This window comes from Mytilus galloprovincialis, chromosome 3 (assembly GCF_965363235.1).
Source record: "Mytilus galloprovincialis chromosome 3, xbMytGall1.hap1.1, whole genome shotgun sequence".
In the NCBI taxonomy this organism is placed as follows: Eukaryota; Metazoa; Mollusca; class Bivalvia; order Mytilida; family Mytilidae; genus Mytilus; species Mytilus galloprovincialis.
This window is the reverse complement of record NC_134840.1, coordinates 42,672,370-42,786,687: the sequence shown is the minus strand read 5'-3', so window position 1 is coordinate 42,786,687 and position 114,318 is coordinate 42,672,370. Positions and strand designations below refer to the sequence as shown.

At 32.1% G+C, this 114,318-nt stretch overlaps 5 protein-coding genes across 6 annotated transcripts; 2 read left to right on the top strand and 3 right to left on the bottom strand.

Moving 5' to 3' along the window:
- Positions 1–10,092: 10,092 nt before the first annotated feature.
- Positions 10,093–13,586, bottom strand: LOC143067994 (disintegrin and metalloproteinase domain-containing protein 10-like). The gene has a single exon (XM_076241711.1). It carries the CDS (start codon positions 13,469–13,471, stop codon positions 11,012–11,014), a length of 2,460 nt encoding a protein of 819 aa, XP_076097826.1. The 5' UTR covers positions 13,472–13,586; the 3' UTR covers positions 10,093–11,011.
- Positions 13,587–13,789: 203 nt separating this feature from the next.
- On the top strand, positions 13,790–26,971 carry LOC143067993 (splicing regulator SDE2-like). Its single transcript, XM_076241710.1, has 7 exons — positions 13,790–13,929; positions 16,790–16,907; positions 18,059–18,170; positions 21,009–21,178; positions 23,501–23,633; positions 24,912–25,278; positions 26,617–26,971. Exons 1-7 carry the CDS (start codon positions 13,864–13,866, stop codon positions 26,833–26,835), a joined length of 1,185 nt encoding a protein of 394 aa, XP_076097825.1. The 5' UTR covers positions 13,790–13,863; the 3' UTR covers positions 26,836–26,971.
- An 8,617-nt stretch (positions 26,972–35,588) lies between these two features.
- LOC143066427 (uncharacterized) lies at positions 35,589–37,732 on the bottom strand. The gene has a single exon (XM_076239358.1). The coding sequence runs from the start codon at positions 37,579–37,581 to the stop codon at positions 36,082–36,084; it is 1,500 nt and encodes a 499-aa protein (XP_076095473.1). The 5' UTR covers positions 37,582–37,732; the 3' UTR covers positions 35,589–36,081.
- A 7,704-nt stretch (positions 37,733–45,436) lies between these two features.
- Positions 45,437–70,676, bottom strand: LOC143067992 (G protein-coupled receptor 137Ba-like). Of its 2 annotated transcripts, none has more exons than XM_076241708.1 (7): positions 70,135–70,676; positions 58,863–58,906; positions 58,221–58,455; positions 57,443–57,592; positions 54,393–54,524; positions 49,499–49,614; positions 45,437–48,869 (listed from the first exon to the last, which is right to left on the bottom strand). In XM_076241708.1, the coding sequence occupies exons 1-7, from the start codon at positions 70,585–70,587 to the stop codon at positions 48,692–48,694; spliced, it is 1,308 nt and encodes a 435-aa protein (XP_076097823.1). In that variant the 5' UTR covers positions 70,588–70,676; the 3' UTR covers positions 45,437–48,691. The 2 variants fall into 2 exon arrangements, with proteins under 2 accessions (XP_076097823.1, XP_076097824.1); XM_076241709.1 differs by lacking the exon at positions 70,135–70,676 and adding an exon at positions 68,421–68,480.
- Positions 70,677–70,876: 200 nt separating this feature from the next.
- Positions 70,877–104,883, top strand: LOC143067991 (isoleucine--tRNA ligase, mitochondrial-like). The gene is made up of 23 exons (XM_076241707.1): positions 70,877–71,153; positions 74,576–74,698; positions 75,508–75,655; positions 76,080–76,231; positions 76,933–76,982; positions 77,516–77,628; positions 78,028–78,118; positions 82,822–82,937; positions 83,520–83,686; positions 84,642–84,732; positions 85,308–85,453; positions 87,218–87,378; positions 88,316–88,418; positions 89,046–89,139; positions 89,411–89,516; positions 89,812–89,914; positions 90,475–90,600; positions 91,132–91,257; positions 92,768–92,874; positions 93,502–93,656; positions 100,387–100,571; positions 102,327–102,471; positions 103,735–104,883. Exons 1-23 carry the CDS (start codon positions 70,971–70,973, stop codon positions 103,878–103,880), a joined length of 2,937 nt encoding a protein of 978 aa, XP_076097822.1. The 5' UTR covers positions 70,877–70,970; the 3' UTR covers positions 103,881–104,883.
- The last annotated feature ends 9,435 nt before the right edge of the window (positions 104,884–114,318 follow it).

Genomic DNA, 114,318 nt, shown 5'->3' with positions numbered 1-114,318 from the left:
CATTTTTGGTCCTGTTTTCAAATTGGTCTACACTAAAGTCCAAAGGGTCCAAAATTAAACTTAGTCTGATTTTAACAAAAATTGAAATCTTGAAGTTCTTTGATATGCTGAATCCAAAAATGTACTTAGATTTTTTATTATGGGCCCAGTTTTCAAGTTGGTCCAAATCAGGATCTGAAATTATTATATTAAGTATTGTGCAATAGCAAGTCTTTTCAATTGCACAGTATTGCGCAATGGCAAGAAATATCTAATTGCACAATATTGTGAAATATCAAATTTTTTTTTAATTAGAGTTATCTTTCTTTGTCCAGAATAGTAAGCAAGAAATATCTAATTGCAAAATATTGTGCAATAGCAAGATTTTTTTTTAATTGGAGTTATCTTTCTTTGTCCAGAATCAACTTAAATCTTTGTTATATACAATATACAATGTATATTCACTTTTTACTACCAACTGATAAATTAAAATAATCTTTACCATTCAGTGATAACAAGCAGTTTTTTTACATCTTAATATTTTATGATGTATTTAAATGAGTAGTTATTGTTGCAAACTCCATTAGAAATTTTAATTGAGATTAGTTTTGGAATAAGGGAAAGGGGGATGTGATTAAAAAAATTGGGTTCAATTTTTCTCATTTGAAATTTCATAAATAAAAAAGAAAATTTCTTCAAACATTTTTTTGAGAGGATTAATATTCAACAGCATAGTGAATTGCTCTAAGAGAAACAAAAATTTTAAGTTCATTAGAACACATTCATTCTGTGTCAGAAACCTATGCTGTGTCAACTATTTAATCACAATCCAAATTTAGAGCTGAATCCAGCTTGAATGTTGTGTCCATACTTGCCCTAACCGTTCAGGGTTCAACCTCTGCGGTCGTATAAAGCTACGCCCTGCGGAGCATCTGGTTAGATAATGTATGTTGGAAATTTGCCAGACATGACTATGATGTCATTTTCTATTTTTATTTGCCAATAACTATATGTAAATAACTTCATTGGAAATTTGCCAATATAAAATGTTGCTGATGAAGTTTTTTTTATTGTTTTATACAATAAACAATGTATATTCACTTTTACTACCAACCAATCTTTACCATTCAGTGATAACAAGCACTTTATTTTACATTTTAATATTTTATGATGCTGTGTCAACTATTTAATTTTAGATTTAAATAAGTTTGAAGAAGAAATCTTTAATTGATTTGTAAAATCTTGACATTTGTTTTGTGTAAAAAAACCCATGTAATGTCAAAAATTTGATCACAATCCAAATTCAGAGCTGTATCACGCTTGAATGTTTTGTCCATACTTGCCCCAACTGTTCAGGGTTCGACCTCTGCGGTCGTATAAAGCTGCGCCCTGCGGAGCACCTGGTTTGCTATTATCTTAGATATTATTATAGTATCTAATGATATCTTATACTATAAATTATGATTTTAACCTTATTTTACATGATTTCCAAAGCATCAGTAAATACAGGTGAGCGACACAGGCTCTTTAGAGCCTCTAGTTGTTGATTGCCCTTCATAGTCCTAGATATAGGAAGATATGTGGTAGGTGTACATTCAGATTTCCCTTTTACATATTTCTGGAAATGTCTTATCTTGACCTGATCAGAAGTCCATGTAGGCATGCAGATGGTATTCCTGCACAATGCTGCAAATGGTCTGCATTCATTGATTCACATGGCATTAGAACTGTTTCTCACATATTTCTATTGGTCTAAATCTTCCAGGCCATATATCTCTCATATCAAACATGTGATACCAGTATGCTACCCACTTTAGGCTTTCCAATGCAGACCTCTAGGTCTAGATACCATAGACACAATGTTATTCATATGCAGGGTATCCACCTAAATAAAGCCACAGATTTCCGGTTTTCTTGCCTTGGAACATTCTCAACTTTTTATGTTGTTTTGAAAAAGCACCAACCACAATTTCTACTATAACTTCTGTTTCTGTACATCCCTATAGTAGATCCAACTGCCCCAGTTGTAACATGATGTGCAATTTTATTCATCTTGATAGTATAGTTTAATTTTGTATACTAGTACTGCTCAAAGCAAAAAGGACCAGATACGAATTAAACATACTAGTAATGTTCTTATGAAGTTTTCTCCACAATACAATAAACATAACAATTCAGATTGAATGTGAACATGCATAATGTAATATAAACAACATAAATAATTAGTTATAAGGTCCATCTTAGTCTGGATGATTTAAGGAGCGAGGAATCTAATTTAGAGATATGAGAATGAAATTTCTGTATCTCCATGGATTGCTCCTGATAAATGAGAAGAAATAACCCCTTTTCCCCTCCCAAGAATCGAGGAATGTGACAGAGGCTTCTCAGGCTCCACTATCTGCTGTGAATGGATTACAGAGAGATCTTAAACTAAAGAGGGTCCCTTGCAACAGAGATGTAGCCAATATTTCATTTTCTTGGCCTTAGAAGTTATTATCTACTCTTATTCTAGAAGGTTCAACCAACTCGTGTTGGCATCCGCAAAATATACGCAGGGATGATTTTATCTTCAGCACATGGAACTTTTGGTTCAATCGCTTCTTTGTGAGCAGCAACCCTGTATCAACAAAGTCTTGATAGGAAATAAAAGCCCTGGAATATCGTATCAACTTTGAGATATATACTCCGTATGCAGGCGCTGCTGGAATGCTGCTACATAGAAATGGAAAGTTCACAATTTGGAATTGAACTTATCTCTTTTGCTGTAAAGTGTTGTTTCAACCGATCCTCATTGTCAATTTCTTGATGTGTGTTAGGCAAGATATGAGACAAACTTAACTGTATCTCTTGTATCCTTTATCTCAAGTTCAATGGGATAGATACGTTCAACATAGTCACCATTTTTATTTTTAATTGTTAAGTGAGAGAACATGAGTATAGTAAAATGATACTGTAATCTTCTTTTCCTCCTTTTTAAGAGGTTTCTGTATGAAGTCAACTTTATATGAATAAAAGAAACAAGTCATCCAGAAGAGGAGCACAGTTAGTACCCATTGGATACTGGTCGTTGGTTGAAAAACTCGTCCTCCAAACGCTACCATTATGTTGTCAATTAAGACATCAAGCATCTTGATTAATTCGGTTTCAGAGAAGTATGATGTATCCCTCCCTAAGACTTGTATTGACTTCGGCTATTTTTATTTATTAAAAGAAATCAGAACCAACTCTTTTAATTCATCTTTTAGTTTGGATGTGGTAATACTTGTATAACGTGTAGATACGTCAATTATTTTAATACTATTTCAAGAATAAGAGTCTTAGGTTGTTTGTAGTCTGAAAGATCTTCGAAATTTTTTTATGAATTTTCGAAATACTATGGATTTTATTTCCTATCCCAGGCTTAGATTACCGTAGCCGTATTGGCGAAACTTAATTTTAGGAATTTTGGATCTTTAATGCTATTCAATTTATTCTTGTTTGGATGTCTTACTTTTTTTTTTATCTAAGCGTCACTGATGAGTCTTATGTAGACGAAACGTGCGTATAGCGTATCAAATTATAAACCTGCATATGGTACCTTTGATAAATATTAGTATCTGATTCATGACACCCCCAGATAGGAAGTTTCACAAAGGCGCGTAGCTACGTTTACGTGAAACGCCCGGGCGTTCACTTAAATTTAGGTAAAAAAATATTTTATTTGAGATAAACTAAAAAGAATTGGTAAAAATCACAAGCAGTCTTTCCCCAAAGGCTTGTAATTGCGAATAAAAGTGAAGAAATTTACTTTTCAATCAAATAGTATCGTATTATATATCTGTTTATTTACTCATAATTTACTGTCAAAGTCTGAATCTACTGTGAATTCTACTCACTTTCCTTTTGTTTAAAGCAATTATCTGCTGAAATTTGAAATGTGGTTTGCATGTGTTTCGCCCCTTCGACATTTATGTCGCAAAAGCGAGACATAGCGATCTTAGATTTCGTTGGCGGCATCAACATTTAGGTTCAGTATTTGGTTAAAGTTTTTAAAAAATCTAAAGAAATTGTTTGATTTTTTTTTTAAATCATGTAATGGACTAAAAAATGAATTCACTTTTGCCGGAAGAAATCCCAAGCGAGAACCAGGGTTTCACGGAACCCTTTACGAATTCATATTACACCTGAACATCTATGACAATTATTTACTTGATGTCCATTAACGAAATTTGCACATAAAAGGGGTTTAAGTGGAGTAATTGCTTTACGCCACGGATTCTTTTAAAATTATTTTAAAGTGACTGGTATGGACATTTCTCTCTAAAACTTAATGACCATTAGATTCCAAATAAACACAATGAATAAATTAAACAGAAAAGATAAACAAATTAGACTCTAAAGAATATTGATATTAATGAATTTTAATGACATAAAAATGGTATCTCGTTCTCGATAACTCTTCAGCTTCTGGGGGCTTTGACCACATCGAACACATTACCAGCAGGTGCTATGACCTGGACCCGCTGGGGCCCTCAGAACTGTCACCGAGTTTTGGGCGTACACTTTAAAATGGCCTAGCTATGCCACTGATTTATCTCTTTGTTCCCATCCGACCCGCATTGTCTACTTCACGATCAAAGTAAAGATATGATGCAGTTGTACTCGTTTCCTCTGGTGTATCAATTAGGGAGCTACCATTTGATTTTTATGGGGGGGGGGGCTAGGATGAAATTTGAAAAAAATAGGCAGGACAGGAGTTTTGAGTAAAAAAAAAAAGGCAGGATGAGACAATTGCCAAAAAAAAAGTCAGGACGACAATTTAGGTAAAAAAAAGTCAGGACCAAACAGAGTGAAAAATAAAAAGGCAGGACAGAGATTACAGCTAAAAAAAAAAATGCAGGACAAAATTTTTCATCCTAGCCCCCCCCCCCCCCCCCTTCCCCATAAAAATCAAATGGTAGCTGCCTTACTTCAGGTTCAAAAGGAAAGACGAAATCAACATAAGGACCAATTGAAACTTTAAGTTACTCAGTGTGGGAAAATTATCTTTGAAGTGTTATTTGAAGTTCAAAGATAATGCAAGTTTCTTTTTCGTTGTTTTTTTTTGTGTAGAGCTCAATTTGTATATGATTTGTCTCATAAGAAAAAAAAATGCAGTTTGATCCCATATAAATGGTTATCGAAATAATTCAAGAACTGTGCGAGGGATCATATTTAAAAAGACTTTTTGTCGAAGCCAAGTTGTGTTCTATTATGGCAGCGTTGGTTAAATTGAAATATAACGAATTGCCGTGTATGTCTTAGAGCCTTCTGCTATGTTTTCAGGAGACCACTGTGTTGGTCCTGTTAAAAAAAAAAACGATCTAGATATCCCCTGTTGAGACAACATGTCCCGATCAGGGATCATATTGAAACTTTGATGCAACACAGGATTTTTTCTATATAAATACAAAATTTTGATAAACGCAAAAAAAAACATATACAATTAACGTTTTAAAACAAATCACATACAACTAAAAGACGTATCTCCCAAAAATTGAGCATTGATACTCACTACTGTTGTAGATAAATGGTGTCCTTAATTAAAGAAAAGGGTAAACCCCTTTGACATGTTGTATCGACACTGGTCTTTGTTTAAAGACAGTATCTCTATAATATTTACTTCTGAAGCTCAAAATATCTTTTGGTAATTTGGGTTGCTGGTTAACGCCTGATTGGGATTACCAACATCTTCTTTTCATGTATAAAAAGAGCATGCTGTATGGTGCTTATATAAAGCTCCGTTCCATTATTTTGATCGTTTTAAAATACATGTGTCACAGACTCACAGATTGCCAAGGAATGCCCTGCGTGTCTTGTAGTTACAATGTCGTCCACTTTCAACGATTATCGCAGAATATTCACTTACCATAAGCCAATAACTAGTGATTTCGAAAATAGTGAAATGAATTACCTTTGGAGTGTCAAGAACTCGTTGGAAGTACTTGATAAATTGCATGCTTATATTGGTGATTTTGAATCTGTTCAAAGTTTTGATTTTTCTACCCTGTATACCACATTGCCTCACATTCTCATTAAGAAAAAAATCACACACCTAATTAAATGGGCATTTAAAAAGTCAGAATGTGAATATATATGTTCATAAAATTGAGAATGGAAATGGGGAATGTGCCAAAGAGACAACAACCCGACCATAGAAAAAAACAACAGCAGAAGGTCACCAACAGGTCTTCAATGTAGCGAGAAATTCCCGCACCCGGAGGCGTCCTTCAGCTGGCCCCTAAACAAATATATACTAGTTCAGTGATAATGAACGCCATACTAATTTCCAAATTGTACACAAGAAACTAAAATTAAAATAATACAAGACTAACAAAGGCCAGAGGCTCCTGACTTGGGACAGGCGCAAAAATGCGGCGGGGTTAAACATGTTTGTGAGATCTCAACCCTCCCCCTATACCTCTAGCCAATGTAGAAAAGTAAACGCATAACAATACGCACATTAAAATTCAGTCCAAGAGAAGTCCGAGTCTGATGTCAGAAGATGTAACCAAAGAAAATAAACAAAATGACAATAATACATAAATAACAACAGACTACTAGCAAACTCTTTTAGGTCATTTTTAGTAGCAATAAATAAAAGAACTTTCAATTGGACATGCTTTGATACTATATATGCCCTTGAATTTTTACTAGATAACATTTTTGTTTGCTTTGGAGATTCCGTATATCGTCAGATTATCGGAATTCCAATGGGGACTAACTGTGCACCACTTATTGCGGACCTGTTTTTGTATTGCTATGAGTTACAATTTATGACAAAAATCAGCAAATACTTATCGAAACAACATCTGATAAACAAATTTAATAATACTTTTAGATATGTGGATGATATTTTGGCTCTCAATAATGACAACTTCAGTAAGTATACTAAAGAAATTATCCTGTTGAACTTACTTTAAATAAATCTAATACTAACAATGACCACTGCACTTTCCTCGATCTTGATATCTATATCACTAAAGGAAAGCTTAATACTAAAATTTATGATAAAAGAGATGATTTTTCATTTGTTACCGTTACTTATCCATTTTTAGATGGTGACGTTCCCTTGTCACCATCACCCTTACGGTGTTTATATATCTCAACTTGTACGATTCGCTCGTGTATGTAATAGTTATCAAAGGTACCAGGATTATAATTAAGTGCGCCAGACGCGCGTTTCGTCTACATAAGACTCATCAGTGACGCTCATATCAAAATATTTATAAAGCCAAACAAGTACAAAGTTGAAGAGCATTGAGAATCCAAAATTCCAAAAAGTTGTGCCAAATACGGCTAAGGTAATCTATGCCTGGGATAAGAAAATCCTTAGTTTTCGAAAATTCAAAGTTTTGTAAACAGGAAATTTATAAAAATGACCACATTATTGATATTCATGTCAACACCGAAGTGTTGACTACTGGGCTGGTGATACCCTCGGGGACAAAACGTCCACCAGCAGTGGCATCGACCTAGTGGTTTAAATAGTTATCAAAGGTACCAGGATTATAATTTATTACGCCAGACGCGCGTTTCGTCTACATAAGACTCATCAGTGACGCTCATATCAAAATATTTATAAAGCCAAACAAGTACAAAGTTAAAGAGCATTGAGGATCCAAAATTCCAAAAAGTTGTGCCAAATACAGCTAAGGTAATCTATGCCTGGGATAAAAAAATCCTTAGTTTTCGAAAATTCAAAGTTTTGTAAACAGGAAATTTATAAAAATGACCACATTATTGATATTAATGTCAACGCCGAAGTGTTGACTACTGGGCTGGTGATACCCTCGGGGCCGAAAGTCCACCAGCAGTGGCATCGACCAATGTTTTAGATTTAAACGAGAGAAATTTATGTATTACTAAAAAAATACTACACCAAGGTTTTCGATATCACAAACTAGTCAAAACATTTACTAAATTTTATCATGGGTATAATGACATCATTCGTAAATATAGCTCAACATGCAGACTTCTTATACGTTCAGGTATTTCACATCCATTTTTTTATGGAAATATTCTTTATAAAGCACAAAAATGTCAGTATTCACCTCAGAAACTAACACAACCTTTAAATAGACTTATTAAGAAGGGATATAGTTACGATACTGTTGTCAGGTCATTAAAAGTTGCATATTTTGGCGTTAATATTGATTCACTTATAGGGTCTTTGCATCGGAACTAAACACATTTATTAAAAAACCAGTTGTTGGCATGACACGGGTTATGTTCTTCTCATATATGTTATGATGGTATGATACTAAACCCCTAACGGGAAGGATTGTGTCTGATATTCATATGATGAAATCATAATCTTTCGATCAGTTTAATTGAAGTCTGGAGCTGGCATGTCAGTTAACTGCTAGTAGTCTGTTGTTATTTATGTATTACTGTCAGTTTGTTTATTTTCTTTGGTTACATCTTCTGACATCAGACTCGGACTTCTCTTGAACTGAATTTTAAATGTACGTATTGTTATGCGTTTACTTTTCTACATTGGTTAGAGGTATAAGGGGAGGGTTGAGATCTCATAAACATGTTTAACCCCGCCGCATTCAGGAGCCTCTGACCTTTGTTAGTTTTGTATTATTTTAATTTAGTTTCTTGTGTACAATTTGGAAATTAGTATGGTGTTCATTATCACTGAACTAGTAAATATTTGTTTAGGGGCCAGCTGAAGGACGCCTCCGGATGCGGGAATTTCTCGTTACATTGAAAACCTGTTGGTGACCTTCTGCTGTTGTTTTTTCTATGGTCGGATTGTTGTCTCTTTGACACATTCCCCATTTCCATTCTCAATTTTATTTAAGAATTAAATGCTTCTTTTTGTAACTTCATTGGGATGTAAAAGCGTTGACCGAAGTACATTTTGTATGACTGAGCGCTTACTAAAAATGTGCGGCACGGTCAACGCTTTTACAACCCTATGAAGTTTCAAAAAGAAGCATTCAATACTTATAATTACATTTTTTAGCAATGATCATGAAAACACGAATTTTATTATTGTTTTATTTAATTCACATGTGCACTTTATTGTGGGACCAAGTGTTATCATGAATGAAAAGTTTTCAATGATTGAGCAATGCAATTGCTTACGGAATAACACATAATGTGCAGTTAGCCAATCAGAATAAAGTCTCATAATGAAACATACATCTAATGTAATTATTACTCTCTCGAACAGATTTTCCCGCTCAATCTTTAGTTGTAAAGTGCTTTATACTGCAACTAGTTGTGTTTATTTCCTAAAATGTCAATTTCATCATGGAACACTTTCTCCACAATCAGGGGTCTATTAAGGGATGAAAATATAAGTTTTTTGTACTCGGCGCAAAACAAGGGAAGAGCTCAGTAGAACCTTGCCCTTCCGAAGGCCCAGTTTCTCAGCCTCGTACAAAAAAGTTTACATTTTCCTGACATTGACCTAATATTGTATAATTATTATTTATAATCTTAACATCGTTTTCATTCAATCATGGTTTAGTCTGTTTCTCTACGACTTTTGGTTTTTGATTGTCCTCTTGGTATGTTCATTTGTACGATGAATTATTGTTTTGAAAAAGTGACTTTTTTTTTTAAATTGGCCGAGCTCGCTTTCGGATACTGCGGCACGGAATTACTAGTACTGTTTTTGTCATTTTTGTTCTTGTTCAAACGATTGTATTCAGTAAGTACACATGTACATATGAGTAATTATGTTCATTTCCGATTTTAGTAGATGTTACATTTGTTGTGTACTTGCATGTAATTTATTACCACATTGGTAACTTTCCAGGTTATTTTCCAGAGCTTAAAATTATCCTGCTGCATTCTTATGAAGAGGTAAAATGTAGAGTTGTTTTGGTTTTTTTTTTTTTTTTTTTTTTTGCATTTTGGATGACTAAAAACAATCTATATAGCGTTATATGTTTATGTTCAGTTTAATGATATATTAGATCAAACCCCTTTCACGGTAGTAAAAAAATATTTGTAAAACCAGGATCAATTTTAAAAACTTAATGTAAGATTTGGAAATCCTTAAAATAATGGACTAACATACAAGTCAATAAAAAAGTACAAATACTTATACTATCCTTCGATGTACATGTCGCTCTCGGCATTCACATCATAACCCTATAAAACTCTGATGGAAAAGGTTGCCCTATATTGACTTTCGGGTTTCTTGTAGTCTATGTCCAGCCCTTATGTTACTGTTTAATTTTTATTTTTGTTAATGATTAAATGTTTCGATATACATATTTAGTGATTTATAAATTGTTGGTGCCATGATATCTTGTAGCGGTAGAAGATACATGATGCTGAAAAGGATAAGAAAACGTAAGAACAGACAAAGTGATTAACAATCTTTCAAAATGGAGCTAGCTACGTGACTTTTGGAAATGTTTGTACCCTGTTTAATGACCTATAGATATAGCTGTTAATGTCTGTGTCATTTGGTCTCTTGTGGAGAGTTGTCTCAACGGCAATCGTACCACATTTTCTTATTTTTATATCTGCTAAAAAAAATTATTTTCAAAAACGAATGTCTTTTTTATATGTAAAGCAACTATTAATTTCAAAAGTTCTGGGATGATATTAGAATATCTATTTTAATATGCATGATGCTTTGTTTATGTATACGTTTTTTAAACAAGACATATCTTTCAGAGAATTCTTATAGTAACATGTTAGAGTGTTGTCTCTACATTTATTTCTTAGCCCACTATCAGATCTGAATTAAGACCGGCAAAATAGCAAAATCTTATATGAATTTCGAATATGCCGGAGCCGGTAATATAAAACAGTAAGGGTGCTATTATGCCGGAACCGGTAAAATAGCACTTTAGAGGATGATTTACCGGAGCCGGCAAATAGTCACTGCATGCTTATTTATTATCGTGATAAAACTATTTTAGTTTCTGTTTTCATATAACTTCAGTTCAGTGCTGTCACAAAAATGAATTTAAAGTTTTTGACTGATACATTTTATATAAATACATTTTGCATTCAATTCCTTAATTCAATGATTTTATTAGGCAGTTATAGTTGTTGACAATTCATTTACGACTACTTTTCGCACAGGGTATCCTTTCAGTATAAGAAAGCGAACAGCAACGCTCTCACTTGTTGATTTTCTTGCTATTTCTGTCACAATGTGAACAGGAGCTGTAGGGAAAAAAGTTGTTAGTCTACCAATTGCTCTCACATAATCTATAGATTCGTCGCCTCGCTGAATTGATTCGATCATTTTTTCAAAATTGTCTTCCTTCTCCTTTAAATTGTCTACCTGTTGACTTATTTCTACCTCGGCAGAATCAACAAAATTTTCTAATCTACCTAACCTAAAAGCTTCCAGTTGAACGTTTTCTGTTTTCTTTTTAGTTGCCACAAAAACAAGAGCAAGAAAAGCTAATAAGGTAATTCCAGTTAAAACATAATACCAGTATTTGCCAAACCATTTTTTAATTTCATCACCTGTTTCTTCACTAAATATTCGTTCCATTGCACTCGTATCACTTTTAGACACACACTTGCCATTATTATCACAGTACCCGACCACACTATTACATCTCTCTCCAGGTTTAATTTGTAAAATGTTCATGTTTTCGTCATATATTGCAAAGTTTGATGCGGGAAAGCATTGTGATGAATTTGAATGTCTGCAACAAATTAGGCATTCATTTTCTGTTATTTCTACACATTCACATTGTTCTAAATCATACTTGTTGCATATACTTTTAAAACAAACACCAGATTGACACAGTCTACGACCACTATCACATAATGTATCATCAACTTTATTTTCATTCTTTGGACAATTGGCAGCAGTTCCATTACAAATAGCATCTATTGTGCACTCTGAACTTGTACTACAAACATGTAGAAGCGTGCTTGGAATAAACTTGCACTCATCGGTACAACATGGAGAATTCTTAGATGAACATTCATATCCTAGTGCTCGTCGCAGTGTGCATGGCGGATCAGATCCAGATACGCTACCCTGCGGAGAGCAACAAGGGTCAATGAATGCACAAGTATCTGTGTCTCCACAATCGCATTCCTCTCCATCCTCAACGACAAAATTTCCGCAATGGGGACCATTATATGATGAAAAGCACCAACCTTTATTTATGATCACTGGATGCATCGAATTAATGCTACATGTTGAAAATTTATTATGATTAGGCTTCGAGCCTTCACTCGCATATGCGTACATAAGATAGTTCCCGTCTTCATCATCAGGTGAGCAGATGGGATGCCCAATAGGGTCGTGTGAACTTCCAAAATTATGTCCCAATTCATGAGTTAGTACAAGCGAACATTCATAACCTAAAATTCGCTCACCATAATTAATCGTAGTTACTAATGCCGTGTTAAGACTATAAAGTTTGTTATCCTCAGAATACCTTATTCGTTTTTGACATATACCACCCGCTGCACCATAAAAACTTGAACTAGCAACCCATGCGAGGCCAAGAATGCCACGTTCGAAATCTCTATGAGTAAAGGCCACTGCCAAACAAAAGTCGTCAAAATTATACTGCGAAAATGTATCAAGATAGTCGTAAACGTCAAGTGATTCATCACCAAGTTTATAATCTGTAGAATATTTGCTCGTAAAAATGGTTATCTGTGAAATCAGAAAACCTATATTGTCACCATATCCATCGCCGTTGAAGTCAGTTCCTCTAAAGGTCACGTCTGCATCACCTAAACGATATACAAGTTCAGATACTGTTGCCCCTACAGATTGTTTCCCAACATGTTCATAAAAGGTGTGATCCGCCACCAAATGAACAGTACAAGATTTTGCGCTAACTGAGCGTTTTGATCTCTTTTTAGTTTTAAATTTGTTGTTATCAAGACGAATAGGTGTAGAGAATTTTAAATTCGACTTTCTGTTATGCATTTTCCAGTTTGAATATTTTTTCTTTGAGGTCAAATTCTCATCACTTGTGTCAAAATGAAGAACACTTGGTCGCTCATTTATCAAGTAAACTATACACAGTTCAGACAGATCTGTCGTGTTGTAATTGCTAAATGGCTCTATAAAATAATATGTCTTATTAAGAATAAAATACCCATCAAACTTATTGTTATCGTCTATTTTTCCATATACAAACGATTCTTTATCATTGTTAACAATTCCTTTATAAATCTGCTTTCGATTTTGAAATTTCAATCGTTCTTTGTGTTCCGAAATTTCATCCTTAATACTGATAATAACGTCTTCTGCAAAAACAGTTGGGTCGTGTCTGAGGCAAAATACAAAGTTGATCCGAATAAATGAAAATATCAAAGTTTTTTCACATGATTCGTTTTGACTTTTGTTTGTTATTCTTACAAACTCATAAACTTTAAAATTTCGATCAGTAATGAATTTTTCAAACGTACCACTTTTGAATTTTTCTTGTACAGCAACACCTTGTGCTAAGGATGATAAAATTATTGCAGCAACTGCACACATTACACTAGTTCTCATCAAGCCCATCTTTGTATTTTATGTCTTGTGTCTTATTTGTTTGTTTTTTGTATTTCCCTCCAATTAAACTTCCGATTATTATAACAGTCAGATCCGTCATCGAACAATCATGATTTCCGTGAAATAAAATTTAAAGCATTTCTCTCAGAAAAAGTCAACAAAAAACATTTTAAACATTCACGGAACAATTCATTTTCCTAATGATATGCACTAAGAACGTTGATTATTTTCTGTACTCAAAATGTTACTGGAAACATTCTTGAAATGCAGTTTTCCGGATTTTTTTCATCATACCGACGTGTTGTCTATTTTTACAAATTTATACGTACTTCCGTTCAAAACAAACGTCGAGTTTTCGCCAAGCCGATTTAGTGTTGTGTTCACTTTGTCAGATATCATACATGATGAGTAGTATAGTAGTGTGTCATGTAACAAGAAAAACGTTTTTTACAGACATCAATCATTTGGTAAGTTATACAGGCTAAAATTGTCAATTAGATTTTTAAAATCTTAAATCAGTAGCCTCACCTAGTCCGAGATTACTCTGACGTCCAACGACTGTTTTGCCCGGCCCCAGCTTGTCTGGCAAAACAGCCGTTGGACGTCAGAGTAATCTCGGACTAAGCCTCACCGAACAATTTTTGAAATGGGATTAATATCTTATTTATGTAGACAATTGACTTTTCTTGAATTGTTTATACCATAGAATTTAATATGAAGGCTTTCAATTTTGCATCATATCCCACATAATTTTCAATTCACGTTAGGATACTTTAATATTAGGCAGGCATTACCTGTGAATAGATATGGCACAAAATGTGCACCTGAATTAAGGTATCTTGTTTTGTTACCCCCATTGAAGCAATGGTTACGTTGGTTACACACATGGACTTTAAGTAAATGATGTGCAAATGCCGCTTTATCTGTTGCAAACTGTACATGTATGGCTGTGCATGGGGAATCCAGTAAAAAATGGTAACTAGCCTGGGAAAGTCGGGTTACAATGGTTACATGCATGGGAAATCAGGTTACAATGGTTACATGCATAGAGAAATAGGTTACAATGGTTACATGGATGGAGAAATAGGTTACAATGGTTACATACATGGAGAAATAGGTTACAATGGTTACATACATGGGAAATCAGGTTACAATGATTACATATATGGAGAATTGGGTTACAATGGTTACATACATGGGGAATCAGGTTACAATGGTTACATGCATGGAGAATCAGGTTACAATGGTTACATACATGGGGAATCAGGTTACAATGGTTACATACATGGAGAATCAGGTTACAATGGTTACATGAATGGGGAAGTTGGGTTACAATGGTTACATGCATGGGAAAGTCAGGTTACAATGGTTACATATGTGGGGACGTTGGGTTACAATGGTTACATGCATGGGAAATTAAGTTACAATGGATACATACATTTGTACATGGAAAAATCAGGTTACAATGGTTACATGTATGGGAATGTCAGGTTACAATGGTTACATGCATGGGGATGTTGGGTTACAATGGTTACATGCATGGGAAATTAAGTTACAACGGTTACATACATGAAAAAATCAGGTTACAATGATTGCATACAAGGGGAATCAGGTTACAATAGTTAAATGCATGGGGAACTTGGGTTACAATGGTTACATGCATGGGAAAGTCAGGTTACAATTTTGTTACATACATTGTACATGGGGAATCAGGTTACAATGGTCACATACATGGAGAAATAGGTTATCATTATGTCAATGGGGTTACAAAACAAGGTAACTGAATTATGGTGCACATTTTGTGCCTTACATGTATATGCCTGTGAATGGGGACGAAGTCTGTAATTTGTAAGGGGCAATTTGCACATGTAAATTCTACTGGAAGGAGGATTACTTATTAGAAAAAAATGATTGATGTATTATTGATAAATGACAACAGCAGATGCATATCAACCCCAGGAATAATATGAAACATTTTTATAATTCAACTAGACAACAGTTTAAGGTTCATCATAACAAATTGACAAATATGGCCGTATTTTCACCTCAAAAACTGCTCTATGTACAGACTTACCTGTGCTGTTTGGAAAGTTTTAAGGCCTAGCATCCACTAGATATATAAAAGATAAATGCATTTTGTGTTTAAGAAAGATAAAATCGTTCTTGGTTTTTGATGGGCATTTTTTTTTCCATTTCTGCAGAAGGTGTAAAAATAAACCAACACCTGAATTACTTTGATACTGTCCACTCACTGACTCAGATAAACTCTTTAACTCACCTGTATTTGTGAAGATACTCTTGTCCTTGTCAATTAAGGACAATCAAAACAATACAAACAGGTTTTTTACCTGAGGGAGCATCTCAAAGTTGTACCACAACTTACAAATGTAGTTAATTTTCACACCTTAAGCATGAAGGAAAAAAATGCCCATCAAAATCCAAAAGAGATTTTAACTTTCTGAATCACAAAATGCATTTAAATTTAATATATCTAGTGGATGCCAGGCAACATTTCCAACTTCGCAGGTAAGTCTGTACTTGGAGTAGTTTTTGGCTTGTAAATACAGCCATATTTGTTCGTTTGTTATGATGAACCTTAAGATCTATGCATTAGCTCCGAGATCCACATACATGTATGTGTATTAACCAAATGTTATTACAGCAGTTGACAAGATTAAAATCAAATAAAATTCATATGAAAAATTACTGATCATTTGCTGATTATGGATACTTCTACACTTACCTGCAATAACATTTGTAATGCATTTTTTTTTATAACTACAAATGTATATAAAAAAGAAGATGTGGTATGATTCAATAATGATTGCCAATGAAACAACACTCCACAAGAGACCAAACGATTCAGAAATTAACAGCTACATGTATAGGTCAAAATGTCATATTTTGTTATCCTCACTCTGTGATAAAGAGAAGTTAATATAAACATAATACCTGTAAAAAGTAATATTATATATGTTGTGATATTACAAACAATATTAAAATCCTATCAAGAAAATTATATTTTGATTATGCATCAGGCTCAGCAGCATTTTTTTTATGGTCCACAACTCCACTGCACCTTTGCCATTGTTTTTTTAAATTCATAAGTATCATGTCATATAAATGAAATGTTTATCTCTTATAAATTTTTTTTTAATTGTGGCTTGATTGACCTTAAACAATGTTAAATTTGGACTGAATCGACTTGGACCAAATGGACATGAATACTTTTTATAAGACTTCAAAATTTTTCATAAAAGCAACAATATAAAAGTTATCTAGGGTACTATTCATGTCTCATAATAATGTTTGATTATTTTTTTTTAGGTTTTACCAGCTACAGATTGTTATCTTACTTGCAATGGACACATTATAACAGAAAAAGCTGAACTTGAAAATGGACAAGTTTACCATGTTGTTCCAAGACTTGTTGGGGGCAAGGGAGGTAATGTATTTAATTATCTGGTCTGACTATAAATTAACAACAACAAAACAGATATAACAGCAACAAAAAAACTTAATGAAGGTTACCTGAATAAAATTTGGCAAAGACCTTTCTTGGCTTCTTTGTCAATGTAAAAAAAAATCCATGAACGTTACCCTTCAATATTATACATGTAGTTAAATGAAATGAGTTTAATGTACTGAAATTATAATGTTATCTACATAATTGAAAAAAAAGGCATGTACTAAACTAAGTCCTTTTATATTACTAATCTATATTGTACTTAATTATCGACAAATTATATTTCGTTTAATGATTGTTGATTGCAAGCTTATTAATTTTTTTGTTTGCCCAAGTTTACACAAATTTACTTGATTGCAGCATGATAAAAAATCAACATAGAGCATGTAGAACATGTGAAAAATAAGTAAATGAGCCATAATAATTTGTATGCCCCTGCTGTGGCTTTGGGGGCATTAAGTTTTACCCTTGTCTGTCTGTACGTAGATCTGTCTGGTTTCAGTTCTCTAACTTAAGTTTTGCTTAACCAAATGATATGAAACATATACACAATGCTTATTACCACAAAACACAGATCATGTTTGAATTTGGTGGCTTCTCTTTTACCATTATAGAGTTATGCCCCTTTACAAATGAAAAAATTGTTGAATTTTTCGTTTCCATTCTCCAACTTTAGTTTGCCTCAACCAAATTAAATATACTATATATTTTCTTTCATGCATTCCCATTTGTTAATTTAACTTTTTCTTAACAATTATTTATTGAGTCGGTGCATTAAATTTGTTTTTTAAGAATCAGTTATTGCTATTAACCTTCCAGAGCACATTTGTGTACTTTCTTTTGTCCCAGTTTTCCCATACACAAGTGATGTGTTGTGGAGTAGATTCTAACATACTGCATACTGGAATTCATTTGCAAATAAGTGTACAGAAAGACAATCTGTAAATAGCAGTACATTTATGAAAATTTTGATAGTCCAAGGATTTTCTTTTACAAGAAAGTTCACATATACTTGTTTTATAGTTAAACTTAGCCATTCAAGTTTATAAAACATATTCAACAAATTAATATGTTTGAATTCTTATATTTCATTATATATGTTATTATACACATTTCATACAATCATTCAGGATTTGGTTCTATGTTGCGTGCTATTGGAGCACAGATTGAGAAAACAACAAACCATGAAGCTTGCAGAGATATTAGTGGTAGACGTATGAGAGATGTTAACAATGAGAAAAAGTAAGATATCATCATTCGTCATATTGGAAAGTAAAAAAAAAATAAATATTTCACTCATTAACTTATTTGAGTGCAGTTTCAGAAGCTGAAGGGAAGTTAATACAGCCCGTAACAGAGAAGTGATCGAATTGATGTTTCTTTACTGTCAAAATTAGCTACGTTATCCACAAACTTAATTGAGTAGTGACCGAACTATTAGTACTTTAACGTTAAAAAGATTGAAAATGCTGACAAACTTTCATGTGTCGATAATCAAGTTTAATACCGATAATATTGAAAATAATTCTAATAATATGAAACAAAATATGTCCATGCACCATTTCGATTGGGCGAAAAGTAGTCATTTCTTCAAAAAGATTTATGGAAGGACGTCTTGATAGTATTATTTCCTTTACAATTTTACCCAAAATTAAAAGAAATATACTGGTAAACAATTAAAAAGGTGTTTGATAGGAATGAAGTCCTTTATTTTTTCGGACTACAATGTGTACCGTATGTGTGATGGATTTGAATTCAATCAATAACTTTGAAATGTTTTCTCATATGTATACACAAAAGGGAGGACTGGTATTTCTACTTCTGTTAGAATATGTCTTCGTCCGTTTCACATGCCAAACTTTAGTACAGTTTAAACGGGAAAACTTTGTTGAGAATTTTTTTTAATACGCGTAGTTGGGTACAAGTGTCCTCGTAGTGAACGCACCCGACTACTTGTGCTGTAAAAAGTGTACTCTTACGTCGGATACCGGGCAGTTTCTTTGTTATATCTGTACTTTATCAAATACATGTACATGTTAAATTTCTTGAGCCTGTTTTGTACATTTAGTTTAACAGATATGATCCATTGGAAATTTTCACATGGAACCTTCAGTCAATAGGAGAATGAAAAGATATGGGGTAATTTACAGAGAGACCACACTCCATCCATGAGAAAAACAGAGGGAATTTAAAAATCTAGAGGTCTCCACAAGGCTTTCAACAAGGGTGGAATCTCACTCCTTCTGAAAAGCTCTAAATCGCCCCAACGTGTATATACGTTTGTTCATCAAGATATTCTGGTTTCTCTTTTTGTGTGTCATAAACATTCAATTCGGATTTGAATTTAATTTACCGAACCATTTCCGTACATTAAATCTTAGGACGGTCAGAACATTTTAAGGACGCAACAGATCGAAGTACAATTTTAAGTAGTACATAGATGTGCAATAATTCAGCTTCCTGTACATGTTCATGAAGTTCTAAATTTTGAATGTTGATTTCTTTAAAAAACACCATTTTTTTACAATAAAAAATCTCAAAATGTCCGTTAACAATGAAAAAAGTTGGACCATGAAAAATCACATATCTAAGAAAAGCAGTCGTTTAATTGATTATAAGAAAATTTCAGTATATCATGTCAAATTATTTAATTTGAGAGTTTTTCTTTAGTTACAAATGTAGCTCCATGTCTGATGGTGAAATAAAAATGAATGTCTCAGAAAGTGGTGAATTAGTTTCCATAAATGACAGATGAACCGGGCCAAGCTTAGAAACTTACAGTAAACAGACTACTGTAACATTGTCATTGACGCACTCGTCGAACTGTTTAAAAGATTTGTGTTTATGACCAAAAATTTATATACAACTTCATTTATAAATTAATCTGAATTTCATAGCGCGTTGTCACAATAATGAAAGTTATAAAAAAAATCTATAACCAGCAGATCTATACTTCTATAAAGAAACTATTCTTGTACAAAAGGGTATTTATTATAAAATGGTCCTAACTATAGAATAGATAGTTTACCACAGAAATCTTAAACGGAAGTTTCAACAATTTTAAACAGAAGAGATTTGAAAATAAATTTAACTTTAAATAAACACTGAAATAATTTTAATACCTCAAAGGTGTAGAGGAATAAACCAACAATCTTAATCTATAAAAGTGTCTACATTGCACTAACCGACGAGTTCATGTTTACAGTAGAAACAGTGGATGTGACTCCAATAAATTCATTATCATTGTAGTCAGGAATATTTATCGCTTATATTAAATTGATAAAGATTTTATCGAGGTCGCACCAACTGTTTCTACAGCTAAAATCAGTTACATGTAACATGATCTCGTAGATTCGCACGACGAAGCCATTGTTTATGACAGAACACACATTCTAGATTATGTAGTTTTTTTTCCGTCAGTTCGAAAGTATTTGATCATTTCAACTCCTTTGTATTTCATAATATGTGTCATGAACAAAGACATATGTTCGATTTAATAATAATTTCCTCGTAACAAATGATAGAAATTTCGGAGATCCCGTATTTGATCCTTTACCGTTAAAATGAAAATGCCAATGACAGAGGTTGATTATAAAATATGTTTTACTGTGTTAAAAAAAAATTTGACTAAAACAATGAAAACTTACATGTTGGACATGAAATATTTTGTCGATGAAGAAAATTAAATTATGCCATATCTGAAATAAGTTTGTCGATAACGTAACTTATTCTGACGGTAAAGAAACACGAATTCGATCACTACCCAGTTACGGGCTGTATATTAATTAATATATTGTCAATACACATGTGAGTCATTAATTACTATCCTGATATCAAATACAAAGAAATAGAAGGTTCTGATAGTTATGAGAATTTCCAGAATTGAAACATTTTATCAACACTGGGGTCAGCAAAAAAAATAGAATGATGCTTGGGTAATTGGAAAGACATTGATTTAGTCTTTTGAAATAAGATAACCTGTACATAAAAACAAATATTTATTAGAGCTTTGTTTAAAAAATAAAGTGTGATCATTTTCCATAGTTCATGAAATGAACACATTTTAAAATTTTTGCACAGATTAAAAGAATGGATTGGGCAAAAGGCTGAAAAGGACAAACAACGTGAGATAGAAAAACAAGAAAGAAGAGAGAGAAGAAGGGCAATGCCAAATCACAAATTTGAAGATGAAACTTATCATGAACAGAGGAAAAAAGTAGCAGAAAATCAAGAAGATGCAATTTTGCAAGGTAAATTAATACATGTATATATACAATATCAGATTATTTTTTACCTTGATTAAATATGTTACCTTGATATGTCACATCTCCTTTTTAGCTCACCTGTGAGCTTGTCTCATCACTTGGCGTCTGTTGTCATCGTCCGGCGTCATCTGTTAATTTTTACAAAAATCTTCTCCTCTGAAACTACTGGGCCAAATTGAACAAAACTTGGCCATAATCATCATTAGGGTATCTAGTTCAAAAAATATACGATGACCCTGGCCAGCCAACCAAGATGGCCACCATGGCTAAAAATAGAACATAGGGGTAAAATGTAGATTTTGGCTTATAACTCTGAAACCAAAGCATTTAGAGCAAATCTGGCATGAGGCAATATTGTTTATCAAGTCAAAATCTATCTGCCCTGAAATTTTTAGATGAATCTGACAACTGGTTGATGGGTTGCTGCCCCTGAATTGGTAATTTTAAGGAAATTTTGCCGTTTTTGGTTATTATCTTGAATATTATTACAAAAAGAGATAAACTCAAAACAGCAATAATGTTCAGCAAAGTAAGATCTACAAATAAGTCACTATAACCGTAGAATATATATTGTTTTTTATATTAACAAATTTGTATGTAAAATTATGAACATTACCACATTCATATTAAAAGGTCCGCATCTATGTCATGTGTTTTCACACGCTTTTTGACATTGTCAGAGGTTGGCAAGTATGGTTGCCGCCCTTGAATTGGTAATTTTAAGTTAATTTTGCGGTATTTGGTTATTATCTTGAATATTATTACAGATAGAGATTAACTCAAAACAGCAATAATGTTCAGCAAAGTAAGATCTACAAATAAGTCAACATGAGCAAAATGGTCAACTAACCTCTTAAGGAGTTATTGCCCTTTATAGTCAATTTTTTAAATTTTGTAAACTACTGGGCAAAGTGCATTATAGATAGATATATTGTTAACAACAAGAGTGTTCAGTAAAGTAATATCTACAAACACATCACCATCACCAAAACACAATTTTGTCATGAATCCCTTGTGTCCTTTGTTTAATATGCACATAAACCAAGGTGAGCGACACAGACTCTTTAGAGCCTCTAGTTATCATATATAAAAATATACACATTTGAATATGATCAATATGTAATTTTTGAACTGAAAATTTATCTGACAATATAATTCAAATTTACAATAAAAAATTAAAGATAAATTTTCATGTTGCTGTCTGTCAAACAACGTCTGTTATAAGAGTCTTCATTACATCTTATTTCATAAATTCAAAGAGACAAATGTTTTGATTTTCTGATTTTTAGTAAAACCAAAAAAGTCAGGTTGTATGAAAGAGTTTAAAATTAAGGTATCAGCTTTTTGTTCATCCCATCCCTTGAACTAGTCAAATAGCTAGAATTTAAAAGCAGATGGGCAGTTTAAAATGTAGGGTTCGTGTCTGAACATGGATAACTTGATGATAAAAATATTACATAATTGAATAAAAATATATGTTGTTTTTGTTTAAAGTATTTTTGGGTTGTAAAGCTTTTTCTAGTAGTTAAATGGAATATATACAAAATATTAAATTGCCTTCAGAAAACAAAAATGTAAAGTTCACCCTAGGGTTGTATACTATTTTATGACAGCAGTAGACAGAGGTGTAGTGAAAGGCCAGAGGGTAGCTGCACATCTATTTTTGATGAGGTAGGGGGACATTTATAACCCTTGTTAATCTTTAACTCTGTCATTAATATTAGAACAATATATATATATTACATGTATATACATACGAGTCTAAAACGAAAACTACGTTCAAACCTATGATTGCGTTGGATAAAAACCGCAATTTTTATATGTGTGCATGTAAAACAAATTGCATTGTAGAAGGGTCTAAAAACAGCACAAACAACATTTTCCAAAAGACCAAAAAAGTGAAAAAGTATATTTAAACAAAACGCATTTGACTAACAGGTCGAACAACTGATGTTCTTTAACCCTGCTGACTGCCATGGGCGATTGCCAAATAAAATTGATCACAAGATGTAACAAAATGGATCTTAATATAAATTTAATACTAAACAGTAAAAATTAACTTGTGGTCACGATTTTATGCCACAAACATACGGTGTCATTATTTTTTTAATACACCAGATCCGAATTTGGACAATAAATGTCTCTTCAGTGATGTTAGGGATCGAAACGGTATTTGGAAGGCCATATAAAAAGTACCCTCATTTTTAGATAGACTCTTGAATTTTAAGAGTCAATGTAGGATAAACGGATATATATTATATACATATATATTCTTAATGGAACTTATCTTAATTCATTCTTATTCAGGTCTTCAAAAAGTTAGCAAGACAATACCATCTTGTACAGTAACTTCAGAAACAGCTACAACTAGTGGTGTTAAGAGAAAAACAACAGGAACTGATTCACAACCTACTGTAAAATCAGCAAAGAAAACAGAATGGTAGTACTTACTTATGTTATATAACAGATACTGTAATAATCTACTAAAGAATACTTTCTAACATGTTTAATCCTGCTGTATTTTTGCTCCGGTCAAAAGTCAGGAGCCTCTGGCTCTTGTTTATAGTTATACTTTTTTTTTATCTTAGTTTATTTATATGTTTTGTAGTAATGTATGATGTCCATTTTCCATGAACTAGTACATATTTGTGTTAAGGGGCCAGATGAAGCCTGTCTCCTGATGCGTTATTTTCTTGCTGTGTTGAAGACTTATTGGGGAACTTCAGCTGAACACTGTTCTTTGTTTTGGTTGTTGTCAATTTGACACATTCCCCATTTCAATTCTCAATTTTATTTCTAAAACACTTATAGGTGCACTTCTTGGTCAGAACGTAAATAGACTATTTGGTCCAACAATTTGATTTTTGTGTGGCCTTGGACGAAAGTCATAAAATGCAAGACAGGGTTTTCAATTCAGAGGTGACAGCGTAATCTTTTTGTACAAAGCTTTTGCTTTATAGTCAGGTTTAAGGTTCATCATACATGTAACAAATTCATAAATATGGAAATTTATTTTGCATATCAGAAAGATAAATCATTTTTGAATTTTTTATTGGCATTTTTTTTCCTTCGTGCAGAAGGTGTAAAAATAAACAAACACCTGAATTGCATTTGATACTGTCCACTCAGTTACCTTTAACTCACCTATAGACGTGTAGATATCTATTGTCCATGCCAATCAAGGACAATCAATACAATAAAAACCATTTGTTACCTGAGAGGGAGTTTTTCAAAGTTGTATCCCAAGTTAGTGATTTTAACACCTTCTGTGTTATGTGTAGGTGTCTGTCTACCAATGGTGACTTGGCCTTGACCTCTTTTTCATAGATCGTTGTTTAGTTTGCTTGACATATGTTATAAGAATTTCAACATATTTACTTCTAATTAATGAAGTAGACAAGACATTGCACAATTCAATATGATGTGGTTAACACATGACAAACTTTACTTAGTTGCAAAGAATAATTAATCTATCAAAGGTTTTCAAGACCAAAGAAATCATAAAATAAGATTTATTAGCTAATTATGAATGTTCATAGTTTCTAAGAATTCATTTTGTAGTGGAACATCATAATAATCTATGATCACAAATCATCTTTTTCATCTGATTTGTCATCAAACCATAATGTAAATGAACAGTGTCAGCTTATCAGAAAATAGTATGTGAAATGTGATTTATTTCATCAAGTGATTATAGTACAAATATTTTTTTCTACAGGTTAGGAATTGACATTGATAACCTCAGTGACCTTGACTCAGATGAGGATTCAGAAACTTCTTTACCAGGACAGGAAGATAGTTCTCCAATACCCAGTAATGAAGATAGTTGTGATCCCTACCCACAAAATGATGACATTAGTAAACAACAGGATACACAAGACAATTTAAACACCAGTGAACACAAAAACATGTGCGATGGAGATAGTAAAGATATGCAAAAAACTGAAATAAACAAAAAACAAGAACAGGATGATGTTAGAAAGGATTCCATTACACAAAGTGAAACATCTATAGGTTTACTCGACTCCCTGAAGAAGGTACCACCTCAGATTAATACAGAAGAGGTTAAAGAAACATGTACAAAGGTAGGTAAAGATTTTGTAACTAATTTTGAGAAATAGATTGATTTAATCTAGATATAAACATGACAAAAATAAAAATCCTAAAAAAATGGTAAAGAATGCCATCCAAGTAAATGTTATAAAAAACATATACATGTACATTTGTATGTTGCACAGGGAGTTGATATGTTGGTATTCGACTCATAATTGTGGTTTATAAATCAAAAGCTTACATTTAACCTAACAGCAAACTTGTGCAACCTCTAGCACCAGATTGAGAGTATATTTTGCTCTATGTGGATTGCCTTACATCTGTTGACCTTGAAGTTTTGTTGTTTATCCATGATGATATAAACATCATAAAGTCCAGACTTTTTTTTATTTTTACTTCATTTTTGTCGAGCCTTCGACTTTAGTCGAAAAAGCAAGACTAAGCGATCTGACATGCTGTCGGCGGCTGCGGTGTCCACAAATATTCACTCTGTGGTTAAAGTTTTTGAAATTTTAATAACTTTCTTAAACTATACTGGATTTCTACCAAACTTGGACAGAAGCTTGTTTATGATCATAAGATAGAATCCAGAAATAAATTTTGTGAAAAATAAATCCATTTTTTCCGTATTTTACTTTTAAATGGACTTAGATTTTCTGCCAGGAAACAACACATTCACTCTGTAATTTAATAACTTTCTTATACTATTTTAAATCTGTACCAAATTTGGACAGAAGCTTGTTTATGATCAATAGCTAGTATCTAGAAGGAAATTTTGTTAATATTTTGTACCTGTGTATCTGTATTTTACTTATGAATGGACTTAGTTTTTCTTCCAGTTAACATTTCATACAGTCTGTAGTTAAAAAAATTTTAAAACATTTATTAGATTCATAAACTATCCTTGATTTTTACCAAACTTGGACAGAAGCTTCTAATAATCAAAAGATAGCATCAAGAGGAATATTTTTATTGATTTTTTCCTCATTTTTGTTGAGCTTGCTATTTACAGCAAAAGTAGGCGAGACACTGGGTTCCGTGGAACCCTTACGATTTTTTAAAAAAATTAATTCTTTGTAGGCAACTTAAACCTATCTTGACCCGACTGATATAGTTATCTTATTATAGAAGCCACTTTTATTATTTGTGCTGGTATGGTACTAGGATACTTTCAGTGTTTTCATTAATTAGTCTGTATTTTGAATTTATTAGCTCCCTTTAATATATAGGTCATACCTTTGCAAAGGAGACATATCATTTTACATATTGAAAGAAGAGTTTAAAAAAATCTGATGAAGGTTGTCAGAGACTTACAATAAAATGATAATAACTTATAATTCTTAAATATGTTGATCTTTTTTTTTTTGCAGGATGAACAGGTACAGGGGCCAGTTAATCTTGACGATTTCAATTCAATAGAAGATCTTCAAGCTCTTGGTTTAGATCGTCTTAAGCTTGCTTTGATTGACAGAAAAATGAAATGTGGTGGGAATCTGGAGCAAAGAGCTGAAAGACTTTTTTCTGTAAAAAGCCTTACAGAGGATCAAATTCCACCATCTCTCCTGTCAAAACCAAGTAAAAAGAAATGAAAATTGACAAAATTTTCAGTTGAAGGACACTTTTTATATACAATATGTAAAAATATTTTAATTGAACTAATTTTTTCTATACTGAATTAGCTACTGTACTTTTCATATGGGATTTTAAAATTAAAGATTATCAATTTTCTGTGTTCATATACTAAACTAATAAATTTGTTTTTTCATTGTCCACCTTAGATAAAAACCTACTTCATCTGCTTAGATCTATGCATACACTTCCATTGAGGAAGCTGGGGTGTCTAATTGTTTGAAAATAGATTTTTTTTAAACTTTTGTTTAAGACTTCTGGGTCAATGAAATTTAAAATTTCAGTATTTAAAAACTGACCTTTTAATGTCCCTGCGGTAGTGAAGGGATTGTCCGTATGTACGTACCTACATATGTCTGTACATCCCAAAGTTGATTTTCATTCTGTAACTTTAGTTTGCCTCAACCAAATGTTATGACACTTATTAACAAAGCTTATTATCCCAAAACACAGACCAACTTTGAACTTTGGTGGTGTTACTTTAACCGTTTTAGAGTTATGTTCCTTTACAAATGGAAAAATTGCTGATTTTTTTGTTTCGTTTCTGTTCTGTTACTTTAGTTTGCATAAACCAAATGATATGAAACTTAAACACAATGCTCATTACCACACAATACAGATCAAGTTTGAAATTGGGTGGAGTCACTTTTACAGTTCTTGAGTTATCCCCCTTTATAAACATAAAAATTGCTCAATATATTGTTTGCATTCTCTAACTTCAGTTTACCTCAACCAAATGTTATGAAACTTAAACAAAATAGCTTATACCACAAAATACAGATCAAGTTTGAATTTTGATGGTGTCACTTTAACGATTCTAGAGTTATGCCTGTTTATGGACACATTTTTTGGTTAAACTTCATGAACAAATTCAATATAATTATCTGCCCTTGATTTTAAAAGAATATTTACTGAAAATTTAAAATACACTTAACGACACTTATTAGGGCACCGCCAAAGGCGGGTCGCCCTATAGTGATCAGTCTGTCCGTCCGTCCGTAACACTTTGTGTCCGCTCCATATCTAGAGAACCATTATGATTTAATACTTTATACTTTTACATGTTTATTAACCACCACCAGAGGGCGTGTCATGATGTATGTACAACTTCCTAGGTCAAAGGTCAAGGTCAAAAAACTTTGGTTTCAGTTGACAACCCTGTGTCCTGTGGTGAAGATCGTGTCCGCTCTATATCTTGAGAACCGTTATGATTTCAAAGTTTATACTTGACATGTATATGAACCAACACCAGAGGGTGTGTCATAATTTATGAACGACTGCTTAGGGCAAAGTTCAAGGTCAAAAACTTTGGTTTCAGTTGACAACCCCATGTCCTATGGTAAAGATTGTGTCCGCTCTATATCTTGAGAACCGTTATCATTTCAAAGTTTATACTTGACATGTATATAAACCAACACCAAAGGGTGTGTCATAATTTATGTGCAACTTCCTAGGTCAAAGGTCAATGTCAAAAACTTTGGTTTCAGTTGACAACCCAATGTCCTATGGTAAAGATCGTGTCCGCTCTATATCTTGAGAACCGTTATCATTTCAAAGTTTATACTTGACATGTATATAAACCAACACCAAAGGGTGTGTCATAATTTATGTGCAACTTCCTAGGTCAAAGGTCAAGGTCAAAAACTTTGGTTTCAGTTGACAACCCCATGTCCTATGGTAAAGATCGTGTCCGCTCTATATCTTGAGAACGGTTATCATTTCAAAGTTTATACTTGACATGTTTATAAACCAACACCAAAGGGTGTGTCATAATTTATTTACAACTTCCTAGGTCAAAGGTCAAGGTCAAAAACTTTGATTTCAGTTGACAAACCTATGTCCTATGGTAAAGATATTTTAATGCACATTATTCACAGCGGGGCCCACAGAGATGGCTCCCATCTCAATGATATCTAGTTTTTTTTCTATAATTAAGGTAGATGGGGTGTCTAAATTATAATCCATAGAATCTTTAAATAATTTGCCAAAATGTAGTTCATATCCTGCTTGTTTAAAAACAGTAATAAAAAGAATGGGTCACCAGACTTATTTTCACACTACAGGTTGTGCAAAATTGTCAAGATTTTGTATAGATTATGCATGGAAAACCCAATTTTCCGCCATAAAACGCAACCCACACCATAGAATTTTGAGATAAAATATGACAAGATAGCCCCAATATTATGCTTTCAGATAAGAAAAAGAAAAAATGGGGTCACCGGACTCGTTTTCTTGCTACATGTAAAAATGGGTAAATTCCTAACACATTCTATAGAAAAAGTAACACTATCTGAATTATCTGCCCTTGCATTTGAGTTGCCTCCCCTTATTTGACAAAGTTGGAAAAAAATGAATAAAACAAAACAATTCTTTTTTTTGTAAAATACAATCATAAATATGATCAAACATGGCATTTTCTATATTTTGATGACAATTCTTACACATGAATTACCTACTACTATAAAAATTTGCACATTTTATCAAAGATCTAGACCTTGTTTTCTAGTATTTCAAAATCCAAGATGGAGGAAGACACCCTATCTACCTTAAATGATAGAATTTCAAGTTTTGAATGTTTCTGTTGAATATTGTATGAAGTATTTTGCAACATGACCAAAAGGGATGCTGAGAAATGGACACTCAATCTAACTTAACTAGCTTGTGTGAAAAAAAAATATTAAAATCACAAAAATACTGAACTCAGAGGAAAATTCAAAACTGAAAGTCCTTAATCAAATGGCAAAATTAAGAGATAATACAAATCAAATTAATGGATAACAACTGTCATATTCCTGACTTGGTACAGGCATTTTCTTATGTAGAAAATGATTTACATTTGAATTTTCCTTTTGGTTGAAATATTAACCACACATCATTTAAACAAATATCAGTTTTTCTGACCACTGGAAGAATTAATAAAAACCAAGATGTTGGCAAGCTGTTTCCAGCAGCATCAGTGGCAGTATGAACAGTGTATAAGTTTGATTAGGTCAGTCTAAGGGGTCAGCTGCGTCAACAATGTATTAGTTTGTGATTAGGTATAGTTTATGGTGAACCACTAGTGGTAGGTTAAAGATATTTGGTATGCAGTTGTATTAGTATTGGCACATCTCATTATCATGGATATGATTTTGACCCGCCCCTCAGTTTTGCTCTATTTACTTTAAAATTTTAGCTTAGTTTTCATGTATAAGTTTGTGATTAGGTCGGTTTATGGGGAACAACAAGTGGTAGGTCAATGATAATTGGTATGCAGTTGTATTAGTATTGGCATATCTCATTTCCATGGAGATTGTTTAGTAAAACTTAAATGTTAAAGTGTTGGTATTTTAATTTCAACATTTGCATTATGGAAATTACAAAAAAGCGAGACATATCTCTGTGATAACAGTTTATTTGACTTTCCTCTTGGTTGGAATATTAACCACAAATCGTTTAAACTTTTCCCCATTCCAAACTTAAAGACAAATTGAAAGAGTTGGTGTTGCTTCATTTCAAGAGAAGAGAATGGCCAACATAGATACAAGTATCTTGTCTAAGGGAGGGATAAATCAGACTTTGTAAAAAATCATCTGAATCTGATTCAAACCAAAAAGTCTCTGAAACCGATATTATCAAGATGCTTGATTTCTTGATTAACATTATATATTGTTATGTTTGGAGGACATAATTTCAACAAACTATCGGCATTCCATTAGGAACTACTTCTGATCACTTCTATTCTTGCCAACTTGCTCTTTTGTTCTTATGAGGCTGACTTCAAACAGGAATTTCGAAGGAAGAGAGAGTATCTTTTAACTTTCTTTTCGCTATATAGATGGTGTTTTCTCACTGAAAATTTTAAAAACTTGGTGACTGATGAATGCATCTATTGCAACGAACTTACATGAAGGATAATACTGATACAGTTATGTCTGCATTATATCTTGACTAACATCTACAAATTGACAATGATGGTTGGTTGAAAACAACACTTTACGACGAAAAAGATGAGTTCAGCTTCCCAGTTGTTAACTTTCCATTTCATGTACCAACAATCAAACAGCGCATGCATACAAGGTTTACATCTCAAAATTGATACAATATTCCCTAGCTTGTATTTCCTGTCATGATTTCCTTGAAAGAGGGTTGCTGCTCCTGAGAATGCTATTAAATCAAAAGTTCTAAATGGTGAAGTTGAAATCATCCCTTCGTGTATTTTACGGACGCTATAACGAGTAAGTTGACATTTAAGGAATATCCGTTTTACAGATGATTGCGGATATAGATATAAGAAGATGTGGTATGAGACCTATCTCTCCATCCAAGCCACAATTTATAAAAGTAAACAATTCTACTGAAGTAGGGCAAAGTATGGTCTTCAACACAGAGCATTGGCTCACACCGAACAGCTAGCTATAAAGGGTCCTAGCATGACTAATGTAAAACCATTCAAACGGGAAAACAATGGTTTAATCTATATAAAAAACGAGAAAGGAAAACCCAATGAACCACATCAACAAACGACAACCACTGAGCATCAGGTTCTTGACTAAAGACAGATACAATGGTCCTAATGTCGTAACTACAATTCCATTAGACTTGTTTCCAGGTTTGAACTAACATGAGCAATAAGACGGGTGCAACATGTGGATCGCGATATTCTTACCCCTCCGGTGCACATGAGATCACCCCAGTTTTTGATCGGGTTCGGGTTGCTTTGCCTTAAATTTTCTATGTTGTGTTTTGTGTACTATTTGTCTATTTCTTTTTTAGTCATGACGTATTCAGTTTATTTTCGATCTATGAATTTGAATGACCCTCTTGTACTTATCGCCCCACTTTTATAACCATTTGGTCGATGTCTTTGCTGGTGGACATTTAATCCCTGAGGACATCAATTACCAAGTAGCAATATTGTATGAATTTGCAAAGATCATGCAGAAGACTCGCTCGGACATCACCCAGTTTTAAAAAAAAGTGTTGTCTAAAATGGCAGGTGTCCTCTCATCCTCAGACATGACAAATATCACAAACATGATACATTCAGATCATCAAACTAATGCCAAAAACAATAATCTTCATACACAGTCATCTCGTTTCGAAATGTGAAGCCAATACATAAGGCTGCAAATATTTCAAATTTTCATAACAGATGCCCAATTCACTAGCAGTTTCACTACTAAAGAAATACCGAACTCCGAGGAAAATTCAAAACGGAAAGTGCCTAATGAAATGGCAAAATCAAAAGCTCAAACACATCAAACGAATGGATAACAACTGTCATTTTCCTGACTTGGTACAGGCATTCTTTATGTAGAAAATGGTGGATTAAACCAAGTTTCAATAGTCAGTTAAACAGTTAAACCTCTAGTATGACAGTATCTGACTTGGTACAGGCATTTTCTTATGTAGAAATTGATGGATTGAATCATTAAAATATTCCAAAGATCTTATAGACTACATACAATCAAAAATTTATTCATCTTGAAATAGTATTAAAACACATGACTCTTCTACACTTTATTCAAGTATTCCCTATTTCCAACTAAAAAGTAAAATCACAAAAATACTGAACTCCGCGGAAAATTTAAAACAAAACATCCCTAATCAAACGGCAAAATCAAATGATTAAACACATCAAACGAATGGACAACACTGTAAAAGACCTATTGAAAGAGTTGGTATTGGTTTGTTTCATAAAAAAGAATGGCCAACGTAGATACTTGTATCTTAAAATTGTGTCAAAGAAACAACAACCCGACAAAAGAGCATAAAAGGCTTTTCATTACAGCCAGAAAATCCAGCGACCGGTTTGCGGATTTCTTGTCTGAGAGAGGGATCAATCGCACTATGTAAATAAAAACCACTCTGATTCAACAAAAAATATTCTGAAACTGACATCTTGATTTCTTGATTTACAACATTTTTGTTACGTTTTGATGTACGCGGGTGCACGTAACTGAAATCTTAATTGACTAGGATTGTCAGTTTTCCTATCGAAGGTCGGTGGTTTTCTTTTCTGTTAGTGTTGTTCACGCAACGTTGTCAATATAATGGAATTTGATGCGACTGTCATACAAGTAAGAGGTTTAGCCAGCTATAAAACTAGGTTGAATCCGCCATTTTCTACATAGAAAATGTCTGTACCAATTCAGGAATATGACAGTTGTTATCCATTCGTTTGATGTGTTTGAGCTTTTGATTTTGCCATTTGATTAGGGACTCTCCGTTTTGAATTTTCCCCGGAGTCTGTTTTTTTTTTAAATGTTTTTACTTTGTTATCCGGGCACTCCGGCTGCCCCCACCAATCAGAACTGGCCGCAACGAAATAGCCCAGAAGTGGCACCTTAAAGTGGCGCTAAAACACCAACATTCAATCAATTCTACAAACTATCGGCATACCTAAAGGTTCCAACTTTGACCTTCTTCTTGCCGACTTGTTCCTTTATTTTTATGAGGCTAACTTCATACAGGAACTTCTCACGAAGGAAGAAAAGAAATAAGCAGTATCCTTTAACATTACTAACTGCTATAAAGAGGATGTTCTCTCACTTAATAATTGGTGACTATGTTGAACCCATCTATCCCATTGAACTTGATATAATGGGCACAACAGATACAATTAAGTTTGTCTCATATCATGGTTTACATCTATAAAAGAGGGTCGGTTAAAAACATAACTTTTGATGACTTAAGCTTTCCAATTGTGAACTTCTCATTTCTATGTAGCAACATCCAGCAGCCTCTGTATACGGAGTACATATCTCTCAATTGATACGATATTTCCTGGCTTGTATTTCCCCGATAGAGGGTTGCTGCTCACAAGAAAGCTTTCAAAAATAAAGTTCATATGGTGAAGAAGTGCACTATTGTTTGTCGTTTTGTCTTTTCCTTAAAAGGCAATAGTATTATCAGTTTATTTTCAATTTATAAGTTGGGATGTCACTCTGGTATCTTTCGCCCCTCTTTTACAAGTTTAAGTTTATGATTAGATCAGCTTCACAGGAACAACTTGTGGTATGTCAATGATATCAGTTATGTAGATGAGTTAGCTTTGGCACGTCTCATTAACATGGAGGTTATAAGACCTTTCCTCATAATGGTTCATTGACTTAAACTTTGCATAGTTTCCTTGTTAAATATTGTGTCAATGGTGTTTGGTATGCAGATGAATTACAACGTGAGTGACATTACATGCTCCGCTTTTCACAAATGTTTGAAAAGTCAAAGACGAGTGCGTATTACCATACTCCATTACGTCTTTTTCGAGACAGATATACGTCTTGTCTTCTGTAAATACTGGAGCATTAAAACTACATTTTACAGTCCGAATCACATCATAAAATGATTTATTTAGTCTAATAACCAAAATATAAAAGCCGTAAAATATGTTAAAACGCTACTAATTTAATTTAAACTTTGTGTTTGTTGAGATGTTGGTATGTGACTTCATCAGGGGTGGATCAGGAATCATCTAAATAGAGGGGTGAATCCAATAAATCTGAAGATATTTTTGGACGATTTTCTGCTAAAAAAATATATATACTTTCTAATAAAAGGGAGCGTACGCCCCTGAATCCGCCACTGATCATAATTGTGGTTTCTATAGAACTATTTCTAAATTCTTGTATTCGTTTAAAAGAAAGTGGAATAACCTAGGTCCTCGACCCAAACCTCTAATGTTAGAAGAACAAAAAGAAGTTGATAAGTATCCTTTTGGTCAACCTTAAACACAACTGATCATTATTTTAAAATCTATCAAATATCACTTTCGTGTATTCATAATTTTACATGAGCCTATTCCATAATGTTAAATACAATTGAGAATTGAAAAGCATTTTACCCTTTAAGTACGGAAACTAACTGATGACACTCATACATGTCAGGTGATTTTGAATTGAAAGACGAATAATCTGAAGTATATTTTGAGTTCTTTGCATCGAGACAGATAAAAAATTTAACACAAATATCGGAAGCTAAGTGTTGAATATGTTTCTACATACTGAAATGTAATAAGAATATCATTTTACCTCTATTCTTATAAAGGATAAAATTATTTATGAATAACACACATTAAGGAATATATCTTTACATCTTTTTTTTTACCGAAAAAAACTTATCATTTATTAGCGGTCAAATCACTGTAACTGATCTGTAGGTATAAATCAAAAATGTTTCTTACATTCAATTTTTCAGTATTTAGATCGTGTAAGATCAAGCCTAGCACAAGGCCTTGTCTTCTAGTGTTCATCATGGCGTTGTGGTATGACAACAAGTTCTAAAGTACGATCGCCATACGGTAAAGTATTGTTCTGTTCTTCAGCTATCATCATGCTTAAATTTTTCTTTTTGAGAATTTTCTTAAAACGGTATCATGTGTTGTTTTTTTTTTTTGTATTTTTTTGTAAATGTGTTTTTTATTGTCTAGTATACAATATCATAGAATTTAGATTTAGATTTTATTGTACTTTTTCTATGTACTTTTGGTTATTTTACCTATCGAGATTGAAAACGAAATGTATAAATGTTTATTGTTATAGTCTACTGTTGGTGAATTTTTATACGTGTTTCTGTCTGATAGATGTAAAATAATTGAAGCATATATTATTTCTTCTGATTATTGCGGCGTGAAATTAACGTGTAAAAAGATTTCCAATCAAACAAGTATATGCTGTATATATACGCTATTGTAATATTATTATTCCTTGATGGGTGCATTTTACATAGACAAATAAAATCGTATAATATAATCAAAATGAGGATGTTAATTTGATGTATGCCTTTTTGTGCTTCTTCGTTACATTTGTTGTTTTTATAGTTATTAAGATGATAACACAATGTTGACTGCTGTACCCCTATTTTTGACATTTTTAACTATTGTGTCTGTTTGTTTTGTTCACGCATCGGTGACAATATAATGTAATTTGATTGGACTGTCATACAAGTGAGAGGTTTAGCTAGCTATAAAACCAGGTTCAATCCACCATTTTCTACATTTGAAAATGCCTGTACCAAGTCAGGAATATGACAGTTTTTGTCCATTCGTTTTTGATGCGTTTTGTTATTTGATTTTGCCATGTGATTATGGACTTTCCGAATTGATTTTCCTCTGAGTTCAGTATTTTTGTGAGTTTACATTATATTTCACACATAATTTCTTATCATATGATTTAGTTTTCTTATTTTAACTGAAGCTTGGCATTGCATGAACAAAGGATACGTAATCAACGTCCTATTAAATTTGCAAAATGTATATTTCCATTCTGGGTTCCAATCCATAAATTATCTTTTTCATCTCTAGCGATACTCCTTGGTTCTTGGATCATTTCTATTTCGGATAAAACGCGCTTGAAGACGGCATCATATGACAAAAGGTGCAAACTGTTTGTTTCAATATCGACAACTATTATATCTCCATCCGAAGTGCAGCATACACCTCGCGGTATGAAATCATCTGACAGTTGCGGATTACCTTCGTAGCATCCCACTTCTTCGTTGTCTTTGAAAACGAACACAGCAAGCTGTATCCAGTCCGATATAACAACAGACTGATCTTTGTTGATTGCTATCCTTGCTGGATATTGTACATTTCTGCTTCTGAGCGTAGTCCGTAGTTCTCTACCAGATGAAACACTCGACAAATATCCGTCCGTGTTGTCAGTGGTGTCGAAAAATGTTTCTTTTTGTACAAAACCTACCAAACAGTTCCCTTCCTCGTCCAGAGCCAGACCTCTGGGACAGTTTTTAGTTTTTAAAAATGTCTTTCCCTTACCTAGGCTGTTGATAGTAATTATCTTCCTTTGTGAGTTACATGATATAAATAGCGTTCCATCTTGTTTTCCGACAATATCATCCATTGGATAATCTAGTTCCGTCGATAATATGATTTCACCATTCTGTTTAAAGTGCTCTAAAATCTTATCATTTCCCACACACACCCAAACTGTATCATCCGGCATAGGAAATAACCCTGTGACAAGGCTCCTTTTTGTTGAACAGACAAAAGAATTTGCTACATCATATCGTTTACCACCGACAGATAACTTGGGAATTGTAGGATTCACTTTTCCAAAAAGTCGTGCCATATCCGATATACAAACTTTGTTAGAAACAAAATCAATGTCTGTTATGTTTTTGGGCGACATTTTCTTTTGCAAGGATTCTGACAGGCATGCATTCAGATCTTTGCCATGACAACTAATATCTATTTCATCAGCGTCTTTCAGAAATTTCTGTGCAAAATGAAATCTACTCTCTACAGATATTTTAAACTTTGTTAGTTGTGTGGCCTCTTGTTTTAGTTGTTCATTATATTTATTTACAAAAGCCATAACTTCTGAACATAGTTCGTTTTCAATTTTCTTAACAAAATCATTTAACAATTCTGCACGTTCATTGATCATGAGAATAGCTTTGTTTTCAAATACATGCAGTCTGTTTGTTTCATTTTCCATTTGTCTCATTGCCTCCTTGATATTTGATGAGCGTTCTGGGTGTTCCAATGTTTGTTTGAGGTTTAATCTAATTTCTTTTGCTAGAGAAGTAAAGTCTCTAGTGTCATGCAACTTATGTGCTGTCATGTTGCATATTTCGCATACTGCAATTTGACATTTTAAACAGAACAGAAAAAGGGACTTTTCCGGGTGTATCTTACATGTACGTTGTTGCATGAGATTCACGTCTTCTAGTGGATAGGTTGTATGGTCTTTTAGTAGTTTAGACATTGAATGAATGGCCTCACATGCTTTGCAGAAAGTCCGGTCGCATTGCTTGCAGGTAACGACACCAGAATCGTTGGTTTTGCATGCATCACAAGTAGGTTTAGCATTCTGTTCAAGATTCTCAATGAAAGTATTCTTTTTGAAACCTTTAGCTCCTACCAATGGAACATCTACAACTTTGTCACAAAGAGGACATTTTATTTGTTCATTGTTATAATTTGACATTATATACTGACCCAAACACCACGAACAAAATGAATGATAGCATGGCAACAACCTAGGCTCTACGTAATCCTTTTTACATAAAAAGCAAACCATCACGTCAGATTTGTTTTCACTACGTATCATCTTTTTGGAAACAAAATCCATCACTATTGGGTCATTAACCTGATGAATTGGGATATTTGATTTACAAGTGTCCGTCGTTTGTGCTGTTCCATCGTTTTCATTTTTATCGCTCTCTTCTCCTTCGTGTGTGGTAACATCATCACTGGTTGGACTTTTTTCTTCAGTACAATTCTTTTTGTCAGTAGGTACAATGTCGTCTTCTAACGACGCACTCTTTATTGTTTGTTCCTCTTTTGACAATTTTTCTGGTATATTCGAGTCTGTTGATTCCCCCTCCTTGGATATAGTGTCTGTAATCTCTTTATTGTCGCCATTGTCTGTCTGATCTGGTGGTGGATCAGTGAGCAATTCACCTTTACTTAGATTTGAGCTTGATATGTTCTTGCGTTCATCTTCATCACTGTTGTTTTTATTATCTTTCTCTCTGTTATTTTTGTCATCTTCCTCTTCGTTGTTTTTGTCATCTTCATCTTCGTTGTTTTTGTCATCTTTTTCTCTGTTGCTTTTGTCATCTTCCTTTCCCTTGTTTTTGTCATCTTCGACTTTAGTATGTTGCTCTTGTGGAATTAAATCACGCTGATCATTTAGGCCTCCAGTGTTTTCCTTTGATGCAACATTATTATCATGGTTGTCTATTTCACTATTATTTTCAAGTTTTTCATCATTTTCATCGACAGATTTTCCAAGGGAAACACTAGATTTATTTGTTTCACTGTTCTTATTCATGGTATTTCCGTTGTCAGTCTTGTTTAATATATCGCTTTTGCCATCTTCTGGTTTTATTTTTTCCGTACCAACAGAAGACCCCATCTTATCCTATTTATTTTAGATTATTAATCTGTCAAAAGACAACTTTCAGCAACCTTCTTCTTCTATCAGAATTCACTTATGACAAATCTTAGTTGATATATAGTTCACTAAAAGCTTACATAATGGACTTAAGCTGAATAATTAAAAGCCAATACACGAATTAACTCCCAGTTCGTCGCTTAAATTTGAAAAAAAAGACAAACATCTTTTCTTTTAAATCAACCCATATTTTAAGTACTAGTTAAGTAATCATATAAGTAATGCCTAGATATTATGCTGTCGATAATTCGATTCTCATATAATATTAAAAGAACTACACAGTTCAATTCTTCAACAGCATACACGCAAATATTTCATTTAACCATCTTATTCAGCTGGGAAAGTAAATGTTAGCTAAAACACAACAAACGTGATGTAATGAGCTTAGTCGTGCGTTTATTACTATTTGCAAACAATTGTTGTTTTTGTTTAGATCGACCTCATGTAAAACTAGCTAAGCAACCACATATGCAAGAAAAATAATACAATGGTAATTTTGTGGCAAAAGTAACGTGCAAGCTATTATTTTATTTCTTTTGTGCACATACCTCATTTTTACGATCCTCAGTATGAATTGATACAAGTAAGATGGTCCGTGTAACACTTATCAATTCAGAGTTTTGAAATTTTAAGATTTTAAGATTTTTGGAATTTTGATCAAAATTTTAAAATAGCAAAATTCTCAAATTGTGTAAAAGTTTTGAAATTTTGAAATTTTAACCAAATAATTAAAATATTAAAATTCTAAATATCGTTTTTAAATTTGATAGTTTAGAAATTTGATCAAACTTTAAAAGTACAAAACTGAACGTGCAATTTTGATTATTTTACTTTTTGAAAGTTTGATTTTTCAATTTTTTATTAAAATATCAAAAATAGAAAAGGGGAAAAAGAGGGGAACATGTAAACACGGCTCTGATTATAATCCTTCTTAGTTAGGAATAAATAGCACGAAATATATCAAATCATTTTTAATTACAAAATAAAAAATTAAAAGAATTTTTTTTAACATATATTCATCACATGGGATAACAGTACTGAAATTTTAAGATTGTGCATCTATTAAAAAAGTATTCAAACCTATTTAAACCGGCATCAAAAAGGCCAGGGGCTCCTGAATTGGGACAGGCGCAGGTGCACAAATGCGACAGGGTTAACATGTTTCGTGAGATCACAACCCTCCCCTATACCTCTAGCCAATGTAGAATGAACTAACACATAGCAATACGCACAGTAAAACGCACTTTAAAAGAAATCCAAGTACTTTGTCAAAAAAGGAAACAAAAGAAACTAATCAAAATGACAATGATAATAAATCAACCAAGGAATACTATATATAAAGCTATAGCAGCCAGCTCCAGACCTCAATTAAACTAATTGAAAGAGTGTCTCTTCATCATACGAATAACAAGCACAATACCTCCCTGTTGTATTTATTGCTATCATTAATGAAATATTTGTCACTGGAAACCAAAAATCGATAATTCAAATAGGTTCTTTACATACAAATTTCAAAGAAACTAAGGATTTAGTTCGCTCGAGCAAAGTAGCCATTATATATGGATTTTGATATGTTTAATAGATATAGGAAGATGTGGTATGAGTGCCAATGGACTCGACAACTCGACATCCAAGTAACAATTTATATAAGTAAACCATTATAGGTTAAGGTCAGGCCTTCAACACTGAGTCTTGGTTCACACCGAACAGCAAGCTATAAAGTGCCACAAAAATTACTAGTGTTAAACCATACAAACGGGAAAACCAACGGTCTTATCTATATCAAAACGAGAAGCGAGAAGCACGTATGCTACATCAACAGACGACAACCATTGTACACCAGATTACCTTAACTTTGGCGAAACATCTCTTTAATTGTTTCGGTTCTTATATTTACTTCACTTTCAAATATTCAGTTTTCAGCGTTCTGTAGGTGAATGCTTTAACTTAAAATTCAGCGTTTTAAATGTACTGTTTTTTTTCGAGAGCAACATTGGTGTATGGCCAAAAATGGAAAAATCCATCATGCAGCTGACAGCATGGCACTCTCTTCACACGCCCCATTCTGATTGGACGTACCTGTGTTCTTTTACTTTGCTCATATAAAATTGAGAATGGAATTGGGGAATGTGTCAAAGAGACAACAACCCGACAATGCATGGAACAGAAAACAGCAGAAGGTCACCAACAGGTCTTCAATGCTGCGAGAAACTCCCGCACCCGGAGGCGTCCTTCAGCTGGCCCCTAAGCAAATATATATACTAGTTCAGTGAAAATGAACGCCATACTAAACTCCAATTGGTACACAAGAAACTAAAAATAATACAAGACTAACAAAGGCTAGAGGTTCCTGACTTGGGACAGGCGCAAAAATGCGGCGGGATTGTATTGAACTATTTAATTGCTCAAAGTCCAGTTGAAAATATATATACATACTCAACCTTACCATACTATTTGACCTACTGCGAGTTGGTCAGTTTTTACTGTTACTCCTAAAATACGGATGCTGGGTAAACCATCAAGTAAAATGGTCATTATCAGAGCCGTGTGTCTTGTTTTAAAATGCTTTTTCTTCTTTCGAGAAGTATTTATTTTGTCATCCTATTTTTCACCGCTTAGAACTGTCCGTGCCTGTGGTTTTATCTTATACATTAACTTTTATGAATCAGCATGTTTTCATTTTGTTTCGTTTCGTTTCGCAGTTTACAGGTACCCCTCATTTCGCCCCTTTTCTATTTTTGATATTTTAATCAAACATTTAAAAAATCAAACTTTCAAAAAGTGAAATAATCAAAATTGCACGTTCAGTTTAGTATTTTGAAAGTTTGATCAAATTTCTAAACTATCAAATTTAAAAACGATATTTAGAAATTTGCGATATTTTAATTATTTGGTTAAAATATCAAAATTTTAAAACTTTTACACAATTTGGAATTTTGATATTTTAAAACTTTGATCAAAATTCCAAAAATCTAAAATTCAAAACTTTTTAAAACTTTGAATTGATACGTGTTACACGGACCTAAGATAATTGCATAACATTAAATATACGCTGACATAATTTGAATTAGAAAAAATGGCCTTTGTATCTAGACTGGATTATACAATTCTCCATTGGTTTATCAAAATGCATTTCCAATTATCTTCAAATTTGAATGCCGATTTAATTTCATTCTTGAATAAAACAGTTATATTATTTATTTATTAATCTTCTTGCAAGTTGTCAACCTAATTAACGTTACCAATTCAGGATTATTCATATGGAAATTTTAAGTTTACACATATATGAAACAAGCTGTTTCTTTCGTGCAGTTGGTGTTAATGATTAATAATCGCTTCATTAGCTCTTGCTGAAATTAAAATTAATCTAACTGCCTCAATGGTTTCGTGCATGCTTCCAGTGCATGAGTACCTAGTGTAACCAAAGTCTGCTTTACATGTAACACCCGTAGTGTTGTTCATGTATGGACAGATTCATCAAAAGTATCAGATGTTTTCCACTCGCTCCGATAATTGATATATATTTTTTTTTTGGACTTATTGAATTTGCCATGGTGATCCACAGTCGAGGAAAAGAAGATGGGATTTTGATTATGTCAATTGGAACACATCCGTCGTCATACCTTGAAATGGATATTACATCACGTTCAACTAACTCCGTAAAACCGAATGCATGTGGTATGATTGCTATATCATCTCTTAATGACCACCCTACAACGTGTCGTCGCTTGACAATTTCACTGAGTCTTTCTGAGTTAATTGTAGATCTTGTCTTGGTGGTTCTTCTTGCTGTTTCAGTTTCTATCTGTCTATTTATCAAACAATATCATTGGAGACACGCATCTACTTATAAATTGAACACTTACGAATGAATAAAGACAACAGTAGTACATCCCTGTTCGAACCACATCATCAAGTGACAACTACTGAACATCAGATTACTGACATGGGACATTTGCAAACAATTGCAGCGGCTTTTTATTTGTAACAAAAGCTCAACAACAAGAGGAAAATTTTGTAAAAGACAGAAGCAGAGTACAGATATTACTTTACGAACTCAGTAGTGACTGCAAAAGAGAAGAAAAATATACCAAAGGGACATTCAAACTCATAAGTCGAAATATAAAATGATAACGCAATGGCTATAATAGAAAATAGACAAACAGTACATAAAACATAACATAGAAAACTGAGCAACACGAACCCCTCCAAAAACGTCTCAAGTACTCCTAAAGGGTAAGTAGATCCTGCTTCACATGTTACCTCGTCGTGTAACTGTTGCTCTTGTTAGTTCAAATCCCGTAATAAGCCTTATTCGGTAGGTAGTATTCGTTAACAGGGGGACGGGATTGTAGTAACGACGATTGGAACATATCCACTATCGTATGTGAAACGGATATTCCATAACGGTCAACCAACTCGTAATGGTGTCCGTAAAATTTCCGAAGTGATGATTTGAACTTCATCTCTTGTGTAACTTTTGGTTTAATAGCTTCCTTTTGAGCAGCAAACCTCTACCAAGGAAATCATGATAGGAAATACAAGCCCTGAAATATTTTCTCACCTGAGAGATATGTACTCCGTTTGGAGGCGCTGCTGTAATGTTGCAAGAATAGGAAAGTTTACAATTAGGAGTTGAAATCATTCCTTTTGTCATTAAGTTTTGATTCAATTTCTAGATGTAGATCAAGAAATGGGGCATACTCAACTGTATATATATATGGTGTATCCATTATCTCAAGTTCGATGGGATTGATGAGTTCAACAGTCACCAAATTTTGAGAATTTAGTGAGAAAACATTTTCACGGAATACAATTAATCCCTCCCTAAGACAGGAAACCCGCCTCTAGACGACAGATTTTATCGCTGTATTGAAGACCCATTGGTGGCCTTGGGTTGTTTTTTCTCTTTGGTCAAGTTGTTATCTCTATGCACATAAAAAGGGGATTCATGGAGCACTTGGAAGGCCCAGCAATATAACGTTGTTTGTAAAAAATTAAGACACTATTGACTATATGTAGTTTGAGTATCCAATACAGTGATGAAAGGCCAGTTCTTTGTCTTTGGTTGAATTTCCAAATGAACAAAGAACATATCTATTAGTATCCAGGGTTTCCTTCTAGGTATGTGTTGTTGAAGGATATGTTGATTTTTCCTGGAAAATTGTTTATATCTAATTCATTTAACAAGCAGTTAATGTAATGTAAGTTACATACAAAAACTATCTTGTTTGGCGCTTTGTCTGTAGGGATAACAACTGTCATGAAGGTATGGCAGGCGTTTTGCAAAATCGGGATCTTTAAAGATTGATGTTGTATGGGTTTTCATAGAAGACATGAAAGAATCTAAAGACTTTTGAACATCATTTAGAGTAGTTATGGAAAGATCATCCAATGGGATAAGACTGTATATACAAACACACCTGAAGTATCATAAGTGTAATTAGTAAAGATATAACAGAGCCAACAATAGAGAAGTAAGCTGACCTCCTGCATTTGGAAACAAGTAGGTAGACTTGGGTAGATTTTGGTCCTTTGATTAAGTTGAAAATCAATTTTGTTGATAATTTTTGCTTTTTACCATGTCTCATCTTTCTTCTTTAGTTTTAACCAAAAACATTAATATGTGGCCAATTCAATTGTAATAACTCTCATAAGGAGTATACTGAAGAATTTGCTCATTTTGAAATTTTGTAGATTTCTTTTTGTTGATCATTTTTACTGTTTACATACATTTTCACCAAAAGCCCCCCCCAAAAATTGATATATATGATGTTGTCTTTAAAGGGTAAATAATCCTATAAAGGGTCAATTGACAATTTAAACTTTGATATGCTTTTCTTAGATCTTACCTTGCTGTGTAAAGTTAATGATTCAGGATAAAAGGCAAAAGCAAAAATATGGTAAAAATTGTCATTTGAGGGCAATAACTAAATCAATCAAAGTATAAAAAAGAAGATGTGGTATGATTGCCAATGAGACAACTATCCACAAAAGACCAAAATGACACAGACATTAACAACTATAGGTCACCGTACGGCCTTCAACAATGAGCAAAGGTCGATTTCAGCCATTTAACTTAGTTGTAGATCTTATCTCACTGGCCATTATTTGTACAATTTAAGTTCTCTCTATATATCTCAGTTCATACAGGTCTGATCTGATCATTTTGGTAAAAATGTACAGAAGATAGATCTTGACAAAAAAAAATCGTTGTGTCAGATATATCTCTAACTTTAACAGTTTTCCAGTTATTTGATCATTGATAGTTGCATTTTACTCCAATGTTTAATTTTCTTTCAAAGGTGTAAAGGATCATTGGGCATATTTTTTAGTGAATGCTCCAAGCTTGATTGTGATGTACATTGTTTCCGACACAAATGTGACTATACAGTGTAACTTGCCTAATCTGACACACTAGGGGACCATACAAAAATGTCGGATTAAGCAAAGTGTTGGAATAGTCAAGTTTTTTTTTTCTGCAAGGGTAGGCTTTTTTGGGACAAGGAAAATGTGTCAGTTGAAGCAGGACATTGAAATACTCAGGTGTCCGATTAGCCAGGTTACACTATATGTCTTGGTTTCACACTTCATGTCAAAAGTTTACCAACCAATTAAACAAGTTACTGTATTGCAATATCTAGTTAAGAACTACAACATCTTTAAATAAAACTATTTAATATAATTCTTTCACCATATTTAATAAAACTTTTCTTCACATGTATTGTTCATAATTACAACTCAAAATAAATATACACGACTAGATATTTAAACAAATCATTCATATATCACATATTCAATTTCAATATTGTTCCATTAATTTGATCATGATCATTTTATAAGTAAACGTGGTGATAAATATATGTATATAATGTTTTGTAATAAGATCAGGTTAACAGAAATTTCTATGACCAGCTCTAAAGGTAAACTTATCTATGAAAATGTTTGCCATTTTCAGCCAAGCATAGTTGAAAATATTAGACTACTGAACATTGCATTTTTTTAAGAAAAAGAACATTAAAATTATTTTGTATATAAGAAGTTTTCAACCTGCATTATTTTTTAAAGAACAAAAATTATGCATATGAAAAACTCATCAAAATAAATATAAGTTCATTTACTTTTATGTTATTTTTTCTAAATATGTTTTCAGTTTCTAATTTTCTTTAAAATTTACAATAACAAAGCAGATATGTGCAGCATAATGGCAGTACTAAGTGTCATATTCCTTTTAAAAATAACAAAATTTACTAACCAATCTAGATTAATGTAGGAATATTAACATGAGAAGCAAATGAAAGATGAAAATTACTCTAACATTGTTTATCCCCCCCTTTCCCCAAAAACTTGGAAGCAAAGATCTAAAAAGAAAATATGTTGGTCCAGGCATTCAGATAAACAGTATCAAATGAAGGGTAAGGGGTATAATAAAATGTCTCTTCCTAAAAAAATATATTTTGAGACCAGAAATAAAAATTCTCACAACCAAACCTATTTTCACTGGTATATAATTTATTTCTTTATCTCAAAAAAAAATTCTACAAAGCTACAAATAAATATAAAATTATCTCCCTTAATATATTTTAAACTATTTTACCATTTAATTACGTTTTTCTTTGCACAACAAGTATAGTACCTGATAATGTAAATCCACTTTTTGTATATCATCTATTCTTAATAGATATATTCTTTCAAAGGAAAAATGTCCTATAGTTTTTCTACAAAATTATTAAAATCACTGGTAAAAGATAAGGAAAAAAATGATGAAACATTTGTTTATATGCAATAATATAATATTTGTATGAACTGAAAATGGAATGTTACAATTCTAATTGATATATATACATGTATAAATAAGACTTTTGATTCCAAAACCATAATTAAACATAGTTACAAAGCTAAGTAAAGTCATTTTGATTAAATAGATGTCCTATTTCATGATGAATTATCAATGTTTAATCATCACCATTCAAATTGTTTAAGTTAGTTACTTCATCACAGTTTCAAAATGATAATTTATAGATGCATTTAAAGACTAGATGCTCCGCAGGGTGCAGCTTTATACAACCGCAGAGGTTGAACCCTGAACAGTTGGGGCAAGTATGGACATAACATTTAAGCTTGATACTGCTCTGAATTTGGATTGTGATTAAATAGTTGACACAACATAGGTTTCTGACACAGAATGTTATGTGGTCAAAGAACTTAAACTTAAAAATTTAAATTGGACAATTACCTATTATGGTCTAATAGCCAAAATCTAAATACATGGTTAGATTCAGCATATCATAAAACCCCAAGAATTCAATTTTTGATGAAATTAAATAATGTTCAATTTTAGACCCTTTAGACCTCAATGTGGACCAATTTGATAACCGGGCCCAAATATCAAAAATCTAAATACATGGTTAGATTCAGCATATTAAAGAACCCCATATATACAATTTTTGTTGAAATCAAATAAAGTTTAATTTTTTACTCTTTGGACTTTAATGATGACCAATTTGAAAAAAGGACCAAAAATTAAGAATCTGAATACACTGTTAGATTTGGCATATCAAAGAACCCCAATTATTCATTTTTTGATGAAATCAAACAATGTTTAATTTTGGACCCTTTTGGCCCCTAATTCGTTGGGACCAATACTTACAAAATCAATCCAAACCTTCCTTTTGTGGTCAAAAACCTTGTGTTAAAATTTCATAGATTTTTATTAACTTATACTAAAGTTATTGTGCAAAAACCAAGAAAAATGCTTATTTGGGACCTGTTTGGTCCCTAATTCCTAAACTGTTGGGACCAAAACACCCAAAATCAATCCCAACCTTCCTTTTATGGTCATAAACCTTATGTTTAAATTTCATAGATTTCTATTTACTTTTACTAAAGTTAGAGTGCGAAAACCAAATGTCTTCGGACGACACGCCAACGTGATACCAATATACGACCAAAAGATTTTTAATTTTTGCGGTTTATAAAAAAAACTTTAAATACTACCAGAAAGTCATCTTCAATATGCCATTTCTATTTATTGTTTGAACACAGTGTGTGCATAAAAGATTTCTTGTTGGTTAGTGGAATCATTCTTACCTACTGTGGACTCATTTATTCTTGTTGTTACCAAGTTTTGGGAAGTGAGGAAAATTTAGCACTTTGATGGATATTTTATTTCCAGTGTTTATCAAAGGCTTCATACAACGCTATAGAAAGTTTAACCTGGTTCAAAATTTAATTTCACTGTTCACCATTATCGTATTGGATATATAGATTTATAGTTCATCTAATTAACAAGAAAACTTTTCTTTGTTGCAGCACTTAGTATGCAATCAAGTATATATGCTGTATAAATTTTTTGTTTAAATGGAATAAAAGAGTTTTTATACTACATCATGAATAAACAATTATCTCAAGAAAAAAAATGATTGCAAAAACAAATGTAATTCAAATTTCCACTGTATTTTAAGTAAAAAGCCATTGCCTGTTAAGGTATCTGGATGACATCAATGTATACAAACATGCCATATACTATGACAATTCTAGGTTCCTTCATCTTTAAAATTAGTGTATAATTTGTTTACAAATCACCCTTAACATTTTTTTTCTTAATTTTATAGCTTAAGAGAGGAATTGGCATTTCACTGGACAATTGAACAAATAGACTCACTTTGCAAATAAAGGACTTCATTACAACTAATACGGACATCTCATATTTAAAATCATATTTGTTCGGTGTTATATATATACCATACATAAAATTCATAAAGTTAAAAAAAGTACCAAATCGTATACATGAATTTTAGATTTTGACAATATATTGTTATGTATTTCAAATTTTGATTATTTCATACTATTTGGAAGCACTATCAAAAGTTGTGATTTTGGCAATTCATATCCCATTAAAACCAATTGTTATGTTCTAATTATAGTTTTGGTAACTTCCATAATGTGTATTTGGTGTATTTCCACTGCTAGCATTTATCCCCCCATACATCCTTGGAGTTCCATATGGGGTCCCTTTAGGTGTTACTCTTGGTGTCTGTCTGGGTGTGTGCCTGGTTTCACTGTTTATTGACTGTGCATAACTGTATTCATAGCTGGAATTAAAAATCACAAATTTAAATATACTGCTGTATGTGTTATTTCAGTGCTATACTTCTATTTTAAACATCAGCATATATCACTATTTTCATGTAATAGCAATTTGTTTTTTATTGTACAATATTTTGATGAAAAATAATTGTTTCATTGGATTAATGAAAATATTACATGCTGCACTGGATTAATAAAAATATTAGATGCTGCACTGGATTAATGAAAATATTACATGCTGCACTGGATTAATGAAAATATTACATGCTGCACTGGATTAATGAAAATATTACATGCTGCACTGGATTTTATAAGTTTCTAAAGCTGATCTGTGATAGTTTATAGTAAATTTATTCAAATCTCTTATATTGTACAGATCACTTTCTACTGTTGAAGACTACTGTATATGATGACCATTTAGATTTCTTTTGTTTATTTGTGTCATTTTTAATATGTTTAATTTTTTTTTATCAGTCCCATATTTGTACTGAAGAAAATGACTAAGGCTTCTCCCATTTTATCACAGTTTTGATCTTTTCAAATCTTAATTCTCATCATTGGTATAGTAGAATAGCCTATACAGATTTTGTTTAATATGGTGACAATTTTTAGTGTCTTTTAAATATCTTATTACCTTCCTCTGAGAAGATCATTTCTTGATAGGTCATCCTCACTGTCATATCGCCTTGGGTTGTCAAAGAAATAAGCCCTACTACCTTGGCTATATGTGGAAGCATCGCTTATAGATTGCTTAAAAATAACAAAACCAAATATATTTATCAATAAATTATTCTATACCAGCTGTACAAGCAATATCTGATTGGCTCAAAGACTGCTTAAAAATAACAAAACCAAATATATTTATCAATAAATTATCCTATACCAGCTGTACAAGCAATATCTGATTAGCTCAAAGACGACACAACTGCTTCACAAATTTAACAGAAAATTTTAACTAATTTTATTTGGAAATATCTTTTGATGCATGTATATATTCTTAGTATATATAAATATCTGACAAACTAACTCAATGCTCTGCCATACAGTGTTGTCTACAATAATAATAAAAAAAAATGTTAACAATAAGAATGGATAGTTTTATAATGTACTGTCAGTTATCTTTCAAACTTTTTTTTCAAGATGACATACTATTAAAATGAAATGACTATGAACTCTGTTGTAGTACTAGACCAATATACTGAACTGAATTCATTACATGTTTAACATTGAAGATATTGGATGGACAGCCATTATAAAACAAACAATGTATTGTGTGTCCATGGTAAAAAACTGACACTGTCAGAAGGAACATATAAGGAATATCACATATTTTAAACAAAGTAGTTATTTTGCATACTTTGTTGGTTGCAATATTGTAAAATATTCTTGATTCAGACTCTGTGAAGCAGTAATAAAAGTTTAGTCCTAAAATGTACTGTTAATACAGTATTCTAATGATTATACAGTATAATTCCAACAATTTTCAATTTTCATATATTCATCATATGTATACCTAAACATGCTAAACAGAAAAACATAACATTAGATCAATGCTTTAGTATCATTGTTGAAAATGCCATAATTTCATGGAAACTGACACATACCAGTAGATAAGGAGCAGAGCCACATGACTAATTTCAATTAATATGCTACTGAAGCAGCATCCTAAACATCAATGGTCTATTGAAGGATTTTTCTTTTATAAACTATTATTATTATTATGAAAAACTAACATGTGGAACATTTCAAAGTCTATTTCAGTTACAATCATATTTAATGGTAATTTCCAAAAAGGTCTATAATAAGTTATTATTCTGAAATGGACATGATCAGAAAATTAATCAATAAAGTATTGATAAGGTCAACAGTAGTAGAAAAGTTCCGTCACAGCCTTTTTTCAAAACCATGATAAAATCACACTATCCCATCTTTCTTTGTATAGTCTGACATACTCATAATACAAAGTGAAGTAAACTTGGCAAAATAAATACTTGTATGTATTTTCACTGTTTGTAATTTAATCTATTTGTCAATGACTGATACAATGTCTCTGGACAGCACCGAATAAAACCTAGTACCTAGTAAAAGAAAAGTAGTGTTACGCATAAAAAAGGTTTTTAAAAGGGTACATTTATAAAATATTCAAAATTTTAAAAGTAGATGTTTCATCTACTGGTACTTATAAAATCACTTTGTGTCACGATTCTGAGTCAAGTGTGGTATATTAATTATACATGGCATAATAAACTTGCCAAATTAATGAAAGTGCTTTTTTCTACTTATTTGTTAATTGAGTATCTTCTGACATCACTGATTTAAAACACTATCTTAAGTATAGAAACATTACACGTCAAACGATGTTATAAAGTCACACTTATGAATTATTAAGTATACATTAAAATGCCTTACTGATAACCTGACTCCAATCTTAATTGACTAAGATTGTCAATTAAGATTTGAGTTGAACACATCTGCCCTATCCATGGTTTGAAACCACAACCTCAGTCTTGACAGGCTAAATAGATGAATTAAAGACTTAGACCCATCAGCCACCAAGACCTCCAAAAAATATTTGTACCACTGGTAACATTATAAAAACAAGCATTCTGTGAGTATTGAATGACAACACATAGTCCCCACCTTCATTGTAATGGAATGAAATTCTAACTCACAAGATCTATAACTTGTCATGGTGTAAACTTCATAAAATATCAAGTCAAAATCTTCAAGCATGACGAAAAAGCTGATCATTTAAATGAATTTTCTATGTCCAAAGACCATAACTCTGCACAAAATCATCAGACCAGAACAAAATTCCAACTTGATCTGATAAAACAACAAAACAAATATCAAATCAATATTTTTAAGCATGAAGAAAAAAAGTTTGGAAAACTGATTTGCCGGACTGACAGATAGACAGACAGACAGAGTGTCACTTTGTCCGTAGGGGACTTTTAAGAAGATGTGCCAATGAAACTATCAGAGTAATGAAAAAAAAACACCAAAAACTGTTTACATAGAGATATGTGTTGCATGCTTGCAGAATATCGAGTAAAAAAAGGACATTCTGATGGAGAGCAACATTGCATATGAATTTCATTAATCTATCACTGGTAGATGCTATAAAATTGACTTATACCCTGGTAAGAAGAAAATTAACATTGAAAATTGCTAATGATACAAAGTCACTGGACCATGATTTAGGGGTGGGCCTTGAAGCTGAAATAGTTGTCAAACTAATATTTACTGATAGAAATGCAACTTTATAAATATCATTGGTCTATTATACCATATGTAGTTCTAATCAAAATAACTTAAGAGGAAAACTTAATGTTGATGGAAAAGGACCATGACATAAGGGGTAGGGTCTCATAAGAGTTGTCAAACTGATATGTTCTGATAGTATTGCAACTTTATAAATATCATTAATCTATCATAAGCAGTTCCTAATAAACTTAAGCAGAACAAGAATGTGTCCCAAGTACACGGATGCCCCATAGATCATTTTCTATGTTCAGTGGACAGTGAAAATGGGGTAAAATCTCTAATTTGGCATTAAAATAAGAAAGATCATATCATAGGGAACATGTAAACTAAGTTTCAAGTTGATTGGACTTTAACTTCATCAAAAACTACCTCGACCGAAAAACTTTAACCTGAAGCATGACAGACGAAAGGACGGATGAACGAACAGAGGGAAGCATCAAAAACTACTTTGACTAAAATAGTTAACCTGAAGTGGGACAGACAAAGGGACGAACAAACGGATGGACGAACAGACACACAGACCAGAAAACATAATGCCCATAAATGGGGCATAAAAATTAACAATTGTTGATGCATCCTATGCCACCCGAAAAGTAACAGCTATATCTCACTTTCTCTAACTTTCTTCATAAGGGACAAAAAATAGTAGACAGTTTTCCCAAAGAGCAAAAACAACATAACTGTAAAGCATACACAACTTGATAATAAACATTTAAATATATCAAGACAGCACAAGCAACATGTATTGAACTGTCTGTAGATGTTATCTGTTTTATTTTATGTAACATGAGACATGTTAAATGAATATTAAATGTAATGTTAAATTAGAAAATCTAAAAAACATATCAGCCACATACTTCCCATTAATTATTTATAACTATTGCTGTGAATTATGAAGGTAAAAAATAATTCTTTTATGGTTTTTCAATACTAAGTTCAATAACTTGTACTGGTAACCATCACAATTGGTAAACATTCCGAAGGATAAATTCCACATTAAACTTAAATGAATTATTTTTTATGTAAATCTCAACTGATGCTTTAATTCCCTTCATCTTCACTGGAAGAAAACAGATGTTTAGAGGTATCAATAGTACAGCTCTTATAAATTCTCAAAATAAAATTCTCTTTAATATAAAAATAAGAAGATGAGATATGATTGCCAATGAGACTCCCAGCTATTCACCAAAGTTCAAATGAAGTGAAAGTAAGCAATTATAGGCAACCATATGAGCCTTCAACAATGAAAAATATTGCTGAAAACTTATACTGTATAATTCACTATTAATAAAAACCATCATGAAAAAAATGAAACAATTCAAAACAAAACAATTTATGTAAAACAAATATGACAGACATGAACCAACTACAACCACTAACTTTGGGCTCTGATATAGTTCAGGGCAATAATTTCAATAGGATTTGTCATTCTGGTATTAATTCATTGGAATAATCCAGTTTTGTTCAAAAAGATAATAAAAAACCTGTCAAACTTGGAGAAATTCTCATATGAAGAAGTAACAAATAGATAAAGAGGTAGAAATATATTTAAAAAAGAAGATGTGGTATGATTGCCAATAAGACAACTCTCCACACGACACCAAATAACACAGAAATTAGCAACAATAGGTCACCATAAAGCCTTCAACAATGAGCAAAGCCCATGCCGCATAGTCAGCTATAAAAGCCCCCGAAATGACAATGTAAAACAATTCAATCGAGAAAACTAACAGTCTATTTTATGTACAAAAAATGAACAAAAAACAAATATGTTACACATAAACATACAAAATGTGGCTGGATTAAATAGGTAAGCAGGATCCCAATCCTCCCCCTAACCTGGGACAAGTGTGTAACAGTAAAACATAAGAACGAACTATAAAAAAATCAGTTGAAAAAGGCTTAACTCATCGGATGGATACAAATACTACACAGAGTAGACATGGCCGGGTACTTGTATATCCCATCAACAAAAAGACACTAGGTACAGATCTGAGAGTACTCACAGTTACTGACAGCTAGTTCAAAGCAACTATCAACTAATAAAATGTAGATGTGGTATGAGTGCCAGTGAGACAACCCTTTAACCATATACATGTTTGTGAGATTACCGTATTTTGGGAGACAACTTTAATAATAAATATACGTAAATTGATCCTTATTATCACCTAGAACTGTTCATTGCAGATAAACTCTGTTATTTACTTTTGCAAAACATTTGAATGAGAAATATGAAATGTTCTATTAAGTAATAAACTTACAATAGTAGATGTCGGAGGTTTTCTCACTCTAAAGAATATCACAATAATAAATGTTGGCAGAAATTCCCACACAAATAAAACTATTCCAAAAGAAACATAGGCATATCCTTTATCTAATTCATGAATATCTGCCTGGAAATAGAAATTAAAATTAACATTCAGTACATCTATCATTGAATATGTAAGTGTGATGTTATTACAAAACAAATGTAAGATCACTGTTTTCTTGTCTTGCATGAAATGATAACATGTTGGGTATGTGATCTTATAAATTAAGGTGAAGATAATTATTCAAGCACTGATTCTGTTGTGTATGATAATATCAGTTTGAGATATTTCATTTCTATTTAAATTCAAATGAGAATAAGTTTAATAGATTATTTTTTGTGTGTAGTTGGTGTTAATGACAGATCTTTGATAGTTTGTTTAATTCATTTACATCTTCCATAATATCTTGACTATTTAGAGCTTAAAATATGGTTTACACTTCTGTTCTATTATTGAAGACTATATGTCTTATGGCTGTCTTGTGTCATTCAGTTGCTGTTTCAATGATCCATACCACAATTCATGTTTATTCATAACACCTTTAGACATTGTTTACCAAAGGGTGTGCTTAATTTAAACAAATAATGAAAGATGGCACAATATGAAAATTAATGTGGTACATAACCATACAGGGAGACAACTCTGCTGAACATTGTAATCACATTCTATTGTCAGTGGCAAATCCAGAAATTTTTGTAAAGGGGGGCCAACTGACTGACCTAAGGGGGGCACTCTCGTCATGCTTCAGTGATTCCCTATATAAGCAACCAAAATTTTCCAACAAAAGGGTGGCCTGGACCCCCCCAGGGCCCCTCCCTTGATCCGCCTATGATTGTTATGGAAATATGATGCAAAATTAGTGTTTGTCAAACTGCTATAAATAAATTGATCTTTTTTCTAATAAAGTGTATGATTCAAGTTTTTTGAAAATTTAAATTTTTGTCATTAGGTCAAAGTAATAATTTCTCAAAATTTTATGTAAATCAAACGAGTGTAATTTATTTTGGTCAAGGTGTTTAGTACCAACTAAAATAACAATGTTAATGTATTGAATAGATAAATATAGAGCTGCGCTAGAAGCGCATGGTACGCCCGTTGCCCTTTCAGCTTGTCTTCATGTTTTAAATGATTTTTTTTTTGTACATTAATTGGCCTTTTCCAACATTTTTTTTCAAGAAGAAAAATTCCACAACTGTACAACATCAAACCAGAAATTATATAAAATACAAAAGGATACTTAGTTCAATAGATATAAACAAGTCACCATAGTTTCATCATAAACTGCTGAAAAACAGAAAAAAAAGCCTCACTTTTTTTTAAGAACAAGACTGCATAACACAAAAATTATAAAATCTGAAATTTATACAAATCAAAATGGATCTTACATCAATAGATATAAACAATTCACCAAAGTTTCATAAAAGTTGGTGAAAGTGCTTTTGAGTTATTGTCCGAAGTGTGGACAACAGACAAACAGACGGACAGACGGACGGATAATGGTATACCATAATACGTCCCGTCTTAGACGGGCATATAAAAACAAGAGGCTGTCACAACGACAGCAAACCGAATTTATTAATATTTATTTGTGTCCTGGCAATATCACAAGAACCATTACTGATGAATGGTGAAAGTGAAAATCGTCAATATCAAATTTGACCTCCATTTTGTCATCAGTATCAACATCTTAAAATTTGAAAAGCTTAGATTGAATGGTTCATGAGTAAATGCAACAACGTGAATGGAAACGCCATTTCACAATCTTTCAAGAACCATAACTCCTGAACGGTAAAAGTCAAAATCGTCATTATTGAACTTGTCCTCTAATTTGCCATCAGTAACAACATATAAAAATTTCAAAAGCTTTGGTTGAATGGTTCATGAGAAAATGCATGGACACGACTGGAAACACCATTTTTCAATCTTTCAAGAACCATAACTCCTGAACGGTAAAAGTCAAAATCGTCATTATTGAACTTGACCTCTATTTTGTCATCAGTAACAACATATTAAAATTTGGGAAGCTTAGGTAGAACAGTTCATGCGTAAATGCACGGACACGACTGGAAACTCCATTTTTAAATCTTTCAAGAACCATAACTCCTGAACGGTAAAAGTCAAAATCGTCATTATTGAACTTGACCTCCATTTTGTCATCAGTAACAAAATATTAAAATTTGGTAAGCTTAGGTAGAACAGTTCATGGGTAAATGCAGGGACACGACTGGAAACTCCATTTTTCAATCTTTCAAGAACCATAACTCCTGAACGGTAAAAGTCAAAATGGCCATTATTGAACTTGACCTCCATTTTGTCATCAGTAACAACATATTAAAATTTGGGAAGCTTAGGTAAAGCAGTTCATGCGTAAATGCACGGACTCGACTGGAAACTCCATTTTTCAATCTTTCAAGAACCATAACTCCTGAACGGTAAAAGTCAAAATCGTCATTATTGAACTTGACCTCCATTTTGTCATCAGTAACAACATATTAAAATTTGGTAAGCTTAGATAGAACAGTTCATGCGTAAATGCACGGACACGACTGGAAACTCCATTTTTCAATCTTTCAAGAACCATAACTTCTGAACGGTAAAAGTCAAAATGGCCATTATTGAACTTGACCTCCATTTTGTCATCAGTAACAACATATTAAAATTTGGGAAGCTTAGGTAGAACAGTTCATGCGTAAATGCACGGACACGACTGGAAACTCCATTTTTCAATCTTTCAAGAACCATAACTCCTGAACGGTAAAAGTCAAAATCGCCATTATTGAACTTGACCTTCATTTAGTTGTCAGTAACAACATATTAAAATTTTAAAAGCTTTGGTTGAACGGTTCATGAGTTAATGCACGGACAACATTTGATTGCCGCCCGCCCGCCCGCCGTAGATCCCCAAATCAATAAACGACATTTTTGTCACAAAAATCGGGTTAATTATATATTTTCTTTGGAATTAACATAACAGTGGCTTCAATAAATTATAAGAGAATTACCTGATCTGAAACATTAACCCATCCATATCCAAAAGACGGTAGTTTATCTTTAACATGTGGACAAATTATAAGAAAGTTGTATACAACACGTGATGTGAACAATAAAATCGTAATTATGCTAGTTGCAAGAGCTTGGCATAAACTTGTTCCCTACAAAAAAAAAATCATTTTTATAAATAAATCAGTGAAAATACTGTTAGACATACAATGTAACACATATCTATACTTCTAAAATAACAAGGTCCAATTTGTTAGTCAGGATGACGTAAAAACAGTGAAAAAAAACCCAACAAACTTTATTTATTACTAATATTGTGCAATAGTGTTGATTAAAAATTACACCATTCCAAGCCCTTTTGCTTTCCAAATAATATTAGCAATAATAAACAAGTTAATGAAACAGAAAACTAAGTTACTTTATTATAGAGCAACAAATGTAAAATTATTTATGTATGCAGTACCATTTACGGGTTGTAAAACTGGGAATTTTATAGACCAAGGAAGGGTGGCCTAAATTTGTCTACATCTTTGCAATAAATTCCCTAACTCTAGTACTAATGAACATTTGAAAAATCATAAAATCAATTGGGAACTTGTTTTCAGATTAAACCAAACATTATTCAAACATTTAAGATCTGTGTACGTACACTTGATACATGATTTATCTGATGAACACAGATTTGAATAAACATCAAATCATTAATAGTTTTTGCATGGGATGGTATTCCTAATGTAACCTTTCAAAAATTCCAATTATAAAATGAAACTGTTTATTTACCTTGGCTTCTAAAACAACACTGGATGCAGACATTTTGCTCATCTTGTAAATACAGAAAGACAACAATATAGCAGCTATCAGAAATAAGGTGTCATTTATAGATACTCGAATAATCAGGTACTCAATTGGCACGGAATGTTTCGTTTGGGCTTGGTTTTTCACAACTATTGCAGAAGTAATGTTGGTAGCTAGAAATATAACAACAGAAAGGCACACTCCAATCTGTAATGGTTTTCTGTAATAATAAAATCAAAAATTAAAGTCTATAAAATGCATAGAATATTCTTAAATTGTTAAAAAAAAAATGTTAAAAAGTTAAAATTTTCCAATTATAAACTATATACTATTCTTAAATATATAAACAAAGTTGTATTCAGAAAATGTAATTATTTACAGTACAATTTTAAATAAATGAAGCATTTCAACTTCTTCTAACTCTTAATTAGCATACAATCCTTATAATTAACCTATAAAGCCTCATTTCTGCAAAGAGTGGTTCAGTGTTGTTTAAATTTAAGGTTCACATTTAAAGAAAAAAGAAGAGCTTATTTTATTAATCAGAATTCTGCAAATCATTATGACTAAAAAGTATGACATCTGAATGATTATAATGTCACCACTTCAATAAAGAATATTTCTTACTTGTATCTGCTTGGTTCATATCTTGCTCTTGCTTTAAAAACAACCTGAAAATATATTCTCCTATCAATAAGTTGTTGCAAAAAATGTAGACAATATATAAAGGTTATAATATACAAAACTAAATACTCCATATGAATGATTTTGGTAAATTTGATAAAAATAAGTCTTCTGGTTCAATTTAGCAGATTTGTTTACAACAAAGAATGATGGAAACCAAGCAATGGCTACAGCTCACCATAGTGGCACAGGCATTTTAAACCCTTGCAGCACATGTATATTTATATATTTATAATTTAATTTTGGATGTAACACTTCTTCTGATTGGCTGACGTTATTTTGTTATCAACCCATAGACATACTTAAGTCATGTGACCGTGACGTCATCAACATTTTTTCATGGTTTTCTACGGTTTAAAATGGAATTTAGAATTAAATTATAAGAAATGACTGTAATATTTTTTCTGTCTATTCGAAATAACATTTCATCATGTTCATAGGTGAAAAATAGTAACTTTTGATTATATTATCATTAGATAAAACAATGTTTCGTGGTTTGCTCATGTTTTGACTGTGGTTTATTTTGTGTAAATACTGGAGAATGCTTGCATGGCTTTGTATGTTGTCCAATCTTGTGTGTTCATATCATACAATGTTTACACTATACAGGGAAGATAACTCTTATCTAACTTAACAGACACCAAAATAACCTAGTAAGGTAAACCTCTACATTTATAATAATCTGTTATCTGTAGGAAAATAATATTTACCATTGATAACTTGCAAGTCACACCTGAATGATATGTCTATAAATTATTATGAACATATAGATTTGAAAGTATCATGATAAGTGTGACAATTAGTCATTTATCAAGCAATATATTCTTTGTAACATATGACTATTTATATTTTGGCTTAAATACAGCCATAGATAAAAAAAAGTAACGAACACAATCTCTAAACTTGTAGCCCTAAGCTCTTATGTTGTACTGTTATACCACTGTCCCAGGTTAGGTGGAGGGTTCGTAATGCTAACATGTTTAACCGCACCACATTATGTATGTATGTGCCGGTTCCAAGTCAGGATCAGGTAATTCAGTGGTTGCCTTTTGTTTAAGTGTTACATATTTGTTTTTCATTCATCTTTTGTACATAAATAAGGCCGTTAGTTTCCTTGTTTAAATTGTTTTACATTGTCATTTCGGGGCCTTTTATAGCTGACTATGCGGTATGGACTTTGTTCATTGTTGAAGGCCAAAAGGTGACCTATAGTTGTTAATATCTGTGTCATTTTGCTCTCTTGTGGAGAGTTGTCTCATTGGCAATCATAGCACATCTTCTTTTATAATACTAAGAAAAAAATATTTTTTTTAAGGTCAAAACAGTCAACTAAATTGGTCTTCTGATTGTTCCAATGTTATTAGTTTCACATTTTCAGCTGGCATTTTCTTTTCAATTTCAGTAACTGAACATGCTGAGGTCACATAATAGGTAACAATCTTTTGATTTAAATGAGTTTAAAGTATTGTCTTGTAAGACAATTATGTGTCAGTCAAGATTTGCCTGCTTTTGAAAATTTAGAAGCAAAATGCTAATGCAGAAATATCATTCAATATTCCTTTCTTATCAATGTAGAAACAGAAGATAACAAACATCCTTTATATCTTTAAAGATTTACATGTAATGTCAAAATTTCAAACTTATAAAAAACTCTATATCCAAAGACAAATTAACACCTATGCATTTGATCTAATACGAAAAATAGATTGAAAAAAAGTTTATTTGAAATGAATTCTATGACAAAAAAAAATATAAAGAAAATAGTGTAAACTGCTAAAGGCCCTTGGTGGTAGAAACCAATTTTTTTTCAGTTTTAGCTTCAATTTGGATGCTTTTTTCATCTTATTTTGGGTAAGAATGGGTTATTAAAGCCTCCAGATACACGGGTTAGCTCAAAAACACTTTAGAGTTTATTTCTATTTTTGTTGTTAATTAACCCTTATCATGCTTTGACTGTCATATGACGGGCGTACCCAAACCACCGTTATTTGGCTCCAATGGCTTTCCATACTTTTATAAATCAACTGTATGATACTTACTTCGAAATCCATGCATGTTCCCTCAATCTGAGGCTATCTAGTGTCATGTTTCTCATGTATAAATTGCATTTTGAGCTCATATACAAATTTTGAAAATTGAAATCTGATAAAACTGGGTTTTCTGGAGGGTTGGGCTTCCCTTTAGTGATTTACACAGGAAGTTCAGAAGCCTAAAACTTGCAAAAATAAAGCAAACCTGCAGAGTGCAGACATATAACTACTGATCATAATTATTATTGAAACTAGAACACATCCATGATATCGCGAGTTCGTTACTGAATCAAACTATGTTGCTGTGCTACATATTTATTTTTCGGTCATTATTTTGTACATAAATAAGGCTGTTGATTTTTTCGTTTGAATTGTTATACATTTGTCATTAAATGACCTATTATAGCTGACTATGTGGTATGGGAATTGTTCATTGTTGAAGATCGTATGCACCTATAGTTGTTTATTTCTGTATCATTTCATGCATTTGATTTTGCAGCCTTTTGTTAGATGCATACTGAAGGTGAGCATGCTAAAATGAGAACACAGATATGTATTAAAAGAAACATGAATTGTTTGAACTGCAACTTACAGAATTTTTAATGAAATTGTGAAAAAAGGTCATAAAAAGTGTTTGTTCATCTGTTTCTTAGTTTTTCAACCTGTGCACCTCCATAATATATAAATAATTTACATGTTCTTCCAATTTATGTTTTTTTTTCCAGAAAAAAAATGACATCATAGAACTTGGATGTTGTAATTATTTGATTTTAAACATATTTTATTCATTAAGATATGAAAAGGATTTAGCAACCAGGGACAGCCTAAATAATGCTCTCTCCACAAATGTTGTAATTATGACATTCATGTTTAAACATTACACTACATTCTGATATCATGGCTATACACCAAACTAAATCACGAAAATCAATGAAACATTATGAATGCAGATTTAAAAATCAAAGAGCTGAAAGCTCTGAGGAAAAATGACGCCACTGCCTCTAATATTGGGATATTGTTTATGAAAGTCTTGATTTTCAAATACCGTAAGAAGTTGAACATTGCAACATGTCTCGTAAGCATATAATTGATATTCGTATATGTGTGTGTGAAGTGAAGATGACAACTGACTGTTTTTTTTTTTTAATACAAATGAATAGGTCAAGAGTAAAGACTGAATGCGAAGTGTGACACATTGATAGTAAAAAATCAAAGCGCTGTAAGCGCTGAAGGCAGTTAACCAAAAACCAAGGCAACCGTAATGATGAAAACTGGCAAAATTGCCTCAACATTAAACATTCATATATAGTACATTTATGTTTATCTAATGATTTATTTATTAAGGCAAATAATTTATATGTTATCAATGTTTCAAAAGCAATGCATATAGCAATGTATATTTTTTTATGGTGAGTCTGCAGTGGTACAAGTTCCCAATGATTGCAGTTGTTCTACTTGGTATTCAACCTTGGTTGTTTGACTGCTTGAAGTTCAAGTTGACTTAGTATGAACATGTAATAGTATGAATGGACTGGTTTCCATGGAAAGAAAACTGAATTTGTGTTCTATAGTACAAAAGTTATGAGACACGAACAGACAAATGTTTACTACAACAGGGATCAAAGGTGAGGTCTGACTGACTTGCCCATAGTAAATGTAAATGATTTGTTATTTTGTCCCATACATATGAATATATATAATTTAGGGGTGGGGATCTCAACGGTTTTCAAGTTCTCAAACAGGTAGGGGTAGGCAGAGGATTTAGGGGGCTGCCCCCCTTTTTTGGGAAAAAAATTGGTTGCTTATATAGAGAATGATCACTGAAGCGTGACTGGAGTGGGCCCCCTCTTAGGTCAGTCAGTGGGCCCCCACTTATGAAAATTTTTGGATCCGCCACAAGGGGTAGGGTGACCCTAGGGACTTCCCCTACATTTCATTTTATTTGTTATATTGTCCCATACATAAATATATATGGTTTAGGGGTGGGATCTCATTGGTTTCAAGTTCTCAAACAGGAGGGGTAGGGTGACCCCGGGGACTCCCCCTATATTTCATTTAATTAGTTATATTGGCCCATATATGAATACATATTGTTTTGGTGTGGGGATCTCGACTGTTTCCAAGTTCTCAAACAGGAGGGTTGGGGTGACCACAGGGACTTCCTCTATATTTCATTTCATTTGTTATATTGTCCCATACATGAGTATATATGGTTTAGGGTGAGGATCTTGACCATTTCCAAGTTCTCAAACAGGAGGGTGTACAGTGTCCCAAGGGACTCCCCTATCTTTCATTTGAATTGTTATATTGTCCCGTACATGAATATATATGGTTAAGGGGTGGGGATCTCAACAGGTTTCAAATTCTCAAACACGAGGGAGTGGGGTGACCCAAGGGACTCCCCTATATTTCATCTGATTTGTTATATTGTCCCATACATGAATATATATGGTTTAGGGGTGGGGATCTCGATCATTTTTAAATTCTAAAACAGGAGGGTTGAGGTGACCCCCAGCGGCTCTTCCTATATTTCATTTGATTTTTCATATTGTCACAAACATGAATATATATGGTTAAGGGGTGTGGATCTCAACCGTTTCAAAGTATATTGTCCTATACTTGAATATATGCAGGGGCGGATTCAGTCGGAGGGGGGTGGGGGGTGGTTGGCAGGCGTGCACCCCCTTACCCTTCCGGAGCACCTGAGATCACCCCTAGTTGTTGGTGGGGTTCGTGTTGTTTATTCTTTAGTTTTCTATGTTGTGTCGTGTGTACTATTGTTTTTCTGTTTGTCTTTTTCATTTTAGCCATGGAGTTGTCAGTTTGTTTTAGATTTATGAGTTTGACTGTCCCTTTGGTATCTTTCGTCCCTCTTTTAAATTTGCAAAGCATGGGTTGTTCTCAGCTTAATCATGTTAATAAAGAATATTCCGATAATTTTACCTCAATTTTTTTTTTAGCCTTGCTCTACTCGGAGAAAATTTAAGTTTGCGCCCCTCCTAATCTAAGATCCTGGATCTCCCCCTACTGTTTAGGGTGGGGAGCTCGACGGTTTCCAAGTTTATAAACAGGAGGGGTAGAGTGGCCCAAAGAATGCCACCTATTATCATATGCTTTACTTACATTCAAGTATATATAATATAGTTGCATTATTTGTGAAAATAGAGAAAGAAACTTTCAGCTACTTTAATTGACCCTTCAAAATTGAGATAACAAAATAACCCTTCGAAATTGCAGTAATATGTTTACACTTTAAAAGCATCTAACATGCATTATCATCATTTATCACTGATAAGGAAAATTTTGACTGTGACCATGAACATGTTAGATATACTGTTCCCAGCTGTCACGTTGTATTGAATTTTTAAATTAAAATTTGTCAAAAAAAATTTTGAGTTTCTGTATAAAATATTTTTCTGCTTTTAATTCTTTTACATTTATCTTTTGGTTTACAAGTCTAGTGTTTATATTTATTTACCATGCATAGATGTATTTTTTCACCTGCTTTGATTTATTTTGTAATGATCGGTAAACCCGGAATTACCCTTATCCGCTTCCGGAATCGGATCCGATATTGTAAAATTTTGTCTTCACGGCCGCCATTGTTAGGTGTTTACAATGTTGTTTTTGTCAACCAGATACGATTTTACTCGAATTTATACAATATTTGTCGGCGATTTTCTGTTTAAAGCTAGCGGTTGAACAAAATGAACCTCGATGTCATGAATAAAAATGATAAACATAAGTTTTTAGCTCGTTAAATTGGACTTTGGTGAACATGGTGAAAAGGTTTGCAAAGTTAATTCTTATTTTCTTTCAAGTGGAAGGTGACTACGTCGGGCGTAGCTAGAAACCAACTATCCTAGTCGAAATTCCGCTTGCAATAGTGGAAGGTCGCGGACCTCGGACCACCGCTAATTTGCACACCTGCCTCCAAATTGAAAAGATACGAAAATTTCTTTTTCTAATTTGAAATTGCCGCCAACAGCATGAACAATTGAACTTAATAATAGACTACTGACGTAGTTGTACTACGTATTGATGACAAACAATATTCCTACGACTTTTGCCATTTAAGAAATCTAAACTACTTGTCTTAAGAGATTTTCGGCGATTAAATATTTCATACAATTGTTCTTTGACATCTTGGCCAAAAGCATAAGTCATAATGAACTACACAAGGATTCTTAATAAGCACTACTTCGGTTTGTAACTATATTCCGTTCCGGAAACTAGTTTTCTCTTTACATTTTCGGGACCAGCATCGTGATTGTGCTGCTGATGCAAACAATTAAAATAGCTGAGTCCTCGGGGTTTCAGAATACAATCAGTGCGTCTACTATGCCTCCTTACCCTGACATCTTTTCTGAAGATTTCAAAATGACTGATGAAATAAAACGTGATGTTCTATTAAGGGTAATATTTTTGCAACCTATTCTCCGTTCTTTTTACGATCAACGTGTTTTTTACTTTTTTATTTTATGTTCGTTCGTGCAAGATGGGTGCCTCGTTAATTTAATTAAACGTGTCTCGAGATTAAAAGTGCTTATTCTCCATGTGCAAAAATTTAAAGTGCTTGTTTTCCTTGCTTTGTAAAAATAAAAGACTCGTTTTTGTAGTTTGGAGTTACAGATTTAATTTGAAGCTTTTCCTTGTAGATTTTGGGACTTCAAAAGTATTTATATACAAATGTATAGTAAAAGGTTTCCAAACTATGATGTTATAAACAAGGATTTATACCCGGGAATCTTTAAAATACTTAAAACATATATGCATGTATGTCGGTCTGGACGGCAACGATAGAACAATCTTTCAGTACCATGAGACGACTAAAGAAATACAATGAAATCCATTCGTTTATCTGGGATAATTCTATTGAACATATCCCACGAAAAACAAATTTCAACAGACACGGTTTTGGATAACTGGAAAGGAAATGGTCATTGACTTTCAGAACTAACTTTGAGAATTAAAAGCTAAAAGAAAGACTGCTTGTTCTCTTATAAAATAAAACATAGAGAAATGTGATTCGATTTATTTATGTATTTTCACAATAAAAAAAATACCCTTTAAGGCTTAGAAATTTGGATTTTCTCAGTGAATGCATAGTGGGTTGAGACTGATTAGGTAGCAATTAAAATATATGGTGGTGGCACTATATATTTTAATTGTTACCTAATATATAAATAAGCTCTACCCACTACACATTAGAAGTTTTTTTTTCTCTAACTTATTTTTTTTCAAATTTAATTATTTTCAAAAGTTGACAAAATAAGATTTCTGTGAGGTCATTTTCAGTCCCAGGAAATCGCGAGAATGCAGGATTTTGCACCATGTACTCTAGAGCTTCTGGGGGCCTTGAGCGGCCCCCAGACCCCTCGCCGTATGACTTCTGTCCCCAGCATTGCGTACACATCAGTTTGGCCTAACTACGCCCCTGCTTCCTATGTGTAACTTCAAAACTTTTGGATAAATCGACGATCATTTAAGGTTTTTCTGGTCATATTTTTTGTAATCCAGAATAAAAAGTATTAAAAAAGTGTTCAATTAGTTTTATATAACATAGTAGCCAGGCGCGTAGCTCCCTATACGCTAACACGCAGTTGCGTGCACATCGATTCGGCATGCAAAAAAAAAAATGGCAAAATAAAAATTTATAGATTGAATTTTAAAGGCAACATCTATGTTGTAACTTTTTTAATTGATGAAGTATCATTAAATAACGGCATTTGGTTTCAAAATAAAAGTGACAAAATCGGACAGTAACTTGTATCTTTTAAAAGATTTGAATTTGTAATACTCAATCTAAGACATGTAGTTTTTAGAGCACATTTTACAGTGTACGGTTTATCAGTTTGGAATGAGATGTACCAATCGGCATTAGAATTATCAGAACCCTTCGATACCGTTGAAAATATGCCGAGGCGATGTGGTCGACAGACTACCAGAGCCAATCACCCTGCAAACACGCCAAAACAGTATTGGAAAGTCTCATTATTTTTTGCGTATGTTGAAAACAAATGTACGATCAACAATGAACGACGACAGTTACTAGCATTACTGCATATTCATCGGCATTTCAGTGTGAATATTGACAAATTAAAGTAATAGAGAAGTTTGTTTCTGCCTAGACCCGAAGAGCAGATTTTGGACAATTTTGAGTAAATTCTGTATCACAAATATGTGTTGTTTATGTATTACTCTATTCAGAAGATTTATTAATAGTTTTGTTTTACATTCATTAATTTTTTATAAGTCCTATCTACATATACTGATATAGCTCCTCTTTTAACCGTTCTATGACCGAAAACCGGAAAAGAACAGATTTTTCTGCATCATCAAAAGGGTCCCAAAATTTTTTCGCCTCGCTCCGCTCCGCGGTAGTTGCTTGCACATTGTTTCTTTCTAGCTACGCCCCTGGTAGCAAGCTAGATAATAACAATGGCAAGTATTTCAGCATTTATTGGGTAGAACCCAAATCTAAGGTGCTCGCATAATGCAGCTTAACTGCATAAAAATGATCAGAACAGTAAATAGAAATAGTAAATAATGCTCCTGAGGTCATACATAATAGGACTAATTACCCACATACTCATTAAATTAGTTACTAGTGACATAGTTATTTTTGTTACTTGAAGCAAATTCTATTTCTGTAGATTTACACAATATTGTTATACTTTTATTATTTCACATTGAAGATTAGACAAATAGGGATATTCCTTTGATTTTTTTATTTCATGTCAGGCAGGTCCCTTTATATGAATTTTGAAACCACTTCTCTGCCATATTGATATTTTATAACAATTCTGCCCATGACCCATATAATTTGATATTCATTCTTTAACCATATATCATAGTAAGCTAGTTTTTTTTATTTTACACTAATCCACAATCTTTCATGTCAAATTTCTGTCTCATTTAAGTGTATGCCATTGAACCATCATGGTATTAAACACAATTCCAAGTAATTATGCTGTTATAGTGGATGACCATATATATTCAACTTGGGTGGCATTCCCGTTATTGGAATTTGTGTCGATTGGATAATGAAGTAGACCTTTAGGAATTGATCTCATAATTTAATATGGAGGCATAGTATGCGACCCCTACCCGGTAACAAAAATAAACATGTCAAGCGGCAAAATTTATCACCATAGATTACAAGTCAAGAGAGGATGGATAAGTCTCCAAAATGCTTGCCAAACTGGAACTACAACAAGATTTCCAGACAAGGATGAACAAGGAGTTGAAGCCAAAGTTAGTGTTTATGTACAAAGTAGTTGAGGGGCTGATTCACGGAAAAGAACCAGACGAATTCCTCTTAAAAGCATGTCCAAAGAGAACCATAACTGCCGAGAAATTCAAAGAATACCACGCATCAATTATTGTGGAAAAGCAAGTAAAGAATAACTCTTACTGTGAGTGTATTGACATTCCAACAAGTAAAACACCGTACAATATTCAAACTCACTTTAGGGTACAAGTCAAATCGGCACCTGGTCAAATCTGCACCCATAGAAAAAGTAAAATCGGCAACAGGTTAAATCGACAACTAGTCAAATCGGCACCTATTTAAAGTCAATTAGGCATCCAATAATATATATAAATAATTCTAAAAATGTATAAACATGATAAACCATGATCATGATGATGTATTTTTGGGGTTGGGTATTTTCATGCATTACATCATGTGCATCGTTAAAAGCATCAAGTAGTTAGAATACAAAAGTTTAATTATGTTAAAGTTTTCCCAACATTCTATGACTGATGTTTTGATAAGTGTTTTTTTTCAATTAATCAATAAGTACATAGTTAATATGTTTTAACTCAACAGTATACAGGTAGTTCAATGATTGATGTTTTATTCTTAAAAACTTCATAAGAAACAACGAAACCCTTACCCAAGCTGTTGTTTAACAATGAAACAATAAGAAGCAATACAATGGAAAACTATGAGTCCCTTTCAATAATTCAAACTTTCATGCAAAATAATTACCAATTACTGTAGGTGTTTTTTTCTAGGAAAGTTTAAACAGTATTAATCCAGAGACATATTAAGTCTCTGATTAAACCAATATTCCTGAAAAATCCTCAGGTGGTTAAAAAATGCATAAAACATATCCAATACCTCATGTATATAAATAAAAAAAAATACATATTAGTTAAGAGAGAAAAAATATATACATCAACCCTTAAAAATGTGAATAAACATGATAAAATTAGGTTAATATTTCTGGCCAACCCCTTCCTTATATAACTCTATGGGTAAATACTGTAAAATTTCTGGACAACCCATTCCTTAATTTAACTGTTTTTGCTTAAAATTCTGTTTAAAATATATATTAAACAAATCTAACATGGGTGCCGAATTGACTATATCAAGTGCCGATTTAACCAGGTGCCAATTTGACTAGATGCCGATTTGACTATACCTGGTGCAGAATTGACCAGGTGCCGATTTAACCAGGTGCCAATTTGACTAAATGTTCCTTTGTAAGACTAGACGACACTGTTGTGCACGCATCAAACGTAGAGAGCTTCAAATCTGTTCTCCCTCCCCGCCAATAAAACCGTTGTATTTAAGCCAGCATCGATATCGACAATTTATTCACATGTCATACGGATACAGTCTGTTACAGACTCTACTGTTGTAACTTTGTAAACAAAGATTGAGTCAGATTTCCAGTACTTCGATCTGTCTTATAACCAGTAGAAAGTCGACCAACACGGACACATTATATTTTCTTATAAAAAAAGACAGTTGTTTGTAAAAAGAAAAGACTATCAAGTTTTCCCCGATTAATTATATATCTTTAATGTTTTAACAATGTTTTAGTTTTACTTCACATAATCAATCAAGTTATAAAAATAGATTCATGCGTATCTTAACCACACTGGTTGGTACACTTCGATCTTTATGGTTATAAGAAGGACCCGAGGTATGTAAACTGGTTCCCTGTTGATTCTACACAAAATGATAATACAAGCAAATTCCAGTTTGTATGTAAAATAGTAAATACAAAACCAAGCGCGGTAGACGGAGAAATGTAATGGAAAGTAAATACGAACCAAGCGCGGTAGGCAGAGAAATGTAATGGAAGTTCAGTTCAATAGTATCGGAAACATGCCGCTGAAAGCGTCATTTTCCAAAAAAAAGTATCATGACAATTTTTAATTTATCTCACCTGTGCAAAAAACAAAACTAGAAGACATAATGTCACATACTGCAGACATACAGGAAAGCTGTACAGCAACCATGACAGTCCAATAGGTAAATCATTGGCCAGCAAACAGTCTTTAAAATAAAAAGAAAATAAAGTGGTCCTCAATCCAGTCCATAGCAAACAAAGAAACAAAAACACTGTCTGATGACTCAGTCGTTTATGTCTGTAGTACCATATCATCCATAACTGAACGTATATTATGAGGAATAATATCCCATAGAGAGAAAGGTAACATATTGTGAGCCAGAGCTCTGCCCCTGGGGGAAGTGCAGGGGCAAGAGTTGGAAAGTTGTGAAATCCAAAATTTGTTGTGGTTGTTTGTCTGTTAGATTCTTGAAACAGAAGAAGATCATGTTCTAAACGTCTGTGCAAAGCATCTGGGAACACCAAGATTTCATTGCCATGTGTTGTCATTACTTGTTTTCATGAAAATGACAACAACTGGTCATTTTGAAAACAAAGTCCATTTATAGTTTCCTCCTGACCTTCACCTTTGATAAAATCAGAGGTTATTCCGAAGTCTACTTTCATTTCACGAAATAAACTGCTTTTAAACCATTGAACAACAATTTTAGATTAAAAAATATATGACCAATTTGGGTGAAGAGTATTTTTCTTTTATCTAAGCTAATTCTTATCATTATAGATATATATTTTAAAACGAAACAAATGTTCCGAATAACTTCAGTGCAGAATAACAAGATGGATGCGCCCATTGAAATCAAACCCAAGACTTTCTTGAGTTCGTCTGCTAAAATAACACAAAAATGAATTTAATAACACATTAACTGAGAAAAATGATTGCAAATGTATTTTCCAAATTAAAACCCACAAGAAGACAGTTTATATGGGTCAGAGCAAAATCTAAAAAACAAGAATCAAGCAAAAAATACAGTTACACTTTAAACCTACCAAACACAGATTTCCCTCTCAGTCTCCGTGACGGTGAGGCAAATAGACGAGAAGTCAAAATACAGAAGGTAATACTCTACAAGCATAGAAGATAGCATATAACTGTATGTCCCACAAGAAAAATTACATGAATAGTTTCATATAGAAATATTTTCAGTATTTCAAGTACATTGTATTTGTAAGACTCCATACACGTCACCTTGTGCCATAACTGGACATACCACAGGTTCTCACAATATTTTGACACCATAATGATACAAAATATCTAACACCACAATGGAAAAGTTATTGTTGTATGACGTCAATAGTTCAAGCAGGACAGATTCTCTGGTCATCTACATTTGTAGGAAAAGCAATAAGGTGTATTCAATTTCTTCAGGGAAGAAAGAAGTTTTGGCCATGGAGCCAGTTTAGCCTTGGTTTATACATGTTATACAGTCTTGGTTGTATTGGCTATGTACCATCTCGGCCATGCGGTACTTTCAGTCATATTTTTATTTTAGATTAAATGTGATATTGTTGTATACATTATCTTTTAGGTATACGACTTTCATTCATTTACCTTTTATAACTTTAATAAAATTATTAGTAATGGTTAATAAGTACACATGTAGTTGATTGCAGATGACCATGATAACACTTACCATGCTTACCATTTAATTTTCTAAGGTTGATGTGATAATTACATTTGTAGTACCCAATTTCAACTTTAAAGTTGCAATTGGTTATGTTTCAAAACAAGAACAAAAATGTTTTTAAAGAGTCTTCAGCTAATCACAAGCTCATACAAATAAAAAGATGTGATATGATTGTAAATAAGGCAACTTCGAGACAAGGTAGGGCCTTCAACAATGAGCAAAACGTTAACCCATACCGAAAATTCAGATATGAAAGACCTCGAAATGCCAATTAAACTCAACTGTGACATTTTATGTGCTGTGCATCATATTTATCTGTATTAAAAAAGGTATATCACACATACAGAATAAATTACTTCCCTTTTATTTTTTTATTCAAAGCAATGATAGAACATTTAGGAAAAAGTATAATGGACAGAAACAACATAATGCATTGCGACATCAAGTACTGTTCAATGTATAAACTGATGAAAAGAATTTTAAATTTTAATTTAATTCAACTTGGGGAAAACATATATTTTGCATTTAAAAAGCTTGATATTTCTTACATAACTTTGGTGGTTTTTTTTGCAGGAAATTGTTTCTCAGAAAAGCTTTACTAGCACCTTTGAAATGTAAAACCATAAGTGAAGCTAATGCTAACTATTACATTCAGTTCACTTAACTTCTTTAACTGACTAGTACCTTTACAATGATCTGATCGTTTAAATAATGATTTAGAAAATTGAGAAAAATAATGTAAAAGAGAAGGAAACTAGTAAAATTTATCAAATTCATATTCTCTTCTGCATCTTAGTCAAATCATAGTTATAAGGCCAACAATAAAAATATCTTTGTTTCCCCTCCCCCGACTGAGGTTGTCAGGGTATGGGTAGGTAGGTAGGCAATTTATTTTATTTTATTAAGTCTCCCAAACAAAGTTTGGAGACTTATTGTTTTTGCTCAGTTCTTATTATTTTTATTATTCTTCTTCTTCATGTTCTTCCTCTTCTTCCTCTTCTTCTTCCGCCACTTTAAACTTGAACTTGTCCACAGCATTTCTCCAAAACTACTTGTCAGATTTACTTAGGGTTTCATAAAATGTTAGACTTATATGTCTAGGTGAGCCATCAATCGTTCATTTGTGCATTGGGGTCTATTAAGGGGTATTTTGGGGGGCAGAAAGAAGGGAGGGGTTTACTATAGAACCCTATGGGATTTTATTTTCTAAAATTTTCAAATGAATATAACTTGAAAACTGTAAGTGATAGATACATGCAGTCTTCAGAAATGATTAAAGGACAATAAAACAAATCACATGAAATATAGGGGGAGTCCCTGGGGGGTCACCCCCACCCCGTTCAATTTGAGAATGTACTATTATTTTGTAAACGGTCCAGATCCCCACCCCTAAACCATATATATTCTTGTATGGGACAATAAAACAAATCAAATGAAATTAAATGGAAGTCCCCGGGGGTCATCCCCACCCCGTTCAATTTTAGAATGTGCTATTATCTTGTAAACGGTCCAGATCCCCACCCCTAAACCATATATATTCTTGTAGGGGACAATAAAACAAATGAAATGAAATAAAAGGAAAGTCCCTAGGGGGTCACCCCACCCCCTCTTGTTTGAAAACTTTGTAAACGGTCAACATCCCCACCCCTAAACTATATATATTCTTGTAAGGGACAATAAAACTAATCAAATGAAATTAAATGGAAGTTCCTGGGGGTCACCCCCACCCTGTTCAATTTGAGAATGTACTATGATCTTGTAAATGGTCCAGATCCCCACCCCTAAACCATATATATTCTTGTAGGGGACAATAAAACAAATAAAATGAGATAAAAGGGAAGTCCTGAGGGGGTCATCCCACCCCCTCTTGTTTGAAAACTTGTAAACGGTCAACATCCCCAACCCCTAAACCATATATATTCTTGTAGGGGACAATAAAACAAATAAAATGAAATAAAAGGGAAGTCCCTAGGGGGTCACCCCACCCCACTCTTGTTTGAAAACTTGTTAATGGTCAACATCCCCACCCCTAAACCATATATATTCTTGTATGGGACAATAAAACAAATCAAATGAAATGTAGGTAAAGTCCCTGGGGGTCACCACCACCCCCTCCTGTTTGAATACTTGTAAATGGTGGAGATCCCCACCAGTAAGCCATATATATTCTTGTATGGGACAAAAAATCAAATCAAATGAACATGGGACCATATGAATTGCGAGTTATGGGAGCTTTGTTTGGGAGACTTCGTAACAGCATCCTGTTACAATTACTTCTTGTTTCTTGATATGGTTTTTCTATATTGAATTTGTACAAAATTTAACAGGTATTGAGAAATGTGAAAGTGCTACACTATGAAGTTCAAAGACAAAATTTCTAATTGAAATGTGACTAAAAGATTAGGACCTTGGCCTGTTGGTTTGTCACATTGTCATTTTGCACATGATTTATTTATTATTAGAACAATGCCTTAAATGACCAATTTATTTCCAATTTATTTTAAAACAATTCTGTTCCTTTATTTTTCGTTTCATGTGGCATGAAACAGAAAAAATATACCAGGTTCATAACAGGTTTTGATATACATTGTAAATTCTAAAGAACAAGCACTTATGAATTGCAGTTCCCTGTTTTAAAATCTAAAGAACAACAGGTAATTTCATTGTTTGTACCTCAAAATGAAAACAATTTCATGTCATTGGTTGATTTCCATTTGTTAAGATGTTGGTAGCTAGTTGCAAAGATTTGGTATAAGCTTTGAAAATATTAACCAGAATGCTTTAGATTTTGAAACAGCATATTGAATAGACTTTTAAATTGCTTTCTAAAGGCTTCTGTTTTATATTTTTAGTCTTCTGGTTTTGATAAATTATATGAATGGCAACAAAATCAGCCTGGAGACAAAGAATTTATTTTGCATGATGGTCCTCCTTATGCTAATGGAAAGCCTCATGTTGGACATGCTATAAATAAGGTAAGCTGGACTGTTTTCCTAAATTTTTTAATTAAAGGTTTCATAAGGAATGAGAAGAAGGCTTGCTTATTGTTATAATGAAATAAGATATCATAACTCTAATCGATATTAAGCCATTTCCAATTCTCACAAGTTGTTATGAATGAAATTTAAATGGTCTTAACCTTGGAAAGTCATCAATGACCTAACAAATAGCCAATGGAAATGTTGTCTTATCGTTCATGATGCTGTATAAACGAATCAAATTAATGCAAGAAATAGATTACAGGTTAAAACAATAAGAACATTTTTGTTTTCCATAGTTTTCTATTAAATCATTGCCAACCAAAAATAGGTAATTGTGTAGCATTTTTTTCCTGTAATAGTTTAACTTGTTTTTATTATGCTTAGTGTATGTACTATAGTCACAGATTTTGACTCGAAAAATTACATCGATAAATGGAATGGGCTAGAAAGGAAACAAATTACAGAAATGAAGAATTGCATATAAAAAAAAGATGTGGCATAGTCATGGTTGCCAATGAGACAACTCTCCACCAATTACCAAATCTTAGCAACTACCCCTAGTATAGGTCACTGTACAGCCTTCACCAATGAGCAAAACTCATACCACATAGCAAGCTACTTAAGGCCCTGACATGACAAAAATAAAGCAATTCAATGGAGAAAATTAACAGTCTGACAAGTTACTTTACATTGAAATAATGTATAAAAGTATTTATTTGTTATATAAGAAGTTTTAAAATCTAAAAAAAATACTACTAGAATAAGTTTTTTTGAGCATTTAATATGATAAATGATAATTTCAGATATTAAAGGATATAACAAATCGGTACAGACTGATGAGAGGATACAGGATTCACTACAAACCTGGCTGGGACTGCCATGGTCTACCTATAGAAATGAAAGCTGTGTCATCTAAAGCTAAACTCACTCCTCTGCAAATAAGAGATAAAGGTAAAAACAATCCTATAGAAATGAAAGCTGTGTCATCTAAAGCTAAACTCACTCCACTACAAATAAGAGATAAAGGTAAAAACAATCCCAAAGAATGAAAGCTGTGTCATCTAAAGCCAAACTCACTCCTTTACAAATAAGAGATAAAGGTAAAAACAATCCCAAAGAATGAAAGCTGTGTCATCTAAAGCCAAACTCACTTCTCTCCAAATAAGAGATTAAGGTAAAAGCAGTCCCAAAATGAAATAAAAAACAGAAATGTAAAGCTATTTTTTCGACATGATTGAATGGTCATGTCTAATGCTTTATTTACATAATTTTTTACAGTTGTTTTTAGTTGAAGTTATTGTTATTTTTACATTGTATGTTGTGGAAAGATCTTTTAGTTCTGATCTGTTAATATCACAGTTGATATCTTTTACAGCTAAAAAGTTTGCCCGTGAAGCCATCACTGTCCAGATGGAAGCATTCAAGAGATGGGGAGTAATGGCTGACTGGGATAAACAATGTTATTATACATTTGATCCTCAGTATGAAGCAAAACAGATGGAAGTGTTTTACCAGATGTATGAAAAGGTCAGTTATGTTTGTTTGCTGTCTTGATAAACATTTATACTACAAATAAAAATGTTGTTATCTTGTCAGTTATTGACAGGTGCTCTGAAAGGGTTAGCAGAGCATGCTCCGTGTGTCACATCCATCGTGTTACTCCAACATCATTATATTATATAATGATGTTGGAGTAACACAATGGATGTGACATAATGATGTTGGAGTAACACAATGGATGTGACATAATGATGTTGGAGTAACACAATGGATGTGACATAATGATGTTGGAGTAACACAATGGATGTGACATAATGATGTTGGAGTAACACAATGGATGTGACATAATGATGTTGGAGTAACACAATGGATGTGACATAATGATGTTGGAGTAACACAATGGATGTGACATAATGATGTTGGAGTAACACAATGGATGTGACACACGGAGCTAATATTAAAGTGATCTTAATAGATAAAAGACTAATACTCTAATTGAATGCAAAATATAAAGAAATTGAAAAGGTCATTTTCATTGGTTCATGCTTCAAAGTTATACCAACCATACAAGAAAAGTTGGAAAGTTTGCAGATGCTATTAATCTATTCCACATATCAAGTATACATTGCAAGATGTTTTCTCTAGTTTGAATTTATCCAAATAATACTTTTATTAAGCAATAGTAATATGTAGGAAATACAATGTATATTCTGTGATAATATTTTCAGGGTCTGATTTATCAAGACTTCATGCCTGTTTACTGGTCGCCATCTTCAGGGTAAGACTAATTAATCATTCTTTGTATCGTTCATTTTCATTGGATAATTACCTCACCAATTTTCATGGCAACAATTCACAATGAAACAAGCACAGATTTTAAATGTATGATTTTATGTTGTTTTTGTCATTTTCATTAGAATGGAGACTTCAATATTGTATTTTAAGCTCTAAAGGCATCAATCTAATTAAAATTAAATTCTTTAATTGCATCAAGGTGCGCGACATATCAGAACGGGAGCAATTAAAGGATTTAATTTTAATTAGATTGTTAAGGCATCAATAGGTAATTCGATGTTGGCGGAGCATAACAGACTTTACAATTATCTCCTAAGTGATGCAGTTACATTTAGTTACTTAATACATGTGCCATTAGCAATTAGAACTTTTTTACATTACAGACTAAACTCATAATGAAGTCCTCAGTCGCTCTGACAATTGACAGGAATGTGTTGACCTCTACTGCATCACTGGTTGTTGTATGGAATGTCCAATTGTATAATAAATCATGATTATGTTTTATATTTATGACAGGACAGCCTTAGCAGAATCAGAATTGGAATACAATCCAGATCATAAGAGTAAATCTGTATATGTAAGCTTTCCAGTCACCAAATCATCAGAACAACTGGAAAATGTCATTGGCTGTAAGTAACTGATTTTCTATTTCAGTACTGTTCAATAATTTTTTAGACTAAACACAGGTGAATGAACGAGATCTTTTTTGCATGATAAACAATAAAATATAAGTCCTCAACCTTCTGACATGGATCTCACATTTTCAATTTGATTTTCTTATTATGTATTCATCCTAGAAAATTTCTAACATCTAATGACTTGGTAAATCCGTATCTTATATAATTAGCAATTCAGAAATTAGTCTTTATAACCAATTTGTTGAAAAGTACAGTAAACTGAAGAAAAAAAATCTTTGAACAAAACTAATTGCAGCAAAACTATACAAAATTTGCATTGATTTTTACAATGAAATGATTGGAATTTTTTAACAAACATTTTATAAAAACACTTTTTTATTCTCACATTAGGGGCTGGAAGAGATGTTTATGCTGTAATATGGACAACTACACCATGGACTCTTCCAGGAAATAAAGCCATATGTATTGGACCAGAACTCAGGTACAGAATTTTATATCTTCAGAGTGCAGAAACATTATCATAAAATTTTAAACTCAGATTCATATGCTTATTTTTATTTCACTTAAAACCATAACTGATGGTTAATAATTTTTCTTAGTTGTTGTTTTTGGGGAAAGACGGCTTCAAGCCGTCAATCCCCTATGGGGTTGACCAGAGTGGCATTCCCTCACATCATTCATTTTGTTTTTATAGTGTGGAAAACCCCCCAACAAATCTTACTGAGATTGGTGAGAAGGAGACACACAAATGAATAGATTGACTTTAAACACTTTTTTACACATTTCCTTTCTGTTTCTCGCGAAAATTATTGTATCTTTAGCTCTCCTTTACACTATTTACATTTCCTTTACAATCCGGAAAAATCATAATGACGAGATATTCTAAATATATCCAACCTACATTATATTTTATAGTGACGTCATTGTTGGAATGCCACACTACGCAGAAGCATGGATATCCCTCACTGGTTATTTAAATCATTCTCAAAGAGCGTGCACTATTTAAAAAATGGTATTTGTTAAATTTAAACATAATTATGTTTGCTGTAGATGATTCAAACATCAACATGCAATACTTTTAATTTGTAGGTCAACAACTTTCAAAGTAAACAAAGTCTGTGGGGATACATGAGATTGGGGAGAGAAACGTTTTTTTTCATTTTTTTCTGTAAAACTCTGTTTTGAGAATCTTCCTCCAATTCAGGAGCACATCAATTGATGAGTAATTATCCACTAAAATAAACACTTAAAATGTGACATTTAGTATATGATTAGTAGTCCTCCATTAAAACTAAATTTTGTGTACCAACATAATCATAGTAATGGTAACAAAAAAAAATTAAATTACAAATGTTGCATTTTGTAGTTTAAACTTATTTATTCATGAAATTTACAAATATTTCAAAATGTAGGATTTGGAAACAAGCTTCACACAGTTTACATCAATCATAATGTTTTTATTAGTACCTGTATCCCTGTGATGAGAGTTGTAACTGGGAACTTTATCAATGAAAATTTAAAACTGAATAGATTTCCAGTCCTAACTTTCGTAAGAAAAAAATTGAAAAATTTTACTGTCACAAAAAATGGAAATGGCCCTAGCCTGCAGTTCAGTCATACACTATTACGATTTCAAAAAAATATTGTAGTTGTTGTTAAATGACAGAATTCAGTAGAATTTTAGATAATAAGCTATCAACTATAATCGAATGTTTAGATTTAGAAGATGCAGATCTCTTCTATTGGTCCAAATTGAATCCTAAACTAAGGAAACGAAATTACAATAAACAACAATTGATTTTAATATTGTCAACCTTTCTACATGTTCTAGCTGTTCTTTTTTTTAGCTCACCTGGCCCGAAGGGCCAAGTGAGCTTTTCCCATCACTTTGCGTCCGGCGTCCGTCGTCGTCCGTCGTCCGTCGTCCGTCGTCCGTCGTCCGTCGTCGTTGTTAACTTTTACAAAAATCTTCTCCTCTGAAACTACTGGGCCAAATCAAACCAAACTTGGCCACTATCATTATTGGGGTATCTAGTTTAAAAAATGTGTCCGGTGACCCGGCCAACTAACCAAGATGGCCGCCATGGCTAAAAATAGAACATAGGGGTAAAATGCAGTTTTTGGCTTATAACTCAAAAACCAAAGCATTTAGAGCAAATCTGACATGGGGTAAAATTGTTAATCAGGTCAAGATCTATCTGCCCTGAAATTTTCAGATGAATCGGTCAATCGGTTGTTGGGTTGCTGCCCCTGAATTGGTAATTTTGAGGAAATTTTGCTGTTTTTGGTTATTATCTTGAATATTATTATAGATAGAGATAAACTGTGAACAGCAATAATGTTCAGCAAAGTAAGATCTACAAATAAGTCAACATGACCAAAATGGTCAGTTGACCCGTTTAGGAGTTATTGCCCTTTATAGTCAATTTTTAACCATTTTTCGTTAATTAAAGTAATCTTTTACAAAAATCTTCTCCTCTGAAACTACTGGGCCAAATTAATCCAAACTTGGCCATAATCATCTTTGGGGTATCTAGTTTAAAAAATGTGTGGCGTGACCTGGTCAACCAACCAAGATGGCCGCCACGGCTAAAAATAGAACAAAGGGGTAAAATGCAGTTTTTGGCTTATAACTAAAAAACCAAAGCATTTTGAGGAAATCTGACAGAATAAAAATGTTTATTAGGTCAAGATCTATATGCCCTGAAATTTTCAGATGAATCGGTCAATCGGTTGTTGGGTTGCTGCCCCTGAATTGGTAATTTTGAGGAAATTTTGCTGTTTTTGGTTATTATCTTGAATATTATTATAGATAGAGATAAACTGTAAACAGCAATAATGTTCAGCAAAGTAAGATCTACAAATAAGTCAACATGACCAAAATGGTCAGTTGACCCGTTTAGGAGTTATTGCCCTTTATAGTCAATTTTTAACCATTTTTCGTAAATTAAAGTAATCTTTTACAAAAATCTTCTCCTCTGAAACTACTGGGCCAAATTAATCCAAACTTGGCCACAATCATCTTTGGGGTATCTAGTTTAAAAAATGTGTGGCGTGACCTGGTCAACCAACCAAGATGGCCGCCACCGCTAAAAATAGAACATAGGGGTAAAATGCAGTTTTTGGCTTATAACTCAAAAACCAAAGCATTTTGAGGAAATCTGACATGGGATAAAAATGTTTATCAGGTCAAGATCTATCTGCCCTGAAATTTTCAGATGAATCGGTCAATCGGTTGTTGGGTTGCTGTCCCTGAATTGGTAATTTTGAGGAAATTTTGCTGTTTTTGGTTTATATCTTGAATATTATTATAGATAGAGATAAACTGTAAACAGCAATAATGTTCAGCAAAGTAAGATCTACAAATAAGTCAGCATGACCAAAATGGTCAGTTGACCCGTTTAGGAGTTATTGCCCTTTATAGTCAATTTTAACCATTTTTCATAAATTAAATTAATCTTTTACAAAAATCTTCTCCTCTGAAACTACTGGGCCAAATTAATCCAAACTTGGCCACAATCATCTTTGGGGTATCTAGTTTAAAAAATGTGTGGCGTGACCTGGTCAACCAACCAAGATGGCCGCCACCGCTAAAAATAGAACATAGGGGTAAAATGCAGTTTTTGGCTTATAACTCAAAAACCAAAGCATTTTGAGGAAATCTGACATGGGATAAAAATGTTTATCAGGTCAAGATCTATCTGCCCTGAAATTTTCAGATGAATCGGTCAATCGGTTGTTGGGTTGCTGCCCCTGAATTGGTAATTTTGAGGAAATTTTGCTGTTTTTGGTTATTATCTTGAATATTATTATAGATAGAGATAAATTGTAAACAGCAATAATGTTCAGCAAAGTAAGATCTACAAATAAGTCAGCATGACCAAAATGGTCAGTTGACCCCTTTAGGAGTTATTGCCCTTTATAGTCAATCTTTAACCATTTTTCATAAATCTAAGTAATCTTTTACAAAATCTCCACTGAAACTACTAGGCCACAATCATCTTTGGGGTATCTAGTTTGAAAAATGTGTCCGATGACCTGGCCATTCAACCAAGATGGCCGCCACGGCTAAAAATAGAACATAGGGGTAAAATGCAGTTTTTGGCTTATAACTATGAACTCAAAGCATCTAGAGCAAATCTGACAAGAAGTTAAATTGTTAATCAAGTCAATATCTATCTGCCCTGAATTTTTCAGATGAATTGGACAACTGGTTGTTGGGTTGCTGCCCTCCAATTGGTAATTTTTAAAGAAATTTTGTCGTTTTTGGTTATCTTGAATACTATTATAGATAGCGATAAACTGTAAACAGCAATAATGTTCAGCAAAGTAAGATCTACAAATAAGTCAACATGACCTAAATGGTCAATTGACCCCTTAAGGAGTTATTGCCCTTTATAGTCAATTTTTAACAATTTTCATTAATTTGGTAAATATATGTAAATTTTTACCAAATATAGTTCTCTGTTACTAATGGGCAAAGTTCATTATAGATATAATTGTAAGAAGCAAAATCGTTCAGTAAAGTAAGAACTTCAAACACATCACCATCACCAAAATACAATTTTGTCATGAATCCATTTGTGTCCTTTGTTAAATATGCACATAGACCAAGGTGAGCGACACAGGCTCTTTAGAGCCTCTAGTTTCATTCTTTATATGAAGACTATCAAAAGATACACCCCCCCTCCTCCAAAAAAAAAAATAAATAGAAACAAGGGCCGCCTTTCCCCTCAGAGCTATTCAGCTCTTTGATTTTTCATTGCACCCAGCTGTTTTTTTTCCCTTCTAGATGCCACTTAATTTTTTATCACATGTGCATGAAGGCAAATTTGATTTTAAGAATGAACACATGGTGTTCACAAAAAGAGAATGCTCAAAAATTGTGTAACCCTATAACATGCTCATATATCTTTTGCAATTCAAGAGCCTCCTTAGTGACTCCTAAAAAAAATTCTTGCCTACCCTTTTCAGTTTTAGAACTTGACATATTGTGTAGTCACTGGTCTTTTGCCTATTTCTTAAGACGGTTTGACAACTTCCAGTTTTCTTTTTTATGTGATTGCGTTATTGTCTTATTGACATATAATCAATATTTTCTGATTTGTATGTTTATTCTTCAGTTCATTGCTCAGATATATCTTAGAAATCACTTTAAAAAAAGAATCCATATTTTATTTTTAGATACATTTGTGCAGAAGATCCAGATAACAGCAATATTTATATTTGTGAACAATCATTTGTTGATAAATTGTCAGAGTTACTTGGAAAATCCCTTAGAACCCTAAATGACTTTTCTGGTAAGATTAAAATTTAATAACTTAAAAGTAGTACTTTTTATAGTCGGTAAAATAGTGAAATTATTTGTAGAAGGATATAATATATATTAGGTTATTTCCTCTATGGGTTTTGTTTACAGCTTGGATCTTTGAAAGATCAATTAATTCTTTGATGTGTTCATGTTTCAAGTTCTACATTGTTAAACAATGCTTTTGACTGGATGATGACATGTTTTGTAGGGTTTTGTAGGGTTTATTTTGTGGTACATGCCTACTGCAAACATTGCAAAAGTAAGACATGAATAGATTTTCTGATATATATTTTATACATGCTTTATATTTATACCATACTGTAACTTAATACATTGTAACATTCCTTTATTTAATTGATAAATCATTCATAGATCTCTTTTGGTTTTTATGTTGGTGGGTTGCTATTTCATTGAAGTACACATACTCTCATTTTATTCATATAAATTTATTATTTTTGGATTCATTTTTGTTCTTTGAGATTTGAGTCAAATTCTATATGCAGAATAATGTATTTCAAGAAATAAATAAAAATACACAATGAAATATGTTGTCATATTTCCTAATATTTAGGGAGTGCCTTTGAAGGTGCAAAGTATACACACCCACTTACTGGTGAAGAGTTACCGTTCTTGTTTGGTAAGCATGTGACTGTGGAAAAAGGAACAGGATTGGTTCACACTGCACCTGGACATGGGCATGATGATTTTGTCATAGCTATCAATAATGGATTAAAAGTGGTAAATAAAGAAATGTTTGTGTTTCCTTTTTCAGTTTGATAACTTAATATTAACTGCATTGGGTCATTTAGATACTAACTTAAGTGATCCTCTTTACCCTTCCCAAAATACAATGATGTGGATTCATTTAATTTTTTGGTTTGATGAAAATTGTATTTTTGTTTATACTTTTTTTTGGATTAACTACAGTCTGCATTATTGACCTATAGAAAATTTGTCCTGACTTTAAGATTTAAATTTGTGGTTTATCTTTTACCCACAGAATCCATAAACATTGGATTGATAAGGAATCCACAGTAAATAAGATCATTTGAAAATTAGAAATGTTCAAAAGGTTTTATTGATGCTTTTTATTTGATATACACAAGTGTCGCTACAGGTACATTTTAAATTGCTTATATCTATTCTAAATAGTGCATCTTGTTTTTTCCAAAGAGCACACTTACTCAATTTAAACACCATTGTATAATAACAGCTAACTTGAAGAAATCACTTAAGAGGTAGTTTTAGTGATGTTTAATGTTTATAAGGACAGTTATATATTATAATTTTAGTTTCTTGTGTATAATTTCGGAGTTAAGTATGACGTCCATTATCACTGTACTAGTATACATATTTTTAAAGGGGCCAGCTGAAGGACACCTACGGGTGCGGGAGTTTCTCGCTACATTGAAGACCCATTGGTGGCCTTCGGTTGTTGTCTGCTCTATGGTCGGGTTGTTGTCGCTTAGACACATTCCCCATTTCCTTTCACAATTTTATAATTCTAATGTCATTGGATAAAACATTTAAAAAATATTCAAAAATATTTTTTTGTTTTACTTGGTAATACATATATTGTATGAAAGGTACATGTGTTGCCTTTAAGAGTTCATAACAAACTCAATTTAGTGCTTAGTTTTAAAAACTAATATGTCTTGTGTAATGATGATGATTCTGTGGTTATTTTTATCAGACTAGTATAGTAGATGAGAAAGGACAATTTGATTGGCATGCAGGTAAAGAACTAGAAGGTAGAACTATTGGCGTGGATGCAGAGGAAAAAGGTAATTGTGATAATTTACTGTATTGGGATAAAAACCAAATAAAAATTTAAGGCATTTATATAGTGATATACTGTATGGTGGATATAATGCCAAGATCACATTTTTTTTCATACAATGGGTCCAGAAAGGGTTAAATTGTCAAAGAATTTATAGAGAAAGTAATATACTACATGTATACGATGGATAAAACATCAAGATCACAAATACAAAACAAACATTATGTAAAAAATCAGTGCTCTATTCAGATACTTAAACAGATTTATAATATTGTGTTGTTATCAAACTTATTTACTCCAATTATCACCACCTGGAGCGGTAGGATTAAGATACAAAGTCTCTGCAAGCACATCTTGTGTTAAAACACTATAATTTTCTTTCCATGTACCTTTATATTATGTGAGTTAACATATATTTAGGATGTTCTAGCCATTCTAATTAGTAAGTAAGATACCAACACAAAACACAGTCTTGATACACTATGACATATTGTATGAAAATAACAGTTGATTAGTAACAGAAGAACTGCATGTTGCTTTATTTACTTTTCAATTCAAATGATAGCTTTTTTGTTTCAGTGATAGAACTTCTTGGTAACCATATAATAAAAGTAGAGGATTATGTACATAAATATCCATATGACTGGAGAACCAAAAAACCTGTGATAATTAGGGCCAGTAAACAATGGTTTGTCAGTACTAACAAACTTAAAAATAAAGCTTTAGTAAGTACGAATCATTATGAACAGTAACAGTTCATATGTTTAAACACATATATTTATACTCAGAAAGACAATTTGGTTTATTAGCCATGTTTTTGGGGAAAGACGGCTTCAAGCCGTCAATTCCCTAATGGGGTTGGCCAGAGTATCATTCCCTCACGTCAATCATTTTGTTTTGATAGTTTGGAAACCCCCTCAAAATGTCATACTGAAATTGATTACAAGAAGAACAGATTGACTTTAAATACATTTTTTACACATTTCCCTTCTGTTTCTCGTGAAATTCTCGTATATTGAGCTTTCCCTTACACTATATACATTTCTTTTACAGTCCGGAAAAATCAGTATTACGAAATATTCTAAATATATCTAACCTAGTGACGTCATTGTTGGAATGCCACACTACACAGGGATATCCTTTATTCATTATAAAAATCATTCACAGTATTTGTATACTAATTTAAAATCCGTATTTATTAAATGTAAACCTAATGATATTTGCTGTAGTGTAGATGATTCACACACCAACATACAATGCTTTAATCTGAGGCTATAATCAGATAATTTGTAGGTCAACTTTCGCGGTAAACAATGTCAATGGGGATACATGAGATTGGGGAGAGAAACGTCAGTTTTCATTGTTTCTGTAAAGTTCTGTTTTTAGAATCTTCCTCCAATTCAGGAGCACCTCAGTTGATGAGTAATTACCCACTAAAATGAAAGTTAATGTATCTAAACACTAAAAATGTCACATTAAGTATATATATGATAAGTAGTCATCGATTAAAAAATAATTTTGCGTACCAACATAATTATTGTAGTGGTCATTTTTTTTTTCATTTTTTTTTAAATATTACTTTTTGTAGTTTTAAGCTATTTATTCATGAATTTTACAGATATATCAAAATGTGGGATCTGGAAACAAACTTCACACAGCTTATATCAATCATATTTGATTTAATAAGTACATGTATCCCTGTGATGAGAGTTGTAACTGGGAACTTTATCAATGGAAAATTAAAACTAAATAGATTTTTCAGTCCTCACTTTCTTGAGAATACTGTCACAAAAAATTGAGAAAGGTCTTAGCCTACCCTTTAGTTGTACATAATTAAAATTCTAAAATATATTGTAGTAGTTGTTAAATTCAATTGAATTTTAGATAATTAACTCCCAACTTTAATCAAATGTTTTGATTTAGAAGGTGCAGATCTCATTGGTCCAAATTGTCTCTATGATGAAACCTTGACTAAGGAAATGAAATAACAATAAACAACAATTAGTTTCATTATTGTCAGCCTTTCGATATGTTCTAGCTGTTCTTTTGTTCATTCTTTGTATGTAGACTATCAAAAGATACCCCCTAAAAATTGAAACAATGGCCGTCTTTTCCCTCAGAGCTCTTCAGCTCTTTGATTAATGAATAGATCTTAATCTTTTTTTTTAAACTATTTAAGATAGACTTGTAAGTGGAGTCTAGTTTTTGTTCAAATTATTGTAACCTCTAGATATAAATCTAAGATATCAAGTTCTTTAATATAGATTGGATTTCAACTGGTCATTATAGAAAATTTTTCAAATTTAATTGATGGGCTTAACAAATTCTTATATAGCTATATTTTTCCTCTATTTCAAAGTTTAAAATGAAGAATAACTTGCATTTTTTTAAAATTGTGTAATATTCATGTCAGTAAACCTTACTTGGTTGACCTCTAGATTTTCATTTTATTTCTAATTTATTCAGCTGTTTTGTTTTCTATATTGTAGGAATGTTTGAATGAAGTTAGTGTCCATCCAAAATCCTCAGAGAATTCTATGCAGTCTATGTTAGGATCTAGACCATACTGGTGTATATCTCGACAGAGAGTCTGGGGTTTACCAATACCTGTTTTCTATCATAAACAGACCAAACAACCTCTTGTGAACAGGTCATTGTCAAATTTTGTTCTACTCTTTCATGCTATAGATCAAGTTGCTTTTGTTCCTGTTGATAAACTTTTGTCATTTTACAGCCCTTTTAACTGATTTGTTTATGAATATTGTACTTTCATAGACTTTTTTTGAAATGCGTGCAAAGTTGAGTTGATTTTTGATACATCAGTTTTAAAGATAACTTTGTATCTTGTTCCAGCTGATTCAACTTTTTGCAATTAGTCTACAGATTAAGGCATTCAGGTCATAATGACACAATTGGTTTAATATTATGACAACTGATAAGATTAAACATCCCTTCATCCAGCTTGGCCTTCAAAAACACTGGAATTTGCACTGCAATTTGATTGATTAACTAATTAATATTTTTAATATCTATTGCACTATTTTGTAATATCTATTGCACTATTTTGTAATATCTATTGCACTATTTTGTAATATATATTGCACTATTTTGTAATGTCTATTGCACTATTTTGTAATATCTATTTCACTATTTTGTAATATCTATTGCACTATTTTGTAATGTCTATTGCACTATTTTGTAATGTCTATTGCACTATTTGTTTGTACTGAAATGTCTGCTTTTATAACCTCTAGTTTTCTGATTAGTTATGTTAACCTAGATGAAATTTAGATAAGCAAATAGTTAATAGGTATATATATATATATATATATGTAAATGCATTTTTGAAATTCCTTGCAAGTTTAGAATTTTATTTAAGGAAGTTTTGTTAATCCTCTATAATGAGCATTTTTTATAATCTTGTAAAAGAGCAGTTAGTAGCTGTAAAATATCTATAGGCAAATGCCTTTTTTATCATTTAAATTAGTTTTATTTTTAAAGAGTCTCAAAAATCTTTTACTTCTATCCAAAATATAGAAACCAGAGAATTGATTGTATATGACACTTATTACAAGTATTTTTTTTAGAGCAACTATAGATCATTTGAAATCCCTAGTTTTAGAACATGGTAGTGATTGTTGGTGGAAGCTTTCCGAGGAGGAACTACTTCCAACAAATATATTAACAAAGGTAATGTATGTCCATTTGTTGACTACTGATTTTCATGAAATAAAAGGATCAAATCAAATCAAATAATTTTATTGGTGTAAATTCCTATACAGAAATGATACCAGCCGACATTTACAAAATACAAATACAAAAATTAACAAACAAACAACAACAAAAAACCAAACATATTTTCACAATGATCATGATAAAAGATACATATTTTATATTTACATTGCGTGGAGGTGTTATTCATACAATATTATTAATTCAAGCTGTTACAATCAGCTTTTATTCTATAAAAGCTCTTAACAACATTATGTTTGCTTTAAATAAATGTAAAAGGATGAGAAGATTGCTAAGAATGTTCTAGTCTTAAAATCCTTTAACTAGTGCACAAAATATGAACTGATTTATTCAATAATCCATTTGCATTTTATACATATCAATTTGTGTATTTGTTTGTTTTTTGTTGTTGTTAACGTTGTATAAGGTTGAACAGTCACATCAACAATATACAAGTGATATTATTTAAATTATGAAAATTTGGTAATATTTTACAGGGTGATACTTTTAAAATACCAAAGTAAATTTTCAAATTGATTCTTATGTACCAATTTCATACTTTATATTTATTTAATTTTGAATCAGATGGGATTAGGAAAAGCCTCAGATTATGTTAAAGGAGAAGATATATTAGATATATGGTTTGACAGTGGAATATCATGGGCTGCTGTTTTATCAGGTACAGTTACAACTTTTAACTTTTTGGATCCAGTTATTATGCCATATATTTAATACTTTTATAGTTAATCTCATATAAGAAATTTCACATGGTTAAAACTGACAGAAAAACTAAAAACATGTCATAAATAATTCAATGTAAAGATAATTCCCAATTGTGACTAATTGCTTATGAATTTGACATTTGTATATGGTATTATATTTTGTTGAATTCAAACCAGTGACCAAATCAATTTTCTGAGGGCCATGACTTATTAAAAGTTTCATTGTAGGCGAGCAGAAAGCAGATTTATACTTAGAGGGCTTAGATCAGTTTGGTGGATGGTTTCAGTCTTCATTGCTAACCAGTGTAGCATTAACTGGCAGTGCTCCTTACAAGTTCGTAAACTTTATATTATGTTTTTTTCTTCATATTTTTGATTTTGTTTCAGTGTGATATAACAGTTAAAGTATTAATTTATTGTATATGTTGAAAGTGGAAAAAAATCTTGATTTTAATGATCACATGATACTGTAAGCTCAACAAATTTGCAGCATAAAAAAATTATACATTTGAATAATATTAAATAACTTTACTATAATAGTTTGAAACCTCATAACCGGCTTTAAAATAGAAAAAATATTCCTGTTAAATATACAATATTTTTTCACATTGACAGTTGTTTCTTTTTAGGTCTCTTCTTGTACATGGTTTTGCTGTAGATGAAGAAGGAAAGAAAATGTCCAAATCAGTAGGAAATGTAATAGATCCTGAAATAGTTATAAATGGAGGAAAGGTAAACCTTTACAAGGGTTTTGATTGAAAATTATTGTGTGTTTAGTTGTCATAGATATACTAAAAAGCACAGATAATGCTAAAAAGGACACCTTAACCCACGAAAATTGTGCTCTGGAAGAAAGCATACCAAACAGCCTAATTTATAACAATTCAATTTACAATTTAATACAATGTATATGAATATTGTTAATTTTGGAATCAATTTAATATGATTTTTAGGAATGTGTGGTTAGGCTTGTAAACAAATTTCCAACACAAATTTAGGCATGAGTTTTCATTAATGCAGCATTTGTCCATTTTCTTTGGCTTGAATAAAACTATCCCATATTTGTAAATTCAGGATAAACTTGCAGAATTTAATCAAAATCATTTGGGATATCAAATGGAAATAGAATATCAATGTTACTTATTTTTAATGGTATATTTGAAGAAGGAATAATTTGTTGGTTTTATTCAAATTTCAATTGTAATGAAGAAGATAATATTTAAGCACTCAGAGAAAAGGTTTGATAAGATTTAAAATATACTTGTGTAGTATTATTGGTTTTTTTTTTTTAGAATAAATCTAAGGAGCCATCATATGGTGCAGACGTTTTAAGACTATGGTCAGCAGAATGTAATTTACAATCAAATGTAATGATTGGTCCAACCATATTGGAAAAGTGCAATGAAGAAATCTATAAGGTATATAATTTGTATGTATGGAAATATCAAAAACATTTTGCAAATGATGCAACTGACAAAAAACCAGAATGACTATTTATTACTTGGATTTGTTTCTAAAGAATCTAACATTAAGATTAAATTTGCCAAACATTTTGATCTGACTCTATATTTCATTTGGGGCATAGCTTATAAAAAGTCAGTGTAAAAAACTTGATCATAAACCAACATTATTTCATGCATTGATATTGATAGAAGAATGTTGTTATCTGACATGCTGACAACTTTCTGGTCAGGTTGCATGGAAGGCACATTAGATTACTGTATGTGAATGTCTGTAGGAGGATTGTTCTGACCAGGTGATAAATAGTTATGCATTATGCAATCAAATACAGTTTTAAACCAGAAACTTCAATCGTCTGTATATCTTGATGTAGACATTTAGATAAACAAACTTTGAAACTGTTTAGTGGGAACAATCATGATATTTGTTAAAAAAAAAGACTTTTCAATCCATGTTACAATCTTGTTGTGTTTTATTTTTCTTCACAGATAAGAAAAGTTTTGCGGTATTTGCTTGGTAATGTTAATGATTTTGATAACTTATCATTATCAATGCATCAGCTATGGCCTCAAGATAGATATATGTTGCATCTACTTCATCAGTTTGGAACACAGGTAAGAGATAAAAAGATGTAAAATTCATTCAGTTAAAGTAGATTAACACTCTAAAAGTGTCAAAGTAGATATAGGACCCTTATCAGGGATAAATCCCTTAGTTTATTAATTGTTATCATGTTTTAGAATTGCAATTACATATGTATGAAAATTGAGACAAACACCTTATCTTCATTAATACAGGATTCAGTTTAATTACTCCCAATTTGATTGTTTTCTGATATTTTTCTCGATTTATTTGACTTCAATCATTAATGCTTGGTCCATCACCAATTTGCACAATATGACAAATTCACTTGTACTGATTTTCATGAAGAAAAAAAAGAAGGTTTAAAGGACATATATCAGGGTAGTAGGGGGTATTGTGCAAGGATCCGGAAATTTTTTCACCTTATTTCGGTCATTTTCATATAACATAAAAGTTGGTGCCCCTTTTCAAAAACAGATTGTCAAAATCTCATTACTGCATGAGTATGCTCATACTCGTAGCTTCAACGAACTTGTTTCACTGTTGCATCGCGTTTACTTCATGATTTATCCTACCATTTTCCTAAAATCGATCAAAAGCAATTAAGGGAAGGCAACAGTTTAAGAATAAAATGATTTTAATGACTCAAAATCGTAATTTTTTCAGTCATCGCTTACGTTTCTTTCGATTCTGAAGTCGAAATTCAAACCGGATGTAATGCGACAATACTAAAACGAACAATTCCGGACTTATTTCCGGGATTAGATTTGTTTATCAAATTCACAGGCAAACATCGTTTTTTTAATATTTTACCTTTAATAGTGTAAGAATATTAATGAAAATAGTTGCACTTGCTTTATTTAGCAAGAAATCATTTTAAATTTACGATTTAGTGTTAAATCTGCGGAAGAGAATTTCAGGCATGCGTGTCATAGTAAACAAAGCACGTGTGTTAGCAGTGAAAAAAATCTTTTTTCTACGTAAATTAAATCAAGTTTTAATTTAATTTTAAATCATTATTGACAATTGTCTTAGCTGAAAAGTAATTAAATAATGAAGACAGTTGGTATAGAATTTTAATTTCTTTATAATATTAGTTCGGAGCTTGTGATTAATAGCCAGGGCAGGTGTGAACTAAAAACACAGGTAAAGAGATTAGCGATCATTAGCCAATAGCTCCCCGAGGCATTAATATAGTTATTAGGAGGGCCCTCAGGATTATAACACTTTACTGGAGTGGCAGTTTAATTAATAAAATCGATAACAAAACAAAAATATGTTTAAAATGGCGATTTGAAACTCAATCTCAACGAAATGACCGAAATTATCTCTGTTGAAAAATAAAATTTGACCTAAATCCCAATAAATGATTTAGGACTTTTGAGTTTCCGAATCGGTCATGTCTGGCATATATGACCGTTTCCGGACCCTTGGTATTGTGTCTCATGCACTCTTTATGAAGAGAAATATTACAAAATTTATTTAGTTTCATACGATGCCCATATAATTATGTTTCTAGATTTGTGTACATTTTTTTTTCAGGTGTCTGAACATTATGATGATTACAGATATGGTAAAGTTATGCAAACTGTGGAAAAGTTTATTAATATTGAAGTTTCTAATTTTTATTGTAGTATTATCAAAGATAGGTTAGTTTATAATAATAGATATTTATTATATTTCTTAAAAAAAGTTTCCTCATCTAAGTCAGTTAAATCCAGATATATGCACCTTCCCAAAATCAACTCTACAAGTATCTCAACTTTTTAGAATTTCTCTCTTTGTTATGATACTATAAATATCATAGTCAAGTCATTTTGAATAAATGATAAATGGAACCCCTTTGAGGTCTTAGAGGGACAAGTGTTTTATATGATGGTGATACATACAATGTCATTTTGGTTTGATAACTGTCAGTTGAGTCAGGACATCGAAATTATTAGATTGATATTGCTTTTGATAATAGATATAAAAAGATGTGGTATGAGTGCCAGTGAGACAACTCTCCATCCAAGTCACAATTTGTAAAAGTAAACCATTATAGGTCAAAGTAAGACCTTCAACACGTAGCCTTTGTTCATAACAAACACCAAGCTATAAAGGGTCCCAAAAATAACAAGTGTAAAACAATTCTAACGGGAAAACAATTATTGTATGTGTTCATAATGATTTTACATTTTGGATTGTCAGATATTTACCACTTGAAAAAAAATATTTATGTTTTTAGTACTCATTTACTTCCATAGCCATGTATTGTACAATTTATACTGTTTCAGGTTATATTGTTCTGATAAAGAATCTTTGAGACGTCAGTCTAGTCAGTTTGTGCAGTATCATATTATCAATGTTGTCACTAGAGTCCTAGCACCAATATTACCTCATTTTGCTGAAGAGTTATATCAATATTATCCAAATTTAGAGCAACATAAAGGTAACCATAAAATTGAAGTATTAGTATTAGATGCCCTGTCCTAAATGACAAGAGTGCCACTTTGTTGGTTTACTTCTGTCTGCCAATCTGCTAGTTGATTAAGTTTATTTTCTAAGCATTTTCTCAGAAATCAATTTATATACGACCGCAAAAATTAAAAAAATTTGGGTCGTATATTGGTATCACGTCAGTGTCGTCATCGTCGTCGTCGCCGCCGAAGACGGATTGTTTCCGGATAATTACTTTTGAAGTAAACAGAAATCAATTAAATTTTAACGCAATGTTTATAACCACAAAAGGAAGCTTGGGATTGATTTTGGGGGTTATGGTCCCAATGTTTTAGGAATTAGGGGCCCAAAGGGGCCAAAAACAGCATTTATCTAGTTTCAGGACAAAAAGTTGTGTATTAGTATTTCAATTGTTCTGAAATTGTACCACAATGTTTAATATCATAAGTAGAAGGTTGGGATTTATTTTAAAGGGAAATTCCGCGATTTTTTACTTATCATCTAATTATGTTCATCTTAACATAAAAAACACATTTGCAAAGTTTTAAATTTATATTCCTTCTAATAACGGAGAAAATCAAGTATTTGTAACTTTTTTTGTTGAATTCTCGAGTGGGTCGTGACGTATTAGCCCGATTTATTGAATTCTGGGAAAAAATAAAATCTGTTTAACTCTTATAGCTTATCGACAATATACGTAATTAAAAGCGCACAGCTGACGAATGGTCGTAGTTATTAACCACAATATAAGAATGAACAAAAATGAATATGCATATACCGTTTTGTATTGATTGAATTAAACTCCTATAAAATTATCTCTAGTAAATGTTTTTGAATAAATTTAATTAATTATTGTTGAGATTTTTTTCATAAAATATTTATTGAACATTTTTACTGATATTGAACTGAAAATATTTCAGTTCTATTTACCGTTATTGTTTTGATAATCATTTCAATGCAACTAATGTGTGAGCAGAGTGTGTATATTATTTTGTAAAGGTCACTGTATATTTCTCGGCTTGAGGTCAATTCGTTTACCTTGTAGCTATTTAGCCGCAGGTGTGAGTTCAAGCGTACACAGGTATAAATGTTGTTATTTGGAAAGGATAAACAGAAAGGATTAGAAAGAGTATGCTGTCACGATGTTAATACACTAAGATTTAATACACGATGAGAATAAAGATACAATAATTAAATTGTGTAAATTAATTGAAAATAAAATTCAGATTCGTAATTCCGAAAGTGTATAAAATAAAAGGAAACAATTTTTGATTACTTTCTTAGCGGCAATTGGCGTAAAGATTCAAATATGAAGCAAACAATAGTAGTTTTAATCTTTAATAAAAACTAAATGCAATATTACCCATTTTGATATACCATTGTACATCTGTTTGATATCATTGACTTTACCGGAATTTCTTAACTTGTATTCAAATCTGGCTGTGTTTAAATGCTAATAAAACTATTGCAATTTTAAAGTTTTTAATTGACAAAAAAATACAACATACAACATGCATGATTTTTTTTAGTTTCTTTTTAACATTTTATTCTTACATACCGTTAAAATCGGTAAATAAGCCGCGGGATTTTTTTTCTGTCATTGACCCTGCGTGTTATACTCAGATGCGCTTTATGTATGTATTTTTGTTGTGTTTCAGGGACAAGCGTGAAAAAAATATCAATCAATGGATTTTTTTATGGAGATCGTCAGAAGATTGTCAAGTACTTGCAGTGACTTTATAAATTGTTGATGTGCTTTATTTTGTCATGAATAAATATATTTACTTGATCATTTGTTCTTTATTTCATTCTTTGTTTACGAAGTTGACAACCATGTGTTCAAATGAATCGAAATGTTACATAAACAAAGAGAGATAACCGTGTTTGTAAAGAGGTACCATAAAGGATATTATTTGTGTATTTACCTAGAAGATGCGACTGTTTGTTGTTTAAATTTTTTAATGTTGCTGAAAAATCATATTTAATTTTCTTCTATATGAAATAATAAAGACAGTGATTGTTTATTTCCAATGTTCCAAGTTTCTTTTAAAAAACGAAGGTGATGATAACCATGTGTTGAAATGAACTCAGGTATTACACAAACAAAGAACGATAAACCGTGTGTGAAAAGAGGCACCATACAGGATATACTATTGAGGAGTAACTGCTTGTTGTTTTATTGTGTTTCAATATGAAATACTTTGATTTAACTATTGCAAATAAATATGATTTAACAAATTTCATTTTTCTACAAAAAAATATTTATTCTATCTTCTATTTAATTAATCTTTTCTCTATACAACGTAAATTATTAAAAAAAGATAAAAATGTCCTAAAATTATCGATCTTTATTTTCTAATTCTATGCATATTTTATTTCTATGAAGTACTCAAAAGAAAATCGTGTTAAATATAACACTTCTAAAAAATATATCACACTATTTTTCACCATTAAACTTTATTTAGTTATGATAAACAACAGACAAGTTTTATATCTCGCCGTCTTATATGAATTCCCCTTTCCGTGCCCCATCTCACTTTCAGTTAAAAATAGACAATGACCTTGCAGAAATCAAATTGGATTGTGTCGTAGTTTTTAACCAAGTTTAAATTGAAAAATGTTTAGGGCTATCTTAAACTTCAACTTTTATTTTATAAACAACAATAAAATTCTCTCGATATTTTATTTGACAATTTTTTCTTCACAACTTATTGTGACCTGTAAACATGTTACAGGTAGTTACGTAATCATCAAGGTAAACGATGGCAGTTTTATGGCTTGAGTGACCTTTAATGAATACATTTGCAAGAATAATTAAAATTATTGATTCCAATTCAAACAATTTACAAGCAATCACCAAAGAATTAATTTCAATCAAAACAATAAGTCCACAAATGATCAATAGACACCCACGCTGTAGACACATGGCCATTGTTGACAAAAAAACAACAAACAAAACGGCGTCAGTAAAACAATGAGAAAAGTATAATCTTTTTATTAACATTTTTTATTTAATTATGACACAAATAAATAAATACAAAAATACTTTCATCTTTCTCACCAATCTGAAAATAGAAATGAAACATATTACGGAGTGAACATTCATAACACTCTAAGGTCAGTAGAATAAATATACGTTTTCTTCAGTGTGCGCTTAATATTCAGGTGCGTTTTATGTAAGGACAAAAACAATCTTCCCCCCTAAAAACGGCTGTGCGGCTTATAAAACGGTGCGCTTTAATTTCGAAAATATACGGTAATTAAATTCATTTGACAATCATTTACACGAACTTTTTGTGAAAAGAATACCAATTATCTAAGCTAAGGCATTATTTCTTTTGAGGATTTTTGAGGTTTTTTTTTTAAATTCTATGATAATATTTGTGCAATGTTGAACATGATAGCCGTCATTAATCCAAATAAGTAATACAGTAGTTGTAATAAAAGTTATATTTTAGTCATGCATAACTGATATTGACGAATTTAGAATAGTTCGTCCATACATCGTTGTTCTTGAAACAATCATTATTAGTATACATGTAAGTTTCCTGACGTATAAAAGCCATTGAGGATGAGCTCCAGAGAAAGCAGACTAGTAGCGTTTCGTTCGTTTGTTTGTTGGGAAAGGAGAGGAAATGCAACCGCTTGTACAGATAAACGACAGAATTACCATACAAGCATTTATAGTCAACACAATCAGAAAGAGTCCCCATCGTTAGACGGGGAATATGAAGGCTTCCAAGAATGAACAAGTGACATGTCTAACTCTGAACAGTTAGAAAACAGACTATCGACATCGACAGCTTGTTCTTGATATTTGAAACTGTATGCATATATATACGTATATGTTTATGATATAGTGATGAGTTCTTGCGTCTGACAAAAACTAAATCCCTTCATGGTTATATCTTGCCATACGTTTATATTGGTTTGTAAGGTGATTACTCAAAATCGTTATTTGAAAATCCTGTTTGTGAGATGTAAATTCATTTCAATACAGAAATTTCGTCTCAGATATATTTCACAAGTGTATAACACGGAGAAGCTCTGAAGGTCCATTACTCCCATTTTGTTTGGGTGTGAACCATCGATGTTTACATCAATATCAAAGAATAAGATGATGATGGTAGAAAGAACTATGGGCGTCATGTGGCAAATATTACATGCATATCGGACAATGAGTTGTCAATCTGTATGAAAAGATTTCCAATACAACCATATTATTGAGAAGGAATGTTTACATGCTATACTCTCGTACTAGTATTACAGGGTTCTTGTGGCGTTCACCTTAGACACACATCTCAGTGTTTTAACGATGTTTAAAAAAAAAAGACAGAACCAATTTAATGTCATATTTCCCTATTTTTTAAATATAACTAAAAGTCTTTTATCTGACAAGAATACCCCTATTTAGCGGACAATTAATTTATTCTTTTTTCTGTTATTGAATACCAAGAAAGAAAATAAATCCCGAAATTAATTTGAAACTTTGATACTCAAAAGTTTCCCAGCAAAATATTCACATCCCCTGGGGATAATTAGTGATCGTCCAGTGGCATATATAACAATTGTGATGACGAATTCCTTCCTTTGTTCGAGAACAATCTTATTGAAATATAAATCTGTGATTTTACTAGGTCCACAGCTTCAATGAACCAAAGCAAAAGTTATACATCGACCTGTATTTAAATCAAATTGGTTCTCTTCTTCTTCTGGTATACAATAGTATATCGACATTCGATGATTACATACTGTTGGCATACGTTGAGTAGTCTTTTTACAACACTTTTACCCCTATTTATTAAAAATATATGTTTTTTTCTTATGTTCAATGTATACATGTATATATTTTAAATTGCGCTATAGTTCCGTAACTTTCTATCCAGTCGTATAAACGAATCGTCGGCAAGTGCGTACATTTTTTTAAATCAATATTTCTGGTTTGTTCCAATCTGTCCTTCACTATTGACAATGAGTATTTATTACATTTTCCCAAATTCACCCTTGGAAAAAATATTTAAATAGATTTTAATTTCATCAAATCTTATTTTTTGGATATTATTTATATTTTTATGAATATATTTCTTTACACCAGAAATGTTATTTATAAACAAGCGTATGAGTTTAGTAATGACAAGTAAGACAGAGTTGTATATTATACATCTGATAGTTCAAAATGGAAAGTTATAAGTTATAAGTTATCAGCCGTGTACACTGATCAATACCTGCAGAAGTGAAACGATGCATGAACTTGCAAGCCCGACAGGAAATCGCTTGAATACCTGGACGTGTCACCTCACACCCCTGACAATACCTTTGGAAGTAATACCTTTAGCCATGCTGGTGATCAGATGAGGGAAGATCAAAATATATTTGAAAAAAGTTTATTACTTTAAAGAATTATGAACAAATTAGATTTTCGAAACAATTTTCACGGAACACTTATTTATGATTTCAACTTTGACTTTTCACCTAATTCCAATATCAACAGTTTAAAAACAACAGACCATGGTAATTTAAAAAAAATAAGAATATTTTCCGTATCAAGTTAGTTAGTCGGATAAAACAACCGTACGATTGACAAGATATCGACACGCAATTACGACTACATCGGTTACTGTAGTTTTGTTTCTTTGTGGTTTATAGACATATCGTTTTTATTAATCGGGAAAGAACACAAAATGGCTGACCGCTGAGAATTGATACTCTAAATTTAAAATCGATGGTGATCGCTTATCTAGCGGAATAAAACTTTAATATCTATGAATTTGAGCATTTTTATACAGAATGAACATAATATCAATTTTTGATTTTTTTGCGAAGTTTCCCTTTAAGGGGTTATTGGGCAAACAGTGTAGGAATTAAAAGGGCCAAAAAGGGGCCAAAACAAGGATTTTTCTAGTTTCCCGACAATAACTTGTGTTTAATTGTATTGATCTCTCTGAAATTATACCACAAGGTTCCATATAACACAGGGAGGGCTGGGATGCGGTTTGGGGTTAATTTTCCCAAATATGTAAAAATAAGGGGCAAAAAAGGGCAAAAAAGAAGCATTTTTCTAGTTTACAGACAATAACTTGTGTTTAAGGTATGGATCTCTATAATTTTTTACCAGAAGGTTCAATGCCACTAAAGGAAGGTTGGGATTGATTTTGGGGGTTATGGTCCCAAAAGTTTAGGAATTAGGGCCAAAAAGGGGGCCCAAAATAACCATTTTTGTAATCAACTTATGTTTAATTGTATGAATCTCTCTGAAATTAAACCACAAGTTTCCATACTATGAAGGGATAGTTAGTATTGACTTTGGGGGGTTATGGCTCAAAATGTTTCCGAATTATGGGGCAAAAAATGGGAAAAACTAGCTATTTCTGTTCAATGGACAATTAAGACAATTTAAAAGCAGTGTAAGGGAGGTAATTCTAAAACATTTAACATACAATGTTGGGTATTTCTGGATTTACCTCCCTTACACTACTTGAATATTATGTATAAAGAAATGTCAGATTTTGGACTAATTGCAAAAAAAAGGATGGTGGTAGTAGTTTTCAAATTTTTTTTCTTCAAATTTCTCAAAGAAACCAATGGGATTATGTATATTTTTGTTTGTTTCTTAAAACCGTCATGTTTAAATCAGCACAGTTTATAATGTTAATTAAACAAACTATAGCATGCAATATTGCAGTATCTGTATTTAATAGAAAACATTTTTTTTCTTTTTATAGATGACAGTATATTTAAAGGTGGTTGGTTTGATTTAGATCCTAACTGGTATAACAAATCATCAGCCAACCTTATCAAGCCTGTGTTAGATATCAAAGACCACTTAAACAGTGTCATTGTTTCTGAAAACCCTGTAGAGTTTGATGTCATCATTTATGCTAGCAATCTTTTATATGAAGTATTAACAGTAAGTTAATTTGTTTTAGTCATTTTAATTTTAATATAGAAAAATTAAATCATTAGATAGTGTCAGTAGCCATGGAATATTATTATACCTTTGTTATTTTGTAATTCTGATATAAAGCAATTTTCTGGACTTAAACATTCATCATGTCCAGATACTATAAGCAATAGGGCTAGTATATTCAGTGTATGGAAGGACTGTAAGGTGTACATGTCCAACTGGCAGGTGTCATCTGACCTTGACCTCATTTTCATGGTTCAGTGGTTATAGTTAAATTTTTGTATTTTGGTCTGTTTTTCTCATACCATATGCAATAGGTCTACTATATTTGTTGTATGGAATGATTGTTAAGTGTACATGTCTAGCGGGCAGATGTCATGTGACCTTGACCTCATTTTCCTGGTTCAGTGGTCAAAGTTAAGTTTTTGAGTTTTGGTCTTTTTATCTAATGCTATATGCCATAGGTCAACTATATTACTATATTTGGTGACGGAAATATTTTATAATCTATATGTCAGTCGAGCAGGTTTTATTTAACCGTGACCTCATTTTCACGGTTCATTGCACAGTGTTAAGTTTTTGTGTTTTGGTCTATTTTTCTTAAACTATAAGTAATGTGTCAACTATATATGTTGTATAGAAGCATTGTTAGCTGTACCTGTCTGCCTGGCATGGTTCATCTGACCTGGACCTCTTTTTCAAGGTTCATTGGTCTTTGTTTAGTTATCTTGGTTAATGTTAAGTTTATGTGACAGTTGTAATAAAGCTTAGCTTTATACTTAGGACTATCAACATAATATCAATGATTAGTATAGAAGGCGAGACATTTCAGCGTGTGCACTCTTGTTGTATACATTGTTAAAATTGAGAATAGAAATGGGGGAAGTGTCAAAGAGACAACAACCAGACCAAAGAGCAGACAACAGCTGAAAACCACCATTGGGTCCTCAATGCAGCAAGAAACTCCCGCACCCTGGAGGCGTGCTTCAGCTAGCCTCTAAACAAAAATGTGTACTAATTCAGTGATAATGTAGGTCATACTAAACTTGGAAATATACACAAGAAACTAAAATTAAAAATCATACAAGACTTACAAAGGCCAGAGGCTCCTGACTAGGGACAGGTGCAAAAATGTGGTTGGATTTAACATATATGTCAGAAAACTGCTGCATATAATATCCATTTTAACTGGGGTGGCCTACACAAGGGCTAAGTATGTTTGGTTATTTAAAAGAAAAGGATGTCAACATTGAAAAGTGAAACAAGGCAGCCACTGGGAAGCCTTTTGGTTGACTAATTCTGTCCACAGAAAAATCATTCTAATACTGGTAAAACAATGATTTACATATTTTCTAAAACTATAACATGAAATCAAACAGACCTAGAAAAATCGTTTTTTTATACAATTGCATGTATACTATTTATAATTATATTTTATGTTTACATTAGGTTATATGACATACAGCTTCTCTGAAGATCATCTCTATAGTAAATTAGAAGGCATCTATTCTAAAATACACACAAAAGGGTTGATGAATTATAACAAGTCCATGTATTGTTAATTGTTTATTTGGGTCTGTTTGATATATGGATCTATATATTTATAGACGTTTTGATATGTTATGAATAAAATATGAGAGTTTGAGTCAAATTGGTGAACATGATATTGACAGCTTATGTCCCTTAAAATTATTTACAAATGTAACATTTTTTTTAAATTGTCAAGAATTCATCATTATGTAACATAATGTTTTATAGAATTTCCAAATGGAAGAGACTTCTTGTTCATCACCATTGACTGAAATAATGCAGACATCATATACTGTAATAACTAAAAAGCCATTACCCATAATTCCAGAGGATGTATCAGCAGAAGATGGAGTATGTAATGTTTATGTACAAGGTATGCTTATGAAATTACAAATATTTCAACTGCTGAAATGATGAAGACAAACTAATTCTGAAATTTTGTGTTTAAATTCATTTGTCTTCAATACATCTTAAAAATAAATGAATTGTATTCTTTCACAACCTTTAATACTGATAATAATGACCTTTTCAATTGTTTTTTTTTCCAGAAACTTGTTCCATTATTTATAAAAATTTGATAGAAAATACATTTAGATAAATAGATTCCTACAATACTGTGGATTCATTAATATTCGTTGGATACCACTTTTCGTGGATTTCGTGGGAAACCATGAATTTAAATGTTTAACAAATTACAGATTTTCTAAAGGAATGTATGCTGACTTTGCCAAAACCACGAAATTAAATATCCAAGAATATGCAAGTTTTTATCAAACCACGAAAATTGGTACCCATGAAAATAAAAAATCCACAGTAATTGCCAAAGATAGTAAATATAAAAAGATTGCAACATAAAAGAAAAAACTCATGGCAATATTATGGCCTGTCACCTACAGTGTATGACATTTGCTATTGTGAAACAATAATATCTGCTGCAACCTTCCACTTAGAAATGATGAGATACCAAAAGATGTCCTATAATGGTTTACTTTTACAAATGGTGACTTGGATGGAGAGTTGTCTCATTGGCCCTCATACCACATCTTATTATATCTATTATGACTTAAGGATGTCTGCTTGTTTTGTTTTGGAATTTTTGTCAGATTTTCGGAATCCTCTGGTTTTAACCATTTGAATGCCTTAAAAAAATTTCCCCATGAACCCCCATTTTTCTTTTTATAATTCTTTTACATGTATAAATTATAAGTCATTTGTAAAAATTTTATAAAATTTTATTTATTTTTTAATAGTATTTGTGAACTTTAACTGGTCAATGATAAAGCTACGAAAAATCAAGAGAGAACATTTTTTCGCCAAAATTCCAATGGCTGATATCTCAAAAACAAGCACATTGACCCCTATATTTTTTTTGCTTTTTTGATTCCTCAATTTATTCCCTATCAATACATACCAGTTTTATAAAAAGTTATTTATTTTGAAACTGAGCAGCTAACCTCCTTAAGATAAAACTATACTGTAGTCACCACATATTTTTAATCAAATGACAGAAATCACAAAAGCTGAGCCCATAATATACATAAAATAGCAGTAATAAAAGATACAACAACAAAGGCAACACAATGTTGTGTTAAATTGTAAGGTGACATGATATTAAATTTTGACTTCTCTATTGTAGAAGACATAAAACAACCAGAACAGTATATGTTAATTATATCAGCAGCAACACAGAATATGTGTGAACGTTGTAGGAGATATACATCAGAATCAGCTAAAACACCATGTGAAAGATGCCTTAATGTCATGGCAGGGGATTGGAAATGAACAAGTGTTTATAAATGACCGTTATACATGTCATGGCTAAAAATGGCAGAAATTCAATTATGTTTACACACATGTCATTGCTCAAAATGGTCAAAATTGCTTAAAGTGGGACGAAATTCAATTGTGTTTTTACAAATGCTGAATTAGTGTGTTCTAATACTGAAGAGCTCTTTCTTGGTACACATATCATTATTGCAGAAATATTGCTATTAAAACATTTTGTGTTTGTCAATGGCTGTTTGGTATGTTATGATTGATGGATATTGTTTTGAAACATATGATAGGGTTAAAAATGGTTGTTGATGTAAGATTTCATCGTCTTGTTTGTTGTATGGTGCAATCTCTGGCACCTGATTGAGTTTGACATGGGCACTTAACATGATGAATATATTTTGATTTGAAAAAACCCTAACATATACACAGCTTTTCAAGGTTGTGTTTCAACAAAAATAGAAATGTTGCATATAAGTAAATGCATTCAACATGTTTTTCTTCTTATCAAAGCTTACCGAAATGTAATGTATTTACAGTACCCTTGTAGTTTTCTGTTTGAATGATATCACTTGAAAGAAATATAGAGAAGATTCTGTTTCTTGTTTTGTTTTGCTAAAATTATACACATTTCATTTATAAAGCTGTTCATTAAAACATCCTCCTATTTTATGAGTGTAAAACTCTGCTGATATTAGGATTTTGACTTTATTGCAAAAAGCTGACATTGATGACACTAGTTTCATAAAACATCATATTTAAAAAAAAATGGATGCTGTTTTTGCATTAACTAAGAATTTGTATTGAATTTTAGGCCATAAAGAAGCAAGGAATCTAAACTTTAACAGTATTATCAACTGTGATGATAATTTCATATTGTTAGAAGATCTGTTCTGAATTAATAATATATGTGCCATCATGAGTTAAAACTATTTACAAAAATGTACTAATGTGAAGGATTTACAAATATATTTGTACTAGTGGTTTACAGAAAAAAATAAAACATGATTTTTTACTGTGGTTATCATTTTAAATATGGCCTACACATGTACACAATGCAATGCCATAAGGTTCTTATTGCATTAACAAATGGACCATGTATAATGATTATATATCTTTGAACAAAAATAGATACTGTAAATTAAAAAATGCTTGTGATGTTTTTTATCATTGGAAAAATTGCAGCAGTTCAGGATTTTCAAAAATCAGAAAAACTAGCATTTCAAATTTGTTAGCATTATTTGTATTCAACCTTACCTGAAGTCACAATTCTGTCCATTTTTCAACAAACAAAAGAAATTTCTGAAATTACAGTATTCTTGTTTTGTGCATACAGTAGTCTTTGTTTTTTTTGGATTCATTTAATTACTGTACTTTGATATAAGGCAATTTGTCAATGTGCCAATCAGACAACTCTCTCAGCCAAGTCACAATTTGTAAAGGTAAACCATTTTAGGTCAACATATGGCCTTTAACAACGAACCTTAGCTCACACAGAATAGCAAGCTATACAGGATCCCAAAAATTACATGTGTAAATCCATTCAAACGGGAAACACAAAGGTCTAATCTTTATAAAAAGAATCAGAAATGAGAAACACTTATGAGCCACATCAACAAAAGACAACTACTGAACATCAAATTCACGACTTAGGGCAGGTGCCAACAAATGCATCTTTTTTACCTTTTATAAAACATTTCCCCCAGAAAATGATGCACAATGGAGAGGCATATGTCATCAACCTCCATGTAAATGGTAATGTTTGTTCCAAATAGCATTTAAAGTATTAGAATTTAGGTTCAAACAAAAAGCATGTACTATCAGTATAAGGCAGTTGCCAAAAGATCAAGTGTTAATATGAATTGGTGTTTGTAACAGAATGAGATACAGATTTAACAACCATATTGTTCAATTTATCATATATATAAAACACAGGATATTTCAAGAATTATTTGAACTAGAAGATCCATGAGCCAGAATCACTCACTTGGTTGTAATCTGTTCATTTAACACCAATACGTTTTTCAGCTTGACCAAAATACTTGCAAGTACCTTTGGCAATGTTTTACTTGCAGTTGGAAGAAAACCAATGGATGACCTTATTTCTATACCCAAGTTAATCCTTGGGTTGTATCTATGAAAGAGTTTACTAAAGTTTTTGCATAATTTTGTGTTAACAAGATTCCCCGGGATTACTTAATAAGTTGTTACAAAAACCTTGAATTGATATTTTATCAGTTCTATATAATTTTGTTCATTGAAACATAAAACGTCACTGCAGAAACTGTCATAGCGAACAAGTTGGGATGTATGCACAACATAAGAAAGGACAAAAGGAACATCACAATCCCCAAAAGGAAAATTAAGAGTAGGAAAAAATATAATAGTTTCCTGTTTTGTTTTGTTTTTCCGTATAAAACTATTTATTCAAATATAGTGAAAAACTTACTATATTTGAATTACTGAAAGTCAGTCTACTTTGGTAAATTTCTTCTTATGTATAATCAGAGAATTCTTGATAAATTTTAGCAAAATTATCAACTTGACTGTAAAACTCATTACATGTATATGTTTCTGTTATATGTAAGTAAGTCAAATCTTTACTGAGTTTGCCCATTGAACTACAATTCCTGACAACGCCATAAAAAAATAAATAACTAAAATACCGAACTGTGAAGAAAGTTCTAAACGGAAAGTCCCTAAGCATGCTAGGTGTAAATACTTAGTAGTTTATTTGCCCATTCTTATAGCATATTCACGGAAAAATACTCTGCAAGTTAAGTTTCAATCGGGTCAGTTCTTCAAGGAAGAAGGTGTTTTTAATATCTGGCCAGTTTCTCCTTATTTCCCCCTTTGGCACTTTCTTGGACAATATAGGATCAAAATAAAAACACTTGCCAAAGATTTTTTCAGGGCATCTGTTCCTGAGAAAGTTTATTAGTGTGCCAAGAGAGAATCACCAACATTAAGAAGGAAAAATGACAACCCTTGGATTGGAGTCTAACGCACCTCGGCCATGTGAGGGTACCCATGTGAGGGATTCCTCACACTATCAGTGTTGATAGGCTAGTGATACAGTAGATGAAGTACTTGGACCTGTCAGTCAAGGCTTCTGTAAAGGAAAAGAAAAAGCCATCAAGTTTGGTTTTATTGGTTCACCTGCTCCTGAATAAACTCACCATAGATACCAGGATTAAAATTTTATATTTGCGACAGACGCGCATTTCGTCTACAAAATAGTCATCATTGACGCTCGAATAAAAAATGTTGAAAAGGTCAAATAAAATACGGAGCTGAAGAGCATTGAAGACCAAAAATTCCTAAAATTTTTATCAAATACAGTTAAGATATTCCCGAGGTAGACAGCCTTTGTATTACTATAAGAGACTTATAATTTTTTACCTGGGAGAGGGCTGGTCATTTTGATATCAAACATACAAAATTTCTTGACTCCCCCCCCCCCCCCGTAATATTTTACTATTTTTATTTGATTCCCCAGTAAAAACATTTAAAAAAAATTTTGACACCCCTCCCCTATATTAAGTATGCTTAAATTTAACATGCAAAACACTTATGTTATTTCACGAAAATATTGAAAATGAAATATTCTCAGTGGATAGAGTCCAAAAACATATTTGAGTGAAAATTGTCTTGAAATGGGACTCTACAATGAAGCCTCTTCCCTGAATATAAGTAGGTAGAACTCAGCAAGCCAGTGCTTTGAGTAATTTTTTCTAACTTTGTTTTCCTAATTTCCTATATTTTGCTATTAAAGAAAACTTGATCCTAAGTAAATCTAAAAGATAACTTTTAGAAACACGTTATTTATTTACAGAGGAATCTATCATATACGTCCCTCTCTCGAACGATGCTCAAGTTTTACGTAAGGCTTTATTGAAAAAATTGATTCGCTAAACCTTTATATGGATAGTTCATGCTTTCAGCTAAAACAATTCAATTACTCATTTATTGTCATATTATATTCATAAATGTGTGATAGTAACCCCAAAATTTGATTTAATAGCCTAGAAAGTACAAATGTTGAGGGAGTTAGAGGTATAAATTGATTCAAAGGGATCTTGTAATGAAAACAAAAAGATACATTAGTGGTGTTCATCATCTCAGAATCATATTGTGTTCAACTGTTTGTATGCAGATTAGATGAATATTTAATCATTTATTGCTCTACACTATATTCTTGCATGATGCAGAGTGATTTGTATTTTTGGACAAAATTTTTCACAAATCGCTGTAGATTTTGTTTTTATTTATAATTAATTTCTTTCAAACTATTAAGCTGATTGAAACAAAACTTGGAAGTTCTGCTTGTTGATTTAGTGATCAAAGTGAGTAAAATACATTTATAACGGCTGAATTTTTAGGATTATGAAGCACCTATGGCTATGCAGCTTCCTACATCACCAAAGTCTTGTGATGTCTTACTTAATTGTATATGGTGTTTAAAATATATTTCGATTTGACTGTTGTAATGTTCTTTTTGACATTTTGTCTCTTGAAGTATGAGAATTACTTATTTTAAGTTATTTCCATGTGTAAAAAATATTGATCCCCCGTCTTTGAATTTATGAAAAAATCTGAACCCCTCTTTTCCACATATAGAAAAAACTTGACCCCCTGTATTTTGACCAGCCCACCCTCCCAGAAAAACAGTTAATATATAATTATGAACATATCAATGATACTCAAGTCAACACAGAAGTACTGGCTATTGGACTGGTGACACCCCCAGGGAATTGAAACCCCACTAATAGTGGCATCGACCACGTGGTTGTAAATAAACTCATCATAGATACCAGGATTGAAATTTTATATTTGTGGCAGAAGCGCTTTTCGTCTACAAAAGACTCATCAGTGACGCTGGAATAAAAAAGTGTTAAAAAGGTCAAATAATGTACGGAGTTGAAGAGCAAGCATTAAGGACCAAAACTTCCTAAAAGTTTTACCAAATACAGCACAGGTAATCTATTCCTGAGATCGAAAGCCTTAGTATTTCAAAAATTAAAAGTTTTGTTAACAGTTAATTTATAATTATGAACGAATCAATGATAACTCAAGTCAACGCTGAAGTGCTGACAACTTGACTAGTGTTACCCTCATTGAATGTCCCTCTGGTATCTTTCGACCCTCTTTTAATCCATGCAGAAATCAGAAAGCGCACTGTGGTCTTGTTTGTTCGGCGTATTATAACCAAACGTTTGAAGAAAGCATAACGAACATAGAACTAACGACAACAGATGGCAGAAGCCCGAAGTACTACTGAATATATGATAAGGGTTAAAAGACATGTGTTATAATATTGATTTGTTATCAGAAATCTAAAACAGGCATACATTTTGAAACATGTCTTTCATGTTTCAACCTGTAAATCTAGATCTGTGGGATATCGATATTGTGCAGTAGAGTTTGATAATTTTTGTCAATTACAATAAAATCGTGTATGTATCTAGTATGAATAAACATGTGAGTAAAGACATCAAAATAACAAACCCTAAACAATCATTTCCTTTAGCTATGGTTCTTTTCTCATAAACACTTATCCTGCTTCATTTTACTTTTTAAAAACCATTAAAAAAAAGTTCAAATAGTTCGCTAGAAAAACCTTCGACGCATCGCAAAATTAATTTATATGCACTACTGGAACTATATGACGAAGGAGGTCTTATACTAGCATTTGAAAGCCTACAGATATTGTATTGTTCTTTATATAAACAGTTTCTCCCTGGCATATTTATACAAATATTGCCTTTGAAGAGCTAGATACAATGGTTTATACTCCCAGAGATGTGATGTTAACCTCTTATTGAAATTATTAAACGTGTTGTTTTCAATGTTTTATGGTTGATAAATAATTTTATCAACTGATATAAAAAGTCATCCATTGTACTTTTTGGTCTATCTCCAGTTTTCTGGTATTTGCTCAATATTTAACGAGTTGTTTTTAAGGGCATACGATACAGTTACAGGGAAGGTAATGACGTTGCTAACGTAAAATGTTATTTTCGCGACGTCAAACTCTGACATATCGGGAAAAGATGCATTTTTCGACTGATTTTTATCATTCAAACTAATTTAATTTGAAAACGAGTGCATGGACCCCTATTTTTTAAAACAGCAATTTGTTTCATTTTACAAGGAGATTATGTGACCCAAATTTTATAAAACTGTAAATAGCGCAATTTTTTAAATTTTGATAAACATGCAGCAAAAAATGACGTTTTTTCCTCTATTCATGAACATTTGATAAAGATAGAGTAATTTCGGAATAAAAATTGCATAATTTTTAATGATACTTATAAAATACAGAAATTACCGATTATTCAACAAAAAACAATTTGTGTTTATCTTTTAAAACAAAAAAGTTATGTCTTTCTTTCGAAAAAGAAAATACGGACACAAATCTGAATTTTGAGAAAATATACAAAATTTCGACCTCATTTTACTCAAAAAGTAGCACATGAAGGTATATTTTTTATTACATATTTGATTTAATGAGGTAAAAAATAGCCTATATGCAAATTTTCATCAACTTGTAAATACAGGTTCAAAACTGTATCGTATGCCCTTAAGGTGGTGAAGTATATTTGATCCATGGTTTCCTAGGCACTTGTTACTGAATATCTACATACCATACTTTTAAAGATTTTTAGGTTACAAAAAACTGAAACAAATGAAACAAGTTTAGTCGATGAAAAAAACAGACAATCTTTTGTCATATGCTAAATAATATTGTTGCCCCTGAAACTCATCTTGTCTGTACAAGTTGTTACGATGTTCCTACCTTCCTCATGTAGAATAAATACACATTGTCAATAGTTATACTAAAATTGCTGAAATGCAATAAACTCCCTATTATAAGTGTTGTGTATTACAGATGTTCGTTCGACGAATAAGGATCCTTTTAAGACAAATGAAAATATTCAAAATGTCCAATAGGTGGATAAGTTATTGGAATTTTACAAATTTACATATTTTTTAAACATTTTACTGAAATAAAGGCAAAGTTAGTATACCGCTGTTCGACTAAAAACATAAAATCTGAGACTAGTAAAAAGTAAAATCACAAAAATACTGAACTTCGAGAAAAATTTATGTTTAGATTGCATGTAAGTCACATAAGCGCGTCACTCTTTTTGATATCCTGTGGTGTTTGTTGTTGATGGAATATGTTCGTTATCGTTCTACGGTTTGCATGTTATGTCGAATGTCATCTTATTTGCCGTTTGCGTTTTTCTGTGATCAAGACGGAAAGTCCCTATTAAAATGGCAAAATCAAAAGCTCAAACACATCAAACGAATGGATAAAAAATTTCATATTCCTGACTTTGTATAGGCATTTGCTTATGTAGAAAATGGTGATTTGAACCTGGTTTGATAGCTTGTTGAACCTCTGACTTTTATGACAGTCGCATCAATTCTATTATATTGACAACGATGCGTAAACAAATTTTGATTTGTAAACAGATCTTAAAATATCGACGAATAAATTATTACGCCATTTCCAATGCGTTTTTTTTTTTTTTTTTTTTTTTTTGAATTAAACATATTTTATTAACAATCACCTGTTACATCATTTCCAATGCGGTTAATTCAGTACTGTTCAGTCATTTTGTTTGCTGTCAATACATATCCAGTATTTGGTCAGACTGTTCAGTAGCTGCTATTTACCTGAACACAACATCATCATAGTAAATTGTCTGAAATGCTACTGAAAATTACTGAATTAACTGCAACATAATATTATTGTCTGAACTGTACTGAATTTAACACAGTGGATAAATCTGAAAAATAAATTTAAAAAATGAACATTTTAGGATTAAACACATTTTTCTAGATGTTATTGATGTGTAAACCGTGGCGATTTTTACTCACAAACTGAATCAAAGTCCAAATAACGTCTAGAAAAAATGTGTTTAATCCTTATAATTCTTAAGCCATTTTTGTGTGTGTGAAGACTACTATGAATACCACCTACTACACAATTGATGGGTCGTAGCTAAGGAGTTGACAGCCACATTGATTTTCTAAAATCCATAAATGTTCGATAAATGCAACAGAATCTATAAATAAATAACACCTACCTAAAAAAAATATTTTAATGAGATATTTTTGCTAAATTCTTCATGAAATTTCAATTTTAATTTTATGCATTTTTGAAGCTTTAATGTATTATTTCTTTTATAATTTACATTTGTTTTTAATCCAGGGATCACTGCATGCATGTGTATCGTGCATGCATACTATGAAATTAGTTTCGGAAACATAGTTTATCAAAGTGAAAACAAAGAGAAAAATTCGAATTGACCAATCTAATTTAAGTATTTATAGACATGCAAATCATATAAAAATTATGACTTAATGATATATTTGTCAGACTCTTCAGATCATGTTTAGATCAATGTGACTGTTTCAGAATTATTTGATTTGAATAAATATAGATAATAAATTGACCATAATAATACCGGTACAAATGATAACCCGAAAACTCAGCTTACTTTGTAGTATACCAAGGAACATGTTAAATGCATTGTATAGGAAGACTGGAGAAATGCGCAAGGTATATTTGTGATATTAGTATAATTTTTTTCTTTATAAAATTGCAATTTTTTATTAAAAAATATTGTTCAATAAAATTATTTTGATCAAGTTGAAATAAAAATCAGTAAAAAATCATTTTAGTGCAAAAGAAACTGATAAAAACAAAATTAAATAACAATCTAGTTTGATGATAAAATTAAATCTAAAGAGGATTTTAAAAACAACCTATGAATGTAGAGTTTCGAAACATTTATAGAAATGTTTTCAATATTAATTTTGTTAATTATTATAAAAGGCATGTTTAAGAATTTTTTGGGAATAACCAAATTTTGAATTTAGATGACAGATTATTGGCTCTTTCAACTATTCCAGTAAAATTCTATGCTATTTGTATTGGTTGTCCAAAGAAATATACGGTTGTCTTTATTTAAAACTTAACAATTTAATAGAAAAGAGGGACGAAGGGAATATGTTTATTTCGAGTCCAACCATTAGAGTAAATTAATCAAATACATCAATATGAAATAAAAGAGTTTGGTTCTTAAAATGTACTTGAATTTACATTTATCAAAATACTTTATTAATTTTAAATTAAAATAGTTTATCATGATATTGATGGTAACTTTAATAAAGAAAGATTTCTGTTATAAACTGTTACATTAAAAGATTATTAAGGTTACGTAATGTTTTTCATTAAACAAAATTTGTAAGTTTACGAACCTGGTGAATAAAACAAAGATGTCTATATATGTTTATTTCGAGTCCATCCATACGAGTAAATTAATGTTTGATTCCTTAGGGTTTCCTATTTCAAACCCCTAGAACACGTGCTGGTTGGACTTGTTTTATTCACCAATCAAAATTACTTTTAGAATACTTTGTTTTTACGACCATTAGGGAAATCCGATTATTTGGTTAGATAGAATTCTAGGTGAACAATAGAAAAGAATTAGATATATTTGCTAAAAGAAATACTTCTAAGAGTTTAAGCTGTCAAACCTTATTTATATCGCTAAGTGTCAAATACGAAGAATTTCACATCTATTACTAATATCAAAAGTTACACAACATTATAGACTTTCTAATTATATCTTTTTATACAAATAGCTTTATACAAGAATTAGTTATTTTCTACAATTACATAGAAGATTCACTTAGTTTTATTTGAAATATTAAAATTTATTTCTTTAAATATTTTACCTCATTTTACCTTCATTATAAACATATTCGATATTAATATTCTCCACTTTAGTTTTTTAGCCGTTCATGCTGGACTTTAATTTTAATTATTCACTATTATGTAAAACCCATCCTTTTTAGAGACGTAATTCAAAATCCCTGGAGAAAATCCGAACTTTGTTTACACATGCCAGCATTATTTATGGTATAAGAGCACTTCACTCAGTTCTTTTTTGATTGGGGTTTGGAAAGGTTTTGGCTCAAGAAGACAAGCCTTTCTATACCATCATTGTCATTTGAATTGTTAGGACGAATATTGTGAATACAATTGTATGAAATTCAAGATTGCATGTTAGTCACAGAAGCGCGTCACTGTTTTTGATATCCTGTGGTGTTTGTCGTTGATGGAATGTGTTCGTTGTCGTTCTACGGTTTGCATGTTGTGTCGAATATCATATTATTTGCCCTTTAAGTTTTTCTGTTATGAATGATCTTGCGTATAGGGGTTTGTGCTGTATTTCTGCCACCTAGTGTTTTAGCGTTATTTTTAAATATTGTCATAAACTGGGAGGTTTGGTATACCATTCAACCAGGTCCACCCCACCATTTGTGTTAAAATAAAACAAGTCGGTAATATGGCAGTTGTTATCAAATAGTGCGTTTCTATTTTTGTTGTCGTTTGTTTTTGTTGGACTTCGGTGTTGTTCCTTTG

Excerpts from the sequence above, each read along its gene's own strand:
- LOC143067992 (XM_076241708.1), bottom strand. The coding sequence starts at position 70,587 with ATGACAACACATGGCAATGAAATCTTGGTGTTCCCAGATGCTTTGCAC. Across the intron at positions 58,907-70,134 it reads TAGTTTTGTTTTTTGCACAG|GTTGTTTTTAAAGCAAGAGC; the intron begins GTGAGATAAATT and ends ATATATTTTCAG. Across the intron at positions 54,525-57,442 it reads GGGTTAATGTTTCAGATCAG|GCAGATATTCATGAATTAGA; the intron begins GTAATTCTCTTA and ends TTCTATTTCCAG.
- LOC143067991 (XM_076241707.1), top strand. The coding sequence starts at position 70,971 with ATGATTGCAAATGTATTTTCCAAATTAAAACCCACAAGAAGACAGTTT. Across the intron at positions 71,154-74,575 it reads GAGAAGTCAAAATACAGAAG|TCTTCTGGTTTTGATAAATT; the intron begins GTAATACTCTAC and ends TTATATTTTTAG. Across the intron at positions 89,915-90,474 it reads TAGTTATAAATGGAGGAAAG|AATAAATCTAAGGAGCCATC; the intron begins GTAAACCTTTAC and ends TTTTTTTTTTAG.
- LOC143067993 (XM_076241710.1), top strand. The coding sequence starts at position 13,864 with ATGATGAGTAGTATAGTAGTGTGTCATGTAACAAGAAAAACGTTTTTT. Across the intron at positions 13,930-16,789 it reads TTACAGACATCAATCATTTG|GTTTTACCAGCTACAGATTG; the intron begins GTAAGTTATACA and ends ATTTTTTTTTAG. Across the intron at positions 23,634-24,911 it reads TCAGCAAAGAAAACAGAATG|GTTAGGAATTGACATTGATA; the intron begins GTAGTACTTACT and ends TTTTTTCTACAG.
- LOC143066427 (XM_076239358.1), bottom strand. The coding sequence starts at position 37,581 with ATGTCTAAACTACTAAAAGACCATACAACCTATCCACTAGAAGACGTG.
- LOC143067994 (XM_076241711.1), bottom strand. The coding sequence starts at position 13,471 with ATGGGCTTGATGAGAACTAGTGTAATGTGTGCAGTTGCTGCAATAATT.